Here is a 144,179-nt window from a genome sequence, read left to right as displayed (position 1 = left end):
AGAGAAAAGACAAAAGTTGTGTTGAAGAATACTACATGTTCTGTTAAATATTTTTTATTAGTTCATCCTCATCTTCTTTTTTCCTTAGATTTTGCACTTGATTCCTCCACATTATTCTCAGCATAGTCGGAGAGCTGAGCTGCATCATTGATTACAGCTGCTAAAGCTCCTTTCTCCTCCTTCCAAGATCCCTCTGTCACTGCTCTGTAGCTGCACATATGTAAGAGCTAATAAAATACGTAAAATACTTACTAGTCAATGTTTTACCTTCAAGTGCTAATCCTAGGATATGTTCCTTAGTCATAGTTGATGATAAATCTATCAAAATTTTCCTGGATTCTTCTGACTTGGATTATGCTTAAACAGATCTCTATGTATTCTCTACATCTTGGTTCTAAATTTATTTCTGGATACTCTTTAAGTATAGACACTCTAAGTAAGGTTATTATGAAACCTTTCAGATCTTCACCTTCTGTTCCTTTGGGAACATTAGAAATTCACAAATTGTTCTGCCTGGAATTTTCCCAGTCTCTCTTGATCATCTTTCAGGCTTTGGATCTGCAGTTTCACCTGGCCTACGTCCTTGGGTTCATTGGCAAGTCCGGGTTAACTTTGTTCATACAAACGTCTAATGCGTTAGACCAATGACTCCCAACCTTTTTACTTCTTTAGTCCTTCACTTTATCATTACTGGATCCCAGGGACCGTCACTGAATCATTATTGGAATTCGGGGAACTCCTACTGAGTCATTACTGAAAGCTGAGGACCTAATCTGTTAGTATTTTTTAATTTTCTATGCAGTTGTGGACCCCCTGAGGAGGCTTCGCGGACCCCCAGGTGTCCCTGGACCACAGGTTGGGAACCACTGCTTTAGACTTTGCTATTGTATCTTCTCACTTTTTTCCCTAAAGCGTTTTTCCTAAAGCTTGACACAGGGTTTGTATAGCTCTTTGATTTGATTTAGAAATGTCAAACCTCCTCTGTATTTCCATCCTAAGGTCTTCCAGTATGCACTCTAATTTTTATTTCTGGGGGCATTCTCATCCTGTCTCTGCCCTCTCATCAGTTCTTGTCATATTCTCTTTCCTTTCGAAGGTTTTGTTTGGCCTGACTTGCTGCACTGTGTGTGTCATCACTGATACTTGTTAGTGCCTCAAATTTATTTCAGATAGGCATTGTCTGATTGATTGGGCTATAAAGGTTTCCTACAGCTGCCTGCTTAGTTAATTCCTGGATAGTTTTTCCACATTCCCTAGGTGGAGGTGTGGTGTTTTTCTCAATATGTGTGATTGCCCCAGCTGCTAGGATGCCTTTAGTCTGTCTCAGCTAGGTTTATGTGGCCTCCAGGCCCTCAGGGAGGTCTATGTTCTTTGGGCCATGATTTTGAAAAAAGTAATTTAATTAGGGAATAGCTTTAACGTATAGGGGACTGTTTATGGTCCCTCTTCTTGCAATTTTATTAGCAGGATCTCTTATCTGCACCTTTTTCAGTAGTGGGCATTGAGTGCAAGGTTTCAATTAATTCTTTTTTTTTTTAGAGTCGCTTTTCCTGAACTTATATAAAATCAGGGTCTTGGTTATTTGTGACAAATGGAATTTAAACTGGCTTTAAACATGTAAGACTGAGGCCCCCAAAGATGTGAGCAAAGGGAGTATCTACTATAACTTTTACACCCAACCTGGCTATTGATAACAGGATGGAGCTCCTTGTCCTGGTTGGTTGATGCTATAAGGTTTGTAGGGTTAATGACGCCCCCTTAAACCTTGTCCATGTTGCCACATTTCACCCTCCATTGACTTGGATCATTCTGTTGCCTGGCGTTTTTCTCCCTTTCTGCTCAGTAGAAGGAGGGTGACCATACAGCTTGTGTCCTGGTCAGCCACTACATTGACCACACAGCTCGTGTCCCTGTTGACCGTTATGACTGTATGTCTCTCTTTGCTTGTGCTGGTTCTGCCAAGCGGGATCTGTGTAGTCCTCTTCCTGCAAGTGTTGTAAGATTGGGCCATTTCCCGCACAACTGGGTGACATTTCTCTCATTTGTGAGGGAAACAAATCAATTGCTGGTTGCATGATCTTTGGGCATATATTTGTGGTGTGCTCACATTTTTTAAGGCTCAAGTGGTGCAGAACAAATGTCAATAGACTAATATTGCTGCATTGTGTCAGCTCAGCAGTGCACTTACTTGTGCATACATTTGGACGGACTCGACTCCAGTACGACACTGTTGCAGAGCAAAGGAAACAGAAAAGTCTTTGTGCGTGCTACTCTAGGGGTCCCGTCCCCATCTTAAGGCCTAATGCTGGCAAATATTGTTGACATAAGCAAAGCCTCTCAGGCTTCATGTGCTTTTAACAACTTTAGTGCACGTTATTTTTCCTATTTTAAATTGAGCACTTTACAAAAATAACATTTTAGCTTACAAATGCTCCTCATTTTTTCCTATTCTGCTGATCAACAATCATTGAACCCAACCTATTGGAGGTCATATTTGAGAGACTGTTGAACTTCTTTAAACCTAGTTCTCAAAAATAGTGAGATTTGATTCCACAGCATAAGAAATAACATTTTAGCTTAGAAATGTTCCTCATTTTATCCTTTTCTGCCAATCGCCATTCTTGAATGCACACTATTGAAGGTCATATTTGACAGATGGTTGAACTTCTTTAAACCTAGTTCTCAACTTAAGTATGTTATACCTGTATGTGTTTGAAGAAGGATGAAAGCCATTTTATAGTCTAGAAGATATTGCCTTGATTTATCAACTGTTGTGTCATCTTAAATTCCACTTGCCCGAAAGTCCCCATCTTTTGACCCAGCTACCAAGGCTGAGTCAAGGAAACCCAGGACTTTTACTCCGTCTTTTAAGTGGGTGGCGCTCCCACTGGGCTCCCATTTAACCCTGTCTTTAGAAGCAACTGGATCTCCCTAGTGGCTACAGACTGTTAGGATCTTCCACTCACATCAGTGATCAAGTGACATGGAAGGGGTCTTGTAGTAAATTGGTCATGGTCATGGGTGTTCTTCACTAAACAATATCAGAGAAGACTGACCTTGAGTGGATACCGTACTAAACCAGAGTTTCCCAAAATATGGGTCGTGAATTACTGGTGGGTCACAAGCTGATTTCTGGTGGGTCACAAAAGAGCCATAAATTAGGATGCATTTTATCATATTTGCTTTGCTTTACAGACATAGGTTAAATAGGCTTTATCTTCTGAAAAATTGCTGTTTATTTTTTCAACAGGGGAAATGGTATTTATTTTTCTTTCTCTGACTGCGAAATAAGAGGAGTATTTGATGTTAACTATGTGGCAATCTTACTCAGGTACAGAAATGTGTAAGGAAAAGTATTTATAAAGCTATGAAGTCCCAGCCCATGAAAGTGCTATGAATATGTAAGTCACCAAATTTCAAAAATGTATTGCACTCAGTGTCAGATATGCTCCTGAAGTTTAAAAATATGTATGTCACTAATTTGCAAGAAGATTCAGGATTTAACTGTGAAACATCCATTTTAATATGAAGCTCTTGGATCGATCCACAATCCTGAAAGTTCTTTTACAATCAGGACCTTAGGCTTAAGGGCCAGATGTATCATGAAGGCCTTTTGCGATTCGGAAATAGCGATTTTTAAGAAATCACTATTTCTGACTCGCAAAATGCCATGTATCACATTTGCGAATCGGTAATAGCGATTTCTTAAAAATCGCAAATGCTATTACCGAATCGCAAATTGCGATACCGGCCCCATTCGCACCTATGGGCCTGTTGGCCCATATCTGCAAATTTTTTGCATTTCCAAAATTGAGATTTCTTAACTGGAAATCGCAATTCTGGAAATGCAAAACCCCAGGGTGCTGGGGGCCTAGGGCCCCCTCTGCTGCACCCCTAAATTATTTTTTTCACCATGTAAGGTGCACACATGCCAAAAGGGCATGTGTGCTTTACATGTAAATTTTAAAAATGCATTTTAAATGCATTTTTAAAATTTGCTCATGGTTACCACCAAGGTCAACTTGGTGGTAAATAGCGATTCCTAAAGGCCCAAATCGCATTTAGGAATTGCTTCATAAATGTGCTAAGAAATCGCAAATAAGGATTCCTTATTTGCAATTTCTTATTTAGGGCCAGATGTAGCAAAGTGTTTGCGCCTCGCAAACAGCGAAAAACGCCGTTTGCGAGGCGCAAAAGCCTCTTTGCTATGCAGAAATGCATTTTGCGAGTCGGATCCGACTCGCAAAATGCATTTCCGACTCGCAAATAGGAAGGGGTGTTCCTTTCCTATTTGCGACTCGCAATGCTATTCAATTTCATTTGCGGCCGCGAAAGCAGTCGCAAATTAAATCGCAGTTACCATCCACTTGAAGTGGATGGTAACACAGTCGCAAACGGGAAGGGGTCCCCATGGGACCCCTTCCCCTTTGTGAATGGAAACAAAAATAATTTTTCAGAGCAGGTAGAGGCCCTATGGACCACTGCCTGCTCTGAAAAATACAGAAACAAATGGTTTCGTTTTTTTTTCTAAGTGCAGCTCCTTTAAGGAAAACGGGCTGCAGATAGAAAAAAAAAAACTGCTTTATTAAAAAGCAGTCACGGACATGGTGGTCTGCTGACTCCAGCAGGCCACCATCCCCGTGAGTGCCCATACTCGCGATGGGGTCGCAAAATGCGACCCACCTCATTAATATTAATGAGGTGGGTCTTTGCGACCCCATTGCGAGTTGCAGAAGGTGTCTGAGACACCTTTCTGCATACCAAATTGTGAGTTGCAATTTGCGAGTCGCACGGACTCACAAATTGCAAGTTGCAATTTGTTTTTTTCCTACATCTGGCCCTTAGAGAGTTGCAATTTGCGACTCTCTAAACAGGGTCGCAATTTTAAGGAATCGCTATTTTTGCGATTTCTTAAAATTGCATTCAGAATGTCTTTCATACATTCTGAAATGGCATTTTGCATTCGCAAACGGGCATTCGCACCGTTTCCGAATGCAAAATGCTTTCATACATCTGGCCCAAGGTGGATTATAATTAAAATAATGCTTGAATTGTTTCCGGAAGGCTGTTTTTGTGTTTTTTGAATGTTGTAATTTAGGGCTGAATTTGGACTGATATTATATGTTTTATGCTAAATTTGGAATTATACTTGGACAGCTTTTGGTTTGGGATGGGTATATAAATCTGTCAACACTGCTTCCTGCCACTCTGGAGGGCGGCATTGGTTCAGCACCCCTGAGGTTCCACGGAGGTTGAGTCGATTTGTAAAGGTATTCCCCTACAGAAAAGTATGTAACCCGGTATTTTATTGTCCATGGATGCGTGTTTGCTTGTTGGAAGGCGGGGTACTGTAGTGGGGGTGGGGATGAAGGAGTACTTGCATAACCTCCAATGGCTTTCTACGGTAAGATCTTGCAGGCGGCGATCTAGCTGGAGATCATGTTCCCGGGCACAGTCCTGATTTGGATAGTATTGTTATCTTTTCGATTTTATTTCATTTGTAGTGCTGATCCTATGCTTTCTAAATTATTAATGATCGTTAGAAAGAGAATAAATATATGACTTAAACCAACAGATTTTTAAATAAACATTTTTATCATAAACCTTCAAATGAATTACTATCCTTAAACGTTAAAAGTACAAGCATTTTGCACAACGTCCAAAGAGAAAAGAAAACATGCGTTGTTGGACTATTTTCCAATACATGGTAATTAAAACCAACATTACTATTCCCTAAACTGACTGCACAGCAGGGCTCCCTTGGAGCATTCCTCAAACAGTGTAGATTTTAAAAATGGCAATTCTAAGCAAAAACACACTCTAGGAAGCAGATAAGGGTCGCCAGAGGTCGCAGCTATGACCCTTAGGGCCAGATGTAGGAACAGAAAATTTTGCGAGTCTGCGAGTCATACCGACTCGCAATTTGCAACTCGCAAAATTGTATGTAGAAAGGTGTCTCAGACACCTTCTGTGACTAGCTATGGGGTCGCAAAGACGCACCTCATGAATATTAATGAGGTGGGTCGCATAGCGAGTCCCTGCACTCACAGGGATGGTGGCCTGCTGGAGACAGCAGACCTACATGTCTGTGACTGGTTTTTTAATAAAGCATTTTTTTTTTTTAATTGCAGCCCGTTTTCCTTAAAGGAAAACGAGTTGCATTTCAAAAAAATAATGAAACCATTTGGTTTCATTTTTTCAGAGTAGGCAGTGGTCCATTGGACCACTGCCTGCTCTGAAAAAATATTTTCAGCGTCATTCACGAAGGGGAAGGGGTCTCATGGGGAACCCTTCCCGTTTGCGAATGAGTTACCAAACACTTCAAGTGGGTGTTAACTGCGAATTGCTTTGCGACCGCTTTCGCAGTCACAAAGCAATTCTACATTGCGGTGCGAGTCGCAAATAGGAAGGGAACACCCCTTCCTATTTGCGAGTCGGATTCACATTTTGCGAGTCGGTACCGACTCGCAAAATGTGAATCAGCATTGCATGTCGCAAACTGCGTTTTTTGCACTATGCAGATAAGAATAGCGCCAGATATTTAAGGTTTTATATGCATGTCATCACTAAGCAGCACAGCATTAAATATGCATCTGTGAATTAAAAGCATGTTTTTCAATCATGTCTTTTCTTGATTGTGAAGCAGGCAGACCCAAGACACACAATATAGATTTGTATTGAGGTGAATGAGAAATTTCCTAGCTATCGAGAAGGAAAGTTTCAATTCTATTAAGGACACAGAGGCGAGGATTATGCATCATCTTTCTTCACTTTTATTTAACAGCAGGTTCAAAGTTCAACAAAAACAAACTACAACACCCATGGGACCCATCCCCATGGTAACCAATGTCCAATCACACTGCCATCTGACTGTCCATATAAATATCCCATGACGATGACGTCCTTCCTTGACTTCACTGCGAACTGAAGCTGGGATGTCGCTAAGTAGGTGTAGGCTCCGCTCCTAAGAATAAATGTGAACAAAGAGATAAGCATTCATACTTCCAAGAGTAGCAGATACATTAACAACCATCAGAGATCCCACTCCCATGCTTAACGTAAGATACAGTTTGCAACATCATCGGTCGCCTAGATAACATACAATGCTATAAAACCACAGTCTCAAGTCGAGAAATCTGAGAATACCACCTCCAAATCCGGTGAATTCATCCTGGGCGGGCGACATGCCTGTAATGTCGGGTGGGATAATCCTCGCCTCCGTGTCCTTAATAGAATTGAAACTTTCCTTCTCGATAGCTAGGAAATTTCTCATTCTATGTCAGGACCGCAGGCGAGGATTATGCATGTTCAAAGCTTACTTACCACTAATGAAGCGGCTTCATGGATAGTTTTAAAATAAAACTTTTTAAAAGTCGACTCTGATGACCAGTCAGCTGCATTCATAATGTCCTCCAGTCTTCTCCCTAACTGGACTGCCTTAGATGCCATAGCACCCCGAGTGGAGTGAGCTCCAAAGACCTGAACGTTGATGCCCGCTTCTGACAATATTCATTTGACCCACCGGGCAATGGAGGGGGAGGAAACCGCTCTGAAGGGTTTCTTAATCGAAATGAGCAATTGCCTCTCCCCTGGTGCGCGGAATTCTGCAGTCACATCCTCATATGCCTTTAGACACCTGACCACGCACAATTTGGGAGTATGCTCAAATGCTGGATAGGTTACCGACCTGGTACTACACTTTGTCCGTCGTGAAATCGTGAAGGTCACTCCTTCTGGAGAAAAACCCTAGCCGAAATATCGAGAGCCCTAACATCTGAAACTCGTTTACACGAGATGAGGCACAGCAGAGTCGCCAATTTAGCCGATAACTGCTTTCGTGAGAGGTACTGATTGTCCGGCCAGGAGGTCAAAAAACGCAAAACCTGGTTAAAATCCCACAGGGACGAATACCTGTGCTCAGGAGGACTGGTCTGTTTAATGCCTTTTAGGAGTTTGCACACCCACGGATGTTCCCCTACCGGGCAGTTATTAACTGGGGGATGACCCGCTGATATTGCGTATCGAGTTAATCGAGCAATAGGACTGGCCGGAAGCCGCTAGATCGGCTAAGAAATTTAAGACATCTGGAATCTGAGCCCCCATGGGATTGATGTGCCTTCCCACGCACCAACGAGCCCAGCGGTTCCAGGCCGATCTGTACCTCTTGCAGGTACTTGGAGCCCATGCCTGTCTGATGAATCTCTCAGCCTCCTGTGAAAGTCTGTGGTCCATCCAAGAATCCCGGAAATCTTCCAGGCTACCAGAGAGAGATGACCCTGAAGGACCAGCGGGTGAGCTTGTCCCTCTGGATTCAGCAGCATGGTCGGGATGACTGGAAGCGGGATATGAAGAATGCAGGAGAGCTCCAGAAGAGAGGGGAACCAATTCTGAGACCGCCAAAGCGGGGTGATCAAGATCACTGTCACCCCTTGGCAACGAATCTGTGCTGTCACTCTCGGGATCAAAAGGAAAGTGGGAAACGCATAATTCTGATCCCGACTCCAGTCCTGAAGAAAAGCGTCCACTGCCGCCGCACCGGGATCCGGGTGCCAGCTGAAGTACCGGGGTAACTGAGCGTTCCACCTGGACGCAAAGAGGTTCACGGAACAGGGGCCCCACCGATCCAGAAGAGCTAGGAACACCGCTCTGTCCAGACGCCAATCACTGGGATCCTCCAGATATCTGAAGTTCCAATCAACCAGGGCGTTCTGGGATCCCGGAAGATATTCCACCATCACCGAGATTTGGCGTTTGAGGCAGAAGTGGCAGAAATCCTTTGCCAACTTCGCCAGAGCCCTCGAGCGGGTACCCCCCCCAAACGGTTTATGTACTGAACCGCCGAAATTTTGTCCATTCTCAGGAGAATGCATCAAGAGACCTTGGGCCAGATGTACCAAAAAAGCAATTTGCGACTTGCAAATTGCGAGTCCCTGCGACTCGCAATTTGCAAGTCGCAAATTGCTATGCAGTACGGTGTCTCAGACACCGACTGCAACTCGCAATGGGGTCGCAATGACCCACCTCATGAATATTCATGAGGTGGGTCGCAAATTGCGGCCCCATTGCGAGTATGGGCACTCGCTAACATGGAGGCCTGCTGACGTCAGCAGGCCTCCATGTTAGCGACCTGCTTGTCAATAAAGCAGGTTTTTTTTTTTTGAAGTGTAGCCCATTTTCCCTAAGGGAAAACGAGCTGCACTACAAAAAAAAACGAAACCTTTAGTTTCGGATTTTTCAGGGCAGGGAGTGGTCCCTTGGACCACTCCCTGCCCTGAAAAAATATTTTGGGGTGCAATCACAAACTGGAAGGGGTCCCATGGGGACCCCTTCCAATTTGCGATTGGGTTACCATCCACTTGAAGTGGATGGTAACTGCGATGCCATTTGCGACCGCATATGCGGTCGCAAATGGTATTGCATCCCAATGCGACTCGCAAATAGGAAGGGAACACCCCTTCCTATTTGCGAGTCTGAAATGCATTTTGCGAGTCGGTAACGACTCGCAAAATGCATTTCTGCATTGGGATATGCGTTTTGCGACTCGCAAACGGCAAATTTTGCCGTTTGCGAGTCGCAAAACGTTTGCTACATCTGGCCCCTTGTCCTGCGTCAGGGATCTGATTGCAAACAAACCCGCTAGGAGTTCCAGACAGTTGATGTGGAGGCTGAGTTCCCGTTGGGTCTAGCGTCCGCCGAAAGAGACATCCCCACAGCGAGCTCCCCAGCCGTAACGACTGGCGTCCGACTCTAATAACAAGATACGGCAAGGCTCCGAAGATCGCCCTGCAGTTCCACGCCTCCATATGATCCAGCCACCACTGGATCTCTGTCCGTGCCTCCTGGGGAAGAGCTATCAGCTCGGAGTAAGAGAGGCCACGTCGCAGGTGATGAGCCTTGAGGCGCTGGAGGGCCCTGTAGTGGAGCGGTCCCGGGAAGATGGCCTGAATCGAGGATGAGAGGAGTCCCACCACTCTGGCCAACTGACGAAGGGAGATTCTGTCCCGTCTCAAGACCTTGGACAACTCCCTCTTGATCTTCGTAATCTTGGAGCCTGGGAGACTGAGGGAAGCCGTCTGGGAGTCGATGAGAAACCCCAGAAAGGTCATGGACTGCAAGGGAAGCAGTTCCGATTTCTGTGAGTTTACCACGTACCCCAAGTCCTGAAGGAGCTGAATAGTTGTGTTCGCATTGGATATCAGCCATGTGCGTGACTGGTCCATCAGGAGGATGTCGTTGAGGTAAATGATCAGGCGGATCCCTCGAGACCGTAGGTACTCCACTACTGGTTTGAGTAGCTTCGTGAAGCACCATGGTGCAGTCGACAGTCCGAACGGGAGGGCTGAAAATTCGAATACCTGATCACTCCGAATGAACTGAAGGAACCGACGGTGAGGGCGAAAGATTGGGACCGTAAAGTAGGCGTCCTTGAGGTCCAAACGAACCATCCAATCCCCGTGTAATAGGAGATCCCTGAGCATGTGTATGCCCTCCATTTTGAAGTGGCGATAAACTACCCAGTCGTTGAAGGCTTTGAGATTGATGGCAGGCCGAAAGCCCTTGTCTTTCTTCTCCACGAGAAAAAGATTGCTCACAAAACCTCTGGGGTGAATGGTCGATGGGCAAATTGCTTCTTTTTGCAGAAGCCCCTGGACTTCCGTGTCTATCAATGCCGCGTCTGACTCCGAAAAGGCTAAGGGACGCAGAGTGGAATCCTGAACCGTAGTCCCCAGAACTCTATGTGGAAACCCGACACCGTCTGCAATACCCAGGTGTCTGACGTTAGTTGGGCCCACTTGTGCGCGAAGAGCCGCAGCCTCCCTCCAAGAATACGAGGGGAAAAAAGGGTAACACTCACCGTTGGCGCCTCCAGGGGTGTTAGCTCCACCTTGGGCGGCCCTTCTAGGCTTCCCATTACCCCGATTGGGGAAAAAGGCGCCCTGACGGCCATCTCTCCATCCGTTGTTCCTTGGTGGGTAGGAACTGGGGCCTTGCTGGAACGCACGGCTGGAGGAGCGACCCCTGCCTCTTCCGGCCCCGCCAAAAACCTTCCCCAGGAAGATTTTCTTAATCGAGCTCTGCGCTTTATCGAGCGCTGAAAATGTAGCAACAAACTTGCTCAATTCCTTTACAAAAGGATCACCAAACAAGTTCCCCTGGGCCACAGCCCCAGCCTCTGAGTTGGAGAGTTCTCCTAACTTGGGGTAAATGTTTATGAGAAGGGATCGTCTCCTCTCCGCCGAAAGTGCACAGTTAGCATTCCCTAACAGGCAGACCGCCCTCTGTCCTACCCCGCCACGATATCCGTGGGCATGGGAGAGTTGTTACGCTTAGCATGCTCAGCAAGCTGTATTATCTGCGTGAGTTGTCCCAGGACATCCAATAATTTATCCTGGAACCCCCTCCAGGAACTGTCAATGCCCTTCTTGGGATCTTTAACGTATTTCCCAAAGAAAGTGCACATTTTGGGGTCTAACTCGGGGGTTGCCGCCACTCTATCCGGTAGCGTAGGGCGAGGGCATTCCGTCCGCAACCTGGCCCGAACCTCCTTTTCAAGCGGTTGGCAGATTTTGCTGGCAACGCAGTCTGACACTTTCTTGTTCGGGTGCCATTCTGAGGATCTAGGGTGATATAGGTCCTCTGCCTGAAACATCTCTGACTCGGAGTCCTCAGCTCCTGGCGGGTCTGACAAATTAGAAGCCGGATGCCAAAGACGCCCCGAATCCTGGTCCTCCTCTGAGGAGGTATCCCCATCTGTGTCCCCCTCGACCCGCTTGGAGGACCCCTGGTCAGGGTCCGGTATAGTTTGAACCACTTCATTGGTCTCTGGTGCATGGGGACACAGAGGGGAGAAAGCGACAGGAAAAACTCCCTAAAATACTCCCAGGGAAGCCCCCCGCACTCCTGTCAGATAAAAAATGCCCCCGAGGCGATGAGGCCTCGACGCGCGATCCGAGATCGTCGCGTTGAACTGGCACTGAATTCAACCACCAAGCAGTGTATTTCAGGGGTTGGAGGGTCAAAAGTGAGCAGGGAAACTCACTTGAAACCCTAAAGCGTTGCCTCCAAAGAGTTTGAACGCTGCGCGACTCGAAACGGTGAAGGGAACGCTTGGGAATACCAGAGCGCGCGACAGAGCGCCCTTTGGTGGACACGACAGAGATTATAAAGAATACCGCACTCGGGCAAACAAATGCCTACCGCGCATCTCGTTGCTATGCAACGACACGAAGCTGCACACACGCTGCAATAAAATCAATACCAAGTGCAATACTAGGCAAAATACCAAGAACAAAGACTTTCCGAACTCTACGACTCAGAGACAGAAAAGGGGGACTTATCTGTATCAGAGAGCAGTGAAGAAAGAGGAAGGACGTCATCGTCATGGGATATTTATATGGACAGTCGGATGGCAGTGTGATTGGACATTGGTTAGCATGGGGATGGTTCCCATGGGTATTGTAGTTTGTTTTTGTTGAACTTTGAACCTGCTGTTAAATAAAAGTAAAGAAAGATCATGCAAAATCCTCGCCTCCGGTCCTGACATAGAATCACTATTGACATTCCAGCTTAGTTTGGGTGGTGTTCGACATTAAGACAGTATCGTCGTCATTATGATTTTTGAGATTAGGAAAAAATATTTTAGTTTTCCCTTTTTTGAAATAAGCCTTTCTGTGCAATACTATCAGTTTTGTATTCTTTTGCATTACTACTTTGCAAATTGCTCAGAAACTGTGTTCATTAAAATATAACACCTAACAGCAAAAGTTGTTCGAAACCGAGGAATCATTTAATTGTGACATCATAACAAAAGCAACATGGGTGGATTTGATGAAAACAATTCCCTTAAAGCGCATGTTTATTATATTGGCACAGTTGGGGGCTCTGCCATTTAAAAAAATGTCAGGTTAACAGTTTCATAGTTTAAAGAATGCTTTACTGTGTTGGTGACAGATGGATGGCTACTTTCTGGACATCTCCGTCTTGCGAGGAACAAACTAAGGGCCAGATGTATCATCATCCTGGTTTGCATTTCCTAAATAGCATTTTTTTTTTTTATCGCTATTTAAGAAATGCAAAATGGGATGTATGAAAATTGCCATTCAGTAATAGCGATTTCTTAAAAGTCGCAATCGCTATTACCGATTTGCGATTAGGGAATGGGACTCCATTCATCCCTATGGGCCCATAGGTGTGAATGGTTTTGCATTACCTAATTTAGAATTTGCAAATTAGGTAATGCAAACCCCAGGGTGCTGTGGGCCTAAGGCCCCCTTTGATGCACCCCCAAAAAATATTTGTGGACATGTGAAGGCATTATAATGCATTTTTAAAAATTGCACATGCTTACCACCAAGTTGGATTTGGTGGTAACTGCATTTCCTAAATGCCCATTTCGCATTCAGGAAATGCTCGATACATGGGTCAGATGTATCATTTTTTACAACAGCGATTACCTAATTGCGATTTTTAGCGAATCGCAAATAAGCAATTAAGGAGTTTCATTCTGCGATTTGCAAGGGCTCGCAAATCAACCTACCTCATTAATATTCATGAGATAGGTTGCAATTTGTGAGCCATTGAGATTGGCTACAATCACAGGGATGGTGGCCTGCTGGGCTCAGCAGACCACCATGTCTGTGATTGCTTTTCAATAAAGCAATCTTTTTTTTAAAAGTTTAAACCTGTGATTGCAGGAGACTGTTCGAACCAAAGACAAGGCTGCATCCCAATCATTGTCCTCAATAGGCATCCCCAAGTCGACTTCCCATGCCTTACGTCCCACACTAAGCAGCCCCGGTCGATTCTCCCATAAAGCCTTATAGAACCGAGCGATCAAGTGCGTATCTTCACCCCAGTTAAGAAGACCGTTCAATACCGAAGAAGTCCTGGGGGCTATCGGGAACCCACCACAGATTTTACGGGTTACTCTTTCAAGTTTGGCATATTGGAGAAACTGGCCAGAGCCCAACTCAAAGAGCTCCTGGGCGTTGGGGAATGAAATAAATTCACCATTGGGGTACAAATCACCAACCACCTCACAACCACCCGACCGCCAGGCCTCCATTGACCTTGTCCTTACTATATCCTGCAATGGAGACAGGTCCCATATCCTTAATTCCCTGACAAAAGGAGCCTGTCTAAGCACCTGTTTAACAACTTGCTCTCAGATCCCGGCAGTAGTTCTCACCAGATAAGATGCAGCTGGGTCAGGTCTGCCCCCAGACATGAGAATATGCGCCAGAGCCCGCCCATCGCACATACCAATACACAACCTCTTTTCCCAATTATCCGCCTCTGACATCTATTTCGTGGCACACTGTAGCTGCGCTGCAAAATAATAATATCATATTTTAGGGATTGCCAATCTCCCCCCGCCAGGTCATTCTGCAGAATGGTCAGCGCCACCCTACTTCGCCTGCCCACCCATACTAGGGAGATTAACAGGCTATCCAAGCATCGAAAAAGCCTAACAGACAGTGGATACAATGAGTTCTGTACCAAATAAAGGCATCGGGGTAAAAACACCATCTTTGTGACTGCTGCCCGACCCATAACAGAAAGAGGCAACTTATTCCAGGAAACTACTGAGCGCTCCAAACCGGCAACCACCCGCTCAACATTGTTTTTATTGTACACATCCACGGGATTGGCGACCCAGATACCCAGGTACCGAAAGCACTCAACCTCCCAGCGCAACCCCAGATCAGGGAGCCCAGCCAGAGGAACTCCAACCAGAGATCCCAGAAGGAACAAAAGTGACTTTTTCATATTGATCTTAACACCAGATCCAGCCCTGAATACCTTCATTCTCTGCAGCAGCTCCGGCACCGGCACACAACAAGGATCCCACACATATACCAAAGCGTCATCTGCATACATAGAAATGACATGCACGGCCTGACCCACCAGGATCCCCCACTGCACTAACTCCTCACGAAGCCAGATCGCCAAGGGCTCCACAGCCAGGGCAAACAAGAGTGGTGAAAGTGGGCACCCCTGTCGTGTACCCCTACTGATCTCCCAATCAGCAGACACGTACTGTCAGGGCAGTGTACAATAGCTGAACCCAAGCACAAAAGCCGGGTCCAAAACCCATTCCCCGCAGCACTTCCAATAAATATTCCCACTCAATGGTGTTGAACGATTTCTCCAAATCCCTGAGTTTCATGCAAGACATGTGCCAATCGACATAGGTTAAGGGACATACTGCGACCCGGTATGAACCCACATTGGTCTTCGTGCACCAGGCCCCGGAGGACTCCCATAAGCCAAGTAGCCAAAATTTTACAAAGTACCTTGATATCACTGTTCAACATGGTGAGCGGTCGATACGAAGATGGATCCGCAGCATCCCCCCCCGGCTTAAGCAACAAACAAACTATACGTTGACGCATGGTGTCTGGCAACGTACCACACACCCGCGCTTCCTCAAACACCTCCAACAATCTCTCCCCGAGTGTGGAGGAAAAAGCCTGGTACAACTCCACAGGAAATCCAAAACTACAAGGAGATTTAGATTTTGCCATAGCCGTCACAGCCTCGCCCACCTCCTCTACTGTGATCGGAAGTTCAAGCGCGTCCCTGCTCTCAGGGTCCAACCTCAGCAATCGCAACTGCTGCATAAACTGATCCACACCCCCTCCAAATGATACCACGCCAGCCCCAGACACCCTTTGAAAGTGGGACGCCAGTTCCCTGAGAATGTTCCTTGGGGACCCCTTCCCCTTTGCGAATGGGTTACCACCTACTTGAAGTAGGTGGTAACTGCGATTGTTTTGCAACCGCATTCACGATCAAAAAACAATCATACATACCTCTGCGATTCGGTATTAGGAAGGGACGCCCTTGACTCACCCCTTCCTAATACCGAATCGGTATGTAGTCACAAATCCAATTTGCGATTCGGTAACAAGTTACCGAATCATAACTTGGACTTGTTACATACTATGGGCCAGATGTATCAAACATTTTTGCATTCGCTAACGGTGCGAATCGCTAAATTCAGCAGTTTGCGAATGCAAAAATGCCTTTCAGAAATTATGAAAGGTATCCGCAGTGCAATTTCAAGGAATCCCTTAAATAGCTATTCCCTGAAATTGCGACTCCATTTAAGGCATCACAAATTGCCATTCTCTAAAGTAAATCGCAAATAGGGAATACCTATTTGCGATTTCCAAAACACATGTATCAAGCATTTCCTAAATGCGAACTGTGCATTTAGGAAATGCAATTACCTCCAAATCCAATGTGGTGGTAAGCATGTGCAATTTTTAAAAATGTATTAGAAATTCATTTTTTAAAATGACATGTAGCGCACACATGCCCTAGGGCATGTGTGCGCTTCATATGTCCACAAATATTTTTTTGGGGTGCATCAAAGGGGGCCTTAGGCCCCCAGCACCCCAGGGTTTGCATTACCTAATTTTCGAATTCCTAACAGAAATTCGCAAATTCGGAAATGCAAAACAGTTCACACCTATGGGCCTACAGGCCCATAGGGATGAATGGAGTCCCATTCCCTAATTGCGATTCGGTAATAGCGATTGCGAATTTTAAGAAATCGCTATTACTGAATTGCAATTTTCACACATCCCATTTTGCATTTCTTAAATAGCGATTTCTCAAAATTTGCTATTTAGGAAATGCAAACCGAGAGCTTGATACATCTGGCCCCAAAACGCATTTTTGCAGTTCCTTGAAAATGCATTGCGAATGCCTTTCATAAATCTTGAAAGGAATTTTTGAGTTCGGAAACAGCCTAATTTCATGATTCGTACCGTTTGCGAATGCCAAATCCTTTGATACATCTGGCCCTAAGATCAAAGCTTAATCGTTGGTCCCCGATCTACCAAAACTGATTAGTCTCCTAACTTCGTATCACTCTTGCTCTCCAAGTTCAATATGTGGCCATACTCTTGAACATTTTAAAAGGATTTCTGAATCCGGTCTGGCACATGCCAAGGACATACATTTTATATGCAGACATCAAGGTGCCAAAAATGGAACTCGCAATCTCTTAGCTGAATTGCAGTCACTACATCTGTGGAAGTTACTATGCATAGATAGCGTACACCTGAACACAAGCACCGAATGTTTTAATTCTACTTTTGCTGCTATCTGCCAGATAAACCTATCTATTCCAGTTAGCCAATAATCTCTGATCGGGTCAGCATCTGCTTATTACCAGTCTCTGGGTGTCTGCACTTAGGTAAACAGATATTGCAAAGCCAGAAGTCTTCTGACCTGAAGCGCTTTCACCTTGACCAGTAACTTCAAGCAGCTTCCAAACTGTTGTGGGTTTCCACATTAATGACCCATGCTTCCATGTGCTCACTGAGGTAAGCTGTTTTGTCATTCTATCTAAGTAGAAACTCAATAGGCTTAATTAAGATTTGGCAGGCTCTCCTCCAGTCTGCCAGGGCAACTGAGGGATGTACTCCATACTTTTATACAATTCTCCACAAAAGTAGCTCTTCCGAAGGCAGCTTTTAAAAAACAGAAAAAAGTCTGTGACATGCTAGGAGTTTTTTCCCAGTGTGAAGATAATGTATTTGTTTCCAGTTCAAGACTCCCAGCTAGGACAAACAAGCGTTCCCTGGTAGTCCCAAACTGAAAAATGTACAGCAGAATGTCTTCCCTTAATAGGGCATACAGTTCAAGGTGCTCTGACGGCATTCTCCATGCCAGGCAGGCCATTAATCAAAGGTTTCCACCAGCAGAGTTGCGGATGCTCCAATGGTGGAAACATAATCGGTTGCCTGACACTAAAGAGGGTGGGTGAATTGGGAGCATCGCACACAGGACAATCCACCACATTATGGAATTGTGCCCACCAAACCCTAAATAAGGCCTTAAGTCCTTATCTCAATTCTTGTAAAAAGGTAAGCCCCATCAAAATATCACCAGCCCAAGGGGAACTTAAAATTCACTGTGCCTGTTATTAAAAGGTCTAGGCATTTAACGTTTTAGTTGTGCACCTTGCCTCATGCCTCTTGCTTGACTCCTTGCCTTGGGCATCATGGATGGGTGAGCAGGGCAGCACTGCTGATTCTAACACTGATACCTGGCAAGTTGAGGCTTTGATTGTGATCTTCTTCCTGGACACCCATTATGGTTTTTTTTCTAACTCTTTTTATTGGTGTTTTTAATAGGTAATCAGTACAATCATGTTCACATTATATTAATCAGTGTACATGTACATTTTAACATTGAATCATTTTAGAATTATATAGGACTGTGACCTCCTCAGCTACTGTCTCCCTTTCATTTGTAATTCTTTGCATCAAAACTATGTTGCTACACATTCGCGGTCATAAATTTCTCTCCCATTTCTTCAGTCCCAGTTCTCCTTCCATTTGCACCCCTTCTTGCTATTCCGCATGTTATCTCCTAGCAATCCCCTCAAATTACCAATCTATACTTTAGCATACTTCTTTACATTTGGGGATTGTAATGTAGATCAACTACTGTCTCCATTGTGTTTTAGGTATTGGGTTTTTGTTGGGTAATAACTGTGATATCAGTGATGCTGGTAGCTGATTGTGTATTGTGAGGGGGATGAAGAGTTCCTGTAATGTATCCCGATCTGTACCATACTCTAGTGAACTTTTGAAATTGCATACTGTTAGAAATGGGGTTTTGGTTGGCAGTCAGGTTACCCCCTGTCCAAGCAAAAGCCCTCACTCTAGTCAGGGTAAGTCATACACAATCCAAGATTATCCTGTGCCCACCCTCTGGTAGCTTGGCACGAGCAGTCAGGCTTAATTTAGAAGGCAATGTGTAAAGTATTTGTGCAATAAATCATACAATACCACCATATACCACCACAAAAATACACCACACAGTGTATAGAAAAATACATGATATTTATCAGGATAATTGTAGGTCAAAACGAATAAAGTTGCTATGTGAATTTGTAGAGATATCACTGAAAAGTGATATAAAGGCAGTCATTCCGACCCTGGCGGTCATGGACCGCCAGGGCCGGGGACCGCGGGAGCACCGCCAACAGGCTGGCGGTGCTCCCAAGGGCATTCTGACCGCGGCGGTACAGCCGCGGTCAGAAACGGAAAACCGGCGGTGTACCGCCGGTTTTCCGCTGCCCTGGGGATTCCGACCCCCATACCGCCATCCTGTTCCTGGCGGTTTTGGCCGCCAGGAACAGGATGGCGGTATGCGGTGTCGTGGGGCCCCGGGGGCCCCTGCAGTGCCCATGCCAATGGCATGGGCACTGCAGGGACCCCCGTAACAGGGCCCCACCATGATTTTCAGTGTCTGCCATGCAGACACTGAAAATCGCGACGGGTGCAACTGCACCCGTCGCACCCCTTCCACTCCGCCGGCTCCATTCGGAGCCGGCATCCTTGTGGAAGGGTGTTTCCCGCTGGGCTGGCGGGCGGCCTTCTGGCGGTCGCCCGCCAGCCCAGCGGGAAACCCAGAATACCCGCGGCGGTCTTGTGACCGCGCAGCGGTATTCTGGCGGCTCCCGCCGGCCCTGCGGATCCCGCGGCCGGCAGGAGTCAGAATGACCCCCAAAGTGTCTTAAGTCTTTAAAAAGCAAACAAAGGGGGTTATTCTAACTTTGGAGGAGTGTTAATCCGTCCCAAAAGTGACGGTAAAGTGACGGATATACCACCAGCCGTATTACGAGTTCCATAGGATATAATGGACTCGTAATACGGCTGGTGGTAAATCCGTCACTTTTCCGTCACTTTTGGGACAGATTAACACCTCCTCCAAAGTTAGAATAACCCCCAAAGTCTCTTTCAAGCAAGCAGTACCTGGTTTGGAGTGGAAAATCTCCTCAGAGGGCCACAGAAGAAGAGATACGTGGAAAAAGGGTGTGTGCGTCGATTTCTCCCCAGCACACACGGACTTGCGTCGTTATTTTTCACGCGGGGAAGTCGTGCGTCATTTTCCGGCGTGCGGACAGTCTCTTTCTGTGGATCGCGGGGATTACCAGATGTCCCGGGTCTGTGCAGGGATTTTCCTGCTTGTTTTCCGGCTGCACGTCATTCTGCGGGGCTGCGCGTCGAAATTTCGATCTCACGGCAGACGTCGCGACGATTTCTCCTCTGGAGGTCGGGCGGCGTTGTCATTGCGAAGCCGTGCATCGAAGTTCCGGTCGTCCCGAAGGCGTCGCGTCGATCAGCGTCGGTGTGCGGTGTTTTTCTCGCCGCGGAACAAGCTGTGCGTCGAAAATTTCGGCGCACGGAGCGTCCAAGTGAAAAAGAGAAGTCTTTTTGGTCCTGAGACTTCAGGGAACAGGAGGCAAGCTCTATTCAAGCCCTTGGAGAGCACTTTTACAGCCAGACAAGAGTTCAGCAAGGCAGCAGGCCAACAGCAAGGCAGCAGTCCTTTGTAGAAAGCAGACAGGTGAGTCCTTTGAGCAGCCAGGCAGTTCTTCTTGGCAGGATGTAGTTTCTGGTTCAGGTTTCTTCTCCAGCAAGTGTCTGATGTGGTAGGGCAGAGGCCCTGTTTTATACCCAAATGTGCCTTTGAAGTGGGGGGGACTTCAAAGATTGGCTAAGAAGTGCACCAGGTCCCCTTTCAGTTCAATCCTGTCTGCCAGGGTCCCAGTAGGGGGTGTGGCAGTCCTTTGTGTGTGTGCAGGCCCTCCACCCTCCCAGCCCAGGATGACCCATTCAAAATGCAGATGTATGCAAGTGAGGCTGAGTACCCTGTGTTTGGGGTGTGTCTGAGTGAATGCACAAGGAGCTGTCAACTAAGCCCAGCCAGACGTGGATTGTAAGGCACAGAAAGATTTAAGTGCAAAGAAATGCTCACTTTCTAAAAGTGGCATTTCTAGAATAGTAATATTAAATCTAACTTCATCAGTCAGCAGGATTTTATATTACCATTCTGGCCATACTAAATATGACCTTCCTACTCCTTTCAGATCAGCAGCTACCACTTCAATACTGTATGAGGGCAGCCCCAATGTTAGCCTATGAAGGGAGCAGGCCTCACAGTAGTGCAAAAACGAATTTAGGAGTTTTACACTACCAGGACATGTAAACTACACAGGTACATGTCCTGCCTTTCACCCACACAGCACCCTGCTCTAGGGGTTACCTAGGGCACACATTAGAGGTGACTTATATGTGGAGAAAGGGGAGGTTTAGGCTTGGCAAGTACTTTTAAATGCCAAGTCGAGGTGACAGTGAAACTGCACACACAGGCTTTGCAATGGCAGGCCTGAGACAAGGGAAAGGGGCTACTTAAGTGGGTGGCACAACCAGTGCTGCAGGCCCACTAGTAGCATTTAATCTACCGGCCCTATGCACATAGAGTGCACATTACTAGGGACTTATAAGTAAATTAATAGTCCAATCAGGTATGATTCAAGGTTACCATATTTTAAGGGAGAGAGCATATGCACTTTAGCACTGGTTAGCAGTGGTAAAGTGCGCAGAGTCTAAAAGCCAGCAAAAACAGTGTCCAAAAAGTGGAGGGAGGCAGGCAGAAAGTTAGGGGTGACCACCCTAAGGCTGTCAGGTCTAACACATACCAATCAAAGGAACAAAATTAAACTAAGAAAACAGATAATAAGGTAGGCAGGAATTGGTGAGTCTGTTTATCCTCCTGTAAGTATTGGCAGGAGGCCAGGCAGCAGAGGGGCCACTCTATTCTAGCTAGTCTTCCTTGTTAGGTCATCGGTTCGGTTCTGGGACCTCTGTCCTTCAAAGCCAACATTTAGTTATGTGGCCGGAGTTCTGGGCTGTCCTACACCACATCCTCTTGTGGCCCGTGTGTTAAGTCATATGTTCCCCCTACATCCTTTTCAGTCTTTTGTTTCTTCTTCAATCCTTCGTTCGGGTCCCTCCCTAGTCAGTTTGTCCCCATAATTTAATGTTCTAATCAGGGCTCTCCCCTGTATCAGGTTTGGCATTTACAGTTGGTTTCAACAAGGCCTCCATTAGCTCATCCCAGAGATGTGCTATAGGTCGCCTCCTAATCCCTTTACTGTCTTCTTTCCAAAGAGAGTGCCCTTCTGCCCTTGCCCACTTCCCATGTGTTAGAATTGGGACCTCTGGCCGATTTCCATGCCATTGTGATGTGCCAAAGGCCAAAGCCAATGCTAGGCACATGAATCGGGACCCCACCTTTCTCTTCCTAGGCTTGGGGAACTTTCCAATCAGACATACCTCTAAGGTGCAGGGGATCGAATGACTAAGTATCTTTTGTAGTTTGTTTATTACTGCCCCATTACCTTTGTGTGGAAGTGCACTCCCACATCATACTACAAACGTACGCATCTAGCATTCCACATCTCGGGCATCCCTGGACCTCCCCCTCCATAAATTACCCATTTCCTGTGTGGCGTCAGATATGTCATATGGAGGAACTTAAGTTGAATAAATTGTAGTCTTGTGATAGCTCAGCATCCTCCTCCAGTCTTTGTCCGACATGTCTTTTCCAAATAGCTCTTCCCATTTGTCTCTCAGTCTCGTTAGTGGTGTACGTCCCACTTCATTTAATGCTCTATACAACCGGGTTATCACTCTAATAGCCCATCCCAGTGAAAAGAGAAGGTGGAGTACCGCCTGCGTAGGGGGTTCCTGGTGACTGCAATGCCACAGGTCTACATACGCATTTGCCACCGCCTTGTAAGTCAGAAATTGGACACCTGGTAAATCTCGAGTGTCCATCAGATTCCCCAGTGTAATAGGTTCTTTTTCTTGGTAGCAGTCTCCAACTGTCACCAAACCTGCAGCCGACCACCCCCAAGTTCCACCCTGTGAAATAGGTGACTGGTGTGCCATGCGAGAGACCCCCTATATTCAGCCCAGGTGCATATGCTGCCGGCATACAAGCCCTCACCTGACTCCTCTTCCAAGCATATAGTGCCTCCCTCATCAATATCATTGGGTTTGGAATCAGCACGTCTGCTCTCAATAACCATGGCAGCAACTTGGCATGGTACGGGTCCAAACCCAACTGGTGCAACCCACCTTGCTGCGCCCCTCTTAGCCACTTAGCAATCCACTGTAATTGTGCTGCTAGATAACATAACTCATAATCCGGTACTCCCATTCCACCTTCTGCTGGGGGATAGTTTCAAAGTTGTGAGAGACACTCTTTGTCTGGCTCCACCCCATATAAGGTCCCTAATTAATGTATCCAGCCGGTGGAACCACCCCACTGAAATAGTAATTGGTGTATTATCAAACAGATATAGAACGGGTAACACCACCATCGTCTTTACTGCAATTCGAGCCATCACAGACATTTTTAGGGGTCTCCAAAAACAACACTAATTTTTATTGAGCGATATGTTCTACCTAGGTTTCCCTCACATACATCATCCATGGCATGGTAGATTTGAATACCTTGGTATGCAAAAGAGGAAGGCTCCCATCTGATTCACAGCATTATGTGTGGTAGGGGTTGAGTATCTTTTACACAGGGGAAAAGACAGGTCTTTGCACGGTTTAATTGTAGGCCAGACATTTTTCCAAATTCCTCCAGTTGTTCAATAGCTTCTTCTACCCCCTTCCCATTGTTGCCCAGAGATAAGAGCAGATCATCAGCGTACAGTAATATAATATGGTGATGTCTATCTACCAGTAGGCCATTATGCATCCCTTCTGCTCGGAACCGGGTTGCCAGACGTTCTATGGCAAGCACAAATAATACGGGGGATAAGGGGAAGCCTTGTCTAGTCCCCCTAAAAATGGCAAATTCAGGAGAGACAGTAACCCTTGTTTTCACCCTTGCTGTGGGTTTGTTATATAATAATTTCACCCACTTTATCCAGCCCTCTCCCAAGCCCTTATGTCGCATGACCTTGGTCAGAAAATCCCAACGGATAGAGTCAAATCCTTTTCAAGGTCTACCGCCACGAGTGTGGACTCTGCTTGTGATTGCATCTCCGGGTGACATAAAATATTAAACAATCTACGCAAACTAAGGGAAGTGCTCTTGCTTGGGATAAACCCATTCTGATCTTCATGGACCAGTGTGGGCATATGAGGAAGGATTCTATTTGCCAAAACCTTACTAAGGATTTTAAAATCTGTATTCAGCATAGATAGTAGGTGAAACACTGTAGTGGGTGCCCCAGAGATCGTGGTCTTAGTTAGTGATCCATTAATGCTCTCCTAGTTGATTCTGGTAGGTTACCTCTATGCCATGCTTTATTATGTAAACTTATTAGTTTGGGAATTAGTGCAGCCCTATACATCAAGCAAAATTCAACTGGAAGGCCGCCTGGTCCCTGTGTTTTACCCTTGGCCATTTCCTTGATGACTTGATGTAATTCCAGGACAGTAATTGGGCCTCCCAGCACCTCTGGTCTCCCTTGTGAAAGTATGGGCAAGGGAAGTTTGTCTAGAAACGATTCTTAGTCCATGTCAGGCATGAGCTCTAGCCTCTCATATAGGGGACCATATTATTTTTTAAAGTCGGCATTAATTAATTTCGGGGTACAGACATGCTCTCCTGTCCATGTAATTAGGTGTGTGATAGGAGTGCCCCTCAACTCCGGGAGAATCAACCAAGCCAATAATTGGACCAATTTGCCCTCCTTCCCATGTTGTGCTGTCTGTCCAACGCTTTATTATGTTGCTTGTGTGCTTCCCGCAATTGCAGCCCTGTTTGAAGGTTTGACCCCCTGAGTCATTTCTAGGTCATGTATTTTGGTTTCAAGGGTAGTCAACTCCTCCTGCAGTGCTCTATGTGCCCCCACAATTTGTCCCATGCAATGTTCCCTTACTACCACTTTAAATGCCTCCCATTCCACCAAGATCGATGAGGCCGACCTCTGGTTAACAACAAAGTAATCTGCTATGGCCCTTCCCAGTGATTCCTTGTAACTATCGTCTTCTAGCGCTATAGGTTGTAGCTTCAAGAGTGCCCCTGTCTGGGGTGAGTCTCAAAATAGGAGGGCTGTGGTCTGAAAGGGTACGTCCCAGATACTCCGTAGCCTGCACCGCTTGACATAGCCCTGCCGAGCAGAACAGTCTCTCTGTCCTGGTATGTAAATCATGCATGTGTGAGTAGTAGGAGTGGTCCCTGTCCTTCTGTGTTGGAGCCTCCACAAATCATTGAGGGCCCACTGTTGTATCCGCTCCCTGAATCCCATGGCCAGTTTAAAAGCGGGAGCACCCTGTAATGGTGGAATCGAGCAGTCTAGTTGGACGTCATCTACACAATGAAAATCTCCTCCAATCAATAATTCACCCCTCAGGATTTAGCCCATCTGTGCCGATAAATTATGGAGAAAACCAAGTTGGTCCTGATTTGGTGCATAAATGCTACCCAGGGTGATCTCCCTCCCCCCTAACCTGCCTGAAATCAGTACATTCCTCACCTCCTTATCAATGAGCTCACGCAGGGGCTCAAACGGGACTCCTGGTTTGATCCAGAGTAGTGTTCCTCTTGCATAAGCTGAATAAGAGGTTGCATAAAGGCGGCCTCACCATCTCCGTTGCAACCGGGCTATCTCTACCCCCACCATGTGTGTCTCCTGCAAGATTACTATATGTACACCTCTGCCCCCAGGTATTGGTAGACTTTGAAACATTTGGCCGCTGGTCCAAGACCTTGAACATTCCAGGTCATGCATGTGATATTTTGGGTTATGATAGCCATGTTATTCTAGAAAGTACAAGGTAGCCCCCACCACCCCCAGCCCAGCCAATCAGTCCACCAAATAAACCAATTCCTGCTTTGTTGAAACTTAGACCAAAATACCATGAACTCCCCAACTCCAGAGCCAAACAGCAACGGCTTTCTGCCCAAACAAATCAACGTGTGTGATCAAAACCATGTCTCCTGCGCTGCTCCCAGGTGCTCCCTCAGAGAGCATGGCTGTGGGGGGGGGGGGAAATGCCAGCAGTTCCCTGACAGCCATGTCACTTCTGCCTGTCCAATGTTACAGTAGTCTACCTCAGGTGTGCCCTGTTCGAAAGGGGGAGTTTACGTCTTACTCATCTACTGGTTGGACCTCATATCCAGCGGTCTATGTTTCTCTATCTTCTATTATTGTTTGCCAGTTTGAGCATCCATATTTTCACCCAGAGTGCTTGACAATCCTTTATGTTTGTGCCAGTACGTAGTGGAAATTTGTAGTTGGTTATATCAGTTCCTCTACTGACTGGGGGGTTACTATTGGTAAGCAGGCATGTTCAGCGTCCATTCTGTCAGCCTCAGAGTCTGTTGTTGATCCACCTGTGTCAGTCCCGGACCAGAGCTCCCTGCTGCGCTGTCCTGTCATCTGCTGCTTTGATCGCTGCTTCTCTCTCCATGTGGTTCTGCGAAAAAAGTGGGCCTCATTCATTGTATGTGTCATCAAAATCTCCGGCGTTTCCCAGTAGGTCTTGTTTTTCATCTTGCTGCTTGTGTTTCTTCCCTATCCAGGGAATTCCTATCTTATACCTCACGAGGGTCCTCCAAAAATTGTGTCTCGCTGTTCATTATGATTTTTAGTTTAGCAGGGAACAGTAGTGAGTACTGTATCGCCATCTCTCTCAGTGTACTTTTCACCGCAATGTATGACGCTCTTTTGTCTTGCACTGCCATTGAATAATCAGGAAACATGTTCACCTTTCCATTCTCATTGGAGCAGGGGCCGTCTTTGCGGTCAAAGTGCAGTATAATATCTCTCTCAATAATGCAGCAATTTAGCCACTACTGTACGCGGTTGTCTGCTTGGGGCCGGTGGCCTGGGGGGCACCATGTGTGCCCGCTCCAAAGCGAAGAAGGGCGTGAGTTTGTTTGGGGCCACGTTGTTCCAGAGCCAAGTCTCAATGTACAGCACCACATCTTTTCCTTATCTTCGTTCCGGAAGCTCTACTATTCGAATGTTATTCCATCTGTAGCGGGCTTCTGCATCTTCCGCATGATGTTCCAATCTCCATACTATGTCAGTCAGTTCTGCTACTTGCTGCGTCATCGCTTCTTGAGCTGGTGGTAATTCTGCAAGGCTGTGTTCCGTCACTTGCACTCTTTCCACCAATTTCTAGTGTTCAGCTTGTAGTAACCCCAGGCCCACTGAAACGTCCCCAATATATTGTTGAAGAGCGGTTTTAGTATCCACGATTGCTGCCAAACATTTGTTGAATTGAGATTGCATGTTAGTGGGCATGATCTCTTGCCCCTCTGTCTGGTCTGGCAGCGTCTCCTGCGTATTCAAACCATCAGAAATTGCCTAAGAGGGTCTCACTTGCAACTTCCCCATTGGGCCCAGACTACTTTCTCGACCTTGAACTCTGTCTCCAGGTTGGTTAGTTGTGTACTTGCTTTACCCTAGACAGGGTAATCTATGAGTTCAATCCATATTATCCTGGCGTTGAAGGGAGTGCTAGGGCCTGGGCTCTCAGTAGTTCTGTCTGGTAGGGGATATGTCTGCCGCCCTAGTCACTGGGCTTCGCCTTAATGGATCAGGATGGGGGTGATCGAGGGTGTAGCTTTTGCTCTATTTGCTGTCTTGTTGTGTAGTGTTCTTATTTCTCGAGTATTAATGTGATATCCATTCCGGTGGCTCAGAGCATGGCCATTTTACTCGGGTGGAGCCACTCGCTGCATCACGTTCATTTGTCCCTCCGTCCCCCAGGCAGTGTCTTTCAATCTCTGTTTTTCCTTCCACTCTCACCTATATGAAGCTTTTCCTTTATTCCAGGCCTGGGCAGGTCTGTGGATCACCATCTCCTCTCCTTCGTCCTCCTCACAGTGACAGCATGGAACTAGGGAGCGTTAGGCCCACCAGTCCAGGCTCTACTCTCCCCTCCTCGTTGCGTCGTACTCCTCCAGTAGCCATAGCGGGTCGATCCAGTCTGGCCTCCTCTACCCCCACTCACCGCTATGCTTCTGCCTCTGGGCTCTCTTAGCAGCGTCGACATCAAGGCCGCCGCTCCGTGCCTCCGTTAACTGCTCCACTACTAGACTGCATCTCCGCAGCTCTGTCGTTCTCTCCTCTCACCCAGTGGTGGTCATCAGCACAGGTTCCTCCGATCCCACCTCTCTCCCACAATCGATTGTGCTGCCACAGGGCACCCCGGGCGACTCTCTAGGGAGGATAAATGTCTGGGTTCAAGCAGAGAGATACAATCACGTATCCACCATTGCTGGCTGCTAGGCCATGCTCCCCCTGGACACCCATTCTGTCATTTGCAGGTGGTTCTGTAGATCTATAACTTCTCTGGCTCCTTCTCTTGCATGCACCATGGCATGTTCTGTTGGTGTGCTTTGAGTGGTAGCTTCATTGCTGCTATCACTATCCTTAGAATGATTTTTCCTTAAATTTTCCATATGCTTCTTGGTCATGCTTGGGTAAAATTCCACAAAAGGGAGAGAGGGCCCGTCTGTACCTATTACCCCAAGGGGACAGGGCACTGTAACACAGTGAAAAAAACAAATAAACTCCCCAGAGGGAACGAAAGACTGTTCAACACACAATCGTAACCACTCTATCACTCCAATGATCAATCTCAAATAAAGGAATCTGTTAAAAATTATTTATTAACACAGTCCCAAAAAATTACAAAATGAAACCACCCTTAAAACGGCAACAAAAAATTCGTGAAAAAAAAAGATTTTTTGAAAACATTGCATATAAAAGACAAAATCAGACATAAGGGAGACAAAACCAAAGACAACCACTGTAGTCTATTGTATTTGAGCTGTCCCAGTTTTGGTATGTACAGGCCAATGATTTATGCACACAGTCCCTATTAAATTTTAGGTCCATTCCTATGGATCCAGCAATCCAATTTGTGTTAACGCGTTTCGGTGGTCTTTCAAAGTCCTTCAACCACCTTCTTCAGGACAATAGAATATACTCCCAACATGTACTTTTCAAATCTGCATCTAATACAAGTCAAACAGACACCAGCTAACCAATCATCACAGATTCATATGCTTATGTACACACTGTCTTTTGCTTCACAATAGTCCAATAAACGGATAACTTCATGGAGTCCACATGTTTTTCAAACTCATTTGGGTAATCAGGAAGGGCCCTATGTTATCAAGTAGGTTCCCAGCCTCTGATCCGAATCGCGAGACTCCGTCCTCCTCCTTTCCATCTCATTCAAAGAGGAAGGCCCTTCCATCAGGATTCTTGCCATCAAAGCTAGCCTAATCTCTATTCCTTTCTTACCTTCAGTCTCCTAAATCCTGTCACCCTGCTTCCTGTTCTGCAGTACAGTTTCTGTACGATGCTCCCTCAATAAAATGTCAGACCACCTTTATTTCCCACTCCTCTCCAATACTGTGCAACTTCACCTTCCCTTATCTTCAACAACAACAAATCCCCTCTTTCCCAGCCAGCTTATTGCCATGTTTATGTCTATTTCATTCCTGTCCTACATTCTGTTAAGTCCCTTTGTCTCTCCCCCTCACCTCTTTAGCATAAATATGTGTCTCTTGTGTGTTCATCCATACATCAATAAGTCCTTGTGTCTTCCCCTATCTCACTGTGTTGTCCTCCATTGCACCTTGAACTACCCTCCATCAGTGGAGGAATTGAAGTTGACAATCAAGTACATCACAGGGGAGGTGTTGAAGTGGACTAGAGCAAATGGCCACTTTGTAGATTGTATACAGAAAGGCAATGTACAACAAAGCCTAATGATAACAAACAGGAACTTATGGAAGGGGAGATATCTGCCAATAACACACCATCCCTAATGAACCAAAAGAGTGGTCAAAAGACCCAAGAACCTGATTTAGAGTTTGGAGTACCAAAACCCTACAGTTTGTAGGGGAAGCACTAAAACCTTTTGGATCATTTTTCTGTGGTGAAGAAGGAGCTGGCAGAATAAATACCCCTATACCATTTGTATTGTAGCTATTATTGCACAAGTTCCCCGAAGGAGAATCCTCAAACAGATAATGCAGCACTTCCTCCATAAATCAAGTTTTCTGATACCACTAAGTCTCATTTAGACCCTTCATGTAAATGTGTTAATTGCAAAGCTACTCATTGTGGAAAACCCATACTTCAGGCCATATAAGACTGCTTGCTGCCACCATCCTTATTTCATTAATTCCTACATTGTTTCTCTTTGGTCATAGTGTGCAGAAGGACTCTGAAGCTGCAAAAAGGCAATATGTTGGTCCACTTAAAATGTGAAATATCAGGTACATGTTTAGCCTTGATGGGTGAGAAAATGCAACTAGCAACATAATAGTAACACGTTCTTTGGAAATCTCATAATATTTCACTTCTTACATTTCTAACCCCTGTAATTAACATGTAACTCATGTAAAGTGACAGCACCCAATATACAAATTTTTGAAAGGATGGAAGGCTGAACGGCTCTTTTCTGATTCAAACACTTAACCATAGGTATGTGATAGTTGCATAATTTTCAAATCTGTAATAACATCAAATTTCAGAACAATTTCACAAAAATAGGCAAAATGTAAATCCGACATTAATGCTATATTTTAGCATGAAATGGGTCCTAACATCCGTTTTAGATCCAAGGATGCATTTTGAACAAAACATAGAGCAAAAAGCAAGTGTGGCATTATGTTCATTCACATTGTTCTCATGCTCCTACCATAGTATGTTTACTGGAACAACCTTAAAATGATGAAACATGGACTAATGGCTTACTTTCGAGAACTTTGCATAATAAGCATAACAAAAAATACTGTGAAATTACATAAGAATATGACGCATAACAAAAATTTCACCTGGCATACTCCTAACCTGCAAACAACAGGAGATATCAACAACAACTGTTAAACTACAACCAGTCAAAAGTTTTAAGTTCTTCAACTTGAGCCTCAGAACTCAATAATATAATCTTCGAAGATAAGTGTTACGTCTATTTTTGGTAGAAGAAAAATGTAAAACTAGGTCAGAGAGGCAAGTGTACAGTACACCATAAGCCTGCGAGGAAGGAGGTGACTGATACACATACACAGAAATTGAAATGAGCCTCTTGAAACCTGATTCATTAAACAAAATCACAGCACATATAGGTGATATGCATCAGACATATATATTCAGAGATGCAGTATCCATGGATGCAATTTGTCCAACCGAAGTGATGAAGAGTGAATTAAGCATGTTGAGCAGGCACAATTCATACAGTGAGACAAGTGAAAGGTGCAGTTAAGAAGTTTATAAATCAAACTTCTTGATAGGTAAAATCACCATGAAATGTCCCTGCTCTGCATACCGATAGAAAGAAGGATAGCATTTCACTTGGAATTCGTACAAGTGTTACAAAATTGGAAGGAAACACTGCTCTTTTTTACTTTTTTAACTAAATATTTTATTTTAAATTGAAGGTTCGTAAAGCAATAACAAGAGAAGTAACAATTGGGGAGGGTCACTGGTCGAACAGCAAAGTCTTGAGGTTCTTTCTGAAGACTAGTAGGTCTTTGGTTTTGCGAAGGTCGGTGGGGAGGGAGTTCCAGGTTTTGGGGGTGAGGTAGGAGAAAGACCTGCCTCCTGTGGTGGTGTGCTGGATGCGGGGGACTGTGGCTAGGGCGAGGTCGGCTGATCGGAGGTTGTGTGTGGGAGTGTGGAAGTTTACTCTTTCATTGAGGTAGGTTGGGCCGGTGTTGTGGAGGGATTTGTGTGCATGGATGAGGATCTTGAATGTGATTCTCTTGTTTATGGGGAGCCAGTGTAGGGATTTGATGTGTGGTGAGATTCGTTCGTGTCGGGGGAGGCCAAGGACAAGGCGCGCAGCTGTGTTCTGGATTCTTTGGAGTTTGCGTTTCAGTTTAAGTGTGGTGCCGGCGTAGAGGGCATTGCCGTAGTCCAGTTTGCTGCTGATGAGTGCGTGGGTGACTGTCTTTCTGGTCACGGGGGGATCCATTTGAAGGATTTTTTTAGGGTGCGGAGTGTGTGGATGCAGGAGGAGGTTAGAGCATTGATTTGCTGTGTCATGGTGAGGGCTGGGTCGAGGATGATGCAGAGGTTGTGTGCGTGGGTTGCGGGGTTGGGTGCGGGGCCTAGGGCGGTGGGCCACCAGGAGGCGTCCCATGTGGTTTTGTTGGGGCCGAAGATGATGACTTCGGTTTTGTTTGAGTTGAGCTTGAGATGGTTAGTGGTCATCCAGTTGGCGGTTTCTAGGAGAGCGGCGTGTAGGTTGGTTTTGGCGGTGGTGGGGTTGCGGGTGAGGGAGAGGATGAGTTGGGTGTCATCTGCATATGAGAGGATGGTGATTCCATGTGCTCGGAGAATGTTGGCTAGAGGGATCATGTAGATGTTGAAGAGTGTGGGGCTGAGAGAGGACCCTTGGGGGACTCCGCAGGTGATCTTGGTAGTGTTGGAGTGGAAGGGCTAGATGCAGACTTTCTGGGTTCGGTCAGTGAGGAAGGAGGAGAGCCAGTCTAAGGCTTTGTGGCGGATTCCTATGTAGGCAAGTGTGTGGTGGCAGACGGTGTCAAAAGCTGCGGAGAGGTCTAGGAGGATGAGTGTGACGGTCTTGCCTTTGTCGACTTTGGTCCTGATGTCGTCAGTGCATGCGATGAGGGCGGTTTCTGTGCTGTGGTTCTTGCGGAACCCAGATTGTGAGGGGTCAAGGGTGTTGGTTTCTTCGAGGAAGTGGGATAGGCGAGTATTGACTAATTTCTCTGCAACCTTGGCGGGGAACGGGAGGAGGGAGATGGGGCGGTAGTTGGAGAGGATCTCCGGGTCGGCTTTTTTTTTTTTTAGGAGAGCAGTAATTTATGCGTGCTTCCAGGGGTCTGGGTAGGTGGTGGAGTCAAAAGAGGAGTTGATTATGTTGTAGAGTATGGGGGCGATGGTAGGGCTAGCTTTGTTGTAGATGCGGTGTGGACAGGGGTCGGAGGGGGAACCGGAGTGGATGGAGTTCATGGTTTTTTCCGTTTCTTTGTGTGTGGTAGGGGTCCATGTGGATAGTGTGGTGGGGGGGTCTTGAGTGGGGGTTGAGTTGGGTGGGAGAGGGGTATGTGTGGTGGGTGTGTGTGATGTGAAGCTGTTGTGGATGTCCAGGATTTTGTGGAGGAAGTGGTTGGAAAGGGCATCACATAGGGGCTGTGTGTGTGTGGGGTCTATGTTGCTGGCTTTGGGTTTGGCAAGTTCATTGATGATGGTGAAGAGTTCTTTGCTGTTTTGGGAGTTGTTGTCAACGCGTGTCTTGTAGTGAACTCTTTTAGCGGTGAGTATGAGTTGGTGATGGGTGCGATTGTTGGTTTTGAGTGTGGAGAAGTGGGTTGAGGAGGGTTCTAGACTCCATATTTTCTCAGCTTGTCGGCATTTGCGCTTGGAGTCTTGGAGTTCAGGGGTGAACCATGGGGGGTTCTTGATGTTGCGGGTGGTGATGTGTCTTCTGAGGGGTGCTAGTGTGTCTGCGCATGTAGTGATCCATTTGGAGGGGTTGTGTGCTCCTGCGTTGGGGTCGTTGGTGTGGGGGGGGTTATGGGCCAGTTGGGAGTTTAGTCGTTCTGTGGGGGTCTTGTCCCACATGCAGTAGGGTGTGGTCTGTTGATGGTAGTATGTGGGGGGTTTGGTGAAGGAGAAGTAGACGCAGCAGTGGTCTGTCCAGAGGAGTTCGGTGGTGTGGTTGTAGGCTATGTGTTGGCTTGAGGTGAAGATTGCGTCCAGCGTGTGTCCTGCTGAGTGGGTGGGTGCGGTGACCAGTTGTTTGAGTCCGAGGTTGTTGAGGTTGTCTATGAGGGAGGTAGTGTTGTGGTCTTGTGGGTTTTCTAAGTGAAAGTTGAAATCACCGAGGATGATGTAGTCTTTGGAGGTGAGGGTATACGGGCTGATGCTGTCTGCGATGGTGTCACAGAAGGCGGGGCGTGGTCCGGGTGGTCTGTTGACTATTGTACCTCTTTGGGTGGAGTTGTTGCTGTGGACGAGGAAGTGCATGTGTTCAGTGTTGCCAATAGTGTCTTGGGAGCTGGTGGTGACTTTGATGGTGTCTCTGTGTAGGATGGCGATGCCTCCACCTGGCTTTTTTAGGCGGTCTTTGCGTTGGAGTTTGTATCCCTTGGGGGTGGCTATGGCTATGTCGGGTTCTGAGGAGAGGTTGGTCCAGGTTTCCGTGAGGAAGGCGATGTCAGGTGAGTGTGTAGTGATGAGGTCCCAGAGTTCTGTGGCATGTTTGTGAAGGGAGCGGATGTTGAGTAGCAGGCAGTTCAGGTGGTTGTGGTGGGTGGCGTTGGTGTGGTGCATGAGGGTGTTGTCTTTAAAAAAGAGTTTGATAACTTGTATTGTGATTGCATTTAGGTAAAGGTTATAACAGAGTTATTCCTCACCAAATAGCGAACAAACATAACACCATTGTCTTTCTAGTGTTTAAAGTAAAAAGATTTGTGACAAAATTTGAAGAACCTATTGTACCTAATTGCAGAGGATAGAAAATCAAGATCAGCCGAAAATATTGAATGTACTAAATTATGAGAGTAGTTTAAAATGGGATTTTTGGAAATAAAGGTACTATTGGACACATCTTTGAATGAAAAGTCCTTCAGTAAGGATTGTTAAAATGCAATCCATTGTGGTATGGGAGAGTCTTGAAAATCATTGATTAAGGCATAAAATTGTCAAATTATAAAAAATCTAAATTATATAGTGTAAAATCAGGAACCTGGACACCAGCTTCACTCTTTGGGCATTTAAGTTTAGATAGGGTAATGCATGGAAATTTGTTATTCCAAAGGATTGTTGTACAAATGGTGATAAGTTGTGAAAAGCAATAATATTAGGGACTTTGAAGGGTGACAGAGAAAGTGTATAAATAATATGTGGTACAATCATCATTTTGAGGGTATCTAATTTTCCCAAACATGATAAATGCAGAGGAGACCAAGATGAGAATAACATTTGTAGTTTGAGTTTTAACATATAAAAGTTATGACTAATTATGTTGGAAATAGTACGAGAAAATCAAACACCAAGGTATTTTATTCTGTGTACCATGTGAGGTTAGTGTTAGTGTTTAAAAGCATATACTGATAACAACAGGAATTTATTGGTAGCATTTCCGTTTTGGAAAAGCTGAGTTTATATCCAGAAATGTTAGAATATAAATTATTCTCTTTTAAAAAAGGATCTAAAGAGGACAAGGGATTGGACATCTAAATAAGAACATCATCAGCATAAGCCGATAACTTAGTCTGTAGTGAGATGTGTTTAAATCCTGAGATAAGTGTTTTACAGCAAATACGTTCAAGGAAAGGTTCTAGACAATGAATAAAAAGCAAAGGGGAGAGGGGAAAACCTTGCCAGGCACCTCTATGTAAAGTAAAATACGGGGAGAAATGACCATTAACAAAAACACTGGCATGAGGGTCAGAGTATAATAATTTCATGAATGAAATATATTTGAGACCAAATCCAAGCCAGCATTAAATTGCCAAATAATGCAGTCAAGAGCTTTTTTAGCATCAAAAGATAGGGCTATAAAAGGGGCATTTTGTTTCTTAGACAATGCAAGAATATTAGAGAACATTCTGGCAGTATCCACAGCAAGTCTGCCCTTAATTAATCCGTATTAATCAGGTTTGACAAGGAGAGGCACAACAGTTTGTAAGTGAGATGCTAGGATCTTATAAAATATTTTGCAATCTTAATTAATCAATGAGGTATGTCGATAAGTCCTACAAAGGGTGGGGTCTTTATCTGGCTTAGGGATAACCACAGTCAAGTCTTCCAGAAAAGAGCCACTAGCCCCTGAGGTCAAAAGAAAATAATTAAAAAGCTCTACTGATTTGGGGGCATAAAAAAATGAAAAGGAGGCAACTAACTCAGAGTAAAATGTGTCTGGGCCAGGAGCCTTAGCTGTTTTGGGGGATTTGGTGGCATCTATAATTTCTTGAAGGGTAATGTGAGTTTCTCATTAATTGAAGGTGCTAACAAATGAAGGAAGTTTAAGAATGCCATTACCAAATGTGTGTATATTAGGTTCTGATGGGATGGTATCTTCTGTATGTAATAACTGAAAGTGGGATTAGAAAACAGTGGAAATATCATAGTCAGAAGTCACAATGGTTTTAGTAAATTTGCTGCGAATGGGTCCAATATTTTTATGCTCTGATTTAATTTTTAAGTAATTATCAGCATTTTATCTGCCTTATTTTGACCTTCTTTAGAATTTAGGTTTAACATTGTGTAAGATGTTACATGCATCAATGGTAGCAAGGTTGTAGAGATTAGATTTGGCTGTAATTAATTCATGTAAAATGGAGGAAGATTTAGAAGTAAAGTTAGTATGTTCAGTTGTTTTAATTTTCAGAAGGAAATTGAGGTATTGGGAATTTAACTTATTTTTCCTTTTAGAAGAGTAAGCAATAGTAAAAGCCTGAAAGGAGACTTTGAAAGCATCCCATTTGCTAGGAATAGGACTTTCAATAGATTGGTTAATTTGAAAGAATTCCTCCATAAAAGCAGTGGCTTCTGTTATAAAATTGTGATCTGATAGCAGGGAGTTATTAACTCTCCATCGACCAATTTTGAAGTTAATAAGGGATAAATGAAAGGAAGATAAAACAGGAGCATAAGCTAAAATAAAAATGGAACCAATTTCTGATGTTTGTAAAAAAGGAAGTAAAAGATCATTGATTCTCGACATGGAATGATGAACATTGGGAAAAAAAACGTGAACTCACATGTATCAGGATTGCAAGTTTTCCAAACATTAAATAATGGAAAATTGGTAATGGCTGATTGGAATGTCTTATGTGATTTGTCAGGATTGAATTTGCATTTGGATTGCTTTTCTGTAAAGAGATCCAACCATTGATTAAAATCACAAGCTACAATAATGTTGGGACTACCAATAGAGGCAAGTTTTACTTTAACACTATGCTAGAAATCAGGATGAGGTCTGACTGGGCCATAGATATGGACTAAAGAAATATGTTTGTTATAAATAGTGGCAGTAACCAATACCCATCATTCTTTAGTATCACATTCAATTGATAAGATCTGTACTTTTTGGGGATTTATGAAATAGGATGCCTACACCACATTTGCAATTATTAGCCAGTGGGGGGAAAAAACCTGACCAACCCAGGGGTGTTTTCATTCAGCATCATCACAATGAGTTTCATGTAATAAAGTCAATGTGTGAATTAAGTGTTGACAAATGAGAAAGTACATTTTGTCTTTTTACTGGATGTCCCAGATTGCAAATGTTCCACGAGACAATGCTAAACATATTGGTGACACAAGGAGAAGGGAACAGGTACATGGACAACAAGCTGCAAAAACTGAAAGGGAGACAAAATGACGCCATATATTAACAAAACATAAAGCATGGTTGAGATAACATAATACTTTTGTACACAAAATAAGGTCTTACTTAATAGGAGTAAAAAAAGGAATAGAGGAGAAAGGGCAAGATGAGTATAGAAAAATGAGACAGATCAAGGATAGGGATCTAGGTCTGAGAAGAAGAGTGTTGAAAATTAGCATGTGACAAGTCAACACCAGAACAAGAACAACAGTGGAGAAATGTAAAAAATGAAAAGTTATGCTGCAAAGGTCATAGATTAAAAAAATAAAGGGAATGATAATGCCAGGTGAACATTGAAGCATTTAAGATTGTTGAACATTAGTGTCAATATTATGAGGAGAAAGATTTTGAAGAATTTTTTTTAATTCAGAAGGATCATCAAAGATCTTGAGGTGCCTTCATATGTGATTTTGCTTTGGCAAGGATGAAGGATGCTATAGCGGATATTTAGATGTCTCAATAGAGGTTGTAGTGTAAAAAACTCCTTTCGTCTGACATTGGTCGCCTTAGAGATATCTTGAGACATGAAGATGTTATGGCCAGACCAGACAAGTTGATGTTTTTCCTTAACAGCTTTTAGAATACATATAAGGTCCATGAACTCCAGCAAAAGCATGATGATGCCTCTAGGTTTGGAAGGGTGAGGATGACCCAAATGGTATGCTCAATGAATATTGAGCAGAGGAGTATTTGGTAGTACAAGAAGATCTAGGAGGATTTTTTTGGGAATCCCAGGAGGTAGGGACCTTCAAGGGTTTCTGACAGTCCATATGAGCAAAGATTATTATGTATGTTCCTGTTTTCAAGACGTTCAGTATGCAGTTAAAATTTTAGAATTTCGTGTTTAAGAATAGGACTTTTAGTGGCCAGCTCCTACAGATTGCTAACATGCTGCTCCATTTTGACCATCTTACCCTCCATAACTATCCAGTGGTCCTAAATTTGTTAAAGCTTTTCATTAGTGGCACACCATCCAAAATGGTGTCAAAAAAGAGATTATGAGAGGATAGGATAGGTGAGCGAAGACCATTTTCTGCCTTTTTAGGCTTTGGGATAGAGGAGGTGGCTTTAGCAGATGCAAGAGAATCACTCACCATTTGAACATAACGAACAGTATGATGAGGAGTTTTTTAAATTGATTTGGTCCTCTCCATAAACAGAGAGGCAGACTCAAAGAGAATGTGAGGCAACTGAGATCAGAATAGCATCGATTAACGGAGAGTTAAGTTGAATAGTCACTAAGTAGCCCCTGGGCAGTATAAACACACCAGCAAATGTCTGCAGGATTCAAAACAGCACTGGAGAAACTTACTGGAAATGTTAGACCACAAATATAATGTATTCTGTGAAGCAGCTGGGCTAAGCAAGGCTAAGATGATTCACAGCATAGTCTTCAGCAGTAAAACACAACTTGAAGACAGATATTCATAATGAATGACAGCTTTTATGAAGTATTTTGATTGCCTACAAGCATCTACTGTGAGAGAAGGTCGTACGTGTGTCAAAACTGAATTGCGAGCAGTGGAAAAAACAAATGGTGGCCAAACATCTATTGTGAGGAGAAACATGTGGTGTTTCCACACGCAGGACAAGAACATTACTGGTGGAGCGCTGTCCAAATGGCCACTGTTGAACCATGAACTCACCGCTTTGGCACTTGACATAAAGGAGGCTTCATGAGTGGCACCCGCAAGATCGATTAGGTTGAGGAGAGCAGGAGAAGTCCGTAGGCATGTCCAAAGAAGTGTGCGCAGGCTGAGGTAAAATTGTACCTTCAAGCATCAGAACCCATCAGACAACAAAACAATTTCCTGTTTGTTGCTCATCCAATCCCTCCCGCCCCACAACCAAAAAAAATGATACATTGGACGTTTGCTTTGAAACATTCACCATAGCGGTCTGTGACACACCTTCTCATTGTAAATAATATTGCATTCTATATATAGTAATCTATGTATTAGTAAAACACTGCTGCTCATGACATTTTTGTGTGTCCAGCAATGTGCAGGGGATAATATTAACTGGTAAGATAACAGGGGTGATTAATGCAGGTGCCAGAGAGACCTGTGTTTTGTCTAGTCTCACCTGTGTCTCATAAAGCAACACAGAAGGTTAAAGTGCTTACTGCAACCTCTAAAATGCAGGTCACAGATTTGTAGTTTATATACATAGCTCAGTGAATTACTCTTTATGTCACAGAGATCTTATTGTTACTTGCAGTTTATAAGTTACAACCCTTCCAATGTAGCACAGTGTTAGAAATTGGGTTGTTGGTTCACTGGGGTGTAAATCTTAGTCAAACAGTAACCACAATCCTAGTCAGGGTAAGTGTCAGGCAAATCCCAAATTAACCTTTGTTCACCTTCTGGTAACTTAGAGGCAGCGTGTAAGGTATTTCTGCAACCCCTCAACAGTAAAACAGTGAAAACACCACACAAAACAATCTACCAAATAATAGAGTAATATTTAATAAACAAAACAGGACCAAAATGGCAAAAATCCAATAAGTAGAACTTGAGTTTTGATTTTTTAAAGAATAAACTGCAAACTAGTGCTTAGAAGTTGGAAGTGCCAACTGAGGATATCCACTTGTGCTGGACTGGGATAAAGTCAAAAGTTTAGGCCGACCGCGATGGAACGCAGGCTGGCTACGAGGACCGAGTTAGCCCTGCTGAACAAAAGTACCTTAAATCTTGGTTGTGGAGCATTGTGTCAGTTCCGGACCACGCGGTAGAGATGATGCATCAATTTTCTCCACGCAGTAGTGATGATACGTTGCCTATTCCTGCTATGTCAGTGTTAAGGATCCAGGGATTTCAATGCAAAGACTGGTGTCGAGGATGCATTGTGCAGTCGAGGCAATGCATCGGTTCCGATGAGGGCAGAGGCTGTGATGAAGAATTATGGCTGCAGTGTCGAAGCAGCCATTGACATGGATGTGAGGTCCTTGCACCTGGAAAAGTGTTGCAGTGGCTGTTCCAATGGCGATGTGCTGGTTATGTTCCACGCAACAGTGGTGATGCTTTGATTCTGCTCCTGCAGAAAACTGTGCAACAGTTCTGCTGGAGCAAACACCTTAGGCCTACTTCCAAGGGTTTAGAACTGAGGTGGCTCCACTTGGCAGGGCAGGTTCATAGATGGCAGAGTCCAGTTTCAGGAGCAGGGTAGTTCGAAGTCTTTTATGCCCCTGAGAGCTCAGATTAGAAGGCCACCCATCTAGCCATTATAGTCACTTTGGGTTCAATTGATGCAGGTCCTGTCCTTTTCACCCAGGGAGGGGAATAGCAGGCAATAGGGCAGCAAAACAAGACAAGAGTCCAGCAAAGCAGCAGGCAAGCAGAGTGTCAGTTCTTCAGCAGCACAACAGTCCTTCTTCTCGCAGTCTTCACAGGTCAAGAAGTGTGCTGAGATGGTGGTTTTAGAGGTCAGTACTTATACTCAGTTGTGCGTTTAAAGTGAGGGAGACCTCAAAGACAGGCCTTTGAAGTGCACAGAAGTCCTGACCTTCCTGCCCTGGCTCCAGATTCACCACAGGGGGTTATGCAGCCCTTTGTGTATGGACAGGACACAGACTCTTCAGGAGTAAGTGAGGCTCGGCCAGCTCCTCTCTCCCTCCAATCCTCCCGGGATGGCCCATCAAGTCACACCTAAGCTCCTGTTGCGTGTGGCTGTCTAAAGAGAATATACAATGTCCAGCTGTCACCCATGCCAGACAAGCGCTCAGAGACAGGCAGCAGGCACCAATGGCCAAAGAACATGCCAATGTTCTAGAAGTGGCATTTTCAGAATAGCAAATTAAATTACAACTTCACCATGAGTTGTGATTTTGAATTGTGATTCCAAAGACACCAAACTCAAAACGCTTATCTCTCCCTCATTGCAAATTACACTTATAATGTGTAATAAGGTAATCCCAATGTTATAATATGGGAGAGATGGGCCTTGCTGTGGCAAACAATGACCTTAGTAGTTGTTCACTAACAGGATATGAAAAACTTAAAAGTACATATCCTGCCTTTTATATACGTTGTACTGTGCCCTCTGGGTTGTCCAGGACCTACATTACGGGTGACTTAGATGTTTTAAAAGGGACGGTTTGGGCCTGGCAAAAGGGTTATTTTGTAAGGTCAACATGGCAGTGTAAAACTACATATGGGCTCTGTGGTGTCGGGCCTGCGGCATGGTAAAATGGCACAATCAGTGCATTTAATTTGCAGGCTCTGGGCACATGTAGTGCAGCTTATGAGGGACTTATAAGCAAATTAAATATTCCAATTGGGGTAAGCCAATATTGCCATGTTTTAAGGAGAAAGCACTTTAGCACTAGTTAGTAGTAGTGAAGTGCACAGAGTCCTAGAGCCAGCAAAAATGAGGTCAGAAAAGTGGAAGAAGTAGGCAAAAAGTTTGGGGGAAGACCACCCTAAGGCTGTCAGCTCTAATGCATATTGAGCTATGACTTGTCATCAAGGAGCTGCATGTAAACTGCAAAGTATGGGTTGAGAGCCTTCATTTTTTGTAAATCTTTTGTTCTTTTAAGGTTTTTAAAAAAGTCTTGTTTGGGTAATAATAATGTCCTATTAGTACAGGAAACTCCGATCTCCGCAATACATTTTAAATTCTGGCTTTGTATTAACATATAACACAAACACTAGAAACAATTTGTGATGCTTGCACCTAGTAATCATTATGTTATATAACAGTTCCTGTACAATGATTTATACCCTTGTGTGATTTATTGTCTCTGTACAATTTGTGATGTAAAATACTCTGACACCTGTCATTAGGTTGAGTATATACATATATATAAATAAATATATACCAATGAAACTAATAAATTAGTATTTAAATCGTTACTCATACAGACAGATACATCTGACATTTTTGCAGTGCGTATTTATCTCTTTCAAGGGTGGCACAATGTCAAAAACCTGCCTCCAAATCATAATTTCTCTTAAGTAGTTGTAAAGTTTGGAAACGCTGTGTGCCTTGTTTCCTTTCATTGCTTTGGCATTCATGTGTTAGCCTCCAGATAGCTCCCTGCCAGGATAGTACTTGATCAAAAGGAGAGTTGATGGCACTTTAAATTAGTCCTTTAGTTTTGGGACCAGCTGGAGGTCAAAATAGGAAAGCCCCCTCACCGCCTGCAGTTGTTGATGTGAACAGAGAGCACACAACCTGCAAGTGATGCTGATTGTGTATCCAGTACATTTCATTGGGGCCAGCTTGGATCCTAGAAGGGCTCAATAATAGCTGCAGGATCCAGTTGGATCCCCTTCCTTGCCTTCACTGCACTAAATACAATCAGTCCCCTGAGTATTGTGCATAAAGTGATTTTATCGTGTGTCCAGATAGGTGGTTCTGTAGCAAGTGTGAAATGGGCCCTAGTGCAGATATTTAAATAGCCCCATACTCCCCGGTTGGGCAGACAATGACAACCATAATTGGAGTGCAGTGGGCTCATTATCCCCCTGGACCTCAGGGCACTGCTCCTCCTGGATTACTACTAACTATGCCTCTAGCAACATCCATGAAGGTGGAGCTACAAAAATGATCTTTTCGACCCCCTTCGTGTGGCACATAGAGTACTAACCATGCGAGCAGACTCTGAATCAGACAGAATTATCTTCTTTTAAAGAAATGAATGCGAGTGACAGAACTTTTCAGTGACCAGGCAAGCAGAAGATAAAACTTTTCCAGCACAATGCTAAGCTGTTTTGAATTGAATGTTTGCTCTTTGGATTCCCTCTAAAAGGTCTGACATGAGTGGGTGATCTGGCACAACACTGCAGCTGTTCGGTAGCAGACGCTTCAAAATGCCATGTGCACAGCCAAGCATTGGGTTCTGACAACAATATCATTCAGCTGATATGGAAATATATATATTGGTTACAGTGAATGACAGAGATATTTTGCGCGAAGGGTTCTTAATGACAGGAACTAGACAGAGTGAAGCCTGCATACATTATCACTCAAAACCAATTTGAAAAACAACCCCATTATTCATAGTTACACTACTTATAATTTTATGTTATGCATGACCCTCTCACCCACAGCTTAAAAGAGACAAAGACATACAGAACCCAATCTTACCATTTATAAATATAAAACAAGGATTGGCAAAGCCAATCGGGCTTGCCTTCTGGAGCTATTGGTTTTACCAGAGCAGTAAGAGATGCTATACAGCATCAGCAAAAATAAGAACAACTAAATGTCATGATGCTTAGCCTGTATGCATCATGACGCTACTGAAGCCTGCCTCTTTCAGTATCTTTGCACATGCATGATGACATATGTACAACTTTGCTTCACCACACACACATATGTCTACCGAATGATCAAATCACCATTTTGTTTATTTTTTTATTTCCAGGCAGCTTTAAGGTGTTTTGTAGGCGAAACATAGAAATGACCCGGTGTCCTATCACTGACCCCCCAACACTCTCTTTGTAAAAGGGAAAGCAAAACTACCATGATCATTTTGTAGGGAAAACATAGGACTGGATGACATACAGAAACCTGAGATGTTTGCATTTGCTTTGCACATAACATAAATGTTGTGCTGCATAAATAGGATTTTATTACAAAATATACAGTAAAGAGGATTATAGATGTACATTACCTAACCTTAGGTTTAAAGATACCATATCAGTCAAGAAAAACATAGGGAAGTTACAATGACCAACATCCTCCTCTGTTAATGTTTGAAAAATAGAATTCACAAGTATAATGCAAGGTGAAATCTGATAAGCATGCTTGCTGACCATTACATGAATAGCTGGAGAAGTGCAAGGAATGTGGGAGGTAACGGCTTGAGAATTATTCCGTTTTGAGGTTTCAATATTGAGCCATTTGGCAAAATGACTGAACAGATTTACATCAAGCCATGCAGGACAAACCTTACCTGAGCCCCAGGCCTATGTGGGTAATACCAAAGGCTATCTGGCCTTAAGGTACATTTAAAGAATTGTTGTCTTATTGCAGGGTTCAGTGATCCTGAACTTAGTTTGAAAATTGTAGACCCATCCTGGTTCCTATGGTTCTGGGGGTCTGAGGACCCACAAATCCTGATGATAAGTGTAAGGAAAAAAATAATTGTGTGCAGTGCAGCCCTGCAGCCAGCCCCGACTGTGCAAATCCACATGCCAAGAACAGCATAGAATGGATGTTGTGGCAGGTTGAATACAAATTCTGGCCGATGACAGTCTTGCAGCCAACCATTTCTGGACTCTGCTTGATGTTAGCCATCTTAAGGTACTTAGGCACATGGCCTTGCCGAATGATCAAATTTTAAATGTCAACATTAGATGAGGTTTTACATCCTACTGTAGTGATACATCAACAACCACCTAACATCCCACAAACCTACAAGGGAGCTCTGCTCCTCCACCCTCGCCTTGGCTCAGGTCCCCTGCATCTGTCATGACTGCTCTGAGGTTTCTCCTTATCCCACCTCACCACCAAGTCCTCGAACAACCTCCTCCTCCACCTGCACACCTCCGCATCTCTGAAGGACTACAGGAAGCAGCTCAAGACAAGGTACAAGTCGCTCTGAATGAAGGATCCTGAAGGAAGTATAATATTAGTATGAATGCTATTGTTCAGAATCTCCTGCCAGAGCCATTGTAGGGAACATTTGTGCAATTTGTATTAGCTGGTAACAGCACATACTGAATGAATGATCATATTATTTAAAGTGTGAGTGTGCTTGAGTGTTACGTTCCTCTATTCTGTTCATATCTAGCCCATCATACCAACCTTGTAATGTAACAATCGCTGGGACATTTGGCCTTTTTTCATTTACACTGTGATCTCCAAATTTCAAATGAGAGACCTCTCTTTGGGGAATAGTTGATGAACAAAGTTTGCTGCCAGTCTTAGACCCTGATTTATACTTTTTTTGCGCCGCAAAAGCGGCGCAAAATGTAAAAATTTTGGGGCATATTTATACTCCGTCTGCGCCAATTTTGACGCATAATCAGCGCAACGTTGCCCCGTATTTAAACTTTGCCGCCCAAGCCCGCGGACGACAAAATTCCACCGTGTGCGTAATGTTTTGGATGCGGCAACCCGCCTTGCGTTAATTATATGTAAGGTAGGCGTTCCCATCCAAAAAATGGCTTAAACGTCCCTGCGTCGTATTTATGCTTTCTGGATAAAATGACGCACTGCCGAGAGGCGGAGCCAGAAAATGACGCACAGCCAGATTTGTGTAAAAAATTAACGCCTGGGTCAGGGCAGGCGTTAAAATGGGGCAAACACACCTGTATTTAATCAGAACACACAGAACAAACAGCAGAGCAGCAGAGCAGCAACAGGGAGCCATGGAGGTGATCCTAATCCAGCGTGCACGCAAACGCAGAGCCCAGCAGCAACAACAGCAGCTACAACAACCCCAGCAGGGACCTCAAAGGCAGCGCAGAAGGCAGGAGAGGATATTCCACCCCATAACCACCCTTCAGGGCCTCAGGGAACACAACATCATCCAGAGGTACCGTTTGAACTGGCAGGCCATTCAGCAGCTGCTGCGCAACATTGAACCGCAGTTGGCCCCCACTTTGGTGACACCCTGCACCATCCCAACAGAAACCAAGCTGCTTGCCGTACTTCATATGCTGGCAAGTGGCTCTTTCAAAACAACTGGTGCCCTGGTTGACAGAATATCACAACCATCATTATCCGCCTTTTTGCCCAAAGTACTGGATGCCATAATTCGAATGACACCCCGCCATATCTGCTTCCCTAACACACTGCAGAAGCAGCAGGAAACAAAACAGGGGTTCTACCTCATCAGTGGCTTCCCACACGTCCTTGGTGCAATCGACTGCACACATGTACGCCTTGTGCCACCTGCTGCAACTGAACACCTCTACCAAAACAGGAAGCACACACATTCCATCAACGTGCAGGCCATAGTCGATCACCAGGGATTGATCACCAACATCGTGGCTAAATATCCTGGGAGTGTACATGACTCATTCATCTTCCATCACTGCACCATCAATGAACACTTCCAGGATGGACGGTATGGCAATGGACTACTTGTTGGTAAGTACAAAAACCTACTTATATACACACTGCACAGCAACCCTCTAGGACACACAACACATACACCCCAACAGCCAAATGTGGACCGGAACATACTGAGGTCGTGACATCGCTAGCCATGTTTCTTAGCTCACCACTGAACCTGTCACACATCGGAAATTACTGCACAGCCTAATGTTAAGACGTCAAAGATCACAACGTGTGGAGTGGGTTGCCCAACTGTCACCTTACAGAATGTAAGTGTCCCAATGACCTTTACATTAATCCATTGCCTAAGTCTAAAGGTATGGGATGTCCAGGGTACATTGATAGGAATGTGTTAACAACACTGTAAATTTTAACTGTGCATGGAACTACCATCTCACCCCCAGTGAAGACACACGGACACCTGTATCACAAGTCACAATGCTAGTGAGGGCACATTGTACTGCAAATCCCAAAACATACTGCTGACAAACAGTTAGCAGACAAACACTCGTTCAGCCAAGGAAACAACACAATGCAGATGGTACATCTTACAAGCATAGGATGCCACATTATTACACAAAAGAGTCACAGACAACACAAGACTACTACTGCCATGAAAGGTCTTTTCAATAGTGCCAGCTACATCAACATGATCCCAATAATTTTCTCTTGCAGCTGATCAGGGGTATGGCATCCAGCAATGGACTATGACACCATTTGGCAACCCAAGTACTGTTGCAGAGCATGCCTACAACGACGCCCATAGGAGGACACGTAGCATTGTCGAGAGGACCTTCGGCATCCTCAAGTCAAGGTTCCGGTGCCTCGACATCACTGGTGGTAGCCTCCTATATTCCCCGGAGATGGTCTGTAGGATCATCCTAACATGTGCAATATTGCACAACATTTGCATCAAAAGAAACATTCCCCTCCTGGAACCAGAGCCACACATGCCTGAAGAGGAGGAAGAGGAGGATGCTGTCCTGCAACAGGAGGGGGAACTACAGAACACGGACGCTGGTATACGCACGCGGCAACAGATCGTCAATAATTTCTATTGAATATGATCACCTTCACCACTTTAGTTAACAAATTTAAATAAACACCTATTCTAATCACCATATCATGGTCTGGCTATTTCTTTTTGCACACCTTCATCTCTACTTATCAGAATAAGAGTGTTGCCTCATGGAGCATTGCAGAGATACTGAGTAGGACAGAGAACATCCCAGAGCTAATGTGATGCCTAACATACAATGGTCACGTACACACACACTCTTAATGACATATATCATGTACATTTCTCCTTTGAAGGCCAATAGCAGAGGACCACAACTATTTCACACATACATGTTGAAATCAAGGTCCAACGCAGCATATGGCACACAACTAACACACCATCACTCAATAAGGGGAAAACAAGCCTCATACATGAGGCAGTCAATGTGCTTTGGCATCAGTAACAGGAATGCCTGACCAGACCCTTGACAGCAGTAAGTCCAACTGCATCCAATATTTGCAAGGAATATCTGTGACCAGAGTCCCATAGAAGCAGAACAGAGACAGCACAAGTGCCACCCACATGAGCAGCATTGCACACATGGCATTCCATGTACATGTCAGCCCATTTCCTAACTCCTGACACACCCATTCACCTGGTCACAACCCACCTGTCGGAAGAGGTCCCTGGAATACTAAGATGTGTACCCTGATATTCCCTCCTCTACACACTCAGACCAACATTAGCAAACCAGTGTGCTACACCCTTTCCTATGGTATGCCATTGTCATAGAACATCTGACTGCAAGGACGTCAGGTCAATTTATACACTGTCTTCTAGTTTCAAAGCCCTGTTAGCACATGTAGATTGCTTCCCGTGTGAAAATGTCTGTTGGCCCTTAGAATGCAAGTCTCACCTACAGGACTGGTGAGAAACAGACGCAGCCCACACCTATGATCACCTCCATGCACACCACCCATTTCAACAAGCACTGCCGCTGCTGATGCCTGGAACAGCATAGGAGTTGCCAGTATGTCAAATACACCGGTATGCATTGATACTAATTAAGCCGTGTAACACAGCCACTGGGTTCATTTGTCACCTTCAAAAACACAGGACATACACAGTTTTACATGTCAACTGTCTAGTTTGTCCTCCAAACAGCCTTAGTCAGACCACTGATTATGTAACTTGTCAAGTAGCTGGATCCTGAATCAGCTTGCATTCTGTCAGCCTGACTGGCAACTGTCTGTGCGTCACACTAAAGTATCCCTGTGTCTACATATGTACCACACTTGCATTAGCAAACCTCTCATTCATCAGGGGGTATTGGGCATGGGCTTCAATGCATACACAAATGCATTGTATAGCATCATCTGCCTTTTAACTGTACCATTTGAGTTACATCCTCTTGGAAAAGCAAAATTCATGGCCCATCCCTTGTCTGGATCGCATTTATGCATGAATGACAAAGTGTGATAGTGTCCCAGGGCCGTAGGCAGGGATTGGGTACGGGGCTTTCAGCACAACCAGCAACCTCTGATAATGTCCATGAATAATACACAAATGTCAGGACCATGACAGTTCACACACAGAATCACAGTGCGCCCAACATAGTGATGGGCCGTGTGTGGTGAATAGCTGCGAGAATAATCAGCACAGAGGCTATGATGTTCCCAGATGCAGTGGGAAGTGCAGAGGCCAACCTGTGTACAAATGTTGTAATGACACCTGCCGGAACATGACACCTGAGACATTATCTCACTCAGCACACCAAGGTTGCCCTGTTGACTGTGTCATTACACGTCTTTAGTGACAGGGTGGGACCATCCACATGTTGGTTCACATGTCCACATCCACTTTACTCACATTGATCAACCAAGGATACTCAGTAGATACAGGAATAGCTGCCACTGACTCATGATGAGTCCTGGACCGACCTGTGACAAATTACACCCCAAAAAATATACAGGATCAACATTGGAACACACATGAACAAGACACCTATGTGCAATTGATCACTGGAAATAAGTGGACACGTGCTGTCTTGTATGCTGGTCCACCACAGCCACTTGATAGTTGGGGCTCACTTCTATGGCCTCAACTGAGGTGTCATCATACATTTGAGATTCACCCTTGTCTGTCTGTTCAAACAACATGGTACCCACTTCCTCAATGCATGTGTATGACTCACTGTGGGATTCACCAAGTAGTGCCTAGGATGCTCTTACCAATATTGTAGGACATAGGATGTAGAAAATGTGGACCATTGACATGAACAAGCGTCTGCCATCCATCTGGTGCATGCTATGTCACATGTGGTGTCTACGTGACCCTAAAACTTGGAAGTACACTTTACAGGTGTTGTTACATGTATGACTAACACATGCCCTCACTCATTTACATTATGACTTGCATCTAAGGATTGGGCACATGGACGTCACATTCATACAAGCATATGTACAAATATGCTTCATGTGATACACACACACTTGGTCAACAAATACATTAGTTGCCAAAGCACACAATTTGAGCCAAAGGCATTTAGGTATTGTACATATGTGTGTCACATTGCTATCCTCTCCTTATGCCAAACATGCACAATTTGTGCAACACATATATGTAGGCCACACTTATGACCAACTATTGCATCAGCCAACCGTAAAAATACTGTGAAGGGAGTAGCCGATCATGGTCCACTGCAGTATGATGTCACACATGTGAACATACACCATCAACACCATACTGTCTTCAATCAGCCTATCTCTGATGTGTCCCAAATGTAACATAACCAAAAAACAAGTAAAAATGCCCAAAACCAGTTAATGCACTGTAATTTTGACGTCCCTAGCGTATGCGTCATTTTTTGTTTACCAAAACTGTATTTGCGTCTTTTTTTTTTACGCACAGGAGTGAAATTTAGCCCGCATTCAGATATTTGTACAGTCCCTGTACTATTATGTGGATGCGGGTTAATTTTCACTTCTGTGCGGCAAAAAAAATGACGCAAATACAGTTTTGGTAAACAAAAAATGACGCATAACGCGAAAAAGGTGGGACTTTTCATACAGGAAGTGATGCAATAGGATATCCTGTTTACAGATCATGTATAGTGGGTGTACTTTCACTTTGCAGTTTATGATCCTTCTAGACTGTGTGGCTGTGTAGAGAGTGTTGTCCTGAGATTTTGTGCTGTTTTTGTCCTGTGTGCTATCTGTATTGTCAATTTGTGAAATAAAAATTGTAGCTGTTTACTGTACTACTGTGTTTTGTCTACATTTGTCCATTTATCTTGTGTTTTTGTTGTTTGTGGGAGTCTGTTGTGGGTAGTGTTAGTTTGGGGATAGTTGGGCTCTTTTAGTGTTTAGGTTTAATTTTTATCTGTCTTTGTACCCCTACTTTCCTCCTTTTCCTCTTTCTATTTCTTTTACCCCTATTCCTTTTCACTTTTTACTGGTAGGCCACGTCTTGGCAGGATGGGGGAAGAGGAGCTGGGGGGGTTCATCTGGCTTGTGACACATTTCTTGCCACTCATGATCCAGGCAGGGGGCAGGGTGATACAGGGGTATCCAACAGAGGCATGCAGAATCCGGCGGGGAAAGGTGCTGCATCACCTGCAGCGTGTGTATGCCAGCCAGAGGAGTGACCACCAGCTGAAGCACCGGTGGGCTGACCTCATCACCAGGGAGAAGGATCTCTTGGACCACCTGGGAATCATGATTGGTGGCACTGTTGGTGAGTACGAATCATGTTAATGTGCACAATTAAATGCTCTGTAGTGACATGAGGGGATTAGTACAATGTCTGCCAGCTAACTTGCTGACTGTGTGTAATGCTGGGGAATATAAAGGGATCATTGATGCACTATGGCAAGGATCACAATAGCTAGCTGTCAGGTAGCACGTGCTCAGCAAACTTACAGGTTACTTTTCAATGAATGAATTTGGTGCGGCCTTTTTGTCAGAAAAGCTAACAAAATAGGAGCCAATCATGTCTATATAGGGTACTATTGACAGAGAAGTACAGATGTACCAACATTTAGGCCAACTTTGTTGACGCAATTGCTAGACTGACTTTAGAATCACTACATGATGCAGAAAATTAGTGCTGGCTTCACGTCAATTGATAATAGCAAAGTGGCTAAGACATATGTCTCATATGAGTCTGGTGAGTGTGGAAGGAAAGAGTTCAACGAAGTACTATGAATGTGTGGGATTATTGTGTTCCTTGATCTTTTTGGATACATGTCAGTTCTGGATTTGAAAACATTGTGAAAAGGTGTAAGGTGCCCTCAGCTAACATCTTAGAATGTTTGTTGGAGTTAGTTGTGCCACAATCCAAATATGGATGGCAGTCCAAGTGTATCTCCATGGTTGGTGCAAATCACCATAGCTGGGCCACATCAATTGAATAAACTGTAACAACAGGATAGCTTACAAAAGTCCCTGCCCCTCCCTCTGTACATTGGACCTATGTATAATAAATGTGTCATGGCCTCAAGTCATGTTTGACTGGTAATGCAGTCCTCAAGTAACCAGGCTTTGGATGTCTCTTTTGGATGCACATGATGAGACGATTCCACTCCATATTTTTTACTGCTCACCAATTACGGGGCATATTTGCAACCACATGATAGTTATGGCCAATGTATGTGTGCAGATATGTGTGTAACTGTCACAGGAGACCCATGCTATGTACAAGTTGGCCGTGATATATCAGATGCAGTACCATCATGTCTGAATGGCTGCCATTTCCTTATTCAGCCTACACATTGTATATGTTAATGAAATTGTTGTGCTGTGCACAGATTTTGAGCACATTTCTTCCTTGCATACCTTACAGGTGGACCGGCACCCTACACCGTGGGAGAGGTGGCGACATTTGAGGACCCCGACCACTCCAGTAAGCGTTGATATGTCTGTTATGTGTTGTGTTTGCTGGATATGGACTCGTGTGAGTAGGACGCATAGCAAGGTGTGATGCGTTGGGTAAGCTTTTCTCTTGTTCCATGAGTGGGAATTCAGTTTCGCACATCTTTTGAGTTGGCCAATGCGTATCCAATGGTATCATGTAGGGATTGTAGGCCATTCCTGTAGGCCCCACTGTGAGTACAGGGGTTAGTCATGTGGATGACACTTGTATCACCAAGAGTCGCACTGGAAGTCAGCCCCGATTTAGTCAGCCTGTCAGACCCACATTTTCTAAGATTGGTACAGCAAATTGCTTTCCAATAGACATCTGCTTCCCTATTTACCTACGTAATTTTGAGACAGTAGGTAGAACCTCCTAGCAGCATGTACTTCCATATGTAGTGCTTCAAGTATGTGGAACTTGAGTGCAATGGCCTAGATGTGCATGCAATTCATGATCATTGGTGTTCTAGCAACTCTGTGTCTGATGTAAGTCAGGTCTCACTGGAAGTATATGTTGTGTACCACGTTCTGCATTTCCTGACATGTCTGACCCTATGAGTGCTCTAAGGTTTGCTGACTCCTAATTGTAGATAGACCTTACCTGTGGTGTGTCTGTAGAGACAAACATGTGCGGAGTTTTCTATACACTCCTCGGTGTACATGTTGTTGGCAAATTATAGTTGTTTATCCACCCCCCCTCAAACACGGGCATGGGTTTGTGAATGGGGTACCTAGTACTGATGCTACCAGAATGTTACACATACATGTGAATAAGTGACGGTTTGGTTGCAACCTAGTATACACACTCAGGTTTGGCACTTGGTACTATACTGGCAAGTCCAGTTACAACTTGAAGACCATGTGGCTTTAGTTTTGCTTTCCGTATACTGACATTTGTAGCCCAGGTCTTGGCAGAGGATATGCAGCATGATTCTTAGCTGATAACTGGCAGAACTCAGATTGCAAGTCAAAGCCAGTTGTTACCCATCTTGTAGGTTATGGATGTGCTATGTGGGATGTGACTTTTGCAGTCTGGCCTGCCATGTACTTCCTCAGGGACATTCAATGATATGTATTGTGATATGAGCTGTTACAAGTACAGTAGATGTAATGTCTGATAAACTTGCTATGCCATTTCACACAATGCAGGTACCAATGTAGAATATCTGCATTTGTCTTCACAGCTGCTAACATGACTCCAGACCAGGTCCGTGAATTTCAGCACCGGGCCATGCGATATCAGCACATCCTGCTGGTGGAGTCGGGGTTCCGGGGGATGGCCTGGCAATATCGGCATGAACGGGCCTCCCGGGCATGGAGAGCCTTCCCACAGGGTGGGCCTACTTTGCCCACCACAGCCACCACCAGCACAACCACCAATCCGAGCCAGGTGGCCCCACCCACAGCTGCCACTGTTGGTCCGATATCTGCTGGACTTCCAGGCCCCAGCATTGCCACCGGTGCAGGACAGCCCACTAGGCCTGGCACCACACCCACACAGACCTCCTCCACCGGTACCCAGACTGCCACTGCTCCATCTGTTGACCCTGCAGCCTTCAACCAAATGGATCGTAAGATGGACAAAGTGCTGCGCAAGTTGAGCCACCTGAGCCGGGATGTGCGGCACATTAACTGGCGTGTTAAGTCCATTGAGGACCCTCCGGAGGGCCAACCTCTAGATTATTTGCTATGGACATGATTCCCTCCCCTCCCTCCTCTTTCCTTGTTCTTATAGTTAGTGGGCTTAGAGGGCATAGTGTTAGGTTAGTATAGGCTGTTAGTTTAGTTAGTGTTAGTGGGTGGGGGGTCCTGATTGTTTCTATTTTTACTTATTACATGTGTTTGGGCTATATTGGGGTTCTTGTGTGTTTTATAAAAATAAAAAAATAAAAATAAAAAATAAAACAAAAATAACAAAAAAATATATATTTGTATAGGATAGTATAGTATGTGTTTAGGTTAGTATGTGTTGTCCTCCATGTGTCCCGTCTCATAAGGGGGGTAGATGTTTAGAACGTTTCGTTACATGTGATAAGTAAGTCTAGCTTAGGTTAGTTAGGGACAGTTGTGGGTAATGAGTAGTCGGGGTAGATTAGGGTAGGTAAGATTTTTCCCTCAGTTTCCTCATCTATGATTAGCATTTAATAAATATTTGGTTAACCCTTAATTGTATGTGTTGAATGGTACTTGATCGTGGGTTTGGATTCAGTGTACATCAATTTTGTACAATAACATCTGTGTCCTATGCTACAAACAAATACCAACTGAGCTGTATGATTGGCAGCTAGCCCAGAGCTACCTTGCAAAGTGTCAACCCTTCGTTGCAACCACCAATCACAGTTAATATGGATGACAATGTGTTTCTGTTGATAAGTGTGTTTTCAAAGTCACAAATAGTGCTTCCAGACTTGGTATTGGGGAAACCGTTTTAGGTCTGACTGCAGTGTGATGATCATGCACACCCTTATAAGATGAGTTCTCATTGGCAATCTTGTATTCTTGTCTTCATGACCCTCATACATCATTTGTGACACAGTTCAGCATGATTACCTATTTGTACGTTAACTCAGACACCTTCATTTGTGCAGTTTTTTTTTTTTTTACTTAGATTAGTGTGGCATGTTGATTGTGTTATTTCTGCATGTGGACAACATTTTGAGGCCACTATTTGATGACTTAGTTATCCCCTGAGGAAGCATTCTTCTGTCCAACACAGCATGGTGGTGTATGGTTTCTCACTTCATCAGATTTGTCCCTCAGGATGGGCAGAGTATGATGCAATCATGGGCCCTGTGCAGAATTCTCTGACTACATATTATCAGGACGGTTGTATTGACAAGCTACATAATTTGACAGTAGGCACATTTCAGTTATCTACTTCACAGTTGATATGTCACATTACCCAGAGACAGATTTGTTGTGTAAGTGCTATTTATTGAAACGCGCTGCAGTGCTATCTGTACATTGTCCATTATAGTGACATCTTACATTGTGATCCAACACAAGGGGTTACAGAATTGCTTTTGACATGCTGGGGTTGATGTTTCAGACAGTGCAGAGGGACAGGATTTGGCAATGAGTAGGAAAGAGACAATCACTGGGCTGGGTGACAAGATATACAGTGGTTTGCAGAACAGTGCTCGAGTAAAGTTGTTGCAAGACTGGCAAGTTACAATGCGCAGGACCTTGGTAAATGTGGGCCATGTGGCATGGACTAGTGCTTCCGGGTCATTTTCCTTGTGAATGTGATCTCTTCCATGTCTTCTTCTTCTGATGTGTGTGTTGCCTGCTCTGTCCTTGTTGTTGTTGGTTGTGAAGGGGCAACACGCATCTTAGTGTTAGAAGACGTGGAGTCAGACATCCCTGTCGCTGCTCCCTGTGAAGGTCTTAAGGGCAGTACTGCATCAAGGAGGGTCTGCTGGTCTTGAGAATAGCAGCCACATCACGATGGTAGGCAGCCAGGTCGGCCCTGAGGGAGTCATGATTGCATTTGTGCATGCAGTGGAAGGTTTGGGGTGTGAGGTGTTGTGGCAACTCCCTTACTGCAGTGGTGAATTCCTTGACAGTTTCTTGTAGTCCTTGCAGTATGGATGTTAGGGCTTGCATAGCTGCTGCCTGATCTGCAGATGAAATCATGCATGAACGCATCTCCTCAAGGCTGGCTGCCATAGTTTGCATCCCCACCCGCACCTCCTTGGCCAGCTCCCGCTGTAATCCAACTACAGTTCTCTCAAAGCTGGTGCCAGTGTCGTCTGAGTCCTCAGCTGTATTGGAGCTGGCAGCTCTTACAATTGGGGTGGTGGGTGGATCCTCTGCAATGGCTGCTTGTTCTGTGCTCCTCCTTGTGACTGAAGGTGGGGTCTGGAGGGTGTCAAGGACCTTTTGGATAGTCTCCTGGGGAATATTTATTGGCTCGTCATCCATGTCATCAGCGAAATCCGTGACAGGCATATCGGCAGGAGATCCATCTGCCTCTGCAATGAAACAGGGTACAATTAGTGTGTCTGTGTTGTGGCAATTTTGATGTCACGTGCCTGCCTTTTGATGAATTCACTTTATAATCCTGTTTTGTGTTAATTTCTCCAGTCCTTTAGATGGGCATTCTTCCAGGCCTATGGCCCACCTGTGTGTCACATGTATGTTATTGAGTTATCAGACTTGTCAGCCTCATTGCCTCTCAGTGTTGGTTTATGCCAAATAGAGATTTGCCACCTTCTTTTCCTACTCAAGCCTCTGTCTACATCCATTCTCATGGTGAGACCTTTCACTGGCTGTGGGTGTACTGATGGCCCTGGCAGCACACTTAACAATCTGGACCTACCCCAATCTCTGATCTTTCACATCCACTTAAATGTAATTGACATATGGCATATCCTATGCATGGCAATGTTATGAGCCGATATGGATGTTGACATTGGTAATGTGTCCTGCTGATGTTGGGGAATGTGTGTTACATTGGATTGCCCTGATAGTCGTAGCAGTGCCCTATTTCCTCCTCTGACTGTGCAGGTGTATTTCAGTGACCAGTTACATGTGTCCTCCCCCTCAATGCTGTTGTCTGAGCAGTATGACATTTGGGATGTTGCATTGTTACCCAGGCACATGATGGACCCTGACATATGCAGCATGGGTGTGTCCTTAGTGCTGTGTAGCTCCTATTGTTGTTTACATTGGCTGATGTTTGCGACAACTATGGGCATTGAAATTTGAGAATACTGGGGCCTTTGTCTTGTTTCTGGGGATTGTTGCAGTTGTCATCCTCACCCCCTAATTTAGGTGTGTATGATCCATGGGGAGGTTACTGCCATTGGCTACTTGAGCTGCACACAGAGCAGAGGTGGTAGTGGGAACTGTTGTCGCAGTTACATTCCAGTTGTCGGTATGGCTAGAGGTTGTTAAGAGGGCCCTAGTTAATGTAGGGGGTATGGTGGCTGACGTGTGCCAGGATGTCAGTTTGACGTTGTGCCCTTCCCTCCTGGCGTGGCTTTCCCTTTGCTCCATCATTGGCATGACAGCATGCCCCCATGGGACTGTTGTTGGTGTTGTGTAATGGTGTGCCCCAGGTCTTCTCAGAACTGGCCATGCCCCCATGCCGTGCCCCTTTACCCATGCCACTCCATGTATTATATGACTTCCATGCATTTAGTGGTCGGTATCCCCCCCTGCTCACAGTTGACATTAGTGCATTTTAATTCCCCATGCGACTTACCCTGCATGTGCATTGTCTCCTTGTAGTCTGCTCTGTCCTGTCCTTGAATCCCTGTGACGATCTCCTCAGGGATGACGGCTGCAACCATCTCCTCCATGTGGTCCAGGGCCTTCAGGTGTGCTGGACTCCCCCCTCCAGTCTGCAGTGCTGCCTTCCTGTTCCTGGCCATCTTTTCCTTGGTCCTGCGCTTGCAGTCATGCCAGCGTTTCTTGCACTCGATGACTGTTCTGCATACTTCAGTCACACTGTTAATCTTGTCAACAATTCGTTGCCATATAGCCCCTCTCCTACTGATTGGCAACTTTGAGGTGACAAACAGTTGGTGCTGGTGTTCCGTCACCTCTTTAGCCAGAATTTCTTGCTCCTCTACACTAAAGCGACACTTTCTTTTCTTCTTGTGTGGGTCAACCTGGCTGTTTCCTGGTCTGCTGTCATCTTCCTGGGGTCTGTAGTGGCATCTGGGATCAATTTTGGCTCTCCTCTGGTGAAATGGCAGTGTTCGGATGTTTTTTTTCTCGCTATTGCGTCAAAGAAAACGGCGCATATCCGGTTTGCAGGGTCGTAAATTGACCCACAATCATTTCCGCTGCGTTAACGTAATTTTGCTTTACGACTTATGTGTCAAAAATAATGACTCCCACCTATGGTTTGCGCCGCCGTGCGTCAAAGTGTAAATATGACACCCGGACGGCGCACCAAAATGGCGTTATCCGGCGGTAATAATTTTGACACAAAACTGCGCCGGCGCAGTTTTGCATCAAAAAGTATAAATATGGGCTTTTGTATTTTGTAATTTTGAGCTGCCTTTGCGTAAAGAAATGACGGTAATGCGGCGCAAAAAAAGTATAAATCAGGGCCTTAGTCTTAGTATTGCAAAATGGGTCAACGCAAGTGAGCACTCGTGTAATACCAAAGATTAGAGGGTGCAGAAAAGCAAGGACGGTTGGTTGATCAGCACTATACTCTCTTTCTCTGACCAGGGCCGCCAAGTTAAGTTAATAAATGTGGTGTCCTTGAGAATGCAAAGCTGTTAAGAAATGCAGTTTTCCGTCTTTTGAATGAATGACAAGGTATGAAATTTGAAAACGTGTATCAATAATAAAGATAATTGGCTACAGTGTTTCCGTCTTCACATTTATGGAGGAGCCTGACTTTCTAATCTAAAAGCACATTTTGCTTGGAGTGACATATCGGAAAACTCCTTTGACAGTTTTTTTTGTTTGAACAATTGACGGCATGAATGCAATTTTCCTCTTAGCTCTTCAGTTATTTTTCTGTACACGGAATGAAAAGAAAGTAGATAGAATTTAAATTATGGTAAGAGGAGAAATGCAACTGCCATTCAAAAGAGTAGAAACAAAAAGCCTAGCAAAAAATGTCTTGCATCAGAAATATAAACAAAATCTATCTTCAAGGCGCGGAAAATGTTCTGTCAAACTGTATTCTTAAATTATGATTCAACGCTGCCATGTTTTTGACAGACTTATGAATTCAGGATGGAAGACTGTAAAAGATTAGAAGTAAGCAGGAAAGAAGCTGTAGAGGATTTTACAATTTCCACCTTTCAATCCAAAACAGCTTCGCGCCAAAAACATTTTAAATATATAATTGGGCATTATTTGGATGTCTCCTATGCTTAATTGCCCATCCTAGACTCACCTTTTCCATTGCATTTGAGATACATTACAGAGAGAAATGTAGACCACCCTTTAAGACCACCCTGTGTGTGGATGTCAAGATGAAAGGTGTTTTTTAAGACCTGTCAGAAGCTGCACCAAATTCCCTGCATTATTAAGGAATTATCACTATCTCTTGGTTTTCTTTGGAAGCTTTCTACAATTTCAGGGGTCAGTGGAGTAACTTGAAGGGTTAGATGATAAAGAGTCAATTTTAAAGTTTGAGGGAAAGACTGCTCCGACACAAAATGGTGGATGCCTCCACCATGTTGCAAGTGCCACCAGGCTACAATGCACTTGTAATAAAGTTGTCAAGTTTCCGATATAGTACACAGTCCCCAAAATTCTAAATGAGGCCTAAAGTCTCCTTTTTGATTCACACAAAAGGGCCGGTCTTATGCTAAGAGTTCTTTGGATTTTAGTTGGTGTTTTATAGTTTTATGAATAAAACAGTATTCTTTTTTTTAAGCTATGTTATGCATAACACATTTGTTGTTGGAAACAGAATATGAAGTCCATCCTTTGGCAATGCACAGACCATGGCCTTTTTTTAGTATCACTACTACAGTGCCATTGTTGAGTGTTAATGTTGTGTATAAACACAACAGTTTGGAGATCAGGCTTTCCATAGTTTTTAAAATATTTCTACACATGACACCAGTGGTTCTTAACCTTTTGAATTTTGTGGAACCCCACTTGATCATTATTGAAATCTGAGGATCCCCACTGAGTCATTACTGGAACCCGGGAACCCCCACTGAGACAAAAATGGAAGCCAGGGATCCCTACTAAGCAACTTTAGTGACTGCAAAACATCATGCAAAATGCAAACACAAGCATTCATTAAATACACACAAAACACACACACAAATTATGAAATATTTAATTAACAAGCAAACATAAAAAAGTAATTACAATAAGAAGGTTCGATATTTTTTAAACGCAGTTCAAACTACCATTTGTCCAGATTATATTCTGTTTGATACTCAAGCACTGCTCCCAAAAACCAATCTGACGATTCTAACTTAATATTTAGCCCCCAATGTCAAATTCGTTCACATATACAGAACGTTTTAAGATTTTCAATTTTGCTTCTTTCTTTACATACACTATTGATTGGTTAATATTTATTTTCCTGAGCAGTCACAGACCCCCTAAATAGACATGGCAAACCCCCAGGGATCCCTGGACCCGAGGTTAAGAACCCCTACATTACTCAGATATATGTTTTATAATTTTACAGGAAATCCTAGCCTCACCCCAGCCAGCTACGTTTACATTTAGAAAAGAAGATTGAGGGTCATTTAGAAGTGTTTTTTAAGGTTGCATCAGAGTCGTTCAAATGAGTGTGAAATGGACTTACTTAAGATTATGCGCCAGATGTATCAAAAAACCGATTTGCATTTCTAAAATAGCGAATTTTAAGAAATCGCTATTTAAGAAATGCAAAATGGTATGTATGAATTTTTCGATTTGGTAATAGCGATTTCTTAAAATTCGCAAATGCTATTACCGAATCGCAAATAGAGAATGCAACCCATTCAACCCTATTGGCCTGTAGGCCCATAGATGCTAATGGCTTTGCATTTCCCAAGTTGCGAATTCCAGTTAGGAATTCGCAAACTGGGAAATGCAAATCCCAAGGTGCTGGGGGCCTAAATCCCCCACTGATGCACCCCCCAAAAAAATGTGCGGACATGTGAAGCACACACATGCCTTAGGGGCATGTGTGAGCTCCATGTCACTTTTAAAAATGCATTTTTAATGCATTTTTTTTATTTTCACATGGTTACCACCAAATTGGATTTGGTGGTAATTGCATTTCCTAAACACCCAATGAGCCTTCAGGAAATGCTTGATACATGTGCTTTGAAAATCGCAAGTAGGAATTCTCTATGTGGTCGCAATTTTAGCGATTCCTTAAAATTGCACAACGAATGCCTTCTATACATCTTGAAAGGCATTTTTGCAGTCGCAAACAGCTGACTTTTGCAATTCGCACTGTTTGCAAATGCAAAAACGTGTGATATGTGTGGCCCTATATTTCCACCGAAAAGCATTTTTGCATATTTTAATTATAACCAGTCCAAAAACCTTAAGTCAGTGGTGGGGGATGATACCAGGCCATCTTCCTCCTTGTAGGAATAAAAGATGAGCAGGGGAGGAGATTTTCTTTAATTTCTTTCACCTGAAAAACTCATCGCTAAAGGATAACAAGAAGAAGAGTACACGTGACTATAGCCGGTCACAGTATTAGAGATATATAACGTGGGCGCATGTGGATAAGACACATACGTTTAGAGTCACAGTCTCCCAAAAGTGATGTAGTGTACCCAGCGGTGGAACATGTATGGCATAGCCAATCCGTCCTTTCATTTGGAGTATGTATGCATTAGTCAGTTATAATGGCACTTTATCACGCTCACTGAACACCTGCATTTATCCTGACACAACAACAGCTCGGGCATTTTTGTTCATCCCATGTGACAGGCTTGTTTTCTATTGAAGTTATTTGTGTCTTTTATGATATATGCATCTTCTAGATTTTCTATTGAAGTGGTATGTGAGTGCTGCAGGATTTTTGAAAGCCACTTGGATGGCATTACTGCTAGCACAGTATCATCCATTCATTGCCAGGGAGGTCGAGCACTGCTTGGGCAGGTTCAATGTAATTGGAAGTTGAATACAACCACTCAGCCCTGACATTCGAACTGTGTCTGTTTCCATGGAGAAGTATTTTTTTTTTTATAAAATCGCCCACATTCTGCTAAACAAAATAACAGAAATAATAGATGGACTTAAATTAACACTGGCGTTAGGGTCAGAAAATCGAGACCCTGGCAGTGCTAAGCTTTCTATTTACCTTACAGTCTGGTAATAGCTTTCACTTTTTTATAAACGAATGTTTTCAGCTTTCATTATTCCCTTAGCTCCTGATGGAGCTGCGAAAGAAACTCATCCATGGCACACTCCCAGCTTCTTTAGACCCCCAAGGACTTTGCTCATTTTATTTGGGATTTTTGGCCTGCTGTGTTGCTAGTAATAGGAATGCTGGTGTATGTGGAAGGAAAGGCCACACGAAGAAAGAGTGATTTATCTTCCAGGTTATATATGCTCCTGAAGGCATTGCAAGGCAATAAATTTAATGTAGCAGAAAGTGCAAACCTTATTCTGAGTCTACTGTCAGACAGAAGGTTGAACACATTTTTTCAGATGTGTGTACAACCTATAAATGGTTGTTAAGGTGCACTACTCTTACAAGAAATGTATGTGAAAGGGCATTTTGCTTGCAAATAAAAATTAAATTTCCTATTCCCAAACAGCTGGTCAGTATCTGCCCATTTATGAATATGAATCAAGATTATTTCCTAAAACAGTGCTTCTCGGTCTTAAAAGGATAGCCCATAGAGTGGAGGTTAATCTATACAATCTAATAACTATAACAACAATAACAAAGCAACAACATAAACAACAAGAACAACAACAACAGTAATAATAATGATAACAATAATAATAATACATTCCTATTATTGTAATCATTATCAGAGGGCTGTTTGAATATGAAGGCGTTTCTAGTCGCAGCTTATTTATTTCTTTTGAATCATTTGTTCATAGTCGACTGTAATGAATGCCCCCCTCTGCTTCACATTTAGCACATTCTCCTATTCATTAACTCCTTATGTGTTTTACATATAGATGTTTGTTGGAAACAAAGGGCCTGATTACAACTTTGGAGGAGGTGTTAATCCGTCCCAAATGTGACGGATATACCACCAGCCGTATTACGAGTTTCATAGGATATAATGGACTCGTAATACGGCTGGTGGTATATTCGTCACTTTACTGTCACTTTTGGGACAGATTAACACCTCCTCCGAAGTTGTAATCAGGCCCATAATTCTTTAAAGACCGGATTTTATAATATAATGTGGACCCAATGTTTTAAAGGTCAACCTGCAAAGGAGTTGGCGTGTTTGCACAGGACTGCTTTGCAACCCAACCTTTAACTGTGTTTTGTTGGTGCATAGTCCTGCCAATGTTACACAGTTTTGAAACCCCATATTAAAAAGTGGAAGTTGCCATTTAGGACATTTGCCATATTGTGAATGGATACACCTCTCTTTATGGGTGATGACATTTGATTAATACTGTGCAACTGCATTGATAGATTGTGCGAGAAAATTCCCTTTATTGCATGGTCCTCTATATTTTTATTGACATTTATTGCTGTTTTTTAAACACTGTCCACTGCTGCATTGCTGTCCAGTGCCCATTGTATGTGGTCTGACCGCTAAAACATGTGAACATTGGCTAATATCTGCTCTGGGTCTTTAACTCTCATATAAGACCATACTCTGTAGTGTGGAATCTGCACCTGTGGCATAGAAAGTTAAATGTCATCTGTAGACTGGAGCACCTATGGTTCTATCACTAGTGTGACAAAGGAAAACATGGTTTCCGGTTTACCGCTGCAGCAGTTTAAAATCCGCAGTGCAGCCTTTTAATACGCCAGTTTTAACAGGTAAAAAACTCACTTTTGAATATTAGTAAGTGTTAGAAATTGGAGTACTGGTTGATTCGGGTGTGAGCACTAGTCAAGCAGCAACCACATCCTAGTCAGGGTAAGGAAGTGCAAACTCTAAATTAGCCTGGACTCAACCCCGGGTAGCTTGGCACATAGCAGTCAGTCTTAACTTAGAGGCAATGTTTAAAGCATTTGTGCAACACTTTAAACTGAACAAATAGTGAAAAAAACACATAAAACTATGTCAGCCATGGCTATCTGGTTGCGTTGGACCAGGTCAAAGTCAAAAGTTTAGGCTGACCGCAATGGAGTTTAGCTCGCAAACAGTCCCAGATTAATAACACTAAAGTTTCACCTTCTCATTTATTTGTGGTAAGAGACCCATTCGCATTAGAGAGGGTCGCAAGGAGAGATTCACCGGTGGTGGTTGGTGTGGCATGAGGAGCAGACTGGGCTTCATAGATGGATGGGGCTGGTCAGGGTAAGGAACAGCAAACTGTAAATTAGCCTGAACTCAACCCCCTGGTAGCTTGGCACAGAGCAGTCAGTCTTAACGTAGAGACAATGTTTAAAGCATTTGTGCAACACTTTAAACTGAAAAAAGTGAAAACACCACATAAAAAGATGTCAACCACGGCCATCTGGTCACGCTGGACCAGGTCAAAGTCAAAAGTTTATGCTGACCGCGATGGATTGTAGGTCGCAAACAGTCCCAGATTAATAACACTAAAGTTTTACCTTCTCACTTTTTTGTGCTAAGAGACCCATTCGCATTAGTGAGGATTGCAAGGAGAGCTTCACGGGGGTGGTTGGTGTGGCATGAGGAGCAGACTGGGCTTCATAGATGGATGGGCTGGTGTTTCACATTGGCATTCCTCTAAGGGCGATCTATGCCTGCTATGCAGCAAGATGGTCTGGCAGTGGGTCATGCTGAATTTGGGTGTGAGCGGTGTGGTTCGAGTCCAAACAAGACCATTCATGGTTGCAAGAGCCCAAAACCTTGATTTCAAGAGCCCATGAGCAACACCAAGGGTCCATGATCTGAGAAGCACCACTTGAGGGCAGACACTCGCTACAGCTGGGTCTAGGAGCTGTTTGTGGAAACCTTTATGTCCCTGGGGCTCAGATTAAGAGAACAGCAAACGAGCCCCTTGGGTCACTTTGGGGTTTTAAGTTTTGCCATTAAATCGGGCTCTTCGCCACAGTCCTATAGACAATAGGCATGACATAACTACCAGCTCCCAATTGGAAATTCCAACTTATAAAATACAATAAGGAATCCTCAAGACTATCTTATGGGAGGGGTAGGCCTCACAGTGGTGAAAAATTATTTTAGAGGTTTTTCACTACTAGGACATGTAAAACAAAAAGTTACATGTCCAAACTTTTAATTGCACAGCACCCTTCCCTATGGGCTACCTAGGGCCTACCTTAGGGCTACCTTAGGGATGACCTATAGATAATAAAAGGAGAGTTTAAGGCTTGGCAAGGGGGGTTTAATGTCGACATGGCAGTTGGAAACTGCATTCAGCCTCCAAAGGCAGGCCTGGGACATGTTTTAAGGTGCTGCAGGCCCACTAGTGACATTTAGTTTATGGGCCCTGGGTTTATGTAGTACTACTCTACAAGGGATGTAAATTAAATATGCCAATTTGATATGAACCAGTTTACCTATGTTTTAGAGGAGTGAGCATAATCACGTTAGCACTGGTTAGGAGTGGTAAGGTACACAGAGTCCTAAGACCAACAAAATAGGGGCAGCAAAAATGAGTTGAGGAAAAATGTTTGGGGTAAGACCACCTTAAAGGTGAAAGGTCTAACTGTAGGTCAGCCCTATGTTAGCCTTGAAAACCACAATGTGAGACAAGGCATTTAAATGTGAGATATGTAGAAAATGAATATTACCATGTACCTACAGAGAAACGACCATAAATGCTATTTTGTCTACTGTGGTAGCCCTAGCTGTCCTACATGGAAAACTAGAGTAGAAATTAAAATACTAATATTGCTTCTCAGAAATGGGATCAGCTAGAAAGTTAATTACAGCAGTATTTTAATAGTTAATACAAATCCAATTCAGTTGTAAGCTTTTCATGAAATATTAAGGAAAAGTTGCTTTTTAAAGGTTACCCTTTAGCTGCCTGAACTGTCAGGATGCTAATTATTATAAGCCTCTGCCAGCTCTTCAACTGCATTCAAGCCCAGGAAGAGGTGTGAAAGAGGTGTGAAATGCTATCTATGAGCAAACAATTGGGTGACCTGAATGAGCAGAGGTGACACCTATAAATTCCTCATCTTATTCACAGTTTGGGTTGTGGGCATCCTGTGACACCACACAGTCAAAACATGCTTGACAGGTCAATTGAGCCACATGTAAAACTAAGGGTGCACTTGAAAGGAAGAGAACAGGATGCCAAGGTGATTCTTGTGTATCCCCTGTTTAGGTGCCAAAGGGCTTGTTGTGGGTAGAATGGCTGCTTCAAACTGGATTTTAGTGCTAGATCTAGTTAGGCAATAGGATTACCACAATACACTTCCCACTCACACTCCCAGTCTCATAGCCTACGTTTAGTGTCTTTGATGACCTTCACCTTCTTGGATTTGAGCCTGTTTGCAGTGCAGTAAATGAGAACTACCACAAGACTAGATATGTTAGAGCTTGGAAACCTTTACTCATTGGTCAGAGAGAAACTGTGAGTGTCATAGATTGTTCCCCACCCCTTCTAAACCCTAAAAAGACTTAACCTCACCCAGGATTTCTCAGAACACTGCTGGACTTGTAAAAAGATACCAGGAAGACTGAACCTTCTAATCTGGCATATGTGACCTGTGAGAAGAATATGAGGAGGTTGGACTCCCTTCCACTTCAAATCCAGGGTTATAAAGATCTCCAAGGATCATAAGGCTAATCCCCTTTGTGGCTGCAGAAACATAACAATGCTGAGAGGACATTCCTGTGAAGAATCTCAACTGATAAGTGGCAGCTGGACTTGACTATACTTTTTTGTTTCATAAATCTTTATTACAATTTTAGGCAACATAAAAACAGTATCACAGTCAATGACACAGACTATTACATTATACACAAATCAAAGGTGTAACAAGGCATAAATGTATTCAGTACATGATATGCCTACATGCAGCAATACCCAGCATCTCTTATGGCTGAGGAACTCAGCCAGAGTACAGAGGGATGTGTGCCTTACAGGCCCCTTCCCACATAGGGGAGTGGGAGTAAGTTGAGGAGATGAGTCTACAACAATCAATTATGGGGCAAGTACCTAAAGAAAATACTAGCAGGATATATAGGAAAAACAATGCCTGTTCCTCAAAACATGGTCTAACTTCGAAAGGAAAGGACATCAACAAAATGCTGCACATACTTACCTTCCTCAGGGGTGTGTTCAACTACGCAGGGGTCCATGATAAGGTAAAGAGAGAAAGAGTAATCCCATCTGGAATTTGTCACCTGTGGAGGGACCATACTGCACAGAGAGTGTCAATCTCGGGTCTGGTTTACCATTTTAGGGCAGAAGAAGTCCCGGACTCGTGTGTCTTTCCTTTGAGGAATCATCCCTACGCCTCCTCATATTGGGGGAGTCTGTCATTAGACTTATATATTCGTTTTTCAAAGGTTTCTGTGTTGTACATATCATGCAACCAGTGGAGTGTAGGAAATTGTCACCACAAATGTAATGCAACTTAGCTGTACTGCATTAAACTTTTCTGTTGATATCTATGTTTCTAGAAACTGTGGAGTGGACATATCAATATGCACCAAGCTGTAACTCCTTCATCACACTGTTTACGTGAAAATACCCAAACTTAATAAAGTTAATTTGAATAAAAAACAGTGGAATGTAGGAAGTGTAGACATGCCTCAGGATATGCATATTCGTCATTCGTAAAATGGTGTCCTGACAAAGTGTATAAAGTGGAGGTAAGTTAAGAGGATCACTTGTGTCATGATGTAGAGTCAGTTTTGTGCTTAGGTTGCCTGTGATCAGTGTATTAGCTTTCAGAAATCCCCACATCTGCCCTCAATAGTCCTGTGTCAGCTTGCAGTATATGAACAATGTCGCAATCACAGTCTCCAAATTTCTAGCAACTTGAGGCGGGGAACCAATGCCACCTATTAAACACCTTATAGTAGCTATGTTTGATCCAGGATTCTCTCAGTCTCCTCTTATACACAATCAGTATAGTCTCCCAGGCCCCATCTTGAAACTCTAAGTGTAGTCAACCCTCTCACCAGGTGAGCAATGAGGAGGAAGTGATTTTAGAAAAGCGATAGTAAATCAGAGCTGAGTACAAGCCGGCAATCGTACAACTGTAAGCCTTCCACTGATGGAGATATTTTTCTGTGGTTAACTGGGGTAATGAAATCTATGAGCAGCTCAATATAGTCCCCAGAGTGTGTGATAGTTGCATGTGGTGCCAACTCTGCGAATGAGGTATGTTATAATCTTGAAGGAGTTCTGGAAATGTTTTTAATCAGCTGTGTCTGACCTGCATGGTTGCAGGACTTTATGAGAATTCTAAAGTGCCCAACTGATTTCTTGACCCCCCATGGTGACAGGGGCCTTACACCATGGAGGCACTTTAGTGTTTACAAATTTAGAGGTCCACAACAGTGAATGGGTTCTGAGCCAGACATAATGAGAGGTGGAGTTGATAGGATCTGCGGAAGCCAGGTCCCTAGCTAATTACGTGCAGTATAAAGAGAGGTCACCTCTCACACCTAGGATGGGTTCCTCAAGCCTCAGAAAACCTGGCATCTTCCTACGTGCCTATAACGTATGGATTGACTGCACCAGTGGATGAGCCAGTCAGTTGCTCTCCATTTAGGGCAGGCTAGCTTACCTTTGATGGAAGCAGTGTATAGTTTTGAACTCTTTAATCTAGGTTTCGTTGTTCTCAGACAAAAGGCAACATAATTTTCTTCATGTATCTTAGGAGCTGATGTGGAACCAGCAAGAGATAATAGTAGTTACATTATGTAGCTATCTTTACTTTAATGACTTGCTCCTTTCACCAAGGTAAAAGATTCAGCAATGACAGTTTCTAAAAGTCTGCTTTCATATTCTTTATCAAAGGGAAGATATTTTCAGAGATCATCTGTTGTAGGCCCGTGGAGACATAGAGTCCCAAATCTTTCAGCTTGTCAGTATTCCATTGAAAAGGCACCATTCCCAGGGAGGCTAACATGGTGAAGGCTTTGCATTTTGACCAATTTGTTTGGTACCCAGATAGTCTCAAGTTAGTTCAGTTAGGGCCGCTAACCTCAGGAAGGTGCGTCAAAGTTAGAAAGATATTATCAGCATAGTAGTAAGCGTAACATTCACACACCAGTGTACCTACCACCTAAATTATGTCATTGTGCCATATTGCTATGTCAAGGGGCTCACATGCTAACAGAAATAGTAGTGGGAGAGCGGGCGCCTCTGTCTGGTACCATGGTATATTTAGAAGTACAGGGAGCAATTGCCCCAGCAGTTGACTCAAGCCATAGGGATAGAGTGCATGCTCTTAACCAGCATGATCAAGTTGGGCGTCTATCCACATCCTTTAGAATAAGTAACTCCATTCTATCGTGTCCAAGGCATTTTTGGTGTCTAGTGACAGGGGAACACGGTCCTCCAGAGCATCCTTAACCTGTCAAATCACATGGGACAACAGACTGAGATGGTTGGATGAAGAACATCCTAGGACAAAACCTAAATGAGCGGGGTGTATCAATTTAGGGACAACAGCTTTCAAATGATTTGCAAGCACCTTTGCCATGATTTTACTAGCAGAATTGATCAAAGATATGGATTTGTAATTGGAACATTTAACAGGACCTCTGCTGAGTTTGGGAAGCAATTAAATGTTAACCATAGTACACTCCTTTCTCAATCATCTGTCCTTGAGAATCTTCTAGAACACAGATGATAGCAATGGTATTGTCTTATGTTATGTAAGTTTATAATATTCAATAGGGAAATGGTCTTCCCAGGAGCTTAATTATAGGCCCTCCAGAGAGTCCGACTGATCCTTCATCAGAGTGGGGAGTGGTTATACTTATTCCCTTCGTCAGGTTCTCTGAATGTGTCATACAGTTTTCAGGAGTAGGACTGATATTCTGACGCAATAGCTGTTGGGTGTACAAGCAAGTTCCTTTTTGTATTGCTGAGCTCTGAAAATAGTTCTAACGGATATAAACTGTTGTATTTGGGTGGCCAGAAAATTGCCAGCCTTTTGTGCTCAAATTGTAGTGTCATAGGTATAGGTGACAGATAACTTTTTCCACCTCTGTCATGTGCAATTTATGCGATTTTGCCTTGACCTGCAATAGATGCCGGGAGTTACCTGAGTAGGGTGCTTGGAGTGTGCAGAGCTTGGGCCTGGAGTCTATGAGCACTCACATTCCATTTCACCAAAGCTGAGTCTCTCATTATCGCACCATGCAAATAGACCTTCCCTGCTCCCAAGAGGGTCTGATTGGAGAAGCAGAGTCAGCATTGTCCTCCAAGAATTTCTCCACCAGAAGGTGGCCTTTTCAGGAGGGCTCTGACATTTGGAGACAATCATCCACCAAGAATCCAAGGGAGGCATAGTCGTCTCCATGTTCATTTGCAAATCAGTGAAGTCATAATCAGAAGTCCCACTTGAGACGTAGGAGGGTGCAACCAGATGTTTAGCCAGGTTGAGTATCACCCAAAACTAATGAATCCTAGTGCGGGTACCATGAGGACGTGAGGTGAACATGTAATCCCTAACATGGGGGTTAAAGAGTTGTCAGTGTTCAATCAGAGTATTATCTCAGATCAGATCTTGTAAGGAACCCACAGCAGCCCTGGAAAATGTTATCAGTCCAGCCCCCATAGGGCGCATAGGGAGCAAGCCTTACCAATACAATTGGGTTTGAGGGTTCTCCCAACACAAGAAAATTTGCAAAATAAATGCATTCTACAGCACATTTTATAATATATATTCAATTGTATTCATTTTTAAAGCATACTAAATGATAACCTCACAGTGCACAAGGATACAGGAATCTTTATTGTGGCTCTTCAATGATCATTCTCTAACTGTGCCTCTCATTTTTCTATAGCACTTCTCTTACATGTATTTCATCTGTTTTATTTCATTTTTTTAATCTGTTTTATTGGTTTTTGATGAAGAAACAAGTTTACATTTAAGGAGGTTACAGCTCAAGGATTTGTAGCATCATCTTTGGTTATTAATGTCATTACATGTGGTACACAGATTCATAAAGAAAATAACGTGAGTGGGCAAATGGTCAAAATTCATTCCAAATATGAGATATACATATGCTAATCTATTGCGTGAGACTGCAGTTGGGTGCCTAGCAAGAATACCACGGCTGCCTGTGGGACTGAGAATATGTGGTGGGAATGCGATAGAGGGCACATCATTAGGTCGTTGACACTGTGGTTGATGACATTGTTGAAGGAAGAAAGAACAACTGGGATTTCCACTGCTCCTCTCTGCTCTCGACCAATCCCCCACTATGAGAATATTATCAATGCATATCCTGTCCATTAATGTCCATTGCCAGTCGTTTACCACCAATGCGAGCTAACACAATGCTGTGACCACAGTTGTGTGGTGGGGAGTAGTAAACTAAATCACTGTGCCTGTCCCACCCGCTCCCATCTCTGTGTCAGTGTGTACAGAGTCTGAGTGCTGATCCAGTTGGAAGTCGTGCAATATCATGTACCATTTGGCAGCTATAGGTATTTTATGCAGCCCTCAAACTATCTTCCTTGTGCAGTGTGACGTTCTTGGCTTGTGCTCACTCCAGTAGCAATTGCCACCAAGCCTGTGATGGGGGAGGTTCAAGTGATTTGCATCACCCAGTGATTGAGCATTTTGCCTCTATCAGACCCAGATCAAGAAATCGAGTTATCACCCTTTGTTTCTTATTCTTGTAAATGAGTCCTAAGATGCATACTTCCCATGTGTGTAGGTTTCTGCAGCCAGTGCAGGCCTCCAGTTGGGTAATTACATGTCACCAGTATGTGTGAAGGTGAGGATGTCCATTAGAAAAGGACTACATCTAATAGATGACATCTGGGATATTGTGGGTCTGTTTGTTTGTAGTATCTGTTGATTTTCGCCAGTGTGAGATAGGCTTTTTCGGTTATGTAGTATTGGATGAGGTGGAAGTGGGCATTCTGAGGGATGTGAGTCAGACCCTCCAATACGGAGGCCCATACTTTGTGTATGGACAGGCCAGGACTCCCTCCCAGTGCCGCCTCAAGGGTGTTAGAGTTACTGCTGCATGTTGGCGGAGGGATGCTGCCAACCATCTGTGTCTACCTGTTCCCATAACGTGTATGTATTGCAGTGTACGGTGCATGGATGGTTCCCTCGTCATGTCCCCCTATTTGTCACACAGTGCTGCGCATATAGAAGTATAAAGCAGAAACCGGCCTGGAGGCAGCCCCTCGTCTTTCGCCACTGTGTCATGTGGCACTAGATCGCTGTTAGAAATGGGGTTTCTGGTTGGCTAGGGTATGCACCTCAGCCAGGCAGACCCTACCCACTCTAGTCAGGGCAATGGAGTTACACGTCCAAGATAACCCATGCTCACCCCCTTGGTAGCTGGCACGAGCAGTCAGGCATATCCCAGAGGCAATGTGTAAAGCGTTTGCACAACACACACAATACACGTGATGCAAAATGTACATCACAAAGTAAACACAGCATTGAGCTATGTAAAAATAAACTGTATTGCACAAAACATAATTAGACCAACATTACACATAAGTAATACCCTGCTACCTTAGCAGTTGTCAGATCGTTACACAAGTTACTAATACTCTGCAAGTATATGCAGTTGTCACATTAGAACACGTAAGTACTCAGGATCCTGCAACATAAGCAGTAGTCAGGAATTACAATGAGAGTTATATGCACTTGTCATTATTAATTCCTAAACACCCATAGAAGGAACATTAGAGAACACATCACAAGTCATAAAAATACATATCAGCTAGACATGTCCATAAAAGGAACAGTAGCACATATATGTTACGTCATACAAGCAGGTAGGTAACCTATGATCCCCCCACAGTCCATATCATGGTACTAAAGCCACATATGTGCCCCACAGTACCTGTTCGATATGAAGAGGCACTCCCAGTGCCTAGAAGATGAACAATGGGGCCCCCGGCGCGCCTATGCACAAAACAGGGGCCTCTGAAATCCTTTCGAGGAGAAGAGGGCGGCATGCACCTCCTCTATTCCATGGATGGCCCCTCTGGGAACCATGATTACTGGGGGCCTCCCTAGGCCTCCACCGACCCTCACGAAGGGGTGCCAAGTCAGGGAAATCCTCAAGGGAGGAGGGGGGTGCCACGCACCCTCTCCGGTTTCAAAACAGGCCCCTCCAGGGACCCGCGAACTCCTGTGGTCTTCCCGGGCCTCCGCCGGCCCTCACACGGGGGAGACCTCCGAAAAATGCCACTGGCCCACGAGGGGGCCAACAAGGGAGCCGGCGGTATGGGCGAGCCTCCGGTGAGGCTACCGCCTGGCCTGCAAAGCAAAGCAAAGGGGAGTCCTCCGGGACTCCAACAGGCAAGGGAGAGGCTTCCTCCTCTCCCTCCGGCTCCAGATGACGTCCTGGCCCAAGACAGGGCCTGCCGGTGCCCCGGGGGTGCTCCACGGAGCGGTCCTCGCCCCGGGGGCACCAATAGGAGCACTCTTGCTCCAGGTGACAACAAGGAGGTTTTCTTCATGCCCCGGGGGCACCAGGAAGCGCGTTGCACTCGCGCTTGAGCAAAGCAGCTTCACCGGGCTGTGGTGGTGATTCGGGCAATTTGAAAACAGCACGCTTAGGAATGCACGGGGGCTCTGTCTCAAGCCTGGGCTGCGGCGGTGATCTTCGCAGCAGTAGAGTGCTAAGCAAGCGCTAATCACAGGAAAGGGGCAGCGCTTACAAGCACCAAGGACTTCCCCAAGGAGGCGCTTTCCCAAGCGCCTAATTTAGTGAAGAAAAGCACCCCTCGTGCTTTAAGCATGGATACAGGGGTCAGAGGCCACATCACCCTGACCCTGGGAGTAGAGTTCAAGGAAAAGGCCCACAGGGGGACAGGGTCCAACAACAGGCCAGCGCAAGGAAGATGCCATCAAATGGTAGTCCTTTACAGTGACCAGGTAGGTCACAGGTCAGCTTAGCAGCAGCAGTCCACGGCAGTTCCTGTGGAGTCCTTCCAGCAGTCTGTGTCCAGTTCCAGGTAAGTTCAAAGAGTCTCCAAATTGTGGGGACAATTCCCCTGTACTTATACTGGGTTTACAGTGTGTTTTACAATGGTAGGTAGAGGAGGTTCCAGACAGTTACAACTGGTTCTGGGAGTGCCCCCTCTCTCCTTTCAGCACAGGCTCCAAACATCAGTGGGGGGTTAACGACCCTATTGTGTGAGGCCAGGGCACAGCCTTTTCAAATGCAGGAGTGCCCCGTCTCCCCCTTCTCTCAGCCCAGGAAGACTTTACAATATGTAGATGCATCTCTGTGACACCTCCACCCTCCCTGTTTTCAGGCTGTCTGAGAAGTATGCACAAAGCCCCAACTATCAGTCTGCCTAGACGTGGATTGGAGGCAAGCTGCAAAACACCAAAGTCATAAGCACAGATAAATGTGCACTTTCTAGAAGTGGCATTTCTGTGATAGTAATAAAAAATACACCTACACCAGTAAGCAGCATTTCTCACCACTATCACAAACATACCAAACATGCCTACGCTACCCCTCATAAATCAGACAATACCCCTTACACATAAGGCAGGGCATTTCCAATGCAATCCTATGAGGAGGCAGCACTCACTGCAGTGAGACACCAAGTTAGGCTGTTTGTCACTACCAGGACAGGCCACGCACATGGCACATGTCCTGCCTTCTACATACATGGCACCCTGCCCAAAGGGCTAGCTAGGGCATACCTTAAGGGTGACTTACATGTAGTAAAAGGGGAGATCTTGGCCTGGCAAGTAAATTTAGATGCCAGGTCCCTGTGGCAGGAAACTGCGCACACAGGCTCTGCGCTAGCAGGCCTTAGATAGGTTTGACAGGCTACTTCAGTAGGTGGCGCAAGCAGCGCTGCAGGCCCACTAGTAGCATTTAATTTACAGGCCCTGGGTATAGGGATACCACTTTACAAGGGGCTTTTAGGTAAATTAAATATGCCAGTTAGGTATAATCCAATCAAACCAAATTTGTAAGGAAGAGCACATGCACTTTAGCACTGGTTAGCAGTGAAAAAGTGCTCAGAGTCAAAACGTCAGCCAACAAAGGTCAGAAAAATAAGGAGGCAAAAAGCAAAAAGTCTGGGGAATGACCCTGTAAAAGGGCCAGGTCCAACAGTCGCCATCCCAATAGAAGTCCCCATAATGTATGCAGACCAGCGGCACTGTATGCAGAGAGCTCCGCTGACAATGTGCTGACATTGCCTCTTGGCATGCCCAGCAATGGCAGCATTAATGCATAAGGGCTGATTGACCAGGTAAGATATAGGCTATGTCGATAGTACTTGTATTCCACTTGAATCTGTAGACTCCGGTGCCTTCCCATGTGTGCACCAGTGAAGGAGTCTGAGCATCGTGGAGCATGTCCAAGCAGGGGACAATGAAGTGTTGCAAGCCTGTACAAACCCATTTTGGTCAAGATGGACCGGCAGTGGCACCAGGGGTGCTAGGCTGTCTGACAGGATCTTTGCTAAGATTTTGTAGTCTGTGCTAAGGAGCACTAGCGCTAGGTAGGAGACTAGTGCCTTGGGGTCCCTGTCATGTTTAGGTAATGAGACAAATAGGGCCTCGTGGAGTGACTAGGGCAGGATATGTGCTGTGAGAGATGTTTGGTAGAGAGTGAGGAGATGGAGCATACACTTTATAATGCTCAACTGGCAGGCCATCTGGGCCAAGGGACTTGCCGGTTGCTAGAGCTCTAATGGCTCCACAGACTTCTGATAGCGTTATTGACTAGCACAGTTGCTTGCGCTGCTCAGGTGTAATGGTGGGAAGGTGGAGCAGGGAGTAGAAGGCCTCCATGCGAGTCTGGTTAACGTCCATGACTGACTTGTAAAGTGAGGTGCAGTGCCTCATGAATTCTGCATGTATTTCATGTTGAGTGTGAAGGGGGTGCCCTTTAGGTGTGTTTAGTGAGAGGATGGGTTGCCTAGGATGGTCGCTCTGCACAGTCAGATGATGCATGAGTGAGTGATGAGTGAGCAGAATGGTTCAGGCACCTGATTCACTCCAATAGAGAGGTATGTTTTCTGCATCCCTCAGCCTGACGTTGGGTGTATGTGTGGTCAGTAACGGAGCTTGTTTTAAGGTGCAGTTGTTTGCACTCAATGTTTGTGATGTCACCGTCCAGTTGTTTATGGGTATTCCATGTTAGCCCCAAACAGTACCCCCTGAAGGTCACTTTGAAAGCATCCCACTCTATCAGTTTGTCCATGGCGTTGTTGTCGTTGAACTCCAAATAATCTGCTGTGGCTGTACCCAGAGATGCACGGAAGGCCGGGTCTTCAAGCGCTGCGTATTGCAGCCTCCATGTGGGTACGGCAGGTAAAGTGTCTCCCCATGTCTGTTGCAAATATTGTGGATTGTGTTCCGAGTTCAGGTGGCCTAAATTTTCTCTGTGCTGAATAGTAGGAGGCAGGTTGGTGGAGCCCATAAAGTGGTCAAGTCTTTCATGCAGGTTGTGGATGAGTAATAGAAAGAGTAAACCTGCGTCTTTGGATTGCAAACTCACCATATGTTGGAAAGTTGCCAGTGTGATAGCCAGTCAGTGAGGGCCTGTGCATTTTTTGTGGTCAGTGTGCGTGTCAGAGGTGGAAAGAAGCAGTCCAGTGCTGTGTGAAGGTCAGAGTTAACCTCCCAGGAGCCATGAGATCCCGATCCAACTGGACAGTCTATTATATAGTGTTCATAAGAATGAGGTTTGATCGGTATTAGGTGCATATACCACCCTGAAGAAGAGGTGCCACCCATCTAAGTGTTCATACAGTAGCAAAAAATTTGCATTCAGGTCTATTATGATGTCATCTGCTGTGAATGGGGCCACCGGCTTTACCCAGATCAGCACCCACCTCCCAAATATAGAGAAGTCAGTAGCAAATACATGCTTTTGCCACTGGAGCTTGCAGGCTTCAGTCTTTGTCAGGTGTTTTTCCAGCAGGAACGCTATGCATGTGGATTGAGGTTTCAGGTAGGAATATACAGTGTAATGGAGAGATGGAGTATGCATGCCTCCCACATTCCATGTGATAAAATTAGTGTGGCCTATCAGAGAAATGCAGTGGGACCCACCTGTGACAGCGCCAACAGGGGGTGGTTCCTCGATGTGGGCATTTGCGCCGATGGGTGAGGGGATTAAAGGGCTTGGGGAGCTCTAGGTAACCAGTCCTAACTGGGGGCAAAGGGAAAGACCAAAGAGGTAATGTCAATGAAGCGGAGGAACAACTAGTGAAGGTAAGTGGTAGCCTTACAAGCTAACTAGTTGTGGTGTAAGGGGGAGTGTGGGTGCTAGGAGCATATTGCCCCAACTCGCAGGATGTAGAGACAACATCTAGTGGGTTAAATGATACCTGTATGTCGCAGTGCAGATTCTAGTAATATTCTGTGCCGCATGGAGTATGTCCTTTGAGGGCCATGGTGCTAGTACCCACAATGCAGGTAATACAATGGAAAAAATAGACGAACAATTAGCAAGGCAAGTTGGTCTGAGTGCACTGTCAGATAACAGTGATTCATATGAGGCCATCCGCGGTCTCTGGGATGACGATAGGTGGGCCACCAAGTCAGTTCCAGTTCCAGAGGGCTATATAGCGAAGGAGCCATTCTTTCTGAAAGATTTTACAGAAGTTGACTCCAGATTCAGGTTCTGGTTGTGGTCATGCAGCATGGATGCAATCTGCAGCACCTGTCGTTGCTCCAGGAATACCTGTTCCAGGTTTGGGACGTAGCCAGGCTGCACAGGGGATCCTCTCCTCATCAGCATGTGTGGTGACAACCTCCTGTGGCAGTTCCAGGGTGCTCCCTTGCACAGGGCCAGGGGCACTTCGCTGCAAGGCCGAAGGACTCCCTCCAGTCCCACACCTCTTCAGGAGAGTTGAAGAAATGCGTGGAGCCATCTTTCATCACACATAGTCACGTCAGGAACAGAAGTGAGTAGTGTATGTCTAACTCTCGAAGATGGCACTTGACAGCAAAGAAGGAGCTTCTCTGGCGGTGCACCTCCATAGTTTAGTCAGGGAAGAACATAATAGATGCATTGTCCATTCTTATGTTCTGTAGTTTATGTGCTGCTCACAAGATGGAGTCACAGTCCCTGTAGTTAAGTAGACAAAATAAGAAAGGTCTAAGATTAGCCTCTGAAAGAGGGCGATGCGCCAGCACACGATGGGCCCGTAGGACATTAAAAAAGGGAGAAAGCTCTGTGTTTTGAAATAAGGTGTGGATCCAGTTCTCTGTGTAGGCCACTGCATCGAGGCCCTCAACACCTTCTGGGACTCCATTGATGCATCTTTTGTTGTGACAGGATCTTCCCTCAGCGTCCTCCACTCTGTTTTCTAGTACATGAACACAATCTAGCAGACTCTGCAGCTGGAACTCAGCTATCATGTGCTCAATGTCACATACTCTGTCAGTCAATTTGTGGTAATCTGCATGCCGTTAGGTGAAGTATGATGTAAACTTGTCAAATGTCCTTTCCAGTGAGGAACAGGTTTGTTCAAGGGTGCTTCCTATCTTTTCTCATTCCTGCAAGACAATTTCTATTTGGGCTCCCAAGGACATCTCTGAGGCTGGAGGGCCTATTTTGGTATAATCTCGTGTTTTCCTTTCCAGTCTTTGGCGTTGCTGGCTGCGCTGCAGAACGGAGGAGGCCCATGACCGGTCCTTATGTTTCAAATGGCTGCAAGGGCTTGGAGAAGTTGGTGTTCTCACAAAGGTTCTTTGCCATAGCTGCCCCTGTTCTGTAGGGCTAGTCCATTTTGGGAGAGCTGCTCTCTGAGATACCAGCTGTGTGGGAGTGGACAGGGGTCAGCTCCAGCCAGATCAAATATGTCCCACCTGCATGCATTTTGGGTGTGTTATGGCATGTCCAGGTGTAAACAATCCAGTGAGTCCTCAGACCATTGCAATTAGCAGCTGCACTTGGAGTGAGTTGTCGTCACCAGGGCCCACTTGCTCGCACATATTGTGTCAGCATTAATGGCGTCTGAGGCAGATCCCTTGGTATTGACTGCCACCTCCAATTACCTGCTTGCTGACACCCTCCCACTCTCCGGGGTGTCGCAGCATGAGCAACCCTAGTGTCACGAGGGTCCCTCGGTGACCAGGAGGGGCAAATGGGGATGCCTCCTATGACACGTGGGGGCAGATGAGTCCTAGTGGCAGGCTATACACTGGTGGTCTCTGTAGGCCTTATGGCAAATCTAAAGGCAAAATCAGGAAATAGCAAGGGGGAAATACTCAGGTAGGCTTCAGAGCGAGCATGGGCTGGCATGGGCCACCACACCAGTCTCCCCTCGGGGTCCCAGGCAGGCCACAGTACAGGTGGTGTCAGGTTCCCTGGTGGCTTCTGCCTCTCAGCCCAGTCCCTTTCTGGGATGCAGATAAATCTCCGGCTGTGGGGCAGGGGTGCTGTCAGCACATCCGGGTTGGGGAGGCCCGAAGCCCCGTCTGGCCTCGGTCACCCGCTATGCCGGCATAGAGGGGGTAGATTAGAACTCAGGATGTCCTGCATCCTACCCTATCAGGCCCCGCTCAGGAGAAGACAAGAGCACTCAGGCTGCCGAGGGCCAGAGTCTCCTCCTTCCCTCTTATTCCCACTCACTGCCTCAGCTCTCATTCTGTCTCACCAAGCATCACAGGAGCTTCAGTCGGGCCGCCTCTGAGCATCATGTGCTGGTTCCTGAATGTTCAGCGAGGGTTCTGACTGGTACAGGACAGTTCCAGGAGCACAGCAGTCGGTAAGCAGGGGGTTGCAGCCCCCACAGCATCAGTGGACTATGGCTGGGTAAAATGTGGGGAGGCTGACTTGAACCGAGGACGTCCCACATCACGACCCAACAGTCCCGTTAGTGACAGACCATGCAGCAGTCGGCGGGGAGGACAGTGGAGCCCCCAAAGTGTCAGCAGGCCACCGATGAGTACAATGTGGGAGAGGTGGGCTGAAGTAGAGGACATTCCACACCATAGTCCAGCAGGCCTCAGAAGGTGGTGGGCAGGCAGCTCAGAACATCAGGGGCCTGGAGCCTCCACCCACCCGTGCCCACTCCCCACCTTCCCGCACCTGGCAGCAAGCCACCTTCCGGTGGGTGCCACCCGATCCTACTTGACCAGATGTCCCAAGGCGTCCTGCCGCAGTCACAGTCGCAGTGTCTTTCCCATGTGGCAAGGGGCCTTACCTGGTCTTAGTGTATCTCCAGTATCTAGCTCCAATATGTTCGATGAGGGCACCAGCGGGTATAGGAGAGCTTTAGGATCTCAGCAGTGTGTGTGATGGCTGTGAGCTAGATGATATGTTCAGGATAAAGGCCGGATAATGGAACTGCAGTGCAGAGCTTCTCCAGATTGCATCCGCCATCTTGGCACAGCTGGTCACGCCCCCATGTATCCCATTTGTTTTATAGCATCTTTCTTACCAGCACAGGGTGATGGGGCACTTTACATCACATAACCATACAGAGACAATTTACCATACATGTGTAAATCAGTGTATAGAAAATGGTGTACAGAAAATGCTACATAAGACAGGGTGTGGGATTCACGTGTCATGCAAACTGGTAGGCATTTTTAGGAGTGCTTGGTCTGGGTGAGCATAAACCCAGGACTCAAAAGATAACACAATGGTTAGGGTTGACTTACTAATAACAATTTATTTCAACCCAAAAAATTCCCTTTTAGCTAAATTAGGCTAATCAAAGACTGGTGAAAAAACTACTTTCCAACCTGTACCATGCAGATTGCATGCAGCTTTGTGATGGCAGTTCTTAGTTCACTCTACTACATTATGACTGTAATTTATGAACAGCACTGTATCACACTGAGCATTGTACATAAAATACTGATCTGTAATCTGCATAGTACATGTTCTTTGCAGGGGGCATATCAGCCCTCTGCACTACCTCTCTCCAGCAGGAACATTAATCATCAGAGTTATCTTAACACTTTCATAGCTGCATGAAAGTTGTTGGATATAAAAGGAACCCTAAAGTGCTTTTAAAACATCTGCACTGCTACAAAACCAGCCCTCCAATAACAAAAGTGGCCCCCTACTCTTCCAGCCTCCCAGGTAAATGCCCGATGCCTGGCAGGGCCAGTCCTGCACTGGCACCTGGTCCATGACAATGTTCCACTGACATACCAACAGCACATTAGCCTTCCCAAAAATGGTGACCATACTACATAGTTGGGAGAGAAATATGGACTTGTTGCCAGATGGTGCATAGATATATCCTTCTATGATACATGATTTATGTATATCAAGTCTCACTAAAACATATTTCCTTTTGTTATCCACTAATTTCTGTACGACTCAGACTGACAGCGATTTACGTCAAAAGATTGCAACACCTCTCTTCCTAGTGTTAGGGAGAGTAGTCAGGGGACAGACAGCTTGGCAGATATACCTAGTGTGAAAAGATTTATCAACACAACCTCTACATAACTTAGCACCCTCTGCAGGCATCAATGTGTTGCTTGCAATAACACAATGTCTGCTCATCGACGACCAAGAAATGAAAGGATTTTCTGGGGTTTAATGAAATGAGTTATGTGGCTTATATTGAGAGAAGCTATCAATAGTGTGTGGGAAGGCACTGGCATCTCAGAGTCTTATAGAAGTGCTTAGCAGGTTAGGATGTTGGCAGTGTCTTTTCCCTGCCATGATGATCTGTCATGGTTGCAGATGCTTGACTCCGCAGAGTAAAATTGGGTAAAGGGGCATTCCCTTGGTACAATTACGTGAACAGACACGGTGTGCTCGATGTAGTTCCAAGGGAGAATTAAAAGTAACATTCAGCAGTTTCAGGATCAGGCTACAGAGAAACAGAATCATATTATCTTTCTCAAATTGCTCAGGGAGCCTAGAAATGTGCATGTTGTCTCTCTGATTACAGCCTTCAAATCAATGGTCTTTTTGTGTAGCCTCCATATGTCAGGCACTCAGTCCAGATGAGTATTAAGCCATTTTTCTACATCAGCTAGCCAGCATTCAGCTGTTGTGATCTGTTTTTAAAAAGACATAATTTTCCCCACTGGACCCCAGTAGTGTTAGCCAACACCACAGTATTGACAGTGTTGATCGAGAGTTTAATAGCTGCCAGTTCGTTCAACAAGGTTGACAAGGCCATGTCCAGAAGTTCCTGCTTGTCAGCCATGTTAATAGTAGGTGTTGGAAAGTGGATTATTTGTAAGGGCAGGTAAGTATCTACACTTAGCAATATTGCACTAACCCCAACTAGGTCCAGTCATGTCTCAATAAATTAATCCCCACTCAACCTTTGGTAGCTTGGCTACGAGTGACAAGGCTTAACCTAGGAGACAGGTGTGTAAAGCATTTAAAAATCATAAAACAGTAAGTAAGCAAAACACAATAAAAATCCAACACCAATTAATAACAATAGAGTATATTTTTATGTTTAAAATGACACCAAAACGATTTAAATCGGTTAAGGGGAACCGGAGATATGAATTTTTAAAGAATTAATGCTTACTAGACCATAGAAACTAAAAGCGCCAATCTGGTTATCTAGTCATACTAGACCGGGGCAAAGTCAAAGTTTGAGGCCAACCTCAATGGAGCCCTGCTCGGCTACGTAAGTGGGAGCTCTTGGTCAAAACTTTACCTTTGGACTTAGACCCTCATTAAGACTTTGCCGGTCAATTCCAAAGCCGAACCCACCATTCTACCGTCAGTGCTGGCGGTCAGCAGACCGCCAAATTATGAGTGGTTGCTGCTCACCGCCATTTTTGAGGCAGAGAGAAGCCATCATTTGTTCTTGCGATCAGCGGTGCAGAGGTTGTTCCCTCGCCGTCACCGCCACGCCAGCATGACTCCGCCCTCCGTATTACGAGCCATAATATGGCTCAGCGGTGTCCTGCTCGTGTGGTGGTGGCGGAGAGAGAAAACCACCAGGACCCATCACCTCTCGAATGTCTTCATCGACGGAAGAAGTAAGTGGGCATCCGAAAGGGGAGGAGAGGGTCTGTGGTGTGTTTGGGTGCATGTGTGTGTGTTTGCAGAGGGGGTGGCGAATGCGTGCATGTCTGCAAGTGTATGTGTATGTGTGTGTGCATGTATGTGCATGAGTACGGGGTGTCTCTAAGTGATCCCCTTGAGGTCCTGGTGGGCCTTGCAAGTCTACTCCTGTGTTTTTGGACACTAAAAGAAGCTTGGGAAGCATTTGCTCCAGAGCTCCAGGGAACCTGATGGCAAATGCATTAGAACAGCAGTTCCACAGCATCTGATTGAATTTCAGGTTTCTCCTGAATGAAGACAGTTTTCGTCTCAAAAACAACAAAGTCCTTTTGCATCCTGGGACATAGAAACATTTTTTTAATTGTCCTACTTCCAGGCCCTAGCTGGGCAAATCTATTGGTTATCTGACCTATGTTGCAACACGGTCAAATTGTACCTAGGTTCTTGTCTATTGTGAACATTGGTTATTATTGGCATTGGTTGTGTATCCTGGGGGGTCTTTCTTAGGTCTACAAGGTTTGGATTCTCAACCCCCAAAGGTTCAGGGACACTGAGTTCAGTGCACCATCCTTTGCACAAAGTATTACTGTTTACTATAGCCCCACACAACCCACTGATCATACTTGCTGATGTGGATCTGTGCTTTTTGGGATACTAACAGTCCTTTAAAGGGTTCAGGTACACAGTCGTCATCCAACAACCTTTCATTATTGAGTTACACACTCATGGAACAATAGAAACAGAATATACATTGCAACATATTTATTTTAAAATAGTTATTTTAAAACTCTTGGATCTAGTGCATACAGTATTGTTTAGTAATATCACAGAAGGTGCCAATTAAAAGCAGCTTAACACTTAATTAAGAATGGAAACAACAGGGAAAACTTTTTCAATCACAATTTGTGCCCTTAAATCCCTTATTGCTGTCTGTAGGCTCTATCCTACCTATAGCAGATGATTTGTGTCCTTAAATCCCTCACTTCTGTCTGTAGGCGCTATGCTACTTCTAGCAGACTAATACATAATAAGCCTATTGTTGCCTGTTGGAATAGCTTGCCAGCTATTCTAAGCACAGGGGCAAGAGATTGTGTCTGAGTGGGAACCCAATCCTGGCACCGGTCACTACAGGCAACATTTTTCACACAACATTTGAGAGTTGTGCCAGAGCATCCTACTCTGGTTAAGATGGAATCTGGTGTTGTGCCCATCTGCGTCTAGATCTGTGCCCTGGGCGAAGTTTCTTTGTCATGGGGTTTATGTAGGATTGACCGTGGACTTTTAGCCTGCATTGTGGGACTGTCCTCTTAATCCAAGTCATAATCAATGAATCAACATGATGAAAAAATATCAATTTGGACTACATGTTTATTTTGCACATTCACTGTCAGACCTTGGAACGCAAATATGATGTAAATTACAGCAGACTTGTGTTGTCTTATATGTTAGCAAAGTCATTGTTTAGATGAATTGACACTTTCACAGGTTCTGTGAAACATAATAGCATGCTGAATGTGGATCAATGTGGAGACAGGTTAAGTGAAATGGAACCTGTATGTGTTTAAGAAGCTAAAAGCAAGTGGTTAATATAAACACAATAATAGAATAATGAAAGGGATTGTGTTATTCCATGATCTTGCTTATCATAACTTATCATAACTTCAAGATACATTTGCAGGAAAGAAGCACATATAAGAAACATACATTTGAGGCAATCACAATTTATCACTTGCATAATGCATATTGCATGTTCAATAGCATGTTTTCAAACTGAAATTAAAGGAGTTTCTGCACTGGAAGACATGAGTTTACAACAGCTTCTTGGTGCTTTCCCCAACTTAAAATCATATCTCTGGGTCCCCTTAGGGTATGTTTGTTGTTTTTGTGTTTGAGTGTCATTTTGCTTAATAAATTTTTCTTCCTTTCATATCTGCATAGAATGTTTGCTGTTTTTGTGTTTGACTTTTTTACTTGCTTTGGTACTTTGAAATGTCTTACACATTTTCTCTAGGCCTGTGCCACATCTATCAAATGCTGAGTACGAGTTTATATTACTCAAACCTTTGACTCTACCTAGCAAGACAGCTAACTTATTACTTGGGGTGGACACCCAGACACTCCACCTAATGAACCACGTTCTCAGATATTGCGGCCCATATTTATACTTTTTGACGCAAAACTGAGCCAACGCAGTTTTGCGTCAAACAAAATTAGCGCCGGCTAACGCCATTCTGAAGCGCCATGCGGGCGCCGTATTTATTGAATGACGTTAGCCGGCGTTAGCCGCCGGCGCCGTCTGGTGTGCGTTAAAAAAAACGACATACACCAGGCAGCGCCGGCGTAGGGGGATATGGAGCTTGGGCGTCAAGAAATGGGGCAAGTCAGGTTGAGGCAATTTTTGCGCCTCAACCCGATTTGCGCCATTTTTTTACACTCCCAACCCCCATAGAAATGACTCCTGTCTTAGCAAAGACAGGAGTCATGCCCCCTTGCCCAATGGCCATGCCCAGGGGACTTCTGTCCCCTGGGCATGGTCATTGGGCATAGTGGCATGTAGGGGGGCACAAATCAGGCCCCCCTATGCCACAAAAAAAAAAAAAAAAAAACACTTACCTGAACTTACCTTAATGTCCCTGTATGGGTCCCTCCAGCCTTGGGTGTCCTCCTGGGGTGGGCATGGGTGACAGGGGGTGTCCCTGGGGGAATGGGGGGGCACCTCTGGGCTCCTTCAGAGCCCACAGGTCCCTTAACGCCTGCCTTTTGCAGGCGCTAAAAAACAGCGCAAAAGCGGGCGTACGTCATTTTTTTTAACCGCCCACTCCCGGGCGTGATTTTTGCCCGGGAGTATAAATCCCACGCACATGCCTCAGAGTCTATTTTTTAGACGGGAACGCCTACCTTGCATATAATTAACGCAAAGTAGGTGTCCACGCTAAAATATGACGCTAACTCCATGGACTTTGGCGCTAGACGCGTCTAACGCCAAAGTATAAATATGGAGTTAGTTTTGCGTCGAAATAGCGTAAAAAAAAACGACGCAATTTCGGCGCAAACGGAGTATAAATATGCCCCTGCATATCATTTCAGAAGGAGGGGTGACACATTCAAATCTTGATTGCTTTAAAATCTCATTGAGAAGAAAACTGCACGTTTTGAGTCAGAAAACCATTATGTTATATACCTTTTTCTAGCCAATTTAACACTAAATAAAACATAAAAACAATACAGCAGAGTCACATCCAGCCTTTATTTACACAATGGAAGTTTGATATCATTATGAATGTAGAATCTAAATTGTTAACTATATTTTTAAGTATGACATCACAGTTATGAGGACTTTATCTAATCAGAAACGAATGTTGTTCCACCCATACACCCTGCATTCAGTTGTATTTTTGAGGCCACCCTTGGGTTTCACAGATCTACTTCTGCTAGATTCTGTAGCGATTGAGTTCCGCTCTCCATTTGACAATACTTGGCGCTTTGGCTTCTCTCGCTATCTGTCCTATGCCTCTTTCAGCTACGGCCAAGCCTAAGGCTACAAATGCTTTGGCATATCTATTCATATGAAGCTCACATAGTCTGCGTAAAATATCTTGTCTGGGTTAAGGGCAATAAGGTGTTGTAGCACTTCATATACAATTGTGGCTCCATGCTCTCAGAAAATGTGCAAAACTCAGCAATTACAGGCTAAGTGCAAGAACTTCAGATTTCCTCTTGATATCTCAGGAATGTAGTATATCACTCCCTTGGCCTCTGCGAGAGTCTCTCCCCTGTGGTTTGAAGTGGTCTCTATAGTGGAGAAAAAGCGAATGCTCCTAGGGGGCATCAGAAAAGTCTGCCAGTCTTTTTGTTCATCAAGCCTAAATTTGTCTTCCGGGATCTCCTCAGCTCTGGCAATATGCCTAGTGTGTGTATTTCCTGTGTTTTGTAAACTCATGATTAACTTTTGTCTGCAAGTGCAAACAGAGTGAGCTTCTAGTGGCTTTCATTGTGGAAGGCTGTCAAGGTAGACAGGGTGTGGTGTCAATGTATGTCTGAGGTGTGGATGCTAGAAGAATTAGAATTTCAGTAGCCCAAATTTCTCTTGAAGGGATGAAAGGCCATTTATGACCTTCAGTATGTTGCAATTTGCCCTTTTTATGTACTATAGCCTGCAATTTTGTGTATTGTTGGGTTTGAGAATAAAAACGCTTCATGTATCTGGGCGACACATCATTAGTAAACAAGACCCAAATGGAGCAAAATTAGCAAAACTAAATTTTGAAGGGAACCTTCGGTTTTTTAAACTTTTGCTACACGATTTTCAAACATTCCAGCTCACAACACCTGAGAACTAAACAAGATTTCACAGACTGAGAAATGGATATGATGAATGTGAAAACATTGCATAGATATTAAAATTATTTCTATTTATTTTACGGAAAAGTAAATCTGATTTGGCAAACTCCTCTTTAAGCAATGATAGAGGACCATTTTATGATCTAATTTAGTGGCCAACAAACAGACCAGACTCTAACAGGAAACCTGCTGCATGCTAAATGTTATAGATACATATTCATGGACTAAAATCTTGAGCACGATGTATTTAGGAGATAATCGTTCTCTCATTATCCAAGGACAATTTGTATTTGCTTGTCAGCCATTAAAGGCGGTTACATACAGTATTTACAAACAATTAATTTGGTCATTCGGTTGAAAGAAATTGTAGGCATTGAATATAACACAATAGGTGCAAACAGCAACAGCCAAAGGAGATGCAACAACACATCTATTCATTGTTATCCTTTAGTGTGTAGTTCTCACATTTCACATACATGCAGATTTCAATGGCTTGTCCTTGGGGGAAAATGTTATTTGTACTCCGTTGAACACACAAACATCTGGGGGCTTTTTGGTGAAGTGCACTCATCTCCCCTTTTCAGTTCTGAAGATTATTGATCCAGAGTCAATTCTCTTCAACATCTAAAACTCACAGCCATTGTTTTATAGTGTGAGCATGTTGCTAAACAGTTAAATGACCACTTCAAGCCTTCAACTAACAGGCTGTTCAAATGAGGTAGATGAACAATTAAGCCTGGTGTAAGAATTTAGTGGCATTATTCTTGTGGTTCAAATGTGCATGGTCATCTAAATCAACAGTCCATTAACCTTCCCATATGCCCCATGTCATTGATATATGAACACCAGCAGAATTACACATCACAAAATTTGGATTATGATAGGTTGAATATATATGTCATAGTCAACATTCTAAGACCCCACAGAATAGGTTTCCACTTACCCAGTCATTCCTAGTCGCCTACAATACTTGAACCAGGTTATTACATACCTGTTAGATTGGGAAAGCCTTGTGAGAGCTCCAAGATTCGGAATATATTTCACAAGTCCACAAAACAAATCACTCAGCAGTGCCCTGATACTGTGGTTGACCATCTCATTTGTGCAAGGTGTGTGTAATTTATAATAGAGTATAGGGTACCGGTGTATATTTCCAGGTATTATAATAAAGATGTGGAAAGGCATAGGTCACTGGGAAAGTCTGCTATTAGAAATAAGTGCCCTCACCCACCTAAAGGTGGCAAGCTTCATCATTGGGCCTGCTCCTTGTTGGGCTGGTCCTGCAATGCCCAACAGGCCACTGAAGGGGCACTTTGCCAGAGATCTTTTTGAATTACCTTAGGTTGACTTGGAAAGATGGTGTGTCCTAGTCTGCTGGTGTGAAAATTGGAAATATATGTGGACTAAAATTGACTACAGATCTTCTGTGGTTTATTTAAATAAGGGTCAAGATCTATGTCAAAGTTTGAAACAATTTGAGAAATTAAAGGATATGATGATCCTAGTTTCTCTGTGAATGTGCCAGTTCATGGTATAATGAGCAATGTGAGATCCAATGTATTACAATGTGGGATCAAATGTGTTGCATACTGAGCCCTACCGTTGGGCTCAATATGCAATCTCACTCACAAATATAATCCTTGACTTTCTTAGATTTGTTCACAATTCAACTTCATTTACTAATTGTATCTCCAACACAGAGGCCGGGTACAACAGGATTAGGATGTCCAGGGTCACTGTCCCTACTGTTACCAGTATCTTGGTGTACCATATGTCCGGGTGATTGTACAGGTTCACTACCCCTGGATTCTCCCTTGTCCTGGTTACTGGATCATCAGTAGCTGGAAGATAATGTTCAGTAACCAGTTGTTCACCATTGTCCGTCCTCACATCATCCAGCCACTGAAATGATTTTCTCACACCTGTAGGTTTTTCTGGCACACCTGTATGCTCTTCTCGCAGAGTCACACCCTTTCCCTTGCACAAAGATGGCAAACTTAGATCCCACACCTTGCCATCAATCAATTGTGTGGAATTGCAGAAAAAAATTTCAAGTCTGAAAGGCTCTGGATACTTGCTATGATTTTTTCTCACTATATCACCTATCTTTACATTCACCCAATCATAGATTTCAATGGGACATGGTTTAAAAACATATTCTTCATTATTGTATATTTTATACTTGGCCTGGCTTTGGACAACCTCTCCTTAACCATATTAAGGGACCACTTAACCTTTCTTGATGCTTCCGTCCATCCTACATTGTGCTTTGAAAACGGTGTACACCCTCTCATCAATTCAAAAGGACTATTTCCGATGGCAACACTGGGTGTGATTCCATGGAACCATATTGTGAAAAACAGCTTCTTTCTCTAATTTAACTGGTTACCACTTGCCAGTTGAATAATCCTTTGATAACTCGGTTGAACCTCTCTACAGCGCCATTCCTAGCAGTATGATATACAGAGGTTGTTTTGTGCATGACACTATTCCGGCCCAAAAAGAATTTTAAACTTTCTGAGGTAAAATGTGGCCCCTTATCACTTACAACAGCTTTTGGCAACCGTTACATCAAAAGCAGCTTATCAAGAAAATGCATGATCTTATTATTTAGGCCTGGGTGGAGTTCACAGAGTCCAACTCCACTGAATCCCGCAGAGTTGAATGAAAACTCCATGGAATTCCTTGGGGGCAGAGTTCCGTAACCTGGGGAATCCTGAATTCACAAGATCTCAGAAGTGCTAATGTCCGGCCCAACACTGCTTAACACTTCTGAGATTAGGCGCATTCAGGAGGGCAGTAGGCAGTGAAAGCTGCCATTTCAGGCCTCCCGTGCACCAGCCTGTCCTGTGTGCAGTGCATGCGGGGTAGGCCGGTGCACAAGATCCCTGAAACAGCAGCTTTCACTGCCTACTGCCCTGGCTTGAATTCAGGCCAGGGCCATAAGCAGCAAAAGCTGCCACTTCAGTCCTTTATGTGCACCAGTGTGCACAAACATCAACAAAAGAAAGAGATGAGTAATTACCTGGGTATTCCAGGGAGTCTGCCGCTCCTCATCATTTGACTGTGATGAGTCCGCAGCAGCTGGCTCCCTTTGGTCTCAGCTCTTGGGCTCCGGTGCGCTCTGCAGCCCAATTATTGACTGCACAGTGCAAAAGCACTTGGGCTTCAGTGCGCACTGGGTGAGCTCCGCTCCACCAGCGGGGCTAGCAGAGTTTTTGGAATAATGCCGATCTTCGCTTGGAGCACGGAGTTCCAAAAACTCTGTTAGCTCCGCCAGCGGAGCAGAGCTCTCCGCACATCCCTAATTAGCATCTGTGTTTTTAGTGCTTCCACTTCTGGCCACTTAGAAAAGGGATCAACAATCACAAACCACTGTTCGCTATTCTCCCAAACGTGCCCAGCAATATTAATTCCTATCCTCTCCCATGGTATGTTGGGACTATTAAAAGGGTGTAAATGTGTTTTGAGTCTATAAGTTGTCTTGTCAGCTTTCTCTCACTGAAAACAATTCTGCACTTTCCTTTCTATTTCTTTGTCTAGCCTGGTCACCAATACAAGTTCTTTATCCTGCTCTTAGTTTTGCCAATCCCTAGGGGACCCTCGTGGCAAATTTCCAACAATCTTCTTTGGAAACGCTCATGGGGAATAACCCTGCTATTCCTATGAATCAAATTCTTGTCTTACTTTCCAAAATGTTAACAAAATCTTCTCCAAATGTCTCTTCTCTGGCCAACCTTCCATTATCATTTACGCACTTCCGGTAGTGCCTTATTACCACTCTCAGCAGTTTCAAACTCTTCACATGTGATACCTGCAGTGTTATTAATGATGTTGCATCACATAAATCTTCACAGTCATCTTCCTCCTCATCTCTCAAAATCAACTGCATTCTGCTTAGAAAATCAGCCACCACATTTTCCACCTCAGGCATGTACTGCACGTTTTAATTATAACCCATTAGCTTAATGGAGATGCATTATACAAGTCATGCATAGTTAACACTTTTGTAAGTGGTTTGTGATCACTATGCAAGGTAACTTTCCCTCCCCAAATGTACTGCCTGAAATATCCAAGATCCCATACACAAGCAAGTGCCTCTTACTCATACACTGAATCCTTCTCTTCTGAAGATGTCAACGAGTGAGAGGCAAATGCTATTGTACATTCCTTGGGATCTTTTCCAATTTGGGACAAGACAGCATAAGTTCTTTCACCACTCAGATCTGTGGTTACTACACTGTGTAGGGTAGGATCATAACCCGGTGAGGGAGCACATCACATATATCAGCTTTGAGGAACACCAATGCTTTCTGACATTTATCGGACCATTCAAATGTTAATTTTCAGCAACTGGCATAGATAGTAGGTGTTTGCTGAAAAAATGTGCACAAACTTTAAATAGAGTTCTGCCAGTCCCAAGAATGCACTAACATTGCCTTTGTTTGGGTGCGGTTGTCCCTATGATGGCTTCTAGCAGTTCCTTCTTCGATTTAATGCCCTCCACTGTGATCTCATGCCCCAGATACATGACTTTGTTACTGGCAAACTTGCATTTGATGTACTCAGATGTTAAACCTCTTTGTTCCAGAATTTGCATTACCTTTGTGAGTGTCCAGTCAAGCTCTTCCCTGTTTTCGCCCATGATCAATATTTGATCCTGGAAAAACATTAAATCCTTGAATTCCTTAAAAAATCGTACATCAGTCTTTGGAACATGGCTGCCACGAAGGCCAAACCAAACGGATCCCTTTTAAATCTAAAGAACCCAAAATGGGTCACAAACTTGGCAAACCCCTACTCTCAGGGTGTAGGGAAACCTGGTGGTAAGCAGCGGTCAAATCTATTGTTGTGAACCATTTTATTCCCTTTAGTAAGGGACAACATTTCACTAATTCTCGGCAAAGGACACTGGTCTACCAAAATATTTTTGTTAAGCTCCCTTAGGTTAACACATAATCTCAGATTGCCATTCCCCCGTTTAGCTGCCACTAAAGGTGATACTCACTCTGCTGATTCAACTAAATAACGCCAGCAGATTGCAATTTATGAGTTCTTTTTCTACCTCTTCTATCAAACTAAGGGGACTAGTCCTGGCTTTTTGAATTTGAAGCTCTGCATTGGGATTTAAAACAATCATTTAACTTTCCTATGTTCCCTGAAAAGACTTTACCAAATGTATCCAATATGTCACACCCATATACTTCACCATGTTAGAACAATAGAACCGTCTCAGTGCTGTTAGGGTTCATGTTAATTCCTAACTCTCCCAGACCTTTATAGCCTCCTAGTTTTTGAACTTGAAGAGTTATACCCTGTACCTCATCTTGCCAATGGGCTCCCCAGTGAATTTCTTAGGGGATATGTCAGGTTTTTTAAGTCCATTTCCCATCACAGGCGCAAACAGTTCACACCAAATGTTATTATTAACTATCTTATATGGCGAACCAGAATCTGCCACTATGAATATAGGTATTCCACAGATAGTCATATTACACATTTGTTTCTTAACATCCACAGTTAGAACATCCCCATCGATGTTCAATATACACATATTCAGATCATCATCATCATAATCCGACTTTTCTGAATGTATCACACTGCTTACATCTAATCAATACAGAGGTATGCATTTTTTCAGACACACTTTGTGAAAGTGTCCTGTTACACCACAATTTGAGCACTTCTGCCTCTTGCCAGAACACTTCTTGTCATTTGCTAAATGTGTATTACTCCCACACCTGTTACATTTTCTTAGGGCCTTATGCATGTCTAACCTGCTTTCCCTCTCTGGTTTCCCTTGTTTTCTATCTAGTGATATTTTCACCCTGGCAACAGACATCACAGTGTCCTCTTTCTTCTTTTCCTCTGAAAGTACACATATCTTCCAGTTTACTCTGCTCGTTTCACAATGTCAATGACATCTTCCAGAAGTGATTCACCCTTATCCTGCAAATTGTCCTGAATAGTTGGGTTAGCTGATTGCATGACTATCTAATCATGGCTCCTAATGCTGCCACAAAGTCTTCTATTGGTTCCTCCTTGCCTTGCTTTCTATGAAATAACTTGTATCGATCCATGGCCCCACACACAAGTCTTACAAAGCATTATTAAATACATCCCCTTGCTCATCAGGTCCTTGTTTTTTCCCTATGCAGTAATATATATATATATATATATATATATATATATATATATATATATATATATATATATATATCTTCCATTTGCCAGGACTCATACAGTGTAATAATATATTTTCTTTCTTCACAGGGGAAACATGATCTTTAAAAGTGGAGACGTAGTTGATAAAATATTCTCACCACTCCTCTCATTTAAGTGTTGATTTGCTCGATGCAGATAGAAAGGCTTGCGGAGGTGACAAGTTCCAAATATTCCCTGAGGCCATGACATATAAAGACCCTACACGCTCACCACACAATATAAACATGCAAAAATTGCCAAGTCCGTAAATGTACTAAATACTTTGTGCCAATCAGAATCTAGTAAAACCTGTAATGACGATTATTCTACCATAGGGCTCTATCTTCATGGGTTGGATTATTAACTGTATAAACTCTACTGTGAGCCACATTTGCCCATATTATTTTTCCTTAGGATTGGAGAATATAGCAATATAATTAAATACAGAGTTAAGATAAATGTCTGTTTCAATTTAAAACACACAATCTTTGTTCCATCTTTTTTAGTCTTGTTTGATCATTGTGGTTTATTTCTCATTTGAGACTTGTCAAAGTCAAACAACTTTTCTCCTAAAGCTTCTACTCTGCTCAAAACATTAAAATAGAAAATTGGAACCTGTCCCCAACTGATACCACTACCCCACATTTAAATTTTGAATCTTGGTCAAAATTCCTTTTGGCTCTTGATAGAGCTCCTCCCATCTTTGCACTCAGACTAGCCGCCCCAGTACTTCTGACCTCTCTATTTAATTATGTTTTATCATTCTTATCCTGTGGGCCACTTCAAACACTCCATTCACTTTCAACCACACACTGTTTCTCACCCACTCAATGATCTCTACCACTCTGTGCTCCCTTACGTGCTCTGCAATTTCTCACTCATTTGCTGCTTTCCATCTGTTGTGATGTAGGTTGTGCATGTGTCCAGGACATCGTAAATTCCAAGTGGTTATGGACTGTTAATTGTGTGTTCTGGAAGTGGGAGAGTGAGGAGAGATATGATAGAAGGATGAGGACTGTTTTCTTCCCGTTCCTATGTCGGGCATTTTATGTGGGAATAAAGCATTCAACACAAATGTATGTGTAGCTAATTCTTACACCCTCCATTTTGTTCCCCCTCACAGTGTGTGTCTTCTTCATATTCTGCTCCACTGTATCCACTTTCTGCCTCTTCCCTGGGACATGTTTCATGCACTGTTCTCCAGTCTACTCTGCATCCCGTTGTGTTCTCTCTGTTGTGTTCACTCCCTCTGTTCTTACGCAGTCTGTTTCTCACTCTGTGGCTCTTCCAGTCTCTGTCCTCTCGTCCACTCTGCCATCACCCACTCTGTTCATCCGCTGCAATATGCAAGTCGCACAATTGGTACCACTAAACCTACCCTGTGCCTCCTCACCTTCCCTGTACCCATTCACTCTGTGGCCTCATCTCCTGATCTATCCCTACACCTACGATCTGCCACATGAGGCACACTTTTGTTGGAAAACATTAGTTACTACTTTAAATATTTGTACATCCTGAGCTTTCTTTTGATACACATTTCACATGATGAATAGTGTGTAATTTACGACATAAAACAATATCTTGAGGGTCATATATAAATCATAGTCTGTCCCTCTAACTTTAAGGTGAACTTAGAGCTATGATTTATGTTCATTGTCTTATAGCACAATCCAATTGCTGCTCATGAAATAAAGCTCAGTTTGCAAGTTTGTATGGTGGGAAAGGTGTTTTAGTATATTTTTCCTTTGATAATAATATCCGTCTTCATTAAAGGAAAAACATTGTTATCAGCTGGCTTGTGTTTCAGTCTGGTCTATCATGATATTGAGCTTTCTCAAGACCGCTGGAAATAAAAGGACAGAAAAACACACAAAGAGAACAACGCGTATACAGAAAACATTTAATATGCCTAACAAAAAATAATCTCATAAGAAATTAAGGACCACTAGCAGGCACCAGAGACCAGGGAAGCAGTATGGCCCCATCGTAGTGAGCCTCTGCCAGTCGAGAAAGTAATCCAGCATAAATCCCGATAAAAAACTTGAAATCAACTGCCCAGAAATTTTGAAAATACATAATAGAACCTAGTGATATGACTGAGTAAAACTGCAGTAGAAATTAATAACTGCTGGACTGAGACCTGAGCTGTGGAGGATGGATGCTGCAGAGCTCCTGGAGAGGGTGCGACTGCTTTGAATTAGCCTACTGGAAGAGGTTCGCTGAGACGGAAGGTTGACTTTCTGACTACACCACTGGGGCACTCAGACTGCATGAGAGGGTGGTGTAGCTGCTTAGGCAGTGGTGTAGCCAGGGGTGAACAGAGGTAAGCCTGGGAGAACTGGATGATGCACATCAGGGAGGGCCATTAGGGCCACTCAGCAGGAAGTTGTGAAAGCCCACGGTCTTGATCGGCTCCTGGCACTACCTTGTTCAGTTTTGTGTCTAACTCACCCCCGACCACATGGAGATGCTGTGGGTGACTGGAGAACAGATAGTTGGGTGGAGAAGCTCTCCTGAACCGCTGCGGAGCAGTGGGGACCAATAATTGTTTCTAGGACTACGCTGCACTATAGGTATAATTGTGTCCTCTGCCTAAGAGTGATTGGTGACAGGGGTGAGGCATGACCTTTTGAAAATCATAGGACCCTTGGTAGGTGCTTGTAGTGGTTCCAGGAAAGCCGTGCCCCTGAACACCATGAAAGTAACGGGCAAACAGAGACAATTGAAACTCCAGTTTGATACTAAGAGCCCCCAAAAAATACTCATGATGACCAGAATCCAACACCAACCAGAAACAACGTGGACTCCTCAGTTGAAGATATAAGAACTATCCTTGCTGATAAGAAACATAGTGCTTCGTTATATGAAGCAATACTTTTCTTGCGTCCCATTGTGGCCCCTAACGCTACCATGTGTGCACCATATTAATGATACGGCGCACCATGGCGCACGTTCGGTCAAGAGCATCATCATTTCTGATGCTATTGTAGAACTTTGAACGATTAGCACCAAAGATGTTGGTGCTAATTCTGCAAAGTATATAGAGGCCCATTATAAACATTGGTGTGCCTCAATTTAACGCCTGCAATGAGCAGGCATTGAAAATGATGATAAAATTGGTGCACTGGATTCTCATAGATTCCACTGCCCCATTTTTCTGGGCCTCCTAATGGAGGAACGCTCCCCTTGCATACATTATGCCTGGCTCAGGCATAATGTGGAGAAAGGGTTTACAAAGTAGTGTAATGTGTGCGCAGCATTTATTCCAATATAACGCCACATTAGCATAAACAAAATGACCCTAATGTGGCACTAAATGGAGCTAAGCCCTTCTTAAATTTTGACAATAGTCTTCAGACAATTGATAGGACTATATGAATGAGAGGATCAATAGACGCAATCTTAGACTGGAACACTTGGAAATCCAGCTGTCCAAAACTGAGGACTGCTCTACTAATCATACAGAACAAATAGTACAAATGGACGCAGCACTAGCGATGATTAAATCAAGGACAGAAAATTTGGAAGCGTGTTATAGGTGGATTAATATATGAATTGTGGGTATACCTGAAACTATGGCGATGTCCAAGGTTGAAGATGAAGTTGAAACAATGCCCACCTCATCATTCAGGGGTTCGCTCACAACACTGTTCTCGGTAGAACAAGCTTGACATTCATTGGGACCACATGCCCCTCCTGGAGCACTGGCTCATCCAAAATAGCTCATCTGCTAAATTATAAGAATTGAGATATAGTACTTAGAATGGCAGGTGAAAGAGGGAAGATTCAATACTCAGGTAATCAGCTATTCTTTCACCCGGACTACATGATGGTGGTCCAGGCTCCAAGGCATGAATTCCTACCCACCAAACGTAAGCTTCAGGCTGGCAAAATTGCAGATTTTGCATCAGGGCAAGCCTTGTATCTTTCAAGACCCAAAGCAAGTGGTCAAGTTCGGTTGTAAACATGCCCAGGCTTCCCCAGTGGAGCATTTGGATGAAGAACACAATATCAGTAACCACTTACGTGGCAATGACTAACTGGAGGTCAAACTATGATCCCCGTAGTACACAGCATAGATTAACCTACTTAGACAGACATAGGATAGACAATGCCTTTTTCTTAGAAGAAACACACCTAAACACCCTACAACCCACTGCCCTGGTGAACAGATGGTGCTGGCTAATTACTCTGCATTTGCCATTTTGGCATGCCGCAGCCTCCCCTTTAATCTCAGACATGAAGTGAATGATATGCAAGCATGATATAACTTCATGCAGGTGCTGCTGGTACACTGGCACATTACATTTTTATACACATATGCCCACTACTGACCCTGAATTCATGGCTCATATATGGAAAAAAGGTGCAGAGTTATTGCCTGGGGGGGGGCTTCAATTTTGCACCACCCAGCTGCAACTTTGTGGGAATCTTAACACTGCACATTCTCCTTGCATACCCCTCCGACCCCATGTTGTTTGTGGATTTGATATTTACAGATGTCATAAAAACTGACATAATAGAATTCTCCTAAACCAATGAACACTGTTAGTTCACGGAATATGCTGTAGGACATATTCAAAGCATACATGCGTGGTATCTGCATTGCAAAGCAACTCAGAATTGGAAAGGCTATCTGCAACCAACTAGGCAAATTAGAAAATGAAATCTGCATGCTAGACTACACCTACACGACCAAAGCATCTTCCACACTTTTAGCAGACAGTGCTAAGATAATGGAATTTACTGAAGAGGCCAATCAAGAGGACAAACATCCATATAAATACACTGCAGCATGGCGGTATGGGAAGGTAGAGAGGCTGAGCAAGGCACTGGACTTGCTGACACATAAGGGAAATCTGCTATCAATTGTGACACATATCGAGTCTGAGAAAGGAAATTTGATCTACTACTCACATGATATACTGAATACATTTTTCACCCACTGCACCTGCTTATATACATTCCTCATACCTCGAACCCAGGCAGACTATATGACCTATTTATATCATGTAGTGCTGGTGTCAATTGAGGGTCCACAAAGGCAGTTTCTGGTGAAATCTATCACTACTGATAAAAATTGCAGCAGCAATCACTGGCCTCCCAAGTTGTAAGACACCTGGAAATGATGACTTCCCTGCAGAATTCTATAAGGCATATGGCCTGTTGCTCTTACCCCATCTACAGAAGGTATTTTAGGAGGAAGCGGGGAAATAATTCTTAATTCCTTCTTTCCTATAGACCATCTTGGTCGCACTACTTAAACCAAGCAAAGCACCTACACTTGCAGACTCGTATAGGATACTATCTCTTGAAAATAATGACGCAAATCATTTTGCCAAAATAATTGGCAGCTGCCTAGTGTTTCTCCTCCCCAATCTGGCACTTCCTGATCAGGTGGGCTTAATCCCAGGAAGATCTACCACACAAACTAAAGACATTGTTTGCATTAATGCTTCAACATGAACCAGAATATGAAGCAGTGGTTGTGTTCTTGGATACAACCAAAGTCTTTGATTCATTAGAATGGTCATATCTCCTTGCTGTACTAGCCACAATAGAATCCCTTCCCTGCTTTATCAAATTAATCAGACTACTATACACTGACCTGATGGCCAGAGGACAAATCACTGGACTACTGTCTGGCCCAATTAGCATAAAAAGAGGAACTTTACAGGGATGTCCACTATCACCCAACTAATATGCCTTGGCCTCAGAACCTTTGGCTTGTGCGATTAGACCCTACACGGACTTAGAGACCTAGCCTTCTCCCACCATTGTGTCACTATACACTGACAATATAACCCTACACCTGGGAAAATCGCCCAAAAATCGAAGACTTGCCATTCAACACACTGTCGGGTATATCTATAAATTGGAATAAATCAATAGTATTTTCGTTGATGCTGGTGGCTCAGATCTAATCTATAGACTACCCTCTCCCATGGTGTATAACTACAGTAAAATGGTGGTGGTAAATTCGCGTTTTGCATGCTGAATGGATTGAAAATAAATTAAACCGAAAATTGCAAAGAGGAGAAAGAGAAAAAAAAAAAACACCACATTTTTTTCTTCTCTTTTTTAAAATATGGCCAGTAAACAGGTTATAAAGTTTTTTCAGTCAATTGGGTTTGTTTGTACTGTTTATTTCTGAGGTAATTGCTTCCCTACAAGCTCAAATTCCCTCAGATAATTTTGGATTGTGTTTTGGTAGCCATATTTTGGGGAACTTTGCAAATAACAAACCCAAATTCCTGTAGTAAATGGATGGAAGGTTTTTGGCGGCCATATTTTGGGAAATATTGACACTGCCGTATGAATAAGAGGTTTACAGCACCTGAGTTTGAGCTATATTACAACTGTGCTCAGGCACATGTTGAATATTGTCAACCACCCCCCAGATACATGTCATTTCACCATCAAACATGATGTAGCTCACCCCACACCACTGAGGGCCCTTACAGAATGGCCCCCAACTTGCATTCAACTGAAATAAACACAGTGACATGTCTGCAGACAGAATGGGAAGAACTCCACAATCAACACTGCAGCAGGCTATTCTACTCCCCTGCACAACCCCTAATGCATTAACCATTCTCACACATACCACGTGAAAAAAGCGCAATGTGGAAACTGTCTGCATGGGGCATCCAAACCACTGGGGACCTGTTCCCAAATGACCAATACATTGATGCTAAGACAAACATGAATAGAGAGGACTCTACAATGCTGGATACCTTTTTTTTAGATTGAAAGCTCTATGCAAGTCAATATACTCCACCTTTCCTTGTAGCTCGCTACCTTACAACACACTAACAATGCTTACAGACCTGCCAACTTACACGGAGCACTGTGTGTCTCACTATTTCAGCTCCCTTCACACTGCTACCCAGTGAAGAAATTAAATCACACAGTGGCAGGCAGGGCGAGCTGGAAAGCACTGCAGACAGTGGATTTCCAGCTATTCTTTTGAGGCTTCAATCAGGCGATGTCCATTAAGGTGTGTGATAACCGGTGACGGCTGGCATGTAGGAGAATGGTCTGGTGTGCAAATGGGCTGAAAGACTCCTTCCTTGCTCCAGTGTTCCAGTCTACTCTCCCCTAACCAATCCTGGTGCTGCTCTCATGCTGTTAACCAACATGAGAGAAGCATTAAGATTGGAGGGAGCGGCCTCTCTCAGCACTCTTAAGAGCACTGGAGGCCTGTGCTGTCTCTAACACAGCTGTCTTAGACATCTGAGTTAGAGAGGTTTAAAATATGCATGCACATTTTAAACATAGGTGCACAGCTCCCTTCTGTCACTCAGTAGCAATTGCCCTGCCCCATTCTGACACTCTTAACGGGACAGGTTGATGAAAAGTGAAATGGTAATAAATAAACGTTATTACCATTTTTTTCTCTGGGGCATTTTTTAGGAAGGTGACGCTTCTCTGCTATACAGTAATGGAGGAGCCGCTCCTGGTAAAAACACCCCAGGACATCAGCAGGAGTCCAATAATCTTTTGTTCTTGTGTTTTTGGTGAAAGGAGAAGGTCGATGGGGCAGGGGCCAGGAGCAGAAGGCCTTCTTGGGAAATTCTCGCCATAATAGCCCACCCTCTCCAAGGCCACACCCCCTCCTCACACGGCCGGTTTGTGCGCAAGCTGGCAGGTTTGCACTTATGCAACACACTAAAACCACACTTACGATTGCCCAATCTCGCAGGCGATTAGTAATGAGACTATACACAGACATACACAAGAGTCACCATATTCAATCTTAACTCCAAGGCGTTATGGGAAAATGACCTGTGGAATATAAGAGCGGACAAGGAATAGCTGTACTGCTGTAGCCCTATAGCAACATTATCACCAAATGGACAATTGTGCCTTAAACACTTTAAATATCTGTGCTGTATATATCAAACCACTACAAGCTGCACCACTGGGGCCTACCCAAGTCAAAAAGGAAGATCATACTGGATTCATTCTGGAGTCATCTGATGGCTTCAGCCCTGCTATTCCTGTAATTATCTGGGGAAGTCATCCCAAGCCATCCTGAAGAATGCCTATAGGGGGAAAACGACTCCAGGATGGATTCCTGTTGACTTCAGTGGAACACATGTGATGATCATTTACTACTGCAGGATGGTTTCAGGATTAGGCTGGATTAATCCAGGATGGTTATAGGAGTATTGCTGTATTATTACAGAATGATCTTTTGATGACATAAAAATTAGGCTGCATTACTCAAGGATGACCCCAGGATAACTTTAGAATGAGGCCATATGATGACTTAATTAATGATGGAGTTGTATTACCCCAAGATAGCATCTGGCTATATTACTTCATGATGAATTCAAGAAGGGGATGTATTACTCTACGACAGTGGTTCTCAACCTTTTGACTTCTATGGATCACCACTTCATCATTAGTTTAACTCAGGGAACCCACTGCATTATTGCTGGAATCTTGGGACACCCAATGAGTCATCAGTGGAATCATGGTCCCCAACTAAGCATTTACGATTTGAACCGCAAAAGAATACACAACAGATACAAAAACAGGCATTTATCAAACAAACTCACAAATGATTCAACATTTTGTTTAATTCACAAATAAATGTAAACAAAATCAACATTTTAATAGGAATGTTGGTGCTTTTCCAAATCAATTCAGGTCATTAATTGTCCACTCTATACTATATTCTGTTTGATACACTTGCCTCCTCCCACAAATCAATCTGACGATTTCCATTTGTACATTTTCATTTTTTTATTTACATAAACTTTATTAGTCTGTTAATATTATTAATTTGTTTTGGAGTATTTGCAAACCCCCTGAGTAAGGTTCACCAACTGCACCAGGGGCCCCCGAACCACAGATTAAGAACCACTGCACTAAGATGAGCTCAAATATTAATGGAAAAACCTTGTCTGACATACTGTGGAAGTTAAGAATTCCATATGTTTTAGAATTTTGTTTGCAGAGCAGATCATGACTACAACAATTACAGATTACTGCTTCGTGGGCTGTCCCCATATAAAAAAGAGAGTAGATTCATGGTCTGAACAGAAGAAAACCACACAAACTGCTCAATGGAGGCATGCACTGCCCATTATTACTTTAATTGGGTGCCTAGCAACCAATCAACAGGGTTTAACCTGACAGAACTATTCTGATTGCCTGAAAGGAGCAATTCAGAATTAATGTAAGAAAATGATGTGGGTAGTCTCTTCTCATTGACGTGTAGGAAGACATTCACCCTAGCACTGGCCTTGCTCATTAGGTACAGACTGTGATTGGTGGAATAGGCAGGTATTTCCTTAGCATTACATGGATGACCATAGGTTACTTTTAGCTGTTAACTATGTTATGTGTGTACAGAAAAGAAATGACGAAACAGGAAAAGGCAACTTCGCTTGGAATTCAATTCAGCTTACCACAGATAATGTACCCAGCCTTACCTATGAGTACTTCGAGATACGTATAGGTTACTACGAGGCAATTTCACGATTACTACTTTATGAGTGTATTGTGATCAACTTAATTGCACAGGTGTGTTAAGCTAGTACACAAATTGGAGAATCACTAATAATATTATTTCACTCCTTTCAATCCTGCCTTACCTCTATTATTTCATTTTCATCTTTGTCACTCCAATCAAGTAATTTTGGCAATGGAAGATGTATAACAATCACTGTAAGTGTAGGGGTTAGCAATGTTACTGCAGGAGTGGTATTGAGTGAAAACCTGTGCATGCATTTGACCGCAAGTTGTGATGTGTAAAAAAAGCTGTGAGCGACTTGGTAATGCTATGTGAGGGAAATACGGTTATGCAGCACTATGGGTAAGATGTGACTGAGTGGCTCATGTGAATTATTACATTGGTGAATGATAGCTGAGATGCGTGAATGGTGTGAACAATTTAGACACTGCTTGAGTGGATGCAGATTATTGTTGCTGTGAGCAAAGCATGTGATTGCAGCTAGTGTTGCTGGTTGGTGGTGTGAATGACTGGTGTTTCTGACTAGCTGAGTATGACTGATGCATGTAGCTAAAGGCGAGTGGTTCTTCTGAAGAGGGGGTAGTGACTGAGCAGTAAAGTGACAGATGTGAGTGGCTACTGATGGAGTGTGTTTGGGAAAGTGGTTATGCCAGGGGATACGAACATCATAGTGTGGTGAGTAGTTAAAGTTAGTGGCTGAGATGAAGCAGTTGTGGGGTCGTTATCCTGTGTTTAGGTGATAGTCTAAGTGATTGGTGCTAAAAGAAAGTGCTGTTGCAATTGCCTAAAGGCAAGTGAATGGAATGAGTGACTGGTGTAGGAAGTGGTGCCGGAAGCATGTGTCATGGGGTGTTCTGAAAAGATAAGTGGTGTTAGGTGCAACCAAATGTGTTGTGTGGGGTCAGTGAAAGGGTGATGGAGGAAGGTGCTTTTGCATCTTCTATGTGTTCAGTGTCTCCAACTCACGTAATTGGGCGATGGGGAGTTAATGTTGTTAATTAGTGCTGTGAGTGGGTTATCAATTTTTCTAATGTTGCTGTGTAGTATTGAAAGTGATTTAATGGTGCTTTGTAAGGATGTTATGGTGAGATGAGCGATTAGTGTTGTGAGACAGTTCTATGAGTAGTGTTATAAGTGAGTGGAATGTGCTGTTAGCATGTGGATGACTGAGCTTTGTTGCACATGGCTAAATTACGTTAGGGGGTGAATGCCTTGAACAGGTGGTTGGATGTACAGTTATAGTGGATGGTTGTTGTATAAGACTAATAAATGAATTTTGAAGGAACTAATTTTATAAGAGGTGGGCACTGACAGTAGTGTGGGAACACATACTCTTGCCTAGTTGTGCTACATGCAGCAGAGTTGTGGGATTAGTGGTTCTGCATTAAAAGATGGGGTGGCTAGTGAGTTTTAAATGGTATTGAGTGCTGAACAGCAAGCAAATGGTGTGGCTGTTGTAACAGGTAGATTATGAGTCTATGTATATACAATTAAATGGTGACAGTGAGCAGTGTCAAGGGTGAAAAATATTGAGCTAGTTGTGTGCACAAGTGAACCATAATAGTTTCAGTGATGGTGAGTGATGGCTGATGTAAGCGGGTATGACAAATGCTGCTTGTGGTGCAACAATGTGTGGCAGACTGCTGTGGTGAAAGGGTGGTGTTGACTGGACGTTGGCAAGTAGGCAGAGCATCTTAAGAGTTGCTGTGTGATATCAGTAGTAATTGGTATCATGTAGCTTGGTGGTATTAGGCATGGCCCGAAGAAATGTCAGAAGTTGTAGAGAAAAAGTAAAGCTCTGAGTGGTGTAAAGTGGCTGAGGGTATGTGATTTTGTGTGTGAAGGGCAGTCACCTCACTCCATGTTATCATAGGCATGTATTACTCCTGGGCTTTTAACCTACAAATATTTGATAAACCATGTATTCATCTTGTTAGTTCAGTGGAAGCAAACAAGACTGCCAGTCATATGATACAAGAGGTCTGCAAAATAGAACTTAATTGAACAAAAAATTAACAATTTGCAGTTTCACATAGTACAGATCATTTTGAGGTTGCACACATGCTAGATGGAAAAATTGGCTTCAACCTATTGTGAGGGATTTCATCAAGCTGAGGGATATGGATCATTGGGAAGACTTCCCCTTTACATCCAGCATTGGATACAGATATTTTGGGATTGGCATTGCACATTTTAGATATTTAGAAATGGCCTTTTGTCACAGGTTGTTAGACTGTCCATGGGCATACTTCTTTTGAACTATCATTTGGTGACATGCCTTTATTGCGACCAACCAGTTTGGTTTGGTCTTTGAAAACTGGTCTTGGGTAATTGCCCTTAGCAACTGGCCTTGGGACACACTCTTGTGGGCACTGGTTTGTGTTGGCCTTTTGTAGCTGGCCTTGAGTGAAATGCTGGGGTATTAGTCGAGGGGGAGTGAGTTACCACCTCAAGTAATAGCCACAAACCTTATCCGGGTGAACCACTGAAGTCATTAACTAAGCCTGGGCTCAACCCCTGTTAGCTATGGCCCAGAACAGACAGGCTTAATTTAGAGGCAATGAAGCACAGGAACAATCTCAAACCAATTTAGAAAAATAGGTACATTTTAATAAATAAAATGATAAAAATCCAGTAAGGGAAACCAACCAGAGTTCAACATTTTTAAAGTTTAAGTATAAAACTAGCATCAAAAAGTGTTTAGTGCCAACCACGGTTATCAGCTTGTGCTTGACTGGTACTTAGGTACAGTTTAAGCACAGGTTGGATATAGAAATGAGGTTCGACCTAATCTGAAGTTTTAACTTTGGAGCTAGGGCCTGATCTTGGCGGTGTGTCGACGGCAGACCTGAGAAGACTATGAAGTCCACTGTCTCCCACCCGCCACATTTAGATGGTACGGTACTTCAAGTGGAGGACTAGCAATGGATTTCTGACAGAGGGAAATGGAAGTGGGCCCCAGAGGACTTAGTACAATGGAAGTGGCTATGGATGCAAGTAAGTGACCCACACACACTGTACCTTAGCCATATGTGTCCCTCTGCACTACTCTCTACACAACACACCACATACACATCATCAACACAACACAACCTGTACATGCTTAAAACACACAGTGACATACATTGATGACACAATACACACACTATTTACACTGCACCCACACATGACACAACCACAACAACCAACACAACTATGCACTCAGCTACGCAAACACACTCACACACTAGCACAACTACACACATCATGACAACGTCGGCCACACAACAACAACACTCATCTGAATGTGTCACACAGCAACACAACATACACAAAATCAATCTCACGTGTAAGTGACAAACATACTGACACAACAACACAACCCTCTCCAGCTCCCTCCACCTCAACAAGCCAATCCATACTCACACACATATACATGTACTGACACATGCACAATAGATAGCACAAACCTATCAGTACAGGTCCACTTGCAATGCGCACACATGGACACTGTTGTCAAGTGTGAGTGTACTGTCATTGTGGTGCCAACATTCATTTGCCAATGAATGATGACACCACAATGACAGTTTTGTATGTGTGCAAAATGCGTGTTGTGCAAGTGTATCTCTAGTCATGTGTGACCCACTCTTGTCCCCAATATGCATGTCACATTGATTTTAAAACAATTACTGTGACATGTATATGCCTGCAGTGGTATCCTCCTCCTGTGCAGTGCCCACCCACCGTAACCTGGCAATGTGGCATCCCTAACTTCAAGTCTGGCAAAGGGGGCATAGTGTTTTCTCCATGGGATGGTGGCAGCAGTGACAGCAGGTGTTGTCCAGTCGTGTCCAGTCATTGACAGGGGTAGAATGGGAACAAAAATTACGTTTTCACCCCTTTCCCCCAATCCACCAATTCAGAAGTGAAGATCGGACTACCACTTTTTTCTTGGCGATAAGGCACATCCAAATCTAATTGGAAATCCAAAGGGGAAGAGTAGCTGGGGTACCACTGGCAAGTACTTTTCTCTAACCTGCCGTCAACATGGGCGGAGTTTCTTTGCAGAGGTGGTGGTTCAAATGCAGGCTTTCAACATTTTTTTTTGTTATTGTTATAATGGGAATAGAATGTAAACAGCTGGGCTCGCCCTGTGTAATCAACGAGAGCAAGGAAGTGTTCGGAATGGAATGTGGGGGGAGGATCCGAGGGCTGCAGTTTGCCGGTATGGACGAAGATATGTAGCTGGGTATTTATGTGCTGCGGTCGGGGCTGCATTTGAGAATAAAGCTTGCTTAACCACACGCCGTTTCTGTGGTATGTATCACAACAAATTTGACGACGAGTGACTCACAGCCCCGACAACCACGCGTGCTATGATCTTCTAAATGGACAGTATCAGCAGTAGAGTGGTGTTCTGGTGATCTACGGGGAGAAAAATCTTCTTTACCAAGGAGTGATGCTAGTAAGTGACTCTGTGGTGTGTACCTGAGTATATTTTGGTCGCTTTGAAACATACCATCGTATTACGGTGCATGCGCGCATCGTGTGTCCTGCTTCCAGTGTTCCTCGCGCCGCAACTCTTCCTCGCTCCTCAGTATTGCAGCATCACGCCGTGATTGGTCAGATAAAGAAACCTGACAACTAGACCACCGACCGTGCTTGTTGAAGGTCCATTGAGGATTACTACAACTAGACCGCTAACCTAGTGTAGAGGTTACAATTTTTGGGACAACACTGGAATAAATCAAATTATAAATAATTATAAAATATTCCTTCTGTTTAGTTTGCAATTTAGTGTACAATACATACAATGGCATTGAATAATTTGAATTTACCACCACCACAACCCTTTGTACTTGGCAGTGGTGATACATCTACAAAATGGCAAGAATAGCAAGAATATTTTTTAAACTATATTTCTGCATGTGATGAAGATAATGACTTCTCAGAAGAGAAAAAGAAGATTTTATTACATTGTTTAGGACCACAAGGTCTTAAAACGTGCAGTAGAATTTTTAAAAAACCAAAGAGAACACGAAGATGTTTTCATACATGCTTTAGAAGATTTGGATAGATACTAAGCTCCCACTGTTTGTGTTGGCATTGATCGCTACACATTTTTTCATAGAAAACAGGAGAAAGATTAAACAATTGAAGATTACGTTTCTGCTTTGAAGAATTTGGCATTGCCATGTAGATTTGGTACTTTACATGATGAGCTCATTAGCGATCAAATAGTTATGCATGCTGTAAACCAGAGTATACAGGATTGCTTGTGGACTAAAGGGGAATCGCCTTTACAAGAGGTAATAGAGGTAGTCAAAAAAGCGAAATTGACTGGGTGATGTGCAAAAGCTGTTTTTGGAGAAACAAAAAAGAGGAGGATTCCAGAGCTGAGTCTGGTGTTCTTGTTAACAAAGTTACTGAAACGGAGAAGAATACGGGTGTGACAGACAGTAAATCAAAAATTTATATTTCAGGTAAATTCAAGAAGACGGAGAAAGGGGATCATAAGACTAAGACTAAAGTTACGTGTTTCAGGTGTGGTTTGTTAGGTCATTCTGCAAATGATAAGATCTGTCCTGCCCGGAATCAGAAATGTTCTGGATGTGGTATTATGGGCCATTTAGGTAAAGTCTGCAGGAGGAAAAAAGAGTCTGCGATTAAAATTTTAGAAAGTGCCACGGATTCAGCATCAACCTCGGACAGTGATGACAGGAACATGTGGGTTCTTAATATAAAAGATTTTGGATCCTCTGCCTCTGATGGGTCATGGAAAAAAACGAAATGTGAGATATCTGTAGGAGGGGTTACTATCACTGTTACTGCAGACCCTGGGTCACCCTATACAATTGTAAATGAAATGATTTGGTTACAAAAATGTAGGAATGTTGTTGGTGGAGATCTGGATGCACTGGACATTTCACCAAAAAGTTTTACGGGTGAACCAATCCATTTAATAGGTTACAAGAGATTGTCATTTGTATTTAGGGATCGTATGGCAGAGTGCAAAATGTATGTATCTAAGTCTGGGCCTTCAGTTCTAGGTTGGTGGGACCAAGGTGTGTTAGGCATGATCCTTGACCAAACGGTGCAGAACCGGTGTCTGTAGTTCAGGATGGAGAAGTAAATGAGTCATCCATAAAAGATCTATTCCCTCAAGTGTTTTCAGGTACCATTGGTAATTTGAAAAAGTTTCAACATAGGATTTTATTGAAGGAGAATGCTGTTCCATAATACATAATACATAAAGCAAGAAACATGCCTTTAAGTATTCGAAGTGAAGTATCTAGCGAATTGAGTAAGTTATTACCAGCTGGCATTATAGAGCAAGTTGAAGCGTCTGATTGGATTTCTCCATTGGTAGTGGCAAGAATCTCTAATGGGAAATTTAGATTATGCGTGGGCCTTAGGGACCTTAATAAGAACATTTTGGTAGACCAATTCCCTTTACCAAGAATCAATGAAATTGTAGCTCTAACTAAAGGTGAAGAATGGTTCACCACAATTGACCTTACTTCGGCATATCACCTAATTTAGTTACATCCAGATAGCCGTAGATTGACCTCCTTTATTAAACCTTTCGGCTGTTACCAATTTGTCAGGGTTCCTTTTGGATTGGCATTGGTGGCTGCTATGTTTCAAAGGCTAATGTTAAAATTATTTAGCAAATTACAAGATGTGTTCTTTTTTCAAGACGACATCTTAATTATGGATGATACAAGAACAAATCATGATGCCAAGGTTAAAAATGTTCTTCAAGTGTTGTGGGACAATGGACTCATGGCTGAATACAGCAAGTGTAAAATTGCTAAACGGAGTGTCACTTATTTAGGACACGAGATTAGTGGTAATGGTGTTGAACCTAAAGCTAGCTTAGTGGGGGCGATAAAAGACTCACCAGTGCCTACAAATAAATATGAGGTTAGAGCATTTTTATGGCTGGCAGAGTACTTTGCTAAATATGTGCATAATTTTTCCCATAAGTCTTTTCCCATTAGTTATTAAAAATTAAATGTGTGTTTGAGTGGTCTGAGGAGTGTGAGGCAGCGTTCAATATGATTAAAGATGACATCATTAGAGCACCTGCACTACAAGGTTTTGATCCGAACTTGCAATGCATTGTTACTACGGATGCCAGTAGCAGAGGTTTGGGTGCTGTTCTTACTCAAGCGGATGAGTGTGGTAAAGAATGTATTATTGCATTTGCCTCCCGCTCAATCACTGATACTGAAGCAAAATATTCTGTTATTGAGTGGGAAGCTCTTCCATGTGTATGGGGTTTGGAGCATCCCCGGTCGTTCATATGGGGTACAAAAGTTATCTTGCGAAGCGACCATAAACCACTCACTAAGGTGTTGACTACGAAAGGTTTATTTAAAGCTTCTCCACATATTGCTTGTTTATCCATAAGGCTCTTAGATTATAAATATGAAATAAGTTATGTGCCAGGAGTCAAAAATAAAATCACAGATTTTCTATGTAGGATGCCTTTGCCTGGAAGTGAGGAAAAAGTGAATGAATTGGAGGATTGTTTGGAGCTGACATTGTAGAAGATGTTAAGGGGATCACTGAAGAGGAGTGGAACAAAGCTTTGGATGAAGATGCAGTGTTCAGTAAAGTTCAAAAGTTGTTATGTGATGGGTGGCCACTTCAACAAAAGCTGGAAGATAGTGTAAAGGTGTTTTGGGAGGTGAAGGAGGAATTGTCAGTAGAGTATGGTAGATTAATGTGTAATGGTAGACGTATTCCCCTGGTGGTGTTTAGGGATAAAATATTGGATATCTCCCATGATGGCCATTTGGGCATATCAAAGACCAAAAGCAAGATTAAACAATTGTATTGGTGGCCTGGCAGAGATATGGCCGTGGAAAGGAAAGTGAGAGAATGTATTTTGTGTAATGATTCAGAGAAGACCTTGTCTACATTTAACCTGCCTTTAGTTCCTATTAAATGTCCAGACATACCTTTGGAAAAGATAGGTCTAGATATCACGGGACCTATACATGAAGGGGAGTCCAAATATATTGTGGTGATATTTGATAATTTCTCTAAATAGCCAGAAATTGAAATTATGTCTAAAGTAGATTCTGTGTCAATTGTTGAATTTTTGAATGAGGTTTTCTTGAGGGAGGGTTTTCCTAAGGTCATACTTACAGATAATGGACCACAATTCACGTCTGATAAATTTAAGGCATTTTTGGGGAGATGTGGTGTAAAACATATAACTACTTCCAATTATCATCCTGCTGGTAATGGGGCTGTTGAGCGCTTTAACAGGGTGGTGAAGAATAGTATACAGTAAGCAGATAGTGCAAAATTGTGTTGGGCAAAGGAGGTGTGGAGGATGATTTGGTTGTATAGGACAACACCTTGTAGTGCTACGGGTCATAGACCCTTTGAAATAATGAGAGGAAGGATCCCGTTAAGAAAAGATAATATAGGATGGATGATGTGTGGAAGAAAGAGCAACTGGACAATTGAAGATGTTAAAGGGAATATTAAAATTGCACAAACTCAGTCAAAGAAACATTTTGACAGCAAACACATTTTGTGTTAAGGTGAAAGCCCCTGGTTTCAAAAAGTATGGGAAGGGAAAATTCTATCCTCCCCTAAAAGTTGTAAAAGTGTTGTGCAATGCTGTACTACTGGATGATGGAAAAGTGTGGCATTTAAGCGGAGTCTCACCATACAGGGGTAAAGAAAATAATGATGTGACTAAGACCAAATGGTTACTGGACGAGGAATAATATGCATTCGCAGAGTGAGGTCAATGATTCAACACAACATACTAATGTCGCACAGACAGATAGAGATAACGGAGTTCAGGTACAAGAGTGTGGGACAACCGAAGAGAAAGATAAGTTCAGTAGATGCGGTAGGAGAATCACAAAACCAGGAAAACTTAGCGATTATGTGTGCAAATAGGTATATTGATTTCATCAACCGTTATAGAAAATCTGTTAGATTTATTAATAATATTATATAGTGTTCTGTTTGAAGCTGAAGTGCTATAATGCAAAGGTTTCTTTGGTGAATCACAAGACCAGGAAAGCTTAGTGATTTTGTGTGCAAATGGATATATTGATCTCATCAACCATTATAGAAAATCTGTTAGATGTATTAATAATATTATATATTGTTTTGTTTAAAGCTATGCAAAGTTTTCTTTTGGTGAATATGTGTATATAGAGGTCGCATAAATGTAAAGGGGGAGATGTGTTAAAATGGGAATGGAATGTAAACAGCTGGGCTCGCCCTGTGTAATCGACGCGAGCAAGGAAGTGTTCGGAATGGAATGTGGGGGGAGGATTCAAGGGCAGCAGTTTGCCGGTACGGATGAAGACATGTAGCTGGGTATATATGTGCTGCGGTCGGGGCTGCATTTGAGAAGAAAGCTTGCTTAACCACACGCCGTTTCTGTGGTATGTATCACAACAGTTATGTGCCATTAAGGAGGCCATTCTCCTTCGCCATATTTACAAAGTGGCACAGTGGTAGCATTACACCACTTTGTACCCTCTTGCCCTGAATTATACCTGTGCAGGTATAATGTATGCAAGGGGGTGAGGGGGGCATTCCCACACAGGGAGGCTGCAAAAAATGGCACAGAGAAATCTACAAGATTTCCCTGCAACATATTTCCGTCATTTTTAATGCCTGCTCAGGGCAGGTGTTAAAGTGAAGTGCCCATAGTGGCCGATGGGCAACCTTAGTGCTTTGGTGCACTAGCACCATCATTTTTTACTCTAAGCAATCAAAGCACCACAATAGTATCATAAATCTTAAAGCTATTGTAGAAACGAGTGCCATGGTGCTCCGTATTGTAAATACAGTGCACACATGGTGTCGTTAGGGGGGGCGCAAAAAAAGTGGCGCATCAAAGCTGATGCACCACTTTCTTGTAAATCTGGCCCACAGTCTTTTAAGTGAAAGGTAAAAATTCTCAGCTGGGCAAGGCAGCAGCCTGTGGCCAAAGAGGCCACTGCAACATCAAACAACTGCTTAATGAAGTCCCGGTGAATGTTGTTGACTTTTAGCAGAAAAGCTCAGAAAGGAAGAAATTTGAATTTCTCCCCCAAGGAAAGCCCCTCTTTCCAGGATACTTTTAGCACATTTAGAGGATTGCTACCTTCATGCATTGCAGGGCAGCTCAAATTTTTCCAGAGGTCCCAGTTTGCAGACAGTAGCTAAAAGGGCTCCGCATGGCCAGATACCTTCTCTGTGAGCACCCACTAAATCAGATTTGCTGCTGCAGAAGTGCTCACAGTGAGAGAAACGTGAATCTTGGGCCCATTGCAAATGCACCCTCGGTGGATCAGCTTGGCTGGTTAGTACCAGTCCTCTGGAGGTACTTGAAGCAAAAATTATAAGTCCCAGGTTTCAGGAGAACATAGGAGGAGGACACTTTGATACCAACCAAAGGTCGAGGATCCTTTGGACAGCACATTGAAGTCAAGACCCAGTCCAGCAGAAGCCAGCAGCAGGGTTCAGTTCAGGTCCAGTTGGAGCTGGTTAGCTGGCAGTAGCAGAAAAGGTCTCTTGTAGTTTGTTGTATCCATGTAGCTTGAACAGGTCAGGCGTATGACCCTTGGTACCCACTTTTTTTGTTCTAGGTACAAGAATGAGAGCAGGAACAGTCTTCTAGGCTCTTCCCGGGTTACAGCCAGCAAGCCCAGTCTTCTTTTTTTCTACAGGCCTAGAAATTGTTCTAAAGAGGGTAGCCATCTTTATGACTGGCATCAGCCTGTGGGTGGGGGAAGCTGCAGGCCACTCCCTAACCACTCTTTTGTGTATTTCTTTATCTAGAATTTGGCCATTTTTTGCCATTTGGTCCAGTGTTATTTATCCTGCAATGTTATTCTGTATAGGTGGATGCACCCACATCTTAGGGCAGTCTGTTAATGACTGTAGAAGCTAAACAAAGCGCAAATGAAGTCTAGAATGCATTATCATCTTCCTGTTAAAAATCCATAAACTAATAAATGTACAACATGTAAGAAATTGAGAGGAAGGCGCATTATGTGTCATTAGCTTTCAGAAAAAAAAGTGAAATTACATCTACACATATCATGCGCTGCTTCTCTCGTGGGCCAGGCGCATTTGTTTAAGAAACCTTCGCAATGGAGGATTGTCAAATGGGAGCGGACCTTGCACTCAAATGAACCTTAGTGAATGTTGCTTCGCGAGTCACATCAAAGCACTAGTCTACAGCTGCCAGCCAAAGACGTCCTTTCAAAACAGTACGAGGAAAATTAATTGCTTGCTAACAAAAGTATCACCAGGACAATTCTGCCATTAGAATGGATTGCTCGTACGAACCTTTTCCAGCAAATATATTTATGTATTCAACTTCACTTTAAACGCTCATAAAGAAATCAGCTCACACCCAGACGTTCTGTACATTTTGTGGATAGAACTTTGATTGCCTGGAGGCATGGCACAGCGTTCAAGACACATGGCTACTACTAAGATGATGCAACTCATGCCAAGGAATATTGAGCTAATTTATTACAGTTTTTGTACACTGAAGTAATTCTTAAATGGGCAGAACATGTAGCAACAGAACAGTAGAGCACGACAGAAAAGAAGGATCAGGCGGGGCCCGGCAGAGAGCCCAATAGTTCTAAAGTTGTCCCTCACGCAATTCAGTACAAGTATAGGAATGAAGGCGAATACACCCAAACAGGCAACAGCATTAGGTGAAAGAAGAATTCTTCACTGGGCTGAGCTCAAATGTGATTGACAAATTCTCAAGAAACTGGCTGAAGGAGGCTTGGGAGAAAAGTCAGTGGTTGAAAGAGATGGTTACAAATACCACTCCACGTACATTATTAGCAACATTTGGTCTGACAGTTGCACTTTTAAAACCTAGCTCTAAAAACAAGAATTGACAATGCCAATAGGTCTGGTTATAACTGAAAGTGCTAGTTATTCAGTACTTGATCATACACACACGCATCACATGCTGTCACTCATTCTTGCACTCATGTAACTACTCATCCAACCACTGGCTTTTCGTACACTCGTACTCACCTATTCACAAACACACTCAAAAACTTAACAAATATATGAAAACAAAGTAAAAGCAAGCATTAACATAGGCGTGTGTGCTTGTAATTAATACCAAGTAAAGAATTGAGCATGTTACTTCTGATACCAGTATTCATCGTGGAATGGTAAAAAAGATAGACTATGAATACCCTGTAAGCGAACCCCATGGTTTGAGAGCAGAGGCCATGCAGGATGCAGTGCACTGCAGATAAAATGACAAGCTGTCTGGTCTAGTAGCACTATCTAGGGAGCTGCCCGAAGCTAAACAAAAGCTAAAATAAAAAGAAAGCTAAATAAAATGAAGGGACTTATAAAGAGATGACATGCACAAGTAAAGTGAACAGCCTGCAAGCCCTGGAACTGAAGCACACTCAATTTCAGGAGGATGGGCCTTAGAGCTAGCGGCTGAGGTGGGGTAACCCACTGCCCCGTAATATATGCTTACAACACCGTCTCAACGGGTATAATTCAGAGCCCAAATTAAAGAAGAACAAGGAAATTGAGGTTGACACAGGGAAGTATGCAAAACCAATAAATATGTATATAATTATTTAACCAGCCATAAAGGTCAACACACAGCAACCACAGTTCAAAGCGCCACATTGTGAAGGTGAACACAAGGTGCTCGTGACAGTTGTGCTGGTAAACAGCACAAGTGAAACACCAAAATTGTATATAAAAACACCATAATGTACATATATAATACACAACAGCTGACGGGTCAAGGTCATAATATTTAATGTATGAAAGATTTTCTTGTTTACTTTTACTTGGTCTTTAACACACATCGTTCCACCATGACAGCCCACAGTTTATAGCTGTAATAATAGTCTGTTTCCATCCTCATTTATTTAAGGATCATCATCAAGACAAAACAGGCCACAATGTGCTGCTGAAAGAAGAAGAAAAAGCAGAAAGAGACAGAATATATTAGGAGAGAAAAGACAAACGTAAAAAAATACCCTTCAAAACTAAAATACTTGCATAACACCAACCAATGCGGCATTCAAGGATGTATCCAAGGGATCTCGATGTTCGAGATAACAGCAATTCAAAATCGTAGAAAGGTAATCTGTAGGCCTGCAATTGGAGCAATCCAGAACAACGTGTCATCTCTATGGATATTAAATGTGACCCTGCCCTAATTCACAAAAAATGGTTCAGATGTTAAGCCATGTAAAACAATTCCTCACAGGCAATTACCCAATCTTAAATTAAACTCTCAAGATTTTCATGACAATACTTAGAGTGTATTAAAAAGAAAACTTCAATAGGAAGTTAAGTACATAAATGTACACTACCAATAGATCAGCTTACGAAGTGAAATCAGGGCAAGGTACAAAATGGAGCTCGAATAGTTCAGGGGCAAGAATCCACAAGGAGGCTTAGAATAAATCAAATACTCTAAAAGGAAATATACAAAGGAACTTACCTCTGAGAAGTATCACCAAAGATTTAGGGACAGTCAGAATCTCCCCAACCAACCCTGGGTAGAGTTAATTGATTACTCCAGTAAAGCATTGAACGTTTCTGCAAAGTCAATGGTTATGTTGGGTTGTACAATTTAATCTTGATAGAGCACATGTTCAGTATCTGGTTTACAGAGTTTCACCAGCACCTAGTTGACAGCAAGCAGACTGATCGCAAGAAGCTTTCTGAGGGGGCAAACCTCTGAGCTAGCACTAGAGGGTTTCTAAAAAGGTAAATGGGGGGACATCCACTAAGGCAGCCAAGGTTCCCAACAGAAGAAAAGTGGAGAGAAAAACTTAAAAATAAAGAGTTCTCTAAAGGCCCAAAAAATAATTCCCAAGGGAGAAGTGGTATCCAGTCCCAGTCTGATTCTAAAAAGAACTGGTTCTTTGACAATGACACAGGGAGGTGTGTACCCCAATGTACAGAGTGCTCCAAGTATGGTCGCTCTAAGGGCGACTACAGATGTCCCAAGAGGAGCACAACCCCCACTAGTGGGCAGACACTAGGGTCTGCCAGTGTAGCTCTTGGGGAGGAGGTAGCCCCAGCTAGTTACGGGGAAAAGACAGAGATAACCCTAGTGCCCCTGGAGGGATAAAGATATAGTGCGAAATGCCCACATGCCTGCCAATACTTCCAAATATAGGCATTGGGTCATCATTAATGGGCAACAGGTGGAGGCTCTGCGTGACAAAGGACCCAGCATGACAACTGTCAAGTGTCAGCAAAGCAGGTCCTATCAAACACATTCCTCCAAGTCATAGTAGCCAACAATTGTGAGAGCCATCTACCGGTGGCTCTCATTCCCTTTGAGTGGGGACAGTCTTAGGTTCTCTGAAAGTTGCTGTGAGTCTTGCCATGCCTGTAGATTGTCTGAGAGGCAATGACCTGGAACACACTGTCTGGAAGGAGGTAGAGCTCATGTCTCACTTGGAGATGATGGGATTACCTGAGTGCATCTATATGGCCACATAGTACATGGCTTCCAAGTAAGGGAGTCAAGGGTGTCTGGAGCCCGGAACAATGGCCCAGACAGCTGCTAAGGAGAAGGCCAAGTGGCACAGCAAACTGTTCCCTAAAGTTCCTGTGGTGGAGGTTGATGGGGTCCTTTCGGAGGAGGCCCCTGATCCAACCGGGGGGGACATTGCCAACCTAGTTGATCTACCTGAGCTTGCTGGCTGGCAAGATGAGGCTGGACCCACCAGGGAGGAATTCTGAAAATTGCACAGAGAGTGTCCCACTCTTGATGGCTTGAGGTGACAGGCCTCAGCCCATGCAGCAGGTAGAGCCTCCCGGGATCACCTAATCTACTGGGAGAAAGACCTCCTCTACAGCAAGCCTAAGGCTCTGAGTATCGGGGCAGCCCATGTGGTGGTGGTCCCCCAGTGTTACTGGGCCTTCCTACTGAGTTTGGCTCATGACATACCCCTGGCAGGACATTTAGGGAAAAACAAGACCTTCACCAGGCTTGCCACCCACTTTTATTGGCTAGAATGAAGACAGCCTCAGATACATTCTCCAGGTCCTGTCCCACATGCCAGGCCAGTGGGAACTCAGGGAAAAAGCTGTAAACTCCACTGGTCCTACTTCCCGTTCTTGGTACCCCATTTGAAAGAGGGGCATTTACGTCATTGGTCCATTAGACCCCAAGACAGCCCTAGTCAACAAATTCTTCCCGGTCTTGGTGAACCATACCACACGCTACCCAGAGGCAATCCCTCTGAGGAAGGTGACTGCACCTGTGGTGACCAGAACTCTGATGGGGATCTTTACCTGTGACAGGTTCCCCAAAGAGATGGTGTCTGATGGAGACACTAACTTCATGTCTGAGGACATGAAGTTCATGTGGGATGCATTTGGTGTAACTTACAAGTTCATTACATACTATGACCTCCAAACCAATGGTCTAGTTGAGAGGTTCAACAAGACCTGAAGGGCATGACTGCAGGCCTTGCCTGAGGTGGTGAGGAGTAAGTGGGATATCTCTTGTCATAGCTTCTCGTTGCCTACCGGGAGGTGATGCAGAAAGGAGTAGGGTTCAGTCCTTTCCAAGTCCTCTATGACCACCCTGTCAGAGGAATTCTGAGCATTGTCAGAACCAGATGCACCACTTCTGGAAAAAGGCCAAGAGCAACCTCAAAGCCAGCCAGGAGGTAATGAAATGCTGGTATGACCAGAAGACCACTCTGGTTGAGTTCCAGCTTGGCCAGAAAGTATGGGTCATGGAGCCAGTAGATCCCAGAGGTCTCCAGGCCTGCTGGATTGGCCCACAGGAAATCAAGGAGTTTATGGGGAGGTCACTTACTTATTGGACCTCCGGGCCCCATAGGAACCCCCTAAGGGTGCTCCATGTCAACAGACTCTAGCCTCACTTTAAGCGGTCCGAAGTGAGCAGTCTCCTCAAGTCAGATGAAGGTGTGGAGGAGGAGAGTAAACCTCTCCCTGACCTCCTCTCTTTACAGGAACAGCGATGTATCAATGTAGGGTGTCAATCTCTCCACCAGACACCAGAGCAGCAAGGTGACTATAACCGGTTGCTGGGAAAGTTTGCCTTAATGTTCTCCTCACCCCTGGACTCACACATCTGTGTGTCCATGATATTGACACGGAGAGAGAGTCCAGGTTGTCACATAGGGTGAGAGCCAACATCCAGGAGGAGGTTCCCCAAGATGTTAGCCTTAGGACTAACTGAATCCTCTAGCAGTCCCTGGTCCAGCACTGTGGTGTTAGTACCCAAGGCTGCCCCAGCAGGTGCCAAACCAGAACTTTGGTTCTGTGTGGAGTACAGAGGCCTCAGTTCCATCACAAGACTGGCATGCACCACATCCCCAGAGCTGATAAGTACTTTTAATTTAACATCAGGGTACTGGTAGATCACCACATATTGTTTGACCATGGTATTGCTTAAACTGGGACTGAAAACCAGGCAATTATTGTGCAGGACTGTGTCAAGGGAAGGGTTATAACTCCTTCCTGGATCTTCTATTGGGATACAACTGTTTGAGCTAGGGGTTAGATACAGTGTTGCTTTCTATGGGATGGAACATTCATTGTATTTGTTGTACATTTCTTTAACTTTCTGAATCCTATTGATTAATATATTGGATTTGAACAGTACGGAGTTGTCGTATTCATTAATTGAAGACTGGATTTTATATACACAATTTATATCTAAACAATTCCTCCTTTAGGAGCATTTTTAAGTGAGACTTTAAGAAAGTAGGCATTTCTCTGCTCTTACTGCTCTCTGTGCCTTACAGCCTGTCTCCAATCTACTCTGGTCTGTGCTGGGTGACAGATCCCCTTGTGAATTCCATCCAGACAGCCATAAACACATGACATTCAGCAGCATTTGCATTCATCTGCATAGTGATGGGTCTTCCTGGACAGGAAAGGTTGAGGGGATTTCACTTGCACTTAAATGGGTAGTGGCTTTACCTCACACAAAGGAATGCTAACTTTACAGATTTCCTGGGAGAGAGGACTGGGCTGAAGGGGAAACTGATGCACTTCAATGCCACACTTTGAAGTCTCCCCCACTTCAAAGGCACATTTGAGTTTAAGTACTGGGTCTGTGACCCCTAAAAATAGACACTTCTGGACCTACAACTAGACTCTGTCAGAAGGGCTGCGGTGCTGCCCAAAGGAATCAACTGGAAAGCTTTTCGGGAAGGACTGCTTGTGTTCTTGTTCCATGCTGCCTGCTGCTCCCTGACTCTGCTGGAAAGACTCCTCCTCCTGTTCTCAAGTCTCAGGGACATCAAAGATTTGAACAATCTCCCCCTGACTCCACAAGCTGTGATTCTCCCATGCCTTGGATGTGGGCCTAAGGTGCTTTACCTTCTGTGATGTTCATCAGAACTGCCGCAAAGCAATATGAAACCTCGTAAAGCCATACTGCACAGCTGCCATCCTCACTGAACTCAATGCCAGGGGGCACAAAGCACCACAAAGCCTCGCTGTGCAGCTGCCAGCACATCGGAACTAATGCACTGTGACGCCAAGCTCTGCAAAGCCACTTCATTCAGCTTCCCAGGATTGAAGCAAAGCGATGCCAAGCCCCTCAAAGCCTCACCACACAGCTCTCCAGGATCAACGCAAAGTGATACCGAGCCCGCAAAGCTGCACCACAGAGCTTCTCGGAATCAACGCTGGGCAATGCCAAGCCTCGCAAAGCAAGACCACACAGACCGCAAACCAGGATTTATGGTACTGTGTTCAGTTGCCCCAAACGAGTCTCTGTAGCTGGCCCATGCTCCAACGCGGTCGGCCTGAACTAGTGACTTTGACCTGGTCCAGCGCAACCGGGCTTTACCCCTCTATGCGCTACTACCTGAATTATTAAAATTGCATATCTCAGGATCTACTTATTGTATTTTTGCCATATTGGTCTTGTTTTATTTATAAGATTGTAATCTTTTTTCTAACCCAGTGTGGAGCACAAATACTTTACACACTGCCTTCTAAGTTAAGCCTGCATGTTATGTGCCAAGCTACCGGAAGGTGAGCACAGGATAATTTAGGTTGTGTTGTGATTTATTCTGACTAGGATTGCGGTTCCTACTTGGACAGGGTGCATACCTCTGCCAACTAGAGACCCAATTTCGAACAGTATTAAAATGCATGGAACAAATTAAAGACTTGTTATTTAATAAAAATCCTTAATAAAACAGCCACAAAATTAAAAAGGGGCTTTGCAAACATATGGTGACCACATTTAGAGGACAACATGTTTTTTCCTTTCATTTTGTAGCGTACACTTGCAATTAAAAATAAAAAAAACAACCACTGCATCAGCCTGACAATTTCCAAGCTATTGGCTCTGACAGTTCTCTTTTCTTGTTTAGAAGAACCTGCCGAACAGCTGAAGCTATGCATACAATCACAACCATGCAGAAAACTGCAGTTGGGAACAAATTTACAACCCCTCTTAAGAGGCCTAACAAGGATTCTCAAATGTAACTCCTCTGTCCTCAGGGATTGTCAGAAGCGACAAAAAACCCATAGGAACCACAGTAATCATATTTCATGTAATATAATGATCTTCAAAATTGCCAACCATATCCCCAACTCTAAGTGACCCCAGTAGGGGCAGATTGGGGACTAGCACATATTTGCCCACCTATGGGATGGGGGTATGAATCCCACTGGACACCAGGGATTTCTTTAAAAGAGTGCAGTGGTTGGGAGAAGCTATCCTTTGAACCATACTCCCAGCCTTCTAAAGCCCGCAGCTTTTTACCCACCCAGGTTGGCATACTGCAGGACAGTGGTTCCCAACCTTTTGACTTCTGTCGACCCCCACTTTATAATTCCAGGAAAGTGGGGAACCCCAATGGTTTATTATTGGATTCCAGGGGCCCCACTGAATTTTACTGGAATTCAAGGGCCCCGACCTAAACATTGTTGAGAATTTGAACTGCAAAATAATACACAAAAAGTACAGAAACAAGCATTCATCAAACAAATACACAAATTATAACACAATTTACTTAATTTGAAAACAAATAGAAATACAAATACAAATGGAATAGGAGGGTTTGAGCTTTTTTAAATTTGAATCAAGCCACAATTCATTCATATTACATTCTGTTTGATACACCTGCACTGCTTCCACCAATCAGTCTGAGGATACTGATTTAATTTTTAACATCCAGTTTCAAATTCCTTGACATTAACAGAACGTTTTAAGAATTTCCATTGTACATTTAGACACTTCATTAATCTGTTAATATTAATTTTCTAATCAGTTGCGGACCCCCTGGGTCCCTGGACCACAGGATGGGAACCACTGCTGTAGGATTTCACCAGGCACAGCCTAGCTACACACATCGAGTACCATGTTTATCTGGAGAAGTGTGGGTACGCTAAGTGGTTCGAAATTTGTTGATCCCAAAGATTCTGAACATTCCCTACACAAATGTTAGAAAAATGTGTGATTTTTGCTAAGGTTCTACCCAGAATATTCTGGGTAAGAAAACATAGTGGGATACATGAAAGTCATATCACCATCAACTCCAGTGTGTCTAGTTTTCAGAAATGTCCAAGTTTGACCCACATTGTCAAAATGTGTCCATTTTGAAGAAAAAAACTTGATGTGTTCACATGGTGTTGGGGCCTTTCCTCAAGCAAGCGTGAGACCCAGCCCCACAATTGTGTTACTGTTTTTATTGGGAGCAGTTTAGGAAAGTTGGGAGGTATCAGTTTTGTAGAAACATCCAGGTCTGGATCTACCCCAAGTGAAATGTGAGGAGACATGTTACTTTAGCCAGAAATTGACATTTTCAGGGCATTTGGAGTAAAACAATAAGTGGGGGTTCATTTTTGGCAGACAAAGTGAGAAGATACAGAAATTTAGAACATTTGTTAACTGTTTCTAAACTCAGTATCCAGAGTAGGGGTGGGCCAAACTTGTGGACTTTTACTCCACAGAATTTAGTGGAATTACCTAAAAACTCTGCAAGATGCTGGTGAGTTCCACACATCCCAACTTATTAGCTACATGTTTGTTTTCTAAAGTGAATTGTTATTACGTGGACTGCATCTTTTTTTGTTTTTCCTTCTATGGGGACTTGGGCTTGTGCAAGGAAGTTGCTGTGATTTTCCTGGAGTTGCTCTGTACTGTAGTCTGTACAGCGGGATCTTTGTGCCTCCTAAACACTATCCAATTTGTGTATTTCTTAGCTGATTATTGCTCTTGTTGTATAGGGTTGGGGAGTTGTAGCAACACTCTACAATCATTCATTCATTAGTGACTCTCAGATTGCAGCATCAAAAAACAGTCATGCGAACAATGAATGTGTTAGCACTGATCACAGATTACAGGCATGTGAAATAATTAACAGCCACAGTGATGGCACCCGCACTGGTCATTGATTACATGCTACAAAGCCACAGCCAAGAGAGCACTGCCTGCCCTATTAGTAATCCCCAGACTGCAGGCATAAAAAAACAGGGATAAGATCAATGCCTGCACTAGCACCGACCTCTACATTACAGGCAAATATCACTAATGACATGTTCAGTGCCTGCATTGGCATTGACACCCACATTACAGGCAGATATCACCAGTGTCAGGTTAGTTGCCTGCACTAGCACCAACCCCCAGATTACTGGTAGGTATCACCAGTGACGAGCTCAGTGCCTTCACTAGCATTGACCTCCAGATGACAGGCAGATATCACCAGTGATGAGCTCAATGCCAGCACTAGCACTGATCCACAGATTACAGGGAGATATCACCAGTGATAGGCTCAGTGCATGCATTACCTGCTAGATTACAGATATTTAAAGACACTGCAAGAGAGCCAAATGCTTGCAACATTATTGACCCCCCCATCCAGACTGCAGGATAATAAACCATTGACAAGCACAATTCCTGCAGGAACATAGACCCTAACAGATGCATGATGTGGGGTGTTTTCAGCCATGCAAATGCACTGATCTCTCAGTTCTTAACTATAGGTGTGACTATGACACCCCTCTCTTTTCCACCCTCCAGAAAAAGTTTCACATTTTCAAAAACAAGCACCCACAGAGCAAACATTGCTCGGGCAATCCTTGCTGGCTTCCACCCCTTCCGTGCATACAGCTAACAGCAGATGATAAAAGGGCCCTCAGGAAATAGAGCAACCAGCTCCCACCCTACAGGTCACTGGCACCCAGGTGATCCTGTTCACAGTATAGTATACAGCAAGGCTATCCTAAAAACACAAACACATAACACTGTTGTCTACATTTAAAGTTTAAAACAATTGTTTTATCTTCTCAAATTTTACAGAAACATTGTTTGCAAACAGGACAAAATGGCATTCAAAGAAGAGTGCAGAGTGGACAAAACATTGCAAATTCCATTGGCATAACGGAGTTTAATGCCCACCCCTAATCTAGAGCACATTGCAAAACTGCATTGGTTTCTATCCTATTTTTCATTGAGTTGATTTTACCATGTGAATTAAAAATACATATAAGCCGCAGCTCAGTTGTTGGGTCTGGGTAGCTACTTTTTTTGCCAACCAACAAACACTTAAGCCCTCATTACGACTATGGTGGTCTTTTTACAAGACCGCCAAAGCTGCTGGCTCCAGAAGACCGCCATATTACGAATACTGAAGGATTTCCGCCACATTTTGGGTGGAAATCCTCCAGTAGTCGTGCTGGTGGTCAGAGACGCATGGGCAGTTCCACCACCAGCCCCGCCCCTCCAAAAGGACTCCACCAGCCGTATTGTAATACGGGCTGGCGGTGTGCAGATGGCAGGGCGCTGCCTGCGGTGGAAGCGCCTGTTCCCTGTCCAACAGGGGAGTGGGTTGAGAGTGTGGGGGGTGTTGTGAATGTGTGTGTGAGTGGGTGTTGTCTCCGTGTGTGAATGTAAGTGTGTATGGGTGTGTGTATGAGTGTTTGAATGCATGTGTGCATGCATGTGTGTATGGGTGTTTGTATGCATGTTTGTATGATTATTCAAGTGAGTGCGTGTATGGATGTATGTGAGTAAATGTGTGTATAGATGCATGTGAGTGAATGCATGTATGGATGCTTATGAGTGAATGAGTGTAAGTAAGTGTTGGTGAATGAGTGTATGCGGGTTACGTGTGGGTGTCTGTTTCCGTGTGCGTGTCTGGAGGCGCTGTACTTGCAGGAGGTGTGGGGGGTTCTGGTATGGAGTGGGTGGGTATTGGGCTTGCAGGAGGGGCGGTGGGGGTGTCGCCTACCGGTGACAGGAAAGAAATTTCCTGTCACCGGTAGTCTTTCCACCAGGGTTTTTGTGGCGGTGCTACTGCCACAGAAACGCTGATGGAAAGCCACCTCGTAATACCACCGCCGGTCTTCATTGGACCGCCGGGTCTGAGGTGCTAATCTCCGGCCCAGCTGTCTAACCGCCCTGGCAGTACAGACGGGCATGTGGCGGGTTGGCAGAGGCTAACCCTCCACACTCATAATGTGGCGGTCTCCACTGCCGGCCCGTCGGCTGTGAGACCACCACCATGAGGACCGCCAGAATCATAATGAAGGCCATAATATCCCTGAAGCAAGGAGGGTTTGATGGACATAACAGTATATTACCATAGTAATTGAGTATTTGAGGCAAAGAATCGGAAATTAAAACATTGTCACCCTTGTCTATTTTACCTACTTATTTTCAATATTTGTTATTGTAGTGATTGATTTATTTGGGGAGCCCATGAGCGATGTGCACAAACTACCTGTTGCCAAATTGTATTTATTTTTCAGAAATGTATAGCTTGATAGATTCACTCATGGGATTCACACCTGTTTAGCTGCTAGTAGGTAGAATGTAGATGTCCCCTTTTTAGGAAAAAATGAACCCTTTCTTGCACAGCAATTTTTCTAATTTCTCTCAAGAAAACCTTCAATTTTACTATATTTCAGCTATTATGTTGGTTCCCCTCAGGCTTTTAGCCTTTATATAGGGCTTGCCATCATAACCAACTCAGGTTTACTTTATTGAACATAAGCTTTCCCACAAGGCAAGAACTGATGTACATTGAATCAATTACAAATATGCACAAAATTATAGAGGACAACACAAATATAGATCAACACATAGGGAGTATGGTCACTGTTAATCCTCAATTTTGTGATGCAATGTGCCCCAAAATAAGGTACAAAACAGCTTATGAAAAATAGAGCCAGTTAAGGAAAGACATACTCAATAAGTGAGTTGTAGAGTGGGATTACAAAATAATTCTAATGGCTCTCAGAACAAACACAATTCAGAATATCCTCAAATAGAACATAATAAAAACTGAAGATTAATTATAGTGTGAGCAAAAGATTTCAGAAAATCAGACCATGGAAAATTGGAGCCACCTAAAAACTGTTCTACTTCATGAATAATTTTTCAAACCACTCCCTCAAATGGCAGAGCGAAATAATTATAAAACAACGGTAAACCACTGTGAATTAATGCAATATAGAAAGCAGGCAGAAGAAACATTGAAGGTTCAGAATTACTATCATGAATAATGTCATTCAGAAATACACAAACATAACCTGCATGAATACGTGCAGCACGTCCAGAAGAATTACTAAACATTGACTGTACAGAGTGAGACGTTGAATTTGAACAAGATTGTCTCAAGTCCTAGCTGAGGCCTTGTTAACATAAGCCAAGAACAGGAACTTTAGCAGGTCATAGCAAAATTCTCAACCACTGTGAATGAATGCAATACAGAAAGCAGGCAGAAGAAACTTTGAAGGTTGAGAACTACTATCAAGAATAATGTCATTCAGAAATACACAAACATAACCTGCATGAATACGTGCAGCACGTCCAGAAGAATTAATACAAATTGACTGTACAGAGTGAGACATTGATTTTGAACAAGATTGCCTCAAGTCCTAGCTGAGGCCTTGTTAACAGAAGCCAAGAACAGGAACTTTAGCAGGTCATAGCAAAATTGTTTCAAATAACATCATATAGGTGTACACATATAAATTTGAATGTTGCACAAATAATATTAATACACAAATATTTCTACAAAATCCCCCTCTGAATATTCTATAATTAGTAAAACCCACAATGCTCTATAATGCTGTCTGCATCATTTTATGCTTCTTGTGATTAAATTCTTCCAACATAATTGATTATGCACTTGATTTCTGTCATCTTCTAGTTCAAGTTCATGTCTTTTACTTTTATATGATCTCCTTTCCTCTTTACACCAACAGTTTAGAAAAATTAATTCAAAATATTTGAACAAGAGAAACAGAACAATTGCTCAAACCAACACAATAATCATAGAGGTGAGTATGGTCCTGAACATACCCTCAGCCAAGCTATCAATCAACTCACCAACCTTACAAAAACCCTTGCCGGTTTCACTAACTCAAGAACCTACTCCTTCGCACAAGCCATACTCTTAGCTACACTGTTAGAAGTTGGCTTTGTGGTTGGCAGAGGTATGCACCCAGCCCAATCCTAATCAGGATTAGTCAGATACACACCTTAAATTAACCTGTGCCCACCCTCCAGTACCTTGGTACAGAGCAGGCAGGGTTAACTAAAGTAATATTTAAAGTATTTGTGCTAAACACAATACTGTAAAAACAGTGGAAACACCACACAAAAATATTCCACATCTGCAGCGGCAGACGTGATACTTTTAAAGTGCTACTTAAGTGGGTAACACAATCAGTGCTGCAGGCCCACTAGTATTTTACAGTTCACAGGCCCTGGGCACATATAGTGCATTTTACTAGGGACTTATAAGTAAATTAAATGTGCCAATCATGCACACATCAATGTTACTATGTTTTAGCGGAGGGAGCACATGCAATTTAGCACTGGTTAGTAGTGGTAAAGTCCCCAGAGTCCTAAAGCCAACAAAAGTAATTCAGCAAAAGTTGAGGGGAAAACAGCAAAAGAATTGGGGGTGACCCTGCAGAGCAGACCATTTCCAACACATGCTCTTCAAAAGCTTGGATTTCAAGAGAAATGTTAATTATAATGGAGACAGTGGCATTAATAACCCTACTGTTATCTGGAATGAAGGTGAAACACTGACCTTCCAAACCCTGCAAATACCACCTTCCTCAATGAGAGGATGTCTAACACTAAGCACTTTTGAATAATCATTGCATTGAATAATCATTGCATGCATAGCAATTTGTTCACTATTAATTTGTGTTAGTGCACCAGTGTTAGAACTGTGGTTTCTGGTTGTCAGAGTATGCACCCTGTACAAACAGGAACCACTATTCTAGTCAAGGTAAGCTAGATGCACACTAAAAAATAACCTGTGCTCACCCTCTCCTAGCTTGGTGCAGAGCAGTCAGATTTTTCTAAAGAGGCAATGTGTAAAGTATTTGTGCAACACACTCACACAGTAACACAATGAAAACCCCACAACAATACTCTACACAGGGTTAGAAAAATAGATTATATGTTTATGAGCAAAACAATACCAAAACAACAAAAATCCAAAAAGTAGATCGAGAGTTATGAATTTTTAAAAAGATAATCAAAAGATAAGGCCTAGAAGTCAGGTGTCAGAGGTTACTTGAGGTTACACTGGAGCAGGTAAATTCAAAGTTCAGGCTAACTGCGATGGAGCGCAGGCTGGCTACAGGACTCATGCAAAACCCGCTGAAAAAGTATCTTGAATGGGAAAGTATCAATGTCGAAGGCTTGATGTGTGGAGCAGAGGAGGTGATACCTCTATCCTGTGGATAGAGGTGATGCGTCTATTCTGATCCATGCAGTCAATGAAGGCCTCGTCAATGAACCCATTTGAGATAAAAGTGATGTCATCATTGAACCACCACCTGGGGAAGCTTCAGCATCAAGAAGCATTGAAAATGGGTTATGTGTCGTCGGTGAGCTGCGCACTTAGGGAAGCTTTGGCGTTGAGCAGCACTGTAGATTTGCGATGCATCATCGTCAGGTAGAAATGCACATGTTTTGATTGCCGCAAAGGCCTTCGATGCATCTGATGGATCAACACAACAGAAATAACCTCACAAGGGCCCAGGACTGGATTGGCACCACTTGACAAAGCAAGACCCATTGATTTCAGGTTGAAGAAAGTCTTTGGTGGCCCTGAAACTTCAGATCAGGTGGCAAGACAACTAGCCCTTGGAGTTACTCTGGGTTTGTCCTCAGCAGGGCAAAGATCAGCAGGGCAGCTCAGCAAAGCAAGGATCAGTCCTTGCACAGCAACAGTCCAGCAGTGTGGCAATCCTTGTAGAACAGCAGTCCTTTCTCCTTGCAGAGTTGTTCACAGGTCCAGTAACGTACTTTCTTAGTAAGGTTAGAGTCTCAGTACTTATACCCAGCTGTGCCTTTGAAGTGGTGTGACTTCGAAGCAGGCCCTTGAAGTGCACAGGTCCCCCTTTCTTTCTGACCCTGGATCCAGACTATCAATAGAGGATAATTAGCCCTTTGTGTGGAACACACAATACTACGTATTCAGGTGTGTCAGTTCTCCCTCCCTCTTCCTGCACTGGAGGAGCTATCAGAATGCAGATGAATACATATGAGTTCTTCGTCACACCCACCCTTCATGTGCTAGTGGCTGGCTAGAGGGAATGTACAAAGTGTAGCTGTCCCCCATCCCAAACCTGAACTGGGCACAGTGTGCAAGGCACAGAGCAGTATAAGCAAAGAAATACCCACTTTCTAAAAGTGGTATTTCAAAAACAGGAATGTTAAATCTAGCATTACCAAAAAAGAGGATTTATCATCTCTATTCCAAAGATATAAAACATGATACAGCTACTCCTTTCTAATCAAGAATTGCAAAAAAGTGTGTTTCAGAATTCCAAAGGCTAGCCTATGAGAGGAGTAGGCCTCACAGTAATGGAAAGTGAATTTGACTATTTGTCGCTACTAGAACAGGTAAAACTTAAAAGTACATGCCCTGCCTTTTACTGTCCTATGGACTACCTAGGGCCTACGGTGGGGGTGACTCATGTGAAATAAAAGAGAGTTTAAGGTGTGGCAAGTAGTTTTAAATGCCAAGTGGAAGTAGCTGTAAACTGCATACACAGGCCCTGCAATGGCAGGCCTGAGACAGGTTCAAAAGGCGACTTGTGTGGGTGGAACAATCAGGGCTGCAGGCAAACTAGTAGCATCTGGTATAGAACTTTACAAGGGACAGACAAGTATATTAAATATGGCAAGTGTGTATACACCATTGTTAACATGTTTAGGGTAGAATAACATGCACTTTAGCATTGGTCATCAGTGGTCAAGTGTTCAGAGTCATAAGGCCAACAAAAAGATAAAGCAAAAAGAGGAAGTAAGCAGGCAGATCATTTGGGGGAAGATCACCCTAAGGATGACAGATCTAACAACCAGCTATATTGGAAGCGAGCTGATCCACAAGCCTAGATAATATTCTAATTTTCATATCATTCATAGCCACTCCAATGGATGGAATAATAGCCCAAAAAACCTCTAGCACAATCTGACCAAAACCTTGTTCCTGTCACCTCAGGCCAGAGTCACTCATCTCATTTACATGATAGGCACAAGAAATAATAAAGCAAGATAGCAAGAATCTGATTACGAGGTAGGTTGAAATGGGCAATCTTACTTCACACATAATAGATTTCTCTGAGTATTGGTTCTTACGAATCCAAGAAATCACTACTGATGGCACAAATCCCCTTACACTCCCTCTTTCCCAAAAACTCAATTGACTTGACATCTGTAGGTTCATGACACACAATACACAATTCACCCCATCCTCACATGCAAATTTGAGGACCTAAATTCCTCTTTGGCCTTAATCTGTTCTCAAATTTTTCAGCCTTTTTGTCTCTCAAAATCTCCACCCTCCTCTCACTGTATTCTTTAACATATTCACACTTAATTTACACACATGCTCCCTTTTAGTTTGACATTAAAGCTAGTTTCTTCACCTGTATTTAAATATTTATTATTATGTTTCTTTGCAAAATCTTAAGAAGCAGCTAGGTCTTCCAGTGAAGCATTGAAATCCGAAACATAAGGCAATATAAAATCTTGCTTCTTATATATACTGACAAAAATATTACAAGAAAGGCCAAATAAGTAGTTGCAACTAGGTTGCTCCTTCACCTGAAGAAAGAAGAAAAGTACAAGCTAAGCAGTTCCCAACCTCCATTTTACCCACATATTCACCCAGAACATTTGCCTAGATATTATCCTTAAAACCACTAACTGATCTTTCTTGTGAGTCAGTGTATTATGTTCAATTTAATTATTAAGTTAGTTCAATGTGTGAAGAAGCATATCCAACCAGAGAAAGTAGGCACATGAATAGGCCAATGAAAACTATTAATATGACGATTAATGAAATCACACTAATAATTTTACAGCATCTGCTGTTTGCTATTTCTATGGAGATCAACATAAAAATAAAAATAATTCAGTCTCAAAAAATCAGTTTTCAGAATTTTTTTTCAAAACAATAATACATCTTCTTTTGGGTTTTTTAAATAATCAAAAAGTCAAAATCTAACTTCCAAATGTTTTCCAGTTCATCTGTTTAGTTTATAGACATCAAGTATTATTTCTCCATCTGTATTGTTTAATAAAGATAAAATGGTTACTTCTTGCAGGGCTCAAAATCTTGGATTCAGAATTATTTGACCAACAGAATTGGCAAAAAATCAAGGTGGCTGTTCTTTAAAGAAGGATTGGCAATAGTTTGTTGAGGTATAATTGTCCACATCTGACTCTTCTTCTTCAAACACAGGTGTAAAAGACACCCACTCAGGTGAAGCAGACTTTCAAATCAGGATTTGTTTTCTTCTTCGTCTTTTGGCAACAGGCAATTCACTATCACTGTTCACTAGAATCAATTTGAATTACTTCTGTTTCTCCTCAGATTGCCCCTAACCTTTCGTTTTCCCTGTATTTTCTTTTGCAAGTTCTCTTTGCTACATTAAGATGAGTAGCCTCCTTGATGTACATCCTAATCTTTTGCATCTTCACCTGTTAATACTGCTGAGTCTTCTTTGCTCATGGCTGAACTTGTGCTTAGCAACACAACAAAATGATGGACACAGTGCTAAACCTTTTCACACGCTCACCCCCAGTTACAGATCTGGGTTGAATCCATTGTTTTTTTGCTCACCATTCCACCCCACTTTGGACCCAGTCACATGCAGATCAGTCTTGACTCTGTTCCAGATGGGAACAGTCCAGCCCGAACTACCATGCCAGGTCTTCCATGTACTGGAAACAAGCACCCTGGGACTGGTTTAGGGGTATCACCCTTCATCTTTCAGGTTAGCTTCAATCCAGTGGCAAGGCGAGTAAGGGACTCATATCTGGGCTTTCTCTGGCAACATAGGGCGAACATAGCAACACAGTAAGGTGGGAAACATTCTGCTCTTGCACTGTGATTTGCTCATCTGATCTCCCAGTTGCATTCTCAAGTGTGCAATACTTTGACACTTGATCAGTATATTTGTTTCCATTATAAGTGTGGTGTTACAACCCTTATAGGCTGCTCACTTTACCACTTCAATATCTTTTGGTTGTTGTATTGCTTTCAGAAGATTACAAATATAGGAACCCATCCTAAACGGAGTACTAGAAGATGTCATAAATCTGCTTTGTGACCAAGGATGTCCAAAATCATGTAATAGTCCAACTCCATACTGACTCTCTGTGCATAGTGTCATATTCAATTCATCTGAAAGCTCCAAGCCCTCTGTTAATGTAATCAACTCTGCCACTTGTTCTGAAGTTACATAATGCATGTATGATGCTTCAATGACTTCAGAAATAGAACAGACTGCATAGGCAGCTTTTAGTGTTCCCAGATGATCTCTCAAAAAGAACCCTCTACAAAGAAGGTCAGATCAGCCATTTCAAGAGGAACATCTTTAATATCTGGTCTTGACTTGGTATAATTATGTAAGATTGACACAATCATGGACTGGAGCCTCATCATCACCATCATCATCATTGTCCTGATTGCTCTCTGAAACTGGTAGCAGTGTCGCAGGGTTCAGAGAATTTATCTCCTAATCAAGATATTGTCAGCTGCCAGTATGATTTGGTCAGACCTTGCGAGGCAACTGTTTGTCAGATGCTGAGGTCTGATAAAGGTCAGCAGACTTTCAACTAAATGAGGAACAAACTACATAAGCATTTGTCTAATTACAACCCCTTCAGTTTGTTCAGCTCCAGTGCAAATGGCTGCAACCTGTTTCAGACAACCAGGAAAAGCAACAGCTAGTGAATCGAATGCTGTAGAAAAATAAACAGTTCTCATCACCCTACCTGTTTTTTATAATATAAAGTGAGAACCCACTCTTCTCATGAGTATCAAGAAAGCATTCTTTATCATAATTAGGGATTCCAGAGGTGGGTGCACAGCATGCATTTTCTCTTAATTCTCAGAAGGCCTTCATGCATTTGTCATGTAATGGTACCTGATCCTTGACAATACTGTGAGTCAGCTGTATTTAACGCTTCATAGTCAGAGACAAGTTTGGAATCTACTGACAACCCTAGCCAACTATTCCCAGGAACATCATCACCTCTATCTGGGTGGTTGGAGAATTTATCTTCAGGATTGCAGAAACATCTTTCTATCAGACATTGCTTGATCCTTTTTCAGTATGATGACCAAGAGAAATCACTTCATTTTTACAGTACTGCAGTAAGTGAAACCTTGCAGCCATTGTCAGCAAGATGATTCAAGAGTATAATTGTATCTAATTTGCATTCTTGTTTGTCCTTGATGCAACAAATAGTTGATCAATGTTTTGGACCAAGACTAAGGGCCTGATTTAGAGTTTGGTGGAGGTGTTACAACTGTGACAGATAGCATGTCCACCATATTACAAGTTCCATAGGCTATGAATTGTAATACAGCGGACGGGATAGCCATCATGTTTTTTATTTTTGCAGTAATTCTTAATTGATTTTATAGCAACTTACATTATAATATTGCAGTATAGGGACCTTGAGGAGTCAATGTTTTCCTCCATAACTTTTACAATCAATGAGAGCAAGCCATTGACCTGTATTAAGTTTTTAGGCTACATATAGGAAAACATCAATATTTGCATATGAGATCTACTACGTGGGTCACATTTAGGGGAGCATGTTCTAGAGCATCATTAAACTATTAGCTCTAGATAGGGTGAAGCCGAGGGCTGGCTCATATAACCTAATGAACGAAGTACAATGAAGCCCATGGGTCACTGTCCAGATTATTGGCCTGTACACCCCTGTGTACCCACATCCCTGGGTATGACAATAACAATGTTGGGGGAAGAAGGCGGGATCAACAAGTATAATCCATCTCAAGGTGCTCACACCTATTATGCAGAGGAGAGGAAGTATACGCAGGAAGAGCTAAGAAGGAGGAAGGACTCAAAAGGAAGGGAAAGGAAAGGAAAGGAAAGGAAAGGAAAGGAAAGGAAAGGAAAGGAAAGGAAAGGAAAGGAAAGGAAAGGAAAGGAAAGAGTAATGATGGGGAGGGTGAGGGGTGGATAGGGAGGGAAGGTAAGATAAAAAGAGGAGGGGAGTAGCCTTGGAGGGTAACATAGGGTTCCCCTGTAGACAGTCCAATGTGTACAAATGTGGTCCTGGAAAGGTGGAACAAAGAAGACGAAGTGTGAATTAAGAGGGTCATTAAGAGGGCCAATTGAGGGTCTAGGGAGATACCGAAAGGTCATTTTGACTGTGGCAATTCTCTGTGCCACGAACGAAAGGGCTTAGGTCTGGAGAAAGATCTCTGTTCTGTCTTGTAAACTGTGAATAACCCGTTCATGTGAGGCAGTTTGGTAAATTGCTGTGAGCCATTCATCATGGGTGGGGGGTTTTGCATGCCATTGTCGGAGGACACACAGTTTAGCAGTGGCTGGCACCGTGTGTAATAAGTGGTCTTGTGGGCGAGAGAGACTGTGCATCCCACCTGTGTTGTGCAGCATGATTAGTGGACAGGGGGGAGGGGATGGCACTGGTGTGGTGTCTCATAAAGTGTTCCCCACTGAATCCCAATAGGGTTTTATGGAGGGGCAGTAGAATACTATGTGCAGTAAATTGCAGCGGGCATAAGGGAAGTGCCAGCAGGTCACATGTGGTAGAGTTTATGAGGTGTTCAGTACCATTCATGTAGGGTTTTAAAGAGATAGTATTTCATCCGAGCTTCCTGTGTACCGCGTTCCCTTGCTTCCAATAGGTCAATCCAGTCAACCATCTCATATTCCACCTGCAGACTCAACCGTTGTTTCGTTTGAAGGGCCTTTAAGAGGGGTAGAGAGAATAAGTGGTGATTCAGTAGGTTGTAGATAGCTGACATCACTCCCCTGGATGTACTCCGTGACTTGATGTAAAAAAAGTACTTCTGAGGATGGACTGTCCACGGTCGAGTGCCCATGCGGCATTTCAGACAATGCTGGAGATGGAGATATTGCCAATATTGTCTTTTCAGAGGCCAAATTCCTTTTTGCAGGGCCGTAAAGGGTTTAAGGCCCCCATTTACTAAAAGCTGGTCTACATGCAGGATGCCTGCCAATCTCCAATTCTCCGAGTCGAATGCTTTGCCTCCAATTACCAGGCTGGCATTACCCCAGATTGGCACTTTATCATATATCCTCAAGTCGACTCCCAAAAGGCAGTGGGCTCATCACCAGGATTGCAACGTGGCCTTGGGTTACAGAGACGTGTCATGGTATCCCTAGTGCCGTAAAGTAGATTGAGACCTTGCGAGTTCGGCAGCAGTGTACGTTTGATTGTCATCCACAGTGGGAGGGCTTGAGTTCCAGGGAGCATGTAGGCGAGTTGGGAGAGGTGTAGGGTTTGTGCATAGTGCCCTACAGATGGTAGGCCCAGACTGCCGCTCGCCCGGCTAGCTATGAGTTGAACGCTGGAGAGCCGGGGACACATTGACCCCCACACAAAGGCTAGTATGCATTTGTCCACTGTTCGCAACATGTGGAGGGGAACTTGCATGTGCAACATTCCTAGGATTTAAGTATAGCGTGGCAAGGTTACCATGAGGACTGCCTGCACTCTCCCCCAAAGGGAGAGACCCAGATGAGACCACTTCTCAAAATCCCATTTTGTGTGGGTGAGCAGGGGTTCCAGGTTATCTGTCAACATTCGGTCTAAGCCTTTGCTGATGTAGAGCCCCAGATATTTGAGATGTGATTGCTTCCAATGGATTGGGAAGTCCTGCATCACAGCACATGTGGTCTCTGCAGACAGAGGTAGTGCTTCACTTTTGTCCCAGTTTATTTTGTATCCTGACAATGCTTCAAAGGCATTTAGGAGGACAAGTAATGCCGGGAGAGAACTGGTAAGGTCTGTAAGTGTAAGTAGGATGTCATCTGCATAGAGATATATTTTGGAGCAACCACCTGGAATGGAGATTTCAGCAATCAGACTTGAATGTCGGATAGAAGCTGCTAAGGGTTCAACCATTAAGAGGAACAACAAGGGTGACAGCGGAAAGCCCTGTTGGGTCCTGCGTTGGATAGTGATTGGTTCTGGGAGAAAACCCCCGCAGTTGACCTGTGCCGTGGGAGAGTCATATAGCCAGCAGACTTTATTTATAAATTTACCGCCTAGGGCAAAACGTTGCAGGGTCTCAAAGAGGTATCACCACTCTATCCTGTCAAACGCTTTCTCTGTGTCCAGGAATGGGGCAAGGGCATCATTTTGCAAGTTCTTGGCGGTCTGTAGGGTATGCGCAAGGGTCCCAGGTGAGTTCTGGTTACTGTCCAGATACAAAACCCACCTCGGTGTGGTGAATGAGGGATGGGATCACTTTTCTGTGCCGTTTCGCCAGGACTCCTTCCACGATCTTGGCAACTCCTTTGAGAAGGGAAATGGGTCTGTAACTGCCACAAGGTAAAGGGTCCTTCCCGGGTTTTGGGAGAACCACTATGGATGCAGTATTAGAGATGGGGCTGAGGGAGCCTGTGCGTTCCGCTCCTCAGAAAGCCTCTTACAGCAAATCTATGGTCTGCTCTCCCGTCCTTTTGTAGAATTCTGCCGGGAAACCAACTTCATCTGGACCTTTATGGTATGGGAGTTTGGAAATCACCTGGATTATCTCTTCCTTACTTATTTTGCCCTCCAGCAGACCCCTGCCTTTGTCAGTGTGGCTAGGGATTTGGGCATTCTTGAAGAGCGTCTCAAGGTGGGCGTGTTCCACCTCAGTTTCAGGAGCATACAGAGCCTGGTAGAAGTTCCAAAATTCACAGGCTATCACCTGAGGGTGTGTGGCAATTGTGCCATCCATGGTCTGGATAGCTGGAATGGCTAGTGCCGCTTCCTGTTGGCGAAGTTGTGCAGGCAGAAGAAGGCCGGCCTTCTCGCCTTGCTCATAATGACACCCCTTCATTAGTTGCAACGCATACTTTGCCTGGGAGGTGTATAGGGCATTGAGTTCCATTTTGGCCTTTTACAGGTGACTGCATATGAGAGGGGAAGGAGTCATAGTGAACTCACAAGTATATGTCACTATTGCAGTCTCTAGTGCCCATTGGCGGGAACGCCAGGTTGCCATTGGCTATGACAGCATCCCTCATTAACTGACCCCGTATAGTCACTTTCACAACCGCCCACAGAATCTGGGGGAGGAGACCAACACTTTGTTGTGTTTTGAATAGGTCGAGATGTGGGAACGTAACTGGCATTTGCCCCACGGCATATGGTATCATGAGGGTTTCAGGTGCCACAGCTTGCGGTTTGGAGCAACAAGTCCTACAGCTAGGGCAAGTAGGACAGGCGAATGGTCCGACAGAGCAGCTACTATGATTTGTCACTCTCTTACCAGGGGAATCGTTTGGTGGGAGGTTAAGTAAAAGTCCAATCTGGATTGGGTACCATGGACTGGTGATATGAAAGTGTATTCCAGGTCAGTCAGGTGCGAGAAGTTCCAGTGGTCTACCAGGCCATGGTCTGTTAGAAGGTCCCCCAACAGTGCCCTGCCATTGTTATTGCTTATGTCTAATGTCCCAGTACAGTCAAGCATAGCATCACAGGCTAAATTTCAGTCCCCACCCAGCAGATGTTGGGGAGCACCAATCTTCGTCAGGAGATGGTTGAGGTGAAGAAGAAAGAGGCGTTTGGAGCCCGTAGGGCATATATGGACCCAACGCATATTGTGCGGTTTTCTAGTTTGATCTTGGCAAGGATGTAGCGGCCTTCCGGACCAGACCAGGCGTTAAGGAGTTTGAAGCGCAAAGATCTGTGGAGGAGTATTGCCACCCCCGTTTTCTGATGGGATCAGAACTCCCTTCCACCATTTGGGTATGGCTGCTGTAGAGCATCTGACCTACCCACTCCCGGCAGAGCTTCTCCGATTCCTGGGGGGAGAGGTGCATTTCCTGTGAGAGTGCAATGTCTGCTCTTTTGGATTGTAAATAAGACAAGACCTTATTGCGTGTCTAAGGCCATTTACGTTCCACAATATAATTTTCAGTGGTAGGGTGCTCACCGGACCTGTGTTGGTCATTGACTTATAAAACGCTGTGGTATCTGCAACAGGTAGTTTGGGGCACAAATGAGAATCTGGAACAGCAGGTGGTAGCGTGGGTGGGAGGGTGGAAACAAACGAGGGGGGTAGTAGAGGTCCCTCGGTCAAGCAGGAGGTGTATAGATAAGTAGCAGTGAAGAGAAAGAAGGGAAGAGGGTAACAAAGATGAGGGATCAGGGTAGAAAAGGGAAAGACGGAAAGGGGGAGAGCGAGAGCGGGAAGAAGGGAGGTAGGGGAGAAAAGTAGAGGTACACCGGAACTGGCTCTAAGACAAGGAGAATAACCTCGCAAGAGCCCCAAAAGCATTAATTTGTGGGTCTAAACTTGTATAACCAACACACCGGATGCAGATTTTATTGCTATATGGGTTGTTGGACATTCGTTCGTAAAATGGGCACAGCGCTAAGCACGACGCTCAGCTATCAGGGAAAGGGTTTGATGTGGCGTTGTATCATGTGCGCTGGGTCAGTAAAGGGGGGATGAAATGGCACGAGCTATTAACACATTTGCAAATGTCAGCTGGGAGGGGGCAGTGTCTGGATGTGTTGTGTCCACATCTGGGAGAGAACGACTTGGTGACAAAAACAAGACTCGACCTTATGAAGGATATGAAGAGGGATTTGCAGGAAATTCTTTCCCAGTGGTGCGGCTGCTATGTGGCGTTTATGGCTTTTGTTCCACTGTGGTTTTGGAGAGGGGCTAGAAAGCCGGGTGCCATTGGGCAAGCGAGGCGGAGGCTTAAGAAGGAGATAAAAGGTTTCTGCGTGGAGAAGGGCATTACATATATGGAGCACAGGGACCTACAATTTGAGGACGTGGAATTCATTAGAGGTGATGGGGTCCATTTATCCTTCATGGGAATGGAGCTCTATCTTTTGCACTTATAGGAACCTTGAAGGAGCTGCTGCGGGAGATCTAGATAGGCAGAAGGGAGGAGGGGCACAAAAAGTCAGGGTAGCTGACTTTTTCTGGTGGCGGAGGCAGAGGCGGAGGCGGAGGCGGAGATAGTTTACAGGACAACCGAAATACGTACGGATGGTGAATCTGGCAGGACAATTTTAGGCATTAGGGGGTGGGACAAAGGCAGGTCACGATGGACAGGAAGGAAGCTTGATATTACCGTTTATGATTCTTTGCAAGGTAGATGGCAGGTTGCATTAGGATCTGGGTATGGAGAACAAACGGGTCCGACAGGGAAATAGGTAAAAACATGAGTGGAGAAAGAGAAGGCAGGATAAGGTTAAAGGGAGGGGGGAAGGGGAGGATATTTTGGATAGGTGATTTCTATGTCTAGTGTGGTTTTAGTTTTGTAAGGCAAAGGTTAAGGTTGATTGTTTGTAAGTGCACCTGTTCCAATAAAGCGGCCTTTTCCACACAGCAACAGTGTTGTGGTGTTGTTCCCTCTTCCCCAATTGTCTTTAATTTTGAAAAGTTTAAAATATATGCCAGAAATGATATTTTTTCTTTTTCACACACAGTGTGCCGCTTTATGAATGGCTGTTTTGGTAGATGCCGTGACATGTTTTGATTCACTGTTTCCGCCGAATACACAGTGTGCCATTTTATGATTGATGGCGTGGTGACAGCTTATCGCACCACAACTTTCAAACTGGATTTTTTACACATCTACATTTTCTATTGTGGTTGTATACCACTGTTCAACCTCATCCAATATGAATGCCTTTAAATTCTCACATTGTGAGCCAGTCAACAGTGCAGTGTTGTAGATCAATCACATGTTTGGCCATGTGATCGCCTTACCCAGTACTTAATACCTTTTCTGTTGAGCAATAATGTCCACGGACCTACTGCCGCATTCACCTACGCCACGATTATCATGCTGATATGGTGCTTTTTACATTATTATCAATATCTAGTTCAGCGAATATGCCTATTGTCACCTTGATATCAGCATTCATTTGTTACAGTATTTACTATTGCACTTTGGCAGTCATGATAGCAAGCGTTGATTTGTTACATGAGCCAATTTCTTCTAATGTTGGGGAACTCACCCTGAGTGCACTTTATAGTGCTAGCAGTGCAAGTTTTAAACACAGGGCTTCCTGCCTTTATGTACTTTTTTTCAGCATTTTTATGGCAATTCTTGCCATACACATGCACCTCTCTACCTGGATTTGAATTCCAACAAGTGATAGTGTCACCCGTTTTATTACGTTCTGGTGTTACGTTTTATGACTTACAGCCTTACTCATGCTTTCAGAAGGCTAATTACTTAGGAAACTCTTACGTTTTTTTGTGATATTGCTTGCAATTCACCTATGTAACACGTTCATTTGAAGCACTTGAGGTCTGACACGATATAGCATAATTTGTTATATTAGATATGGAGTTAGAACTTTTTTGGCTCCTAGCCACACTCATTACGGCGCACATGTGTATTTGACGTAGCTTGATGGATTTGTTTGTGGAAAGCATTTTAAGTGGTACACCATAGATTCAGCTTTAATCGTACATTGACGATCATTTGTATGTTTTGGTTCTTGGTCACTCAACCTGGTGTTTCCCCTCACTTTCCAAAATATTCCCTAAATTAGCTTTTTTCTTATATTTGAGGCTGTTGTATATTCCCCTTCTTAATTTACCCGGTCTGTTATTTATCCTTGCTTAGCACCTTTTCTCTCAGATATTGTTCCTCCACGTTTTAGGGTTTTACTTCTCCCCCTGAGCATTTATGCAAACATTTTCTCCACGTGTAATCTCTCTCTCTCTCTCTCTCTTGTTAACCTAGTGCATTTTTGTTTTTTCTTTTTTCTCTCTCCAGTGACTTCTTGAACTTAATTTCATTCAACATCTATTTGCGCTCAACTTTGACCTAATTCTGTAACAGCTTGTGATTTTAAGTACTCACAATATGCCGTGTTGAAGGTGTACTCTTGTACTCTTGAAATTGTCTAAAGTTTTGATATTTAATTGATATGTATTGTATCAGATCTTTCTGTCTATTTTGCAGATGAATAATCACACTATTATTTCTATGTTGCTCACATCATTCACTTGATCTTTGCATTTGATGTGGTGTGTCAAGAATATATTTCTGTATGAATTGATAAATTTCATTGAATTTTGTCTCACTAAGCATTCCTGAGCTTGCGACTTTATTTCATTTTCAAATTATATTCCTTGGTGACCTTGTGTTTTCCTTCAATGATGAGTTCTTACAAGTCTCTGGGCCTCATTTCGAGTTTGGTGGACGTGAAAGCCCGTCTACCAAACTCCCAACAGAGTGGCTGCCTACGCGTCGACCTCCCCAATGGAGTCATTTTGAGTTTCCCACTAGGTTGGCAGGCAGAAATCTGAGTTTCCGCCCGCCGGCCTAGCGGAAACATGCTACAGCATTGTCTCCAGCTTGTAATCGAGCACCAGCACCCTCGCAATGTTAATTCTCTGCTTTGCAGACAGTGAACATTGTGATAGGGTTGGGCGGGGGGCTGTACTGGCCATCCCAAGTGCATGGGCAGTGCAGGGGCCCCCCTGTAGCCCCATACACCTGTTCTCCACCAGCCTTTTCATGGCAGTGTTAACACCATGAAAAGGCAGGCGGAGAACCAGGTCATAATCTGCAGGGCACAATGATGACCTGGTGGATTATGATCTTCGCCACCGCCAGTCCACCAGGATCCATCATCCTGGCAGAGCTGGCAGTTCCCTGGCGGTCTTACCACCAGGATTGTAATGTGGTGGTCGGACCACCACATCCGTGGTCTTAAGACCACCACACTCATAATGACCCCCTTTGTCAACACATTAATACTCATCAATGGTTGCAGATATTCTAGGAACGATTTCTGACTACTGTTTTTTTTTCATCATTTCCTTCTTTCGTATTACTTAATGATTTCTGCCAACAAATTAAAATATATATTCAATGATTTAATAACATTTTTTGTTTTCGTTTTTGTTGGCTTTCTTGGCGTCTCTTCCTTTCATCTCACTGCAATCTATATATATTTGTATATCTATATATATTGCTATATCTTTTGTTTAATTCATTATATATATGACCATTGTGAGAAAACAGGGCTGATTGCAGAGGCCCCATAACTTTTTGCCCCCATTTTCCACTTTTTGCTGGTGTTTTCCTGACTTTAAAGGTGCCCTGGGTACTGCTAACCAGTCCCAGGGCCTGTGCTCTGTGTAAAATGGATATGCAAATTAGGCTAATTATAATTGGCTAAGTTAACCTACCTATAAGTCCCTAGTATATGGTAGGGCATGTAGGCCTACCCACACTGACAGTAGTCCAGCTTAGGGGGTTGTGTATCGAAAGAGGGTTGCCTGCAACCACTGATCTCAGGAAGCAAATCCTGATCACATCCCTGACAGCATGGGCTGAGGCCCAAGAGGTAGAGTCAGAAGAAGCTCCAGAGGAGGGAGAAAGAAGGGAGGATGCAAGCTCTAACCACTCAGGGGAGGGAAGGCATCTGACCCTAAGTGAGGACGAGGAAGAACGGTCCTCAGTAAATACAGTCACTAGGTGCAGATCCAAAGCTAGTGGTGGGAAGGGGGTCCTTTCAGGAGGAGAGAACCCATCCATCAGAGAAAGAGAGCTGGAGGCCCAGCTAGCATACATAGCTTTGGAAGCAGAGAAGCTGGCCCTAGAAAAGAAAAAGTGGGCATACAAAGAGAAATTTTTTTTCATTCTGCTTATATCGACATCTTGGTTATCACCTAATTCTGCAAGTCCATTATGTGCTTCATTCACACAACTTGAGCTTCTCTAATAACAAATCTCATTTTTTCTACCTTATGTGACATTAGTCTACTTAAATCACTGTTCCCTGTATAGGGGGTGATTCTGATTCTGGCGGGCGGCGGAGGCCGCCCGCCAGAATTCCGCCCCCAAAATACCGCGCCGCGGTCAAAAGACCGTGGCGGGTATTTCAAGTTTTCCCCTGGGCTGGTGGGCGGCCGCCAAAAGGCCGCCCGCCAGCCCAGGGGAAAACGACCTTCCCACCATGAAGCCGGCTCGTAATCGAGCCGGCGGAGTGGGAAGGTGCGACGGGTGCTACTGCACCCGTCGCGTATTTCACTGTCTGCAATGCAGACAGTGAAATACAAGCGGGGCCCTCTTACGGGGGCCCCTGCAGTGCCCATGCCATTGGCATGGGCACTGCAGGGGCCCCCAGGGGCCCCGCGACACCCCCTACCGCCATCCTGTTCCTGGCGGGCAAACCGCCAGGAACAGGATGGCGGTAGGGGGTGTCAGAATCCCCAAGGCGGCGCAGCGAGCTGCGCCGCTTTGGAGGATTCTTAGGGGCAGCGGAAAACCGGCGGGAGACCGCCGGTTTTCCTGCACTGACCGCGGCCAAAGCGCCGTGGTCAGAATGCCCTGCGGGGCACCGCCGGCCTGTCGGCGGTGCTCCCGCCGACCCTGGCCCCGGCGGTCGAAGACCGCCGGGGTCAGAATCACCCCCATAATGTCTTCAAATTGAATCTTTAAGAGTTTAATATTAATCTCCCTCTCTTTAGGAAGTACACTAGGTTCAGGAGATTCAGGATCAGCAATAGGCAAAGTAGCAACATCAGTAGAGGCAATAGTAACAGTAGTAGAGATACTGTTGTTAGTATTATCAATGTATTGTCAGATGGAACACCTGCACTCAGTATTGTACATGCACTTGTCACTGCAAGTGCTGTCAGCCCCTTGCAGTCATAATTTGTTCACCCCATGAATCCATGGCAGGTATCCAGTTAGAGACCATTTGAGTAGGTGTATATAGAAGAGGTCTAGAATTCAAATGATCATTTAAAAAGTTTCCCTCCTCATCTTGAATATTGTTCTCTGTTCTATTTCTCTCTGTCACCCCCATCAGCTTTCTTTGTTGTTTTATTACCTATTGCAATCAATCAATCAATCAATCAGAAATTTCTAAAGCGTGCTACGTACCCGTTAGGGTTTCAAGGCGCTGAGGGGAGGGGGGGAGCT

The sequence above is a fragment of the Pleurodeles waltl genome, chromosome 3_1, assembly GCF_031143425.1.
Source record: "Pleurodeles waltl isolate 20211129_DDA chromosome 3_1, aPleWal1.hap1.20221129, whole genome shotgun sequence".
In the NCBI taxonomy this organism is placed as follows: domain Eukaryota; kingdom Metazoa; phylum Chordata; class Amphibia; order Caudata; family Salamandridae; genus Pleurodeles; species Pleurodeles waltl.
Note: the sequence above shows the minus strand (reverse complement) of the source record.